This window comes from Mytilus galloprovincialis, chromosome 5 (assembly GCF_965363235.1).
Source record: "Mytilus galloprovincialis chromosome 5, xbMytGall1.hap1.1, whole genome shotgun sequence".
NCBI classification, from domain to species: Eukaryota; Metazoa; Mollusca; class Bivalvia; order Mytilida; family Mytilidae; genus Mytilus; species Mytilus galloprovincialis.
Window position 1 is genome coordinate 6,514,499 of NC_134842.1, and position 136,997 is coordinate 6,651,495.

At 32.1% G+C, this 136,997-nt stretch overlaps 5 protein-coding genes and 4 long non-coding RNA genes across 9 annotated transcripts; 6 read left to right on the forward strand and 3 right to left on the reverse strand.

The window, feature by feature from the left end:
- Positions 1-22,782: 22,782 nt before the first annotated feature.
- LOC143075030 (uncharacterized) lies at positions 22,783-25,806 on the reverse strand. Its single transcript, XR_012978214.1, has 2 exons — positions 25,714-25,806; positions 22,783-23,812 (listed from the first exon to the last, which is right to left on the reverse strand). It is a non-coding gene; the product is annotated as an uncharacterized LOC143075030 (long non-coding RNA).
- On the forward strand, positions 24,777-29,408 carry LOC143075031 (uncharacterized). Its single transcript, XR_012978215.1, has 2 exons — positions 24,777-24,872; positions 27,669-29,408. It is a non-coding gene; the product is annotated as an uncharacterized LOC143075031 (long non-coding RNA).
- Positions 29,409-34,919: 5,511 nt separating this feature from the next.
- LOC143074284 (uncharacterized) lies at positions 34,920-40,225 on the forward strand. Its single transcript, XM_076249816.1, has 5 exons — positions 34,920-35,039; positions 36,696-36,865; positions 38,776-38,936; positions 39,736-39,911; positions 40,135-40,225. Exons 1-5 carry the CDS (start codon positions 34,979-34,981, stop codon positions 40,182-40,184), a joined length of 618 nt encoding a protein of 205 aa, XP_076105931.1. The 5' UTR covers positions 34,920-34,978; the 3' UTR covers positions 40,185-40,225.
- Positions 40,226-43,259: 3,034 nt separating this feature from the next.
- Positions 43,260-47,166, forward strand: LOC143074285 (cellular retinoic acid-binding protein 1-like). Its single transcript, XM_076249817.1, has 4 exons — positions 43,260-43,425; positions 44,604-44,773; positions 46,547-46,663; positions 46,930-47,166. Exons 1-4 carry the CDS (start codon positions 43,335-43,337, stop codon positions 46,981-46,983), a joined length of 432 nt encoding a protein of 143 aa, XP_076105932.1. The 5' UTR covers positions 43,260-43,334; the 3' UTR covers positions 46,984-47,166.
- A 3,629-nt stretch (positions 47,167-50,795) lies between these two features.
- Positions 50,796-64,169, forward strand: LOC143075032 (fatty acid-binding protein-like). The gene is made up of 4 exons (XM_076250268.1): positions 50,796-50,994; positions 60,285-60,457; positions 61,073-61,183; positions 63,268-64,169. Exons 1-4 carry the CDS (start codon positions 50,907-50,909, stop codon positions 63,316-63,318), a joined length of 423 nt encoding a protein of 140 aa, XP_076106383.1. The 5' UTR covers positions 50,796-50,906; the 3' UTR covers positions 63,319-64,169.
- A 5,662-nt stretch (positions 64,170-69,831) lies between these two features.
- Positions 69,832-76,603, forward strand: LOC143074286 (fatty acid-binding protein, adipocyte-like). Its single transcript, XM_076249818.1, has 4 exons — positions 69,832-69,982; positions 70,789-70,961; positions 71,366-71,476; positions 76,413-76,603. The coding sequence occupies exons 1-4, from the start codon at positions 69,895-69,897 to the stop codon at positions 76,461-76,463; spliced, it is 423 nt and encodes a 140-aa protein (XP_076105933.1). The 5' UTR covers positions 69,832-69,894; the 3' UTR covers positions 76,464-76,603.
- Positions 76,604-79,089: 2,486 nt separating this feature from the next.
- Positions 79,090-83,709, reverse strand: LOC143075033 (uncharacterized). The gene is made up of 4 exons (XR_012978216.1): positions 83,270-83,709; positions 81,857-83,122; positions 80,063-80,569; positions 79,090-79,381 (listed from the first exon to the last, which is right to left on the reverse strand). It is a non-coding gene; the product is annotated as an uncharacterized LOC143075033 (long non-coding RNA).
- A 3,481-nt stretch (positions 83,710-87,190) lies between these two features.
- LOC143076978 (uncharacterized) lies at positions 87,191-94,406 on the reverse strand. The gene is made up of 6 exons (XM_076252872.1): positions 93,816-94,406; positions 91,625-92,288; positions 91,287-91,403; positions 90,006-90,310; positions 88,836-88,961; positions 87,191-87,358 (listed from the first exon to the last, which is right to left on the reverse strand). The coding sequence occupies exons 1-6, from the start codon at positions 94,308-94,310 to the stop codon at positions 87,191-87,193; spliced, it is 1,875 nt and encodes a 624-aa protein (XP_076108987.1). The 5' UTR covers positions 94,311-94,406.
- A 21,553-nt stretch (positions 94,407-115,959) lies between these two features.
- On the forward strand, positions 115,960-121,561 carry LOC143074287 (uncharacterized). The gene is made up of 6 exons (XR_012977771.1): positions 115,960-116,113; positions 116,843-116,936; positions 119,217-119,253; positions 119,914-120,034; positions 120,395-120,446; positions 121,459-121,561. It is a non-coding gene; the product is annotated as an uncharacterized LOC143074287 (long non-coding RNA).
- The last annotated feature ends 15,436 nt before the right edge of the window (positions 121,562-136,997 follow it).

A 136,997-nucleotide genomic window follows, 5' to 3' on the forward strand; every position in this document is an offset into this window, starting at 1 on the left:
TATGAACGAATTAATTGAAAATGTAAAAAAAGTATTTGAAAAAGAAATGCAAAGGCTTCAAACAGATTTGGAACAAATAAGAATGCAATCAAAAGATCAAAACAGGTTAAGAAAAATTGGTAAAAGACTTAAATGGACATGTTATATTTAGCCATTTTGATAAATCTTAAAAGTTCCATCTTCAAGCTTTAAAATAAACACTGAGTAAATCTTATTGGGAAAAAAACACCGAGAGTACAAAAATACACACCTGTCTGGGCATATAAGGAATTTGACAATAACCTTTTCAAAAGATAAAATTTACAATTAGTGCCATTTCCATTTAACCTTTGCAATCAGCAATACAAAAGCTGGGATGAGAATATAATTTTGATAAAGTATTAATTTTCCTACGATATGTTTTTTTTACAAATCTGTATAAATATGACACACTTATTAGGACATGAACTAGAATACGAAGTTCTCAGGTTATGAGACTCTCTCATCTTGCAATAGTATTAAAATATTTGATTTGTCTACACTTTACACAAGTATTCCCCATTTCAATTAAAAAGTCAAATTGAAAGAGTTGGCAATATCTTTTAACTTACTTTCCGCTATATCAATTATGTTCTCTCACCAAATAATTCAAAATTTGGGGACTATGTAGAATGCATCTTTCCAATCGAACAAGAGATAAACAGATACAGTCAAGTCTGCCTCATATCTTGACTGACATATACAAATTGACAATGAGGATCGGTTGAAAACAAAACTTTACGACCAAAGAGATGATTTCAGCTTCCCACATTTGAATTTTCCATTTCTATGTAGCAACATTCCAGCAGTGCCTGTATCGGAGTATTTATCTCCAAATAAATACTGATTTCCGGGCTTGTTTCCTATCACGGTTTTCGTAAGGCGGGCTTGTTTCCTATCATGATTTTCTTGAGGCTTGCTACTCAAAAGGAAGTACCAAATGGTGAAGTTGAAATCATCACTTCATAAATTTTACGGACGCCATCACGATTTGGTTGACCGTAATGGAATAACCTTTCCAAAGATGATATCGGATATGTTCCTTATGTCGTTACTGCAATCCACTTCCTTTTGCACCACTAATCTGACCTACCGAATAAGACTATTTACCGGGTGTGTAATAATATGAACAACTCGACAGGTGCCACATGTTGAGCAGGATCTACTAACCCTTCCAGAGCACATGAGATCATCCACTAGTATTTTGTGGGGTTCGTGTTGCTTAGTCTTCAGTTTTCTATGTTATGTCATTTGTACTACCAATATTTGTCTGTTTATCTGTTTTTATTCTTTAAGCCATGGCTATTTTTTATCTATGAGTTTGACAGTCCCTCTGGTATCTTCCGCCCTCTTTTAGAAGAACTAGTTCAAATCCGCCATATTTGGCATGTGTCTAGCCCAAGAAAGGTGCCTGTAATTCAGGGATTTTCGTTTCCTTGATTAGCTTTTCGTTCATTATTTTGTACATAAATAAGGCCGTTAGTTTTCTCGTTTGAATTAATTTATATTGTGTCACTTTAGAGCCTTTTATAGCTGACTATGCAGCCGTATGGTGACCTGCAATAGTTGTCAACTTCTATGTCAGTTGGTCTCTGGTGTAGAGTTGTCTCATTGGCGATCAAACCTCATCTTCTTATTTTTTTTTATTAGCTCCCGTCACCATAGTTTTGCTCAGTCAGATCATTCTTTTGCATGTACATGTAATTAATTTCTTCTCACGATTGTTTCTCTATTGGAATAACTCAATATGGATGTCATTTTATTAGTTGACCATTTCCTATATCTATATCATAATATACATACTTATCTTACCTCCTATACACATCTTGTTTTTAATATGTATCATTACTGATATCATGTAGCATAATTTAAAATGACTTTTGCGATTAAAAAGGTTGTTTTAACACGGCGGGTGCCACATGTTGAGCATGTTGTCTTTTTCTTTTCTGGCCACATTTTTGTCCTTCTATTTTAATTTTTTTTTTTTTTTTTTATTCAACAACAGTATTGCTCGCTGTTAACAATTACTCCACTGACACAGCTATCTCAGTGAAGGTCCCTGTTTCATTAGTACCAGAAGTTCAGGGATTCTTCAGGTAGATAAACTGCATATTGTTAGTCGTTTACAAAATATTATAAATATTACATCAATATAGATAAAAAATGCTATTCTAATTATATTAAAGTATTTATATTATATAGTCTTATTTTCGGAAAATTTTCATAGTTCATCCGAGTTTGGGATGACTTCTATCAGTTTCCATGTGTTTCCGGATAACGGTTTTTTCAATCAATATCGAAAAAGATTGTAATTATCTTTGATCTACATCATCATTCAGGTAAGACAGCTATAATTTGAAAGAATAATAGTCGTACGGTAATCAAAGAACAACTATGCTGTTTTTTGGGTTTGTTTTTTTTTGTTATGTATAATGCCTCGTACCAGATTATAATATAAATATTGTAATTAATGTCTATCAAGCATCTTAAATAAATACAAAATTAGATAATAAATTAATTAATACACAATGATAACTTTACCAACCATGTTATCAGTTCAAACAATTCAAATACACTTAAATAATTTTCCTTATATTCCTTTTCTTTCATGGTTAAAAAAATTGTTTTGTAGAACGAGCCTATTTCTAAACTCAGTTTTAAAAACAGAAAATACATTTATCTTCTTTGTTCTAAACTCTGACAAATAGTGTATTTTGTGAATTGAAAATATAATAACTGTAAGAAAAAAATTAATATCATAATATTCTATATCATTTATTTTGTAACCCCAAATCAAATTTTTTAGTGTTAAAATGTGTTTTCCAAGTTTCACTTTTTCTAACAGATTAAATATGTCTTTCCAAAATTTATCAAGAAAGTGGCATGTAATAAAAAAGTGTTCATAATCTTCTGTAATATTACAGTGATTACAGTTTGAGTTTTGGCATATTTTCCATTGTTTTAATAAAACTTTGTTTGGAAGAATAAAATGTAATAGTTTCCATCTGAAAATTTATAATTTATTTTCTTTCAAATAATTATGAACAAATTTAAGTATGTTTTGAGCTTTATTTTCTATGTTTTCAAAATTTAGTAGTCTCTTCCATTTGTAAAAGCCAACTGGTATTTCTTTATCTTGTTCTAATAGTATTTTGTAAATTTTACTTGTTTCTAATTTATTTATATTTTGTTTAAAGTTATCTTTGTCATAAATATACACAACATTATCTGTTAGTACATTAGTTGTTCTTGAACATTTTTCAGCTAATATTTTAACCCATTCTTTTGGTATAGCTTTTTTTAATTTTAAAAATTCAGTAATCCAGTTTGTCTTTTTATTAAGCTTTTGTCTAATAAATCTTTCTGTTATATTTCCAGATTCATCTATGATATCATTTATGTATATTATGTTGCTATCTATCCAGTTTTAGAATAATAATATTTTTTCTTGAAATTTTATCCACTGATTTCCCCAAATAACTTGTTGGCGGATTAGTCTGTAGATTTTGGGGTATTTATTATTATTATTTTTGTTCTTGATCCAAACTTTGATTATATCAAGATAAAACTCTGGTATCTTTTTTATATCTGGTATTGAATTTATACTATCCAGATTCATTTGCAATATAAGAAGATTATTTCCAAATTTGTTTAAATAAAATTTTGGTATTACCGTCCAGTTTAAGAATTGCTTTGCATTTAATCTTTTAATCCAACCTATTTTTATTGTTTCTATGTATTTCTCTAAATTAATCATTTTTAATCCCCCATTTAATTTGTCGTAACTTAGTACGGAGCGTTTAACTTTTTCTGTTTTGTTATTCCATAAAAATTCATATATCATTTTTTTAAACTGGTTTAAATACTCTTTATCTATGGTTGAGACAGATGCTAAAAATGTAATATTAGGAATAATTAATGATTTAGTAACTGTTATCCTTCCTATCATGGTTAAGTTTCTCTTTTTCCAATTAAGAATAATTTTTGCTGATTTTTCTAAAAGTTTTTCAGCATTTAATCTTTGACACTCTTTTTTATTATGACCAAAATATATACCTAGGCTTTTTACAGGTATATTTGTCCAGTTAATATTTTCTTGTTTATCTTTGCAGTTTTTTTGCTTCCCAAGCCAAACACCCTCAGTTTTAGCTCTGTTTAATTTCAAACCTGACAATGTTCCAAATGTTTCAATCATATTAAGTGCTTTTGAAATGTCTTGTTTTGTTCTAAGAAAAAGAGTGGTATCATCTGCTAGTTGACTAATTTTTAATGTGTGAGTTTTGCCATCAAGTTTAATTTCAAAGCCTTTGAGGTCATGATCTTGTCTGATCCTACATGCTAAAATTTCAACAGCAATTACAAAAATTATCGCACTGCATTGGCACCCTTGCCTAATCTCACGAAAAATGCTTATAGGTTTTGAAATCCAACCATTGTTTATAACTGAGCTTTTAATATCAGTATATAGAACTTTAATCCATTTCAACATTGAACTTTTGAATCCAATTTTTTTTAAAGCTAAAAACATGAAATCCCACTCTAAAGAATCAAAAGCTTTAGAGAAATCTAAGAAAAGAAGAGCTCCCTCTATGTTGATTTTTTCTGCAAAATCAATGATATCTTGAATTTGTCTAATGTTATATCCAATATATCTATTTTTTACATACCCATTTTGATCCCCATGAATAATTTGTGGTAATATTTTACTAATTCTTTGTGCTAATGACTGAGCTACAATCTTTGTATCTACATTTAATAATGTTATTGGCCTATAGTTATCTAAAGATAGTGGGTCATTTTTTTTTATGTAGAAGGGAATAACTCCTATTTTTTGTAAATTAGTTAACTCCCCTTTTTCATATGAAAAATTGAATGTATTAACAGCAAATTCTTTCAGATCTTCCCAAAATATCTTGTAAAACTCTACACTTAAACCATCAATGCCTGGGGCTTTATTGAGTTTCATTTTAAATAGAGATTCTGTGCATTCCTGGATACTTAATAGACCTTCCATACTTTCACTTTCTTTATTGGTTAATTTATGATCAATTTCTGTATTCATAATGTAATCTTTAATATAAGTTATGTTAGGGTTTGAACTTTTGTATATATCTTGATAAAATTCTCTTTCAAGTTGCAATATTTTTGTAGGATCTCTGTGTATCTCCCCATCTTTATCTTTAAGGGCTGTTATTGTTTTTTTTGTTTGCCTAGATTTTTCTAATCCTAAAAAGAATTTTGTATTTTTTCCCCTTCTTCCACCCACTTAATTCTAGATCTAATTTGTGCCCCTTTAGTTTTCGCTTCATATAAATTACTAAGTTTGTTTTCTAATTTATTGATTTCATCATTGAAATAGGCAATAACATCTTCAAATTTATACATTCATTTAATTTTTTAAGTTTATTTTCTAAAATGTTTACTTCTTTTACATTGTTTTGTGCTTTCCTTTTACAGAATGCTATAGTATAGTCTCGCACCTCTGTTTTAAAGAGATCCCATTGAAGCCCAACGTCGTTGGTAAGTAATACTTTACATTCATACTGTTTTGTAAGTTTTTTAATTATGTTTTGATACTCATTATTTTCTAAAACACTATTATTTATTTTAAAATATCCTTTTCCTTTTTGTTGTGATCTACAGTCTATTTTAATTTTAGATTTTTTTTAACTTCAGTCCTAATTACGGCATGATCGACAGTAAGTCTTCTTTTATGAATTCCCCTAATGTGCGCCAAGTAACAAGTTAATAAACGTGAAATTAAACCAGCATAAACTAAACTACTGTGCGACCAGACATTCTGTTAGGAACATACAGCTGTTCGATTTAGAATGGTTTATTTCACAAACAAAAAATGAAGTGTATGGATAAATTATATATTCAATACAAGAAGAATTATATTTTGAATAAACAGTTTCAAGAGTGTTAGTATTTTATAATACGTAATATTTTGGGAAATCTTACATAAGTTTTCCTTTCAATCTATTTAATTCTGTTTTGACATAAAACTGAGTCATTATAAATCATATTATTAAGAATGTTAGGAAGATAAACAACAAATACTGAGGAGAAGAAAATAAGATCACATTGACCCACACGAAAATTATAACAACAACGCAAATTTTCAAAACAATTCTATCATTTGTCTAGTAAAGTATGATATTTCAAACAAAACTGGCTATAAAATTGACCCTCAAAGTTAAAGACACAAACAGTAAACCATCAGCCTTCTGTAGCAATCATTTCCACCTTCTGGAACAAGTAATTGACAGGTACGGTAACGATCTTTCTAGTATAAACGTAATACATGTGGATTTTTCAAACATTTAAAGTTATTTAATGTTGGGTATTCAAAATATGAGTATTACTTATTAGGTTAAAACATATCCAATTGAGGAGCTATATTTTTTGTAGATTTTATACAATGAAACATTTTAGGATTTAGTCAATCATGTTAGCTGCAAACATATTATAGTAACAAACAATTTTGTTTTAAACAACGTGTAGGTTTTTAACTCTATACATGTAGTTATTCGTCAAGGGTGTCGTTTATTTTGTTTATTATTTGTTTTATTAGTAGAAGTTTTATCATTAACATGATTAAGACTAAAAAGCAGTAAATACATCAAGGGATAAAGATTAATAAAGGCAACAGTAGTATACCGCTGTTCAAAACTCATAAATCTATGGACAAAAAAACAAAATCGGGGTAACAAACTAAAACTGAGGGATACGCATTAAATATAAGAGGAGAACAACGACACAACAGTAAAATGTAACACACACAGCAACGGACTAAGCATTGACAAAATCCGATGAGAATAACCAATATAACATCAAAACCAAAGACATAAAGTACCGTGACACGTCTTATAGTAATGTGAATCCACACTCAAATATAGGGGAAAACAAACGACACAACGTAAAAATGTTACACACACAGAAACGAACTATGATATAACAATGGCCATTTTCCTGACTTGGTACAGGACATTTTTAAAGAAAAAAATGTTGGGTTGATCCTGGTTTTGGGGCATGCCAAACCTCGCACTTTGATGGGATTGTTAAATATAACATTAAAATGAAAACATAATACTTCAGGACTACAATATAAATAAATAGGAGAACGTATTAGGCAAGGAAACACATAATTAATAGATAACAAAAGGCATCAGGTTTAAAATTCAATACGTCAAAAACGCGCCCCGTCCAAACAAGACTTACCAGTGACGCCCAGATATAAAAGTTCGAAAGTCAAAAAAAGGTACAAAGTTGTACAGCTCTGACGATCATAAGTTGAAAAAGGTTGTGCCAAATACGGCTAGGGTTTTCTGCTTGTGATAAGAAAATTTTTATTATTTAGAACAATTTATGCTATTGCAAACAATAAATTTTATTAAATGAATATAAAAGATTTACATGATAAAACTGAAGTCTTCACTAATTACAGAAAACAAAACCCGAATACATAAAGAACTCACCGTTTTGAATTTCTTTGGAGTTTGGTATTTGTGTGTTTTTTTCACTTTTGGATATAAACTCAAAGCATGAAATTACCAATATCTTTTCAAAGCTTTTCATAAGAGGGACGAAAGATACCAAAGGGACAGTCAAATGTTTTATAAAATGTAGTATTATGCAAAAAAAAAAATAAAGATTTTAATATGAAGATTTAACTCATCCCGTTCTACTAACCAAACACATTTAATGATACAATCCAGTTTTCCTCAAACAATTAAATTGAACAATTTAAAGTATAATATTTCTTAAATGTCAACCTTTCCTCAAGGAGAAGGAATCATATTCATTACTTTCAAAATAACTTCTTAATTTATCAACGGAGAAGTTCAGAAACGCTATTTATATCTTTGTCTTTTTTTAATTCCATCATCAGTCTTCTCCGCCTTTTTATTCCTATTTAATTGTTATTGAACTGTGTGTAATGCACTGTGTGCTACAAAGTTTTCGTACATTATTTACATTTGTCAGTTGTATTTGGATTTGTCTTCTAAACACTGTTCACTGGTACATCTTATATATACATATAGTCTGAAACTATCCTGTCTATTTAATCGAAGAGATTGATTCAGATTTACATACGCCCTGTTCTCTTCTGGGGTTTACTTTGTTCAGGTCACTGCATTTTAAGCAGAAATAACTGATCTGGATTCAAGTAAACATCTGTTGTTAACCGAATCCCATCTAACGAAATAATTGAGTTTTCCCAATTAATTATGTTTCATAACGTTGTTCTGGTGATGCATTTTATTTTCACTTTTCATTCTTGTTGAACCATTTTTTCAACTTTATCGTCTACGAGAGCCTCGCGGTTATTTACATCTATATTTTGGTTAATTACTGAATGCATGTTTACCTAACAGTTTTATGTATGCAAAAGAAAACAATATTGCAACTGAGAATAAGAACAAGGCTAGTTCCACACGTTGTATTAATATCATCTATTCCATTTATAAAAACTTCAAAATAAAAAAAAATCTTATTGAAATGGACATTATACTTTCCTCCGTTCATCTCATCAACTTTTATGTCCAATATTCAGTCAAATTCAGTCTTGAAAAATAATGTTTTTTTTTGTTATTTATAAAGAAAAAATAAATGATAGGTATCTGCCAAATATTTATGAATAAATTCCACAAGTTCCATATATGTATACAGTACAATTACTCGATATCGTTTCGATTTAATTTAACTACAATCCCCTTCCCTTTCATGAATTTGACCTACCGAATTAGACTATTTACTGGATTTGTTATCACATAAGCAACACGACGGGTGCCACATGTGGAGCAGGATCTGCTTACCCTTCCGGAGCACCCGAGATCACCCCTAGTTTTTTGGTGGGGTTCATGTTGTTTATTTTTTAGTTTTCTATGTTGTGTTATGGGTAATATTGTTTGTCTGTTGTCTTTTTCATTTTTAGTCATGGCGTTGTCAGTTTGTTTTAGATTTATGAGTTTGACTGTCCCTTTGGTATCTTTCATCCCTCTTTTATATCTTGTTTTGGTTGGTTTTATTAATAATGAAAAGCATTTGCCACTGATCTTTTTTCAGCTGCAAATTTGCAGTTTTGTAGTTAAACATGAGAGCATAATTATTTTGGTGAATAGAATAAAACTTAACGACAGAATTCTAAAATTAAACGTGAGAAATAAGCACTTGACATACAATTTTCTGAGATAAAATAAAAAATGTGGGTCATCGTGATCGTATTCAATTTACAAACAAAATATATATATTTACTGTATATTTCTGTATAAAAGGAACTTTTCTTTATAACCTTTACTCATACGGCAAATGTCAAAATATTCTTTTCAACTGTTAAGTATCGTCCTATTTGAAAATGTCTGTATTAAAAGGTTTAACAATTTGTTAATGCTATTTCACAATCCACAAACACTGCGCAAAGAAATAAATATTTCAAAGAAATGTGAACAAATTATAATTGCTTTAGACCAAAAGTATTAACTATATTACATTCATCATACCAAAGTACATAGTGATCAAAATTTCATCTATATTACATCTATAGGAGAGACAAAAGATATCAAAGGGACATTCAAACTCATAAATTGGAAATAAACTGACAACGCCATGGCTAAAAAACAAACAAGACAAACAGGAAAACAACCGTACACGAAACATAGAAAATTAAAAAGTGTACAACACAACAAAACACTTCGGGTGATCACAGATGACTTGTAAGGATAAGCAGATCCTTCTCTACATGTGGTACCCGTCGTGTTGCTCATATTAGTACAAACCTGGTGACAACTCTAATCCGGTAGGTCACATCCGTGGAAAATTGGACGGGATGGTAGTTACGACTACTGGAATCATCTATGAAAAGATATTTCATAACGTTCAACCAACTCGCGATGGCGTCCGTAAAAAAATATGAAGGTATGATTTCAACTTCACTATTAGGAACTATTGGTTAAATAGCTTTCGTGTGAGCAGCAACCCTTTATCAAGGAAATCGTGATAGGAAATGCATGGAATATCGTATCAACTTGAAGATATTTACTTTGTATGCAGGCGCTGTTTGAGTGTTGCTACATAGAAATGGAAAGTTTACAATATGTGGGTCAAACACTAGTCTATGCACAAAAGTAATGTTTGTATGCTTTTATATGGATTTCACCTTTCCAATTTTGAACTTTCCATTTCTTTGATGCATCATTCCAACAACGCCTGCATACGGAGTTATATCTCCAAGTTGATAGGATATTCCAGGCTTTTTTCCTATCATGACTTCCTTGACAGGGGGTGCTGCTCAAATGATACCATTAACCCAACATTTGAAGGAGTGAAGTGGAAATGATCCATTTCTAGATTTATTGGATGGCTTCACGAGTTTGTTGACCGTTATGGAAATGAGGTTTCACAGATGACAATGGATCTGTCCCAATTTTCTTATTTCGTCCTTTTCCCAGGAATAGATTACCTTAGCCGTATTTGCACAACCTTTTTGAATTTTGGGTCCTCAATGCTCTTCAACTTTGTATTTGTTTGGCTTAATTACTTTTTTTATCTGAGCGTCACTGATGAGTCTTATGTAGAAGAAACGCGCGTCTGGTGTATTAAATTACAATCCTTGTACCTTTGATAACTATTTCACCCGAATGTGACCTACCAAATTAAACCTATCACCAGGTATGTACAACATAAGCAACACAACGAATGTGGGGCAGGGTATGTTTACCATTCCGCAGCACTTGAGTTCACCCCTAGTTTCTGGTGGAATTCGTGTTGCTCAGTCTTTAGTTTTCTATGTTGTGTATTTTGTGTACTGTTGTTTGTCGGTTTCAGGCCTGGGGCCATCACATTGCAATGTAATGCATTACATTACAATTACTTTGTGATTCTTCCATTACAATTACAATTACAATTACATTTTTTCTCACATGTAATTCATTACATTACAATTACTTTGCCTATGTAATACATTACATTACACATTACTTTTTCAATATAAAAACTAAAAACATTTCAAAAATGATAAATATTACAGGGGTATATGTAGATATATATACAGTGTTAGTGACATAGACTTCAAATACTGGTTAATCAATATGTCCATTGAACTTTATCATCATAAGAGGTTCAAAAGTGGTGTCATTAAGAGAACAGCGATCAGTTCTGTACACCTTTCTGGCAATACTAAAAAGCCTTTCTACAGCAGCTGATGTGTGTGAAATAGCTAACTACTTGATAGCTGTATTAGCCAAAGAAGAAAGGCACACTGAAATTGACTTCCATCATTCCAGTGCATTGATTGAACTGTCTTCACATGGCTCAGACATGTACTGCACCATACCTGTGTCTATACTCTTTGATGGAGTAGTAGGAGGCATGAAACTGGAAAAGTCACTTTTAAGTCTCTTAGGTGGTGGTAAAATAATTAAATTATCATATAATTTTGTGTCTTACATTGATCACTTAATCATTAAGACATCATTAAGGTATTTCAAAGGATAGTATAATAAATGTGTCATTAAAGGATTATCTTTTAAAATGCCCAAGGGCTCTGTGAGGACAAACATAAGTTGAGAAGATTTGATTGCAATAAAAACATTTTGATATTAATTAGGTGAAATAACAACACAGACAGGACCCAAACCACAGTATGAATAAAAATGTTGTTTGACATATTCAATCTTTCACTGAAATACATGTAAGGTGTGTATTGAATTATGAAAATTTCATTTTCATATTTTTTCCATTCATCTAAATAGTTTTGTTTGATAAATTTTTATAAAAATTTTCATTGAACACCAAACCACCAAACACCAAAATATTCCTAATATCATTTTACCATTTTATGTTTATTACCTTAATGTGTGTTTTAAAGATTGATCTAATGTATTTAATAAAGTAATTAACTGTGACAAAAATTTTATTCCATACTTTCTTTTGTTTTTGTTAACATTTTATTTTTATTATACAATATTCTTCAATTTTATGTATTTTACCAATTTGTAATGAAAAGTAATGTACTGTAATTGAGGCATTACATCAATTTTTAACTTAAGTAATCATTACATTACATGTAATTGTAATGCAGAAAATGTGCATTACAAATTACTTTGCATTACATCCAAAAAATGTAATATTACAATGCATTACAATTACAAATTACCATTACCCCTGGTCTGGTCTGGCCTGGTCGGTTTTTTTTTCTATTTTAGCCATGACGTAGTCAGACATTGTTTACATTTGAAAGTCTTAACTATACATTTTTTTAATGATCTAACATGGTTTATATTATGAAATATCCCGACTTTTACGTATAAAATAAAATTGAGAAAGGAAATGGTGAATATGTCAAAGCGACAACCACCCGACCATAGAGCAAACAACAGCCGAAGGCAACCAATGGGTCTTCAATGTAGCGAGAATTCCCGCACCCGTAGGTGTCCTTCAGCTGGCCCCTAAAATATGCATAATAGTACAGTGATAATGGACGTCATACTAAACTCCGAATTATACACAAGAAACTAAAATTTAAAATCATACAAGACTAACAAAGGCCAGAGGCTCCTGACTTGGGACAGGCGCAAAATTGCGGCGGGGTTAAACATGTTTATGAGATCTCAACCCTCCCCCTATACCTCTAGCCAATGTAGAAAAGTAAAACAATAACAATACGCACATTAAAATTCAGTTCAAGAGAAGTCCGAGTCTGATGTCAAAAGATGTAACAAAAGAAAATAAATAAAATGACAATAATACATAAATAACAACAGACTACTAGCAGTTAACTGACATGCCAGCTCCAGACCTCAATTAAACTGATTGAAAGATTATGTCTTCATCATATGAATATCAGGTACAATCCCTCCCGTTAGGGGTTTAGTATCATACTATCATAAAATATATGAGAAGAACATAACCCGTGTCATGCCAACAACTGTTTTTTTAGAAATAAATGTGTTTAGTTCCGATGCAAAGACCCTATCAGTGAATCAATGTTAAAGCCAAAATATGCAATCTTTAATGACCTGACAACAGTATCGTAACTATATCCCCTTTTAATAAGTCTATTTAAAGGTTTTGTTAGTTTCTGAGGAGAATACTGACATTTTTGTGCTTTATAAAGAATATTTCCATAAAATTTTGGATGTGAAATACCTGAACGTATAAGATGTCTGCATGTTGAGTTATATTTACGAATTATTTCCTTATACCGGTGATAAAATTTAGTAAATGTTTTGACCAGTTTGTGATATCGAAAACCCTGGTGTAATAATTTTTCAGTAATACATAAATTTCTCTCGCTAAAATCTAATACATTGTTACATACACGAGCGAATCGTACAAGTTGAGATATATAAACACCATAAGATGGTGACAAGGGAACGTCACCATCTAAAAATGGATAATTAACAATAGGAAATGAAAAATCATCTCTTTTATCATAAATTTTTGTATTAAGCTTCCCGTTTATGATATAGATATCAAGATCGAGGAAAGGGCAGTGGTCATTGTTATCATTAGCTTTATTTAAAGTAAGTTCTACAGGATAAATTTCTTTAGTACACATACTGAAGTCGTCATTATTTAGAGCCAATATATCATCCAAATATCTAAAAGTATTGTTAAATTTTTGTATCAAATGTTGTTTTGATGGGTCTTTGCTAATTTTAGTCATAAATTGTAACTCATAACAATACAAAAACAGGTCCGCAATAAGTGGTGCACAGTTAGTCCCCATTGGAATTCCAATAACTTGACGATATACGGAATCTCCAAAGCGAACAAAAATGTTATCAAGTAAAAATTCAAGTGCATAAATAGTATCAAAGCATGTCCAATTGACATAGTTCTTTTGTTTATTGCTACTAAAAAATGATCTAAAAGAGTTTGAACATATGTACTCGCATTCCGACTTTTTAAATGCCCAGTTAATTAGGGATGTGAATTTTTTCTTAATAAGAATATGAGGCAAAGTGGTATATAGGGTAGAAAAATCAAAACTTTGAACAGATTCAAAATCACCAATATATGCATGCAATTTATCAAGTACTTCCAACGAGTTTTTGACACTCCAAAAGTAATTAATTCCACTATTTTCAAAGGCCTTATTTGAACAATTTATTATCAGGTTTTTTATTGTACCAAGTGTACTAGTAAGTAAAACAGACAATTTAGTAGTTGAACAATGGCTGGAAGATGAAATAAATCTATATTTGTAAGGTTTTTTGTGCAGCTTCGGAAGCCAGTACATAGTTGGGACTTTCATTGTGTTTGGTTCTGCTTGTAAAGAAGTAGCTAAAAGTTTATGTTTGTTACAGATGTCGTTTTCTGAAAATGAAGTCAGTTGGAATGTTGGTGAATTCGTGATTTCCTTTTGCAGAACCTCTATATAAAATTTACGTCAAACAATAATGATATTATTAGCAGCTTTATCAGCCGGGACAAAAACAAATTCCTTGGCTAGTTCTGTTAGTTTATTTTTGATACGCGAAATAGGGTTTTTATAGTTTTTGTTGAGGGTAAAATGTTCTTTAAAATGTTGTATTCGAATATCAACTATCTTCATTACTGAATTAAAAAAAGAGTCCAAAGATTTTTTGTCAGCTTTTTCCCGTTTTACCCATTTCAAACAGTAGGCGCGGAGTGAGTCGTTGATGATATTACGACACTCATTCCAGTTAACAGTTGACGGGGGACGATATTTAGGTCCTTTACTGAGGAATGATTTTAACTCTCGGTCGCGAACGATGTTAAGGTCTCCTGTTATAACATGGGAAATTGGTCCATAGGTGTATTCTGAATTACTGCAATTACACGACATAGGTGTATTTTCAGTGACATTTACATCTTTACACAATTGGCTATAATTAAACACATATTTTCGGGTAGATTTCTTGTAAATATAACAAATGAGAGGGAGTTCAGTATTATCAAAATATCCAGGAATTTTGTATTTAACGGAATGGTCGTTAAAAATACCGGCAATATTTACAAAATCAAAACCTTTATTGACATACTTTATTTTAATAAAATGTTTTTTATGATCTTCAGGGCGATCAATTTTTGGAAACAGTTTAGAATAACAATATGCCATTATAATTTGGACAATTTCATACTTAGGACTGTAATATGAAATTGTGTTGCAATCCTCTAAAATTTTATTTAATTTATTTATAGGTAAAGAACAAAGCTTGGTTAACAGATAATGTCTGCCGTTGTTTTTTGAAATGGAAATTAGGTCCGAAATATTTGTATGGTTGGTCCGAAATTTTCTTTGATTGCGATTTTTTCTGCGTCCATGAGAACGATTTTTACGAACAGTTTTAGAAACTATATCCAAAATGTTAACATAATCGGTTCTTGATATATTCCCAATTCCCATGATATTATCATTAAGACCGAGAGGGTAGACTGTCTGTAATTTTTTAATCCAATTTAATTCATTTATTTTTCGTGATCGTACAAACTTGGAATGAGATTCACCAGGCTGCTTATTTACTACTTCTAAAGGTTGAACTGTTAAATATTTAATAGGATGACTGTGCTTCTTAAGATGTTGATAAATGATACTTTTGAATTTATTGGGTCTGAAGTCACAATTCAGTTTTCAATTGTATAAAACTAACGTACGTTACCTTTGAAATCATATGATTTGTAACTTTATTTAACTTTATGTAACTTGTTTTTCAGTATGTTTTGCTACAATTTACTGTGTGACTGAAATTATTTATCTTGCCGAAATGCTGAGGAAAAAAATTACTAACTAGATTGTTGTTCTTTTTCACAGTACTTATACCTAAATTTGTAAAGCTTTATATGTGTTTCATCCACATCGATTTACATATATTCCTATAATCGAACATGCTTCCTGTTTTAAGTATTGGTTAACCAACACTGTAAAACTCTCAATGACAGTTTACTTTTTATTGGAAAGAATAAGGTACACTTCTTCATAAAGTGCACTATTACACATGTGTATCTTATTGATATATTAACCACGTCTTCAAATCTTAAAATAGTGCAAACAAAATTTTTGGATATCGGATGACATATCTCCTTCGAACAGAAGTGTTCCGATTGTCTAAAATTTTCGACGAGTCTGTTTAATAAAATTAACCGTACCAATTTTCTTGCACCAGATGCGCATTTCGACAATATATGTCTCTTCAGTGATGCTCGTGGCCAAAATATTTGAAATCCAAAGCTTATATAAAAGATGAAGAGCTATAATCCAAAAGGTCTAAAAAGTATAGCCAAATCCGTGAATGGAATCAGAATATGAGTTATGAAGGTTTCGATTTTCCAATTGGCTTTACGACACTTGGTTTCTGGCAGGGTGGTTGTATTAAGCAAAACATTTGTCTTATATCATTTCATATTAAAACAGCGTGAACATTTACACATAGTCTTGTATGTGAAAATTTCTATTCCATGATTGATTACATTATAATATTAAAGGTGTAATGCAATTTGTAAGTCTACTTTATTGTTTTGTTACAATTAATTTTGTGGTTGTGCATTTAATCAATTTTCAAAACTACATGTGGTGGCTCGCTTTCAATTAAATATGACCAAAAATGGTTTCGTATGATCACTGAAACAGAGATATTAATATACTGTTAATCTTATGAGTTTTGTGATGATAAAACACATTTCTTTCATGACTTAACTGAGAAAAAAGGAGAAACTTAAGCTAAAAAATTATAATACCACAAATTGATTCGAGGTTAAATTCAATTTACTTTCCTAGTGACATAGTGTGGGTAGCATAATCGGTAATGCATAATAACAGTAAACATGTTCCCTGTCTACACACTCAATTTAGCTCCTTTTGATTATTTGTTTGTCACTTTAATTTGTCCCTTCTTAATGGAATAAGGCGTTTCAAATATCAATCATTACGGCTATAAAATTTCAGATATTGTAAGCATATTTTAACATGATAATCATTTTAATAACGTATATATTCTTTTCAATATATAAGGCATATTTTTTTTTCTCAAACAAACAAAAACTAAAGATATTTAACATATTCAAAACGGAAATTACAACATAATTTGCGATTAAAAATATCGAAACCAACAAAATGGTCTTACAAACATCAAAATATTTAAATTTATTGTAGGTCATATTTGAAGGAGTGTATTTAACACTTTTAAATTCACAATTACAAACATTATTGTATACACTTACCTTTGTATTCATTATCATTTAGCATTGTCAACTAGAACAGTTTGTACAACAAACCTTTTTTTAAATTAAGGAAGGTACAATCAAATCCCAGTTGCACGTGTATCAAGTGACGAAAGGTAAACATATTCGTATAAATACCGTAAATGTAACGGTATAGAGTTGTTACTTTGCCGATTTATACGCATGTTTTATTTTTCAAACAAAACGGAAATAAACGAAAGCAGATATAAAATCTGATGAGTCAAATTATATTTAGTTATATTAACGTATATTTATTCATTATATGCAAATGTGTAATTTTAAAATTTATGGAACTGTACAAATCAACATATGAAGTTGTACTTTCAGCATTGCTGGTACAGGTGGGTACTGAGGTGACATTTTGAGGCAAAGTGGTTTTATGTTGGGTTTTTTAATTCTGTTTTCCCTAGTTGCTGATTTGTCTTGCGTCTGACGTACAAAATTTTAGTCCTGGCATTTATGATTGAGCTTATTATTATTTGCCACACCTTTTTTTATGGCGTCTTATTAATATATAGTGGGTTTTTTTCTCAGTTGTGTTGTATGTTTGTGATGTATGTTTACACAGTGTTGGCTGCTGCATCCTTATCGTTGTCACATCAACCTATCATGTGTGTTTGGGTTGCTTCTCCAATTTCGGTAAATGACAGGTTTAGATAGTTATTAAACCACGTTTATTCCACAATTGTCTTCAGAGGTACCAATTCATGAATGTGGCAATTGTTTCATGTTGATTTATTATGTTTGATTTTGTCAGTTTTATTAACTACCCCTTTTTGAATTCACCTTGGAGTTCGATACTTTCGTTCTATTTTTTCCTTCTGGTGGACGGTATATGACCCTATGTGAACTAAGAATCTTCAGCTTTGACATATTTGACGTTGCGCTCCTGATGAAGGTTAATCCAGAAAAGTGCTTCGAACGTATGAAATCATTAAAGTGTTGTTTTCATTTTTTTAAATATATTATTATATACGACCGATATATATTTATTAAGCCTACCTACTAATTAAGCTATATAGGATCTCTGGATACACTTTTAAGTATAAATGACACTTTTCGTTATTCGAACTCAGTCTGGACAACATATATTATCGCGACTAAACAGTCTGTTGATGAAAATAGCATTTTCTGCCAATGATTCTACTCTGCCTTATTTTTCCATAATTATATTTTAAATATATAGTAAATTGTTAGATTTGAGGGTCGGCATATACAGTTGATATAGTTTAAAGGTAGAAAGGGGACCTGTACACAAGTTATTTCTAAAAAAATGTTTTAGGTTGTAAATTGCAACTTTAAACAAAACCTTGAAATACCAAAATTTGTATTCTAGAGCTTTTTTTTATCATTCTTCCTTTTTATAGATTGATGCTTACGGTCTCGATCAAAGATTTCCAAGTGATGAAATTTAAGCGCCATCACGAGTTTGTTGACCGTAATGAAATATCTGTGTTTAATAAATGACGACGAATATGTTCAAATTGTTGTAACCACGATCCCGAACTATTTTCCCTCTAATGTTACTAACCAAAAAAGACCTATTCCGGCTTTGTATTTAAGATGACTAATTAGACGGTCGCCATAACTTCAAATTAAATTAAAGAAACAAAATAAGACTTTCCCTTCGTATTGCGACGTTTCGCCTTATTTAAACGTCAGCTTGTATGTTAGTTTCGTGGTAACTTTCATATATATTTCGGTAAATTCCTACATTTTGAGTCATGAGAACGAGAACGGCGGCAATTTCGATGCCATGTTATGCTATTTATTAAACAAATGACACTGTTAACATTTGTATCCATGTATATACATTAACCAAGAAATCAAATAGAAAAAGTGCAACAATAATGTTTTAAAGTTTTAGATAAGATATTTACCTCATTCTAAACTTTCATTATTGTACACAATAACTGTTATACTGATTGTCTTTCAGCATGGTCCACCAATACATTTTGTAGAATTAACCTTTCAAACAATTATAAAAGAGACATTGACACTCATAGATTGTATATAAACTGACAACTGGCTAAAAAAGAAAAAAAAGAAAAACAGACAAATAATAGTACAAACAACACAAACATAGAAAACGAATGACTAAGCAACCTGACTCCTTCCAAAAACTATGTTTGTGATCAGGTGATCTGGAAAAGTAAGAAGATCCTGCTCCACATTTGACACCCGTCGTGTTGCTTATGTTATTACAAACCCGATATTAAATTGTCTATTCCGGTAAATCGTGAAAAGGAAACGGAATATAGTTACAACATAAGGGACATATCCGACCTCATCTGTGAAACTGATATTTCAAAACCGCCAACCAACTCGTGAATGTCTCCGTAAAATTTACGAAGGGATGATTTCAACTTCACCATTTAGAACTCTTGGATTTATAGCTTCCTTGTGAGCTGCAATCCTCTATCAAGGAAATTATGATTAGAAATACAATCCAGGGAATATCGTATGAATTGGGAGATATATACTCTATATGAAGGCATTATATATTATGTTTTAAATGCAACAGACGCTGTGGTTATCCCCTCTTTCTGTTTAGGAAACGAAACATGGACGTGGCAAGCATGATTTACAATAAAAAGTAAGGGTCTCAATATGAATAAAAAATATGTTGTTCTTTCAACACGAGATTGCGCCAATCATTAGGGCATAACCATATATATTGGTGTGACGGTAGGTGCACTTTCCTTCAAGATTGAAGAAGAGATTGGATGGTCGAAATGATGCTCTTGGTAATCAGATGTTATTATTTTGCAAACTCTGGTTTTAGTTAACTAACGTCACTTACAGCACACGTTGTCTTCGTTTAATAGTTCTTCGTTTTCTCGGTTAAATTTGAATTCTTTAAACTTTTGCTGTGCCATATATAAATACACGGCATTCTTGCTGATTTTATTCTCAAGATAAGTTTTCAAATGCCGTCTAATGAACGCCAATTTCATCGATTGAGTAAGGAATGAACCTTAGATTAGCAACTCTTTTGATTTGTCTCACTGACTAAACGTTTAATCCGGGGTTGTTTTTATCTTGGTTATCTGATATTTGCAGAGAGTTTCGTGAAAGACAGGATGACAACACCGTATTTTATGTTCATCTGGAAGACCTGTTATAAAAATATATTACAAAAACTTTGATTGAAATCCGTACGAAAAATACCATATAAGCAAGCAAACATCCAACATTGGAATTTTTATGTTGGTTTGATACTTTTCGTGATCAACTTAAGAGGTGACAGTCAAATTCATGTATTGAAGTTGATTAAAACTGACAACGCAATAACGGGGAAAAAGATGAAGTACAAATAAGTCTACATATCACTACACAGAGAACTTAACACTGATACATCCCAATCCCACCGAAAGTCGGGAATGAACTGCTTTGATCTGGAAGTGTTTTCCAATTTTTAAATATCTATGATTACTGTTAGCTCAAACTGTATATTACTGTCTGATTTATATTTCATCTAAGCTCACTGTAGTTTAATCAGGTTTTACAAATTGTAATAAAGATTTAATACATGTCCATACCTTTAGAATTAAAAGAGTAATCACTATATAGAGGCAACCATTTCTACAGTTGATATCAAATAAAGTCGTTTTTCGTTAAGGTTTAATACCGACAACATAGCAATATTGAAAATGCTTGAAGTTATGAATCAACATATAAATGCATGCATTGATGGAATAAGTAAGCTAATGTGTATATATTTTCTAACGAAATAATCACCAATACCGTGTTGAAGGGGAAATCAGATTCAATATACTTAATCAATGATTTTAACCCCGCCAAATTCTGTATATATGTACCTGTCCCAAATCCTGTAATTTAGAGATTTTCGTTTGTTTGTGTGTTACATATTTGTTTTTCGTTCATTTTTGTACATGAATTATGCCGTTTGTTTTCTGGTTTGAATTGTTAACATTGTCATTTGGGGCCGTCTATATCTTACAATGCAGTATGGGTTTTGCTCATTGTGGAAGACCGTACGGTGACCTATAGAGAACCTAATGACACTTTTGCAAAAAAAATAAAACTGGTGAGATAAGCAGATTAAGTTTCACTGTTGGTTCAACGTTTAATGCGTTGTCAGTTTTGGTCAAACTTTAGAGGTTGAAACGTTCTCTTTATTACTTTTATTTTTGTTTTCTTTCGAATTTACTAGTAATGTTGAAAACGTTTCACCTTGGACTGAAACTGCAAATATGTTCTTTACCCCTATCATTGGTTTCTATTACCGTCTTACTACAACTATATCATTAGAAACTTGGTAAAGTGTACACGTACCACATCTCTTTATTTATAATAATAGCCACTAGAATATATTTCTACGAAATATTTACTCACCTACATAAAAATGGGGTGATAAGCTATGATTGTCAATGATACAAGTATCGACTGAAGAACGCAGTAAAAGAATAGAAACACCCATCATATGACCTTCAACAAGGAACAGAGCACATAGTTTATAGTAAGTATAGTATACCCTTGTCATATAGGATTTGGGTATGCACTTTTTATGGTCAAAATGGTTTTAGTACGTTTATTCCGATAGTTCCATTTATATTCCGAAATAGGCCAAAATCCTAATTCAAATTGTGTTTGAAAATATTAAACCATTAATTGTGATTTTGGAACTAAGTATAAATTTGATATAACTTCTCTTAAATCTCTTTTTCACGGCACACGTAAAACATACGGCAAATACAAAGTTGAAAAAGTCCCTAATTATAAATATAAAGTAAATGGGTTCACAACATACGGTACTTATTTATTAGGTGTGATCACATCTTTATAGTAAGCTACATTGAACCAATTGTATGCCAATAACAGACAATGTTAACACCTTTCCATATAAAGCAAACACTAAGTAACAGAGAGCAATTGTAACAAACAAACCGAATCAATTCTTCAAAGTGTTATAACTGTTTAATGTCAACTCTACCTGTGTGAAGTTTACATTTTGAAGTCAAACACGCCATTATATTCCAGAGTTGATGTGAACCTAGTAATTCAGTCACAGGACATCAAATTTTCAATCCTGTAAGGGTTTATTAAAAATACAAAAATGAGTAAATAGTTATCAAAGGTACCAGGATTATAATTAAGTACGCCAGACGCGTAAGCAATGAACGTTTTTATCTTATTTCATATGATATGCTTTTTTGTTATTTGTTGTTTAATATTTGTTTGTGTTTGTTCTGATCGAGATTGTGACACAGTGATGACAGCTGGACCCTTATTTTGACAATTTGACCTATAATGTCATACAAGTGAGAGGTTTAGTACTATAAATCCAGGTTCAATCCACGATTTTCTACATTTGGAAATGCCTGTACCAAATCAGGAATATTTCAGTTGTTTTCTATTTGTTTGAAGTGTTTTATTATTTGATTTTGACAATTGAATACGGACTTTCCGCTTTGAATTTTTCTCGGAGTTCAGTATTCTTGTGATTTTACTTTTCTGTATCCATATTTCATAAAAAGAGAAAAAAAAACAAGTAGTGTAGATAAAACATTGCGAGATAAATTAGCATTATATATTATATTTCAAAATAAAATAATGAGTAGTTGCCACTGTTAAAGATGTTTATAAATCTAAGTGAGCCACACATAGTCTTTAGGGGTTCTCCCTGGTACTATGGTGTTTGGTTTATGGCGGAAAGTTGTTTTATAGTTAATAGTTTCCAACCTATTCCTCAAATTGAAAGGTATTACGGTATTTAATTCATTTGTTTAGTTCCGATGTTTAATTAAATTGATCGAAATTCAAAACTGACAAGTTTTTCGAAATCAGGTTGTGTGATCTTAAATGAAACTTCAGTTCTATGTTTAACACCATCAATATCCTGCAAAATTTTTTCGTCCTTGCATTGTTCTTTTTTAAAGTCAACTAGTTTTAAGAATAAATGAAAGTCATCGCCGTATTTTATAAAATCATTCAGTTCATGTCTCCGTTTATTAATCGACTCGTGAATATTCTCGCATTCCATTACTTTCAGTTTTATCTTTTTACAATCAGAAAATATTCTGTCCTCAATCTGCTTAAGACATTTAACAAAAGAAGACTGCATTTTACTAATCAGACCTTTTACTTCTTGTGAAGCAGATTTCAATTTAGATTGTAGATCTTTTATATTTTGTCTGTATGAATCGGTAAGATTTTCAACTAGTCCATTAGCAACTGCGATTTGTTGCTGCAAGGCATTAACATCTGACTTGAGTTCATTTTTTATTCTAGTGTCAGTTATTTTATAAATAGATGCACACGCTTTATGTTGGTCTTTTAAGCATTCAAAGCATATGCTTTTATGGTGGTTCTCACAAAAATATTCCCTTTTTTCGTCCGAGTGATCAATGCAGAATTCATCAAAGTTTCTAACTGAACACGGTTTCTTAGAATATTCTTCCATGGACAGTATTTTATGTTCCACCATTGCCCGAAATTTACCGTGGTGTTTCATACAAATGTCACACAAGGGGTGTTTACAGTTAATACAATACTTTACTGCTATTTTCAGGAGGCCATCTTGAAAACAAATTTCACATTGATTCATAATCTCAGCCATCTGTAAAGAGTACGCAATATTTAAACATGCAAATTGAAATCTATTAACGATCTAATGTTGTTTACTTCAAGTTGTTAACATTATCTTTGGCAATGTTTTGTTTTGTTAACCGAAAGCAAGAGACAGCATCATAATTTCGTCTAATGTTCAGTCACGTGTTTTATTTTCAAAGCTTTCTACATGTACTGAAAGTCTATTTGTTAGAATAAGAGTATAATAAGTGATAGAAATGCAAGTACAAATAGCATTAGAACTAAATAGATCATCAAACTTTGCAAACATATTTTATATGTAAACATTGTCACTGAACGGAAGAAGTATGTTGAAATATATTGCGTTTTGATATGGCAACCTGTATATTGCTAAAATCTACAAGTAATAACTCGATGATTTATCTTTTTTTGAATGTCTGAATGTCTGAATTTCATGTTATTATGGTTTGGTTTGTGTCTTGTCGCCTTATATCCCACAAATCTTACATTCATATCTTATATTTAGTGTTAGGAACATAACATGAACTATAATTTTCAACAATTACATGCTCGTTATAATCATTATAGAAAATATGTGATAAAAAGTACAGTTTATAAATAAAAAACTAAAACTTTAGCATACATTTCTTCACATATCTATTCTAATAATAAGAAAAAATAAAACATATAAAAAAAATCGAACTCCAAGGAAGATTCTAAAAGCAAATGACAAAATCAAAATCTCAATCACATCAATGTATAACAACTATTATATTCATGACTTTGTAAATGCATATTCTTAATTACAAAATAGTGAATTAAATATGATTGTATAGCTATCTAGACCTCTCATTTATATAAGTCGTATAAAATTCATTGTATTGTCATCTACGTGTGAACAATACAAAAACAAAGAAGATTTAAGATAATAAATACACAATCACTTAAACTATTGATTCCTTACCTTTCAACATTAGACACAGTTTTAAACTTAAAGAGGTATTGATATAGAACATAATTAAGATTACCATCGTCCCTTAACAACAATTTCCATGTGCTTTACCAGTTATCATCTGACACTGTAACAGGTGAGTAATATATATGGAACTATGTTGACTTGTGCACATTTCAAAACGATTGATTTCTTGTATCTTTTTAATGTAATGAATACATTTTGAAAATGACTGCCTTTTATGTACAAAGCAATGAAAGAAAAACAAATGAAATGACAACCAATAAATTGCAAACTCTTAACTTGAAACATGAACATGAAGAATGTTGCGTGGTAAAACTAGTTTGCTAGCACAAAACCTTCCTATTACCCTGTTAAGTTTACTTATAATATATTTTAAATTTCAGCATCCAAATGTGTCTTTCTTTCAATCCCCTTAGATTAAAGACAATTTACATTTGAATATCATACAGTAGTTTGATTGGAACTGATAAAAAAAACATTAAGAAGCTATTGATATTCAAAACGGAATTAAACATCCTAGGGGATTGGTGGCGTTAAAATCATCGAAATTCAAACAGTTTTGTAACTTCAAGGTTAGTCACAAATTGTTTGTATGAAATTACTATGTGTTTGCCTTTTCAATGGGATTTAAAATTTGAAATATAGCAATTAGTGTAAAGTATGTAAGAATAGTCTAGATTTCAAATACTTTAACAAGTTATCAAATTTAAAATTGAAAATAGGTCAATACCATGAGAATTAGTCGTGTATTTTGTCTTTTCTCGATATAATTCATGATATGATAACGTCATGTATTATAAGAAAACACTGCACAAATGTTAATAATTTACAGAAAAATAAGAAAAAATAATTATGAAATGAATTAAAAAAGTAATCTAAACATTTTGTTTTCAAACGATAACTTCTTAATACAAAAAGGAACAAGACAAACATAACAACTAGACACAACATACCTTGAATGTATGATTAACCGTCTTATGTTGTCAATGTGACCCTCGTGTAGCTACTTTACTTAAGGTGTATCGGATACACGTTTTAGATAACAATCATATCTTACCAATATGTTAATTTACCTTTCCGATAACACAGCAGGTGAGTGAAGCGTTTTAAATAATTGTAAACTTTGATAAACTATTGGTTTTATCTCTACAAAATTCAAACAATTAATCACTTAATATTCTTTTTTCTTATTTCACTATTATCAATTAACATCCAAGCCTTTAGAATGTGACTAAAATACTATCAAGGTCAATATATTAAATATCTTTACATTGTTATGAGGACGAACAACAGGATTAAACGAATTAGTTTTACGGTCACCATGAGGAATTTGGCATACAATACGTATCGATTTGTTTATTACTCAACTATCTTATATCTTTAGAACACAAAAATAAAATGGGCATTTATTTTTAGATTTATTTGTGTGTTTCTTATTTGAGATTGTGATTTGTTTACTTTTGTTGGTGTGCATTATTCTAATTTTGTAAAAAGTGTATTTTGTCATATAGGAGGATAATTGTTCGACGAATGCATTAAAATGATAGGGCAATAATTGCGATTCAGCACTTTTACATCGTTTTGAATTATATCAAAATCTTGGTTGTAAAAAGACAAATATTTAAAAAAAAAAAATTAAACATGACAACAATGACGCTTGGAGGTTTTCCAAAGTCAGCTTTTCGTTTAGCAGCAGGAATTGAGAATGGAAATGGGGAATGTGTCAAAGAGACAACAACCCGACCATAGAACAGACAACAGCAGAAGGTCACCAATAGGTCTCCAATGCAGCGAGAAACCCATAGCCGTCCTTCGGCTGTCCCCTAAACAAATATATATACTAGTTCAGTGATAATGGACGTCATACCTATTGAATTTACATATCTCAATTGATGCATATTCAACATGCATGACCATGTTGTACGAATCGCATTTAAAAACAATGTACTAATGACACTCTTTTTTGTTCCTGTGTCATGTTGGTCTCTTGTGTGGAATTATCTCATTGACAATCATATCTCCTCTTGATTTTTATATCAATTTGGGTTAAATCAAATTGATAACAAAATGCAATCAGAATAACATAATTAATATAATTCTTCCGAAACTAAAAAGAGGCATTCTGAGACATTAGTATACCAGTGATGTCACATTCTGTAAATTGTCGACTGTGTCTTTTTTGTTAAAATAAAATAAAAATGCATTTTACGCTCCGTGATGATACATACAAGAACTATGAAGATGTGGTATGAGTGACGAAAACAAATCTTCATTTTACAATGTGTAAAAAGTTTTAAAAAAACAATGTATATATAGGTCTAAAGCACGGCCATCAAAACAGAACCTTAACTCCCACCAAAATAGAATCAAATACAATATTGATACTATAAACATGAGGAGATAAAAGAAGCAGTTCCTGTCGACACGTTATACATTCCATGCATTCCAATCGCTTGTGTTGATTTACGTTCATCAGAAACGCTCAAAGACGAATATTATAAGGTCTAGGATGGTACCAAACATGCCAAGGTTACAAGATAAAAACAAACGGAAACAAATACACAAATATAGATTACATATAATGCTAAAAAACTTACTTTCTCTTTGAAATTCATTAATCTAAAAAAAAATAATCTATAAATCATAATATGAACAAGGATATGCTATTTGCAGATTGTGAAATTTGTTGTCCGCTGTAGACCGCGAAATATTTCCTATATTAGATAGCCGGATTTACGGTATATGAACAGACAAAATCATTTACTTTTTCAGCACTTTTGCAGACTTGAATATGATCGGTTTTCATTGTTATATTTTTGTTCTCTTTCTCTTTTAGCAATAATTCCAGAATGGAATTACCCTTATTTTAAGTTATATATATAGATATGCCTTTATTTAATATTTTCAGAATGGAAACTGTATCTTTTCTTTGTTCTCCTTGCATTAACGAAGAAAGTTCAAATACAGCATCAGATGCTATTTCATTCTGCTTTGAATGTAAGGAACACTTTTGCAAGATTTGTAGAGAACTACATTCTAAATTTCCACCAATGAAGGATCATAGTGTCATTCCATGCACACACATGACTGCGTTTCCGATAGACATACTTAACAAAACTTTCCAATGTGATTTGCATCCTGAAGAAAGAGCACAATATTATTGTTCATTTCATTGTAATACTTTCTGTTTTGTCTGCTTGACAGAAACACACAGGAGTTGTAGTTTTAGAAAATTATCGGATGTTTCAAAAGGTGTAAAAGAATCCAATAGCTTCATAGAAATTCAGAATCAACTAGCAATGAAATACAAATCAATGAATAATTTATTAAACAGTAAGTCGGAAAACCTCAGTGATATGCTCCGACAAAAAACGGAAATAGAAACTCAATTGTCCTCCTATATAAGTCGCATCAACAATTATATGATTGATTTAATTCGAAACGTAAAAACAGTGTATGACCAAGAATTACAGAAACTTCAAAAAAGTATTGAACAAGTTCGAATTCAGGAAAAAGAACTTTTCAAGCAAAGGAATAATCTAGAAAATATTTCCAAGTTTTGTTCGGATGACGTAACATTTTTATGCATTAAAGAAATTGAACGTTTGTTCCGAAATAAAGAAGCAGAAATTGAGCGTATTTTAACAGAACCAAACCGTACTGATTTGACCATTAACGGTATAGAAGAAGTCAAGGCATTCTTAATGAACGTTGAAAAACTGGAAATTGAACCCTCAAAAAAACATACTCCTGACGACAATATAACATTGTCTCCTGCCCAACTAACCGTACAATCAGATACAAGAGCAATCTAAAATGCAAGATTTATACTGAAAGAACTCATTGATATTGCCAAAATGGGTGTCAAAGAACCGGTAATTATAGATTGTACAATATTCAAAAGTGGTCAGATCATAGCCATCGAAAAGAAACATACATGTCTTCTCGAGTTTACTTCTAGAGGAAAGTTAAAACGAAATGTCAGGATTTCGTCGCAAGCCTTAGGAATTGCAGCAATCGATGATAATCTATTTGCACTTACCGATAGTGGACGTGATACAGTTCAAATATATGATAAACAAAGAATGTCTTCGATACTTGAAGTATCTATTAGAGACCATTGTAGTGGAATAACTAAGTATTCAAATAGTAATGTCGTGGTTGGTTGTCATGCAGGAGGACTGGTTTTAATCGGAAAGAATGGGGAAAAAGAGAAAGTTTTCCATACAAAAGAACTAATGCATTTAAATCAGAATATTTGTCTAACATCGAACGAGAAAGGACAGATCTTTTGTTCCTTTTCAAAGAATAATACTATTTTATCAATTGATTCTAGAGGAAAATTGCGTTTTACATTTCAGTGCGAAAAACTGAAAAGCCCACGAGGACTTACATGTGACGGGAACAGTAATGTATATGTTTCTGGATACGAAACAAACAATATTATATGGATAAGTAATGATGGCAAAACATCAAAAGAAGTTCTCAATTCTAAAACCGGAATCCAAAGTCCTACAGGGATTGATTATGATAAAGACCTGGAAATTCTCGCAGTTTGCAATTGCAACGGTAGTAAATTGTCAATATATAGTATGAAATGACAATGTATTAACCAAAACTCTGTTATAAAATTGCTTGAAATATCAAATGTTGAATTTTAAGTTTTTAGCTAAAACGCTTTATTTGTCATCTTGGTTACTTAGGTCAAAAAGGATGATAAGCATCTCTTAATTACTCCAATGCTATGCTAGATTAATATTCAGTGCAGAGGTTATTGTTTCAGTGATAATTTAGTTTAAACGATACGTTGGTAAAGCTATCAATTCATTAATGCACTTCGTACATTTTATAATTGTTTAAAACCATAACTAATTTTACATCTCTCTGATAAGAAGAGTTTATTTCAAAGGGTTTTGAACTTTCGCAATGTACAATGATCTTGACCGTAGATCAAAACAGTTTTAAAAAAATGGTAAAAGACTTAAATGGACATGTTATATTTAGCCATTTTGATAAATCTTAAAAGTGCCATCTTCAAGCTATAAAAAAACACTGAGTAAAGCTTATCAGGAGAAAATGAAACATCGAGAGTACCAACATACACACCTGTCTGGCCACATAAGGAATTTGCAAATAATCTTTTCAAAAGATATAATTTACAATTTGCGCCTTACATTTAGCCTTTGCAATCAGCAATCCAAGAGCTGGGATGAGAATATAATTTTGATATAGTATTATTTTTCCTAAGATAATTTTTTCTTACTAATCTGTAACAATATGACACTTATTAGGACTTGAACTAGAATACGAAGTTCTCAGGTTCTAAGACTCTCTCATCTTGCAAAGGTATTAAAATATTTGACTTGTCTACACTTTACACAAGTATTCCCCATTTAAATCAAAAAGTCAAATTGAAAGAGTTGGCAATATCTTTTAACTTACTTTCCGCTATATAATTGATGTTCTCTTACCAAATAATTCAAAATTTGGTGACTATGTAGAACGCATCTTTCCAATCGAACTAGAGATAAAAGATACAACAGATACAGTCAAGTCTGCCTCATATCTTGACTGACATGTACAAATTGACAATGAAGATCGGTTGAAAACAAAACTTTACGACAAAAGAGATGATTTCAGCTTCCCAATTTTGAACTTTCCATTTCTATGTAGCAACATTCCAGCAGTGCCTGCATCGGAGTATATATCTCCACATAACTACTAATTCCCGGTCTTGTATTTCCTATCATGATTTCCTTGAGGCTTGCTACTGAAAAGGAAGTACCAAATGATGAAGTTGAAATCATCACTTCGTAAATTTTACGGACGCCATCACGATTTGGTTTACCGTAATGGAATAACCTTTCCAAAGATGATATCGGATATGTTTCTTATGTCGTTACTTCAATCCACTTTCTTTTGCACCACGAATCTGACCTACCGAATAAGACTATTTACCGGGTTTGTAATAATATGAGCAACACGACAGGTGCCACATGTTGAGCAGGATCTTCTTACCCTTCCAGAGCACATGAGATCATCCCCCAGTATTTTGTGGGGTTCGTGTTGCTTAGTCTTCAGTTTTCTATGTTGTGTCTTTTGTACTACCAATATTTGTTTGTTTTATCTTTTTATTTTTTTAGCAATGGCTATTTTTTTTATCTATGAGTTTGGCTGTCCCTCTGGTATCTTCCGCCCTCTTTTAGAAGAACTAGTTCAAACCCGCCATATTGGGCAAGTGTCTAGCCCAAGTCAGGTGCCTGTAATTCAGGGATTTTCTTTGCCTTGATTAGCTTTTCGTTCATTATTTTGTACATAAATAAGACCGTTATTTTTCTCGTTTGAATTAATTTATATTGTGTCACTTTGGAGCCTTTTATAGCTGACTATGCAGCCGTACGGTGACCTGCAATAGATGTCAACATTCTATGTCAGTTGGTCTTCTTATTTTTTTATTAGCTCCCGTCACCATAGTTTTGCTCAGTCAGATCATTCTCTTACATATACATTTTGTGTACATGTAATTAATTTCTTCTCACGATTATTTCTCTATTGGAATAACTCGATATGGATGTCATTTTATTAGTTTACCATTTCCTATATCTATATCATTATATACATACTTATCTTACCTCCTATACATTTCTAGGAATGTGATTTGTTAAAAGCGTCCGCGTGGAGACCGTGTATATTTCATATTAGGTTAGAAGGGAGGCGGAGCTTATTTCATACACGGTTAGTAGTGGTGTTACGTCCCTTTATAAAAACAAAACGATACTGAGAAAAATCTGAAAGGTTTGTACAGACGAAGAAATTGATGATTAAGATTGAAATAAATCCATAAAACACATTTAAACCTAACAAGTTGTTATTGTTGGCATCTGTTTTTGTAGGATCAATGGAGGTAATTTCTTAATGCTAACAGTATTGAAGACTTGTTCATTCTGATAGGTAACGAGCCTAAATGTCACACATTAAGATAGTCGGTAAGATAAATTCGTTACATAGTGTGCTAGTGACGTAATACGGTATATATTCGCTCTCACCCCATGTGAAATTTACTGACCCCATATATACTGTATTAGGTCACTCTATTAAATTCTTTAAATTATTTACTTTGTCTGTATTTTTAAGAAACAAGTGGGTACTTCTTCATTTCGTGAGAAAACATTACCAGCAGTAAATCTTTAACGTAGCCTTGATGAACAGACGTAACTTCTTTTGTTATTAATTGTCTATTACAAATTAACATCTTTAAAGGGATAACTAAAAAAAACTTAGTTCTACATCATGAATCCAAAAGCTCTCCTAACCCTGGAATATGCCCTTTGGCTATCACATACCTTAAGATTCAGGTTTCTCTTAATATCTTTAAGGGTTGAAGAGTAGTATTACTATCATCTAAAAGTTACATAAAACCTTCAGACACAAAAGGTTCATAACCCTTCAAAACGCAGGTAGTTACATAATGATTGACGGTTGGGGTAACTTGTTCTGGTTTTCTCAATTTGAGCAATTTGAGATCCAAAATTTTTCATCATATTTATTTTTTCTTTTCCGTTAAAAAGATATTTATTACCTCAACAAGTGTTAAAGGTACAATTTTGATATGTGCATTTCCCCTAGAAAGTTTCATTTTCACCGCGAAAATCTACAAGTTATTAAAAGCTTAATTATCACCTGACTGTGTTTGTCAATTTTGTAAGTTTGTCAATTTCAGGGGAAAAACCATCGAAATTACCGAAATCACACCTTTCTAGCCATATAAAAAAAAATCAAAATTTACATTTACATTTAATCTTTGCGATCAGCATTCCCAGAGCTGGGATGAGAATATAATTTTCATAAAGTATTAATTTTCCTAAGATATGTTTTCTTACAAATCTGTCCAAATATGACACACGTATTAGGACTTGAACTAGAATACGAAGTTGAAAGAGTCTGTATTGTTTTGTTTCATAAAATAGAATGGCGAACGTAGATACAAGTATCTTGTCTTGGGGAGGGATGAATCCTATTTTGTAAAGAATCACTCTGATTCAAACAATAAATTCTCTGAAACTTATCTTCTCAAAATGCTTGATTTCTTCATTGCCAACATATTTGTTACATTTGGTAAAAGCTTAATTATCACCTGATTGTGTTTGTTAATTTTGTAAGTTTGTCAATTTCATACTCATCAATATGGGTTTCAATATAAATATTAATGAATACAAATTGATATACATTATTTACAGATGGGTCAATACGAATGAGCTGGGTTTTTGTTCCTATATTATTTCTCCTTTCGTTGGTTTTGTTTTTGTTTTTTTGCTTTATTAAAAAAAGGTGTTCTGTTGAAATTCTGCATACGAGTTTATTGAGGTTATCTTGGGTTATGCATGATCAATCTGCAAACAATTATACATATATATTTTACACACGCCATGATAATTCCAGAAGAAAATTACCCTCCAATTAAACCGATCTTACTTTATTGAAAAAAAAGGGAGGACTCATTAATTGATTGATTTTTTGTGTGTGTTTTAACGCCACTTTTAAGCACCGCACTTAGACTGATTCGTGGCTGTCAGTTTTTAATGTTGGAGGAAGCCGGAGTGTCCGGAGAAAACCACCGACCTTCGATAGGAAAACTGACAATCCTAGTCAATTAAGATTGGATTCAAGTGCATCCGCACGAGCGGGGTTCGAACTCACGACCTCAGTGTTGACTGGCTAGTGATAACAAACTCATTAAATTGAAATTTGCCCAGCAATTCTAGTATCGAACGCTTTGAAGTTTTAATACTGGTCATGAATGGTCGAAAACACCTGGTTTTTATTGCTATAAATTGTTTTGGAAAGATAGGATACTTTCTTAAACAAATGTCCAAGATTCCTTTTACCGTCTTAAGTTGTGAGCAATTTTCTAAAGTGTAAAAACACTATGTGTCTATCTCTTGTTCTATGAATTGCGTTACCAATTTCTCAGATTATTTAATAACATCAGAATCATTGCCTGTTTTTATTGTGATACTTTGGGGTATCCGATTTTCTGGCTCTGCAGACTACAAACTAATGTTTAATTCTATGTTGGATATCAAACGAAATATATATATAACCCTTCAAAAGTGAGCTGTGAAAGTATTCTGGAGTCGGTTTCACAAAAAAAACTTACGACTGGTTCTGCGAAATGATATTCGAACTTCTAGCTTGATAAAAACAAAATGAGATAGAATAGTAACCAGAATAGTAACCGGTAACATGAGAATATTATGTTCAAAATTGAAAGAGAGCAGGATATGTAGAAATGAGCGGACCAACCTGTTCGTCAGACGAGATCTTTTTGTAGCGCGTGGTCATATATGAGGCGCTTAACAAAATGCTAAAAACACGTGATAAATCAAGAAAAAAAACATATGTTATTATAATTAGTGCAAACCAATCTACCTTACAGTTGTATCATGTTTCTATATTTATAAACTATCTATCGATGCAGTTATTTTCTGTGTGTTTCAACTGCAGTACAAATTCACCATGTTTTACATATAGGGTTGTTAAGTTTAACAAATAAAAAGATAACCAGGAAAAAAAGACCAGCACAACATTATAACAGACCATGTCAACGACCAACATCCAACTCCTCCGATAAAAATTAGGTAAACACAGAAACAAAATTAATGGATCTTATTCTACTAGACGTATACAATTAAACAATGGTTGAATATTTGTATTTGTACCTTTAATTTGTAATATAATTTTACTTATTTCCATACTGTCCGCTATGTCCCAGTAAGTATAAGCTTCAAATCCGGTATGGTTTCGCTCATTGTTATACCATCATATATAGTTGCTTACATCAACCTTATTTGGACTCTGGTGGATCGCTGAAGAATAGGCAATTATTTTATAAAGTTCAATAAATATTATGATTGAACAAAGATAGATACATAAAGCCATATACACAAAATGATCATTTCAATTTAGGTTGTTTTTGCGAAAATCATCAATTTGACCAAATCTGTTTTACTTTGATCATTCTTTAGAAGAATAAATCAACCCAAGAAATGGAAAATCTGATATTGCAAAATATAACGTATATGAAATATATACCTTTCAATCTGTTACTTACCTTTGTAATATGATGGTATTGAATTCTTATGTATTGACTGTATGGTGATATAAGTTTAACATGTTCCTGGAATAGGAAACCCAGCAAACATTCACTGGAAATCAACTATGACAAATGTGTTACTTTGTTTGTGTGTGTTTTCGTTTGTATCCATCGTGCATTCTACTGGTAAGTAATCAAGAACATTTTTGTAAATGTTTTGTTTTATTAGATTTTTTCTTAATGTATACTTATTGACCGAGTATGAATGTAATAGTAAGTTTATTGTCCCCGAGGTGCAACTATTTCCTGAGGCGTAGCCGAGGGCAATAGTTGTGTCCGAGGGGACAATAAACTTATTTCACAAATATTCAGCCACTAAGGTTTTTTTTATACCGAAAGTGACAACAGACAATAAAATCCGGGGCTTAACTCTTTACCGTTTGGGTCGTACGCACTTTTTTGCTATAAATTTGGATTCAAACCTTAAGTCCTTGCCATTTGATTATCGACAGATTTCACCAAAGTTTCAGCTACACGTTAAAATGGCAGTTGTGTATTTTGGGATTGATCTTTGTGGTTGAATAAAGCAATTAAGCTATCATCGTTTTAAAAAGAAATCAGCTAAAATTTAATAGAAAAAACATTAGAATTGTGTAAATCTCGAATTATGAAAATATTGTGTTTGGTTGCTATAAAGCGCAAAAATCGGTCCGTTATGGATCTTTTTCTTTCAGGTTTGTGTTGAGCTTTATAAAATGGAGGTTCATTGAGTCATTTTTTTTAATAATTTCTACGAAAAACGAATACAAACAGTGAACATTTCTTAGAATTTCTGCCCATACCAGTAAAAACGTGTATATTGTGGTTCCAGAGGCCAAATAGTATAAATAAAATGCATTTCTTACTACTTGTGTTACTAGTTTTTGAATTAAAACCATAATTCCCTCCTTTTTCCCCCTTTCCCCTATTTTCCCCTGGTTTACAGACTATCCCACATTGTGTGTTCTTTTAAAGATGTAAAAAAAAAATGCAGGTTTTACGTCTTTCTGAATATCTTATTATAATCTAATATTTGTATGTGAAAGGTCAACTTAAAAATAAATATTACAAATAACATTGAAAATAAGTGATTTTAATCAAATTTTAACCGTCTGGTTCCGTAGCCGATGGGATGCAAACCTGTAAAAACTATTATCTATAAAAAGTCTTAGTTGATAAGTCTGTTATATTTCCTATTTTGTAAATTCGGAATTTATAGATATATTTTGAAATTCCGAATTTACAAAATAGGAAATATAACAAGTCTACTACATGTAACAGTAATAAGAAAGTTATGATTGATTGAAATTTGATCGTTCCTCAGCGGCAAAAATAGTGCAATTTTTGCCGAATGGTAAAGAGTTAATCAACTATCGTAATATAAAAAGGAGAAACATAGTCATACTGTTCATGTTCATATTTAATTCATACATGTATATATTCTGAATGGTAAGGTTACGTCATGCATTGACGTCAACCACATAGTTACATACAATAGGTAAAACGCGACCTCATGCATGCAACTCCCGCAGTATCATAGTCTCAACATTAGCCAATCCCGTAGCTGCATTTGAAATACCGCGAAATTCAATGACGCTTGTATTCAAATAGTTTCAACGAGGTCCAATAGTTGGAAACTTTTGACCAGTCCAATAGTTCAACGCTTGCAATTTGAAAAATTAGTAAAAATATTGTCTTCTTATTTAATATAGAAAATAATTAAATGAGGGATAATAAATTTATGATAATGTGTTCCATCAGAGACATTGTGTGATAACATTGTGCTAATATTTATACTTTTAGTGTGGTTTCCTGTTTTCGTAGCCTTTGAAAAGAATGGACAGTCGGTATATGATTCTTGGAGAACCCCATCGATGTGTAATGAACTACCAGCCATACTTAAAACTACAGACAGAGGAAAACACTTGCGTAACCATGTTATTGATCACTGGACGGAAGCAAATATTAAAATGGTATTAGAATTAGATAAATATTGTCCTAAAGGAAAATCTTTTATAAAAAGATACTTTATTTTATTACATAAATCGAGGGATTGATATATTGTTAAAGTCCAGTGTCATATTCATCTTAAGGACGAGAACATGATACTGTAAAACTAATGATAACCAAGTTTGTTTAACGACACGGTGAGCGTGATTTTCAACTTTCTAGTTCCCAAGGTAACATTTTTGTTTTGGCCGAAAGACATGTAACCATTCCATACACATTATTTTGACTCCAAGCCAACCAGTCTTTTCTCTTATTTCTGAATGCCGATTGCCTAGTGGATGACATATCATTTTTCGAGTTTTTGATTTGCTAGACCGAGGTCGATACCACGATCGTTTGCACTCCAGGCGAGCACGCTACTACGAGACTACCGGCGCGGTCATATTCTAATTAAAATGAATACAATGTATATCGTGAATTTATGAATAAAAGGATAAACAAAAAGGTAAATCATAAAGAAATTTATAAATAGTATTTTTCATAAACTAAGGGTATATATTAACGCCATTAAAATCCTTAAAATGAAAGATGACTGGGATATGAATAATAAATGCAATCTTGTTTATTAAAATGTGTCTTTGTAAAAATAGAAATAAACCTTTTCTACCTATGATTACTCTAAACATACTGGAACAATTTAAACCAAACGATTTACGAATGGTTGCAGTTAAACGTGTACTAATAGATTCTGGGGCCCTTTATAGGTTGTTGTTCGGTGTGAGCCAAGGCTCCGTGTTGAAGGCCGTACATTGACCCCTAATGGTTTACTTTTATATATTATTATTTGGATGGAGAGTTATCTCATTGGCACTCACACCACATCTTCCTATATCTAAATACCTCCAGAAACACAGAAACCAGACGACAAAAAAACAAAACACAAAAACACATCTAAGAATACTAGTTTTCTGTTTTTAATATTTGTATTGATAGTTTTAACTTCGTTCAAAATTTTAAGCTTGTATCTTTTAAAAATAGTTTTTGAACACCGGCGAGATTAGTGGTCCAAAAGTGATCATTTTTAGACGTTAAGCGGTTGCCCTTCAAACTATAAACTATTGTTATCTTTAAAAAACAAATTAACAGTAAGCGTAATGATCAATTCTCGTAATCATTTACAGATAATGGCGATTAAAATGATTCCAACATTACAAAAATCTGAGATAATTCAAAAATTTAACATGCATTCCACTTGTAAATATGGTGTTCGTTATACATTTTTCAATGCATTAAGTATTTACAAGATAATTCACTTATTATGTATGTCAATATACTCAGATTTAATATTACTAAAATAAAACACAGTTATACAAATTATATGATTCGAACAAAATATTATTGAAATTTCATAGTAGAAAACAAATATTTTTCAAAAAAGTGTAGTGTCCGTAACCAACTTATTATTCTGCCAGACAAGAACAGCTAGCCTACAGTAAACAAAAAGCTATTTTTCTTTATAGATTTGACACCTAACACAATTATAATAACAAAAGTTAGCACCTTTTTATTAGAATTTAGAGTTATTGCCCTTTAAAGACATTTTACACAAGTTGTTTATGTTTTTTTTTTACTTTAAAAATCTTCTCAACTGAATCTAGTATAAATTTTGTATTTTATTTTCTTGTACGTCAAGAAACATAAGACACCATGGCTAAAATGGAACATATGGGTAAAATGCATTTATTTGCTTTTGAACAAAATATGACAGATACAATGAACATTTAAATGGCATTTTTAAGCCACTTATTAATATATATTGAAAAGCAAAAATAATCATTGATGAAAGATTTAAGCAAAAAAATAAGAGGCGAGCGATTCAGGCTCTTGAGAGCCTCTTGTTATCATTGTTACTCCATTTCACTTTTTTTTCAAGGTTAAAGTTGAACTCTACCAAAAGAATGAACCGGTAGTTTGGTTGACATTTAATGCAAAAAATTCAAATAACCTAAACTGGTTTTCCAAGAAAAACTTGTATCAAAGCAGTTTCATGGATCTAACACCTTGTAGTACAACGAACTATTTCTCTGCCGAAGGGTAAGTTTTTAAACATCGGAAGAAATAGTGGCAGGCAAAAAAGCAAGCGGCTATCAGTACTCTTTTGTTTTATATTTGGTGAAATGTGTGTATGTGTTGGTCTGCGGAAAGGTTAGCTCTGTCATACCTGCTGTAACAATACGTGAAAAATTGATGATAAATTCTCACCGAGTATGTCCATTTAAAAGACTAAAGTCTAAATTACTAAACTTGTCATTGAAATACATTAAAAGTTTAAACATTACTCTATTTTGTGTGATGAAATCAGAGTTTTGTGATTTTATACAAGGACCATGTTTAAGATAGACCGCAATCTACAAAACTCACATGGGATTTAATCAAAAACAATAAACAGCAATATCCCAATGAAGAAAGAACGAATTTGATTACGTCCGACTAGGAGGTACTTTATTAATGAAAAATATGCAGGATGTTCAAAAGATTATAACTTATATATACGAGTCTAAATTGAAAACTACGTTCAAACCTATGATTGCGTTGGATAAAAACCGCAATTTTTATAAAACAAATTTCGTTGTAGAAGGGTCTAAAAACAGCACAAACAACATTTTCCAAAAGACCAAAAAAATGAAAGAGTATATTTAAACAAAACGCATTTGACTAACAGGTCGAACAACTGATGTTCTTTAACCCTGCTGACTGCTATTGGCGATTGCCAAATAAAATTGATCACAAGATGTAACAAAATGGATCTTAATATAAATTTAATACTAAACAGAAATTATTTTTTTTTAACTTGTGGCCACGATGTTATATATATATATTTTTAATATTGCAGGCATTTCGTTAATAATGTTCATTCACGGAGGTTTTACATCAATGAAAAATATAATGGATGTCCTAATGATTATGGTTGGTTCAGTGTAGAGGACAAACATGAAGTATGTAAATGGGGTCAGTTCAGCAAATATCCAGTGTTCATGTACACCAAAAATGGACGCAATTGGACAAAAGGTATTACTATCTTCAAGTTGATAAAAACTACATTTCGGCAAATTCAATTCATTTCATCTTTGATACTCTAAGACTACCATACAAACAACGTATCAAGGTTTTAAACTTTAAACAGGTACATGAATTTCATAGGGTAAATTAGTCTTTTTTATCCTCACTTTTAAGATTGATTTGTCAAATAACAACATAACAAAAGTTACAATTGTTAATTTGTATTTTACAGATGCTGTTACTGCCGATACCTTAGTCATTTCTGTTTCTATGGACTTATAACAGAAAAATGAAAATCATCAATAAAATTGTATTTCGCTGAACGACTTATTTTTTGTTAACCTTAATCTTGAGAGAAAAGGACTCTTTTTTACTGGACTTTGTTTTATTACTACACAGGTACCCACTTGAATATAACGAAAACGCACAAATCATACTCACAGAAAAGAGTAGTGGACATTATCATCATTACTACACAACTTTTCTTCCGTTTTTTAAGACTGTGTCTTACTTGTACATTGCCACTAGTTGAAGACTGTGTCTTACTTGTACATTGCCACTTGTTGAAGACTGTGTCTTACTTGTACATAGCCACTAGTTGAAGACTGTGTTTTACTTGTACATTGCCACTTTTTTTGAAGACTGTGTCTTACTTGTACATTGCCACTTGTTGAAGACTGTGTCTTACTTGTACATTGCCACTTGTTGAAGACTGTGGTTTACTTGTACATTGCCACTTGTTGAAGACTGTGTCTTACTTGTACATTGCCACTATTTGAAGACTGTGTCTTACTGGTATATTGTCACAAGTTGAAGACTGTGTCTTACTTGTACATTGTCACTAGTTGTAGACTGTGTTTTACTTGTACATTGCCACTTGTTGAAGACTGTGTCTTACTTGTACATTGCCACTAGTTGAAGACTGTGTCTTACTTATACATTGCCACTTGTTGAAGACTGTGTCTTACTTGTACATTGCCACTAGTTGAAGACTGTGTCTTACTTGTACATTGCCACTAGTTGAAGACTGTGTCTTACTTGTACATTGCCACTTGTTGAAGACTGTGTCTTACTTGTACATTGCCACTTTTTTTGAAGACTGTGTCTTACTTGTACATTGCCACTAGTTGAAGACTGTGTCTTACTTGTACATTGCCACTTGTTGAAGACTGTGTCTTACTTGTACATTGTCACTAGTTGTAGACTGTGTCTTACTTGGACATTGCCACTAGTTGAAGACTGTGTCTTACTTGTACATTGCCACTTGTTGAAGACTGTGTTTTACTTGTACATTGCCATTTGTTGAAGACTGTGTCTTACTTGTACATTGCCACTTGTTGAAGACTGTGTCTTACTTGTACATTGCCACTTGTTGAAGACTGTGTCTTACTTGTACATTGCCACTTGTTGAAGACTGTGTTTTACTTGTACATTGCCATTTGTTGAAGACTGTGTCTTACTTGTACATTGCCACTTGTTGAAGACTGTGTCTTACTTGTACATTGTCACTAGTTGTAGACTGTGTCTTACTTGGACATTGCCACTAGTTGAAGACTGTGCCTTACTTGTACATTGCCACTTGTTGAAGACTGTGTTTTACTTGTACATTGCCACTTGTTGAAGACTGTGTCTTACTTGTACATTGTCACTAGTTGAAGACTGTGTATTACTTGTACATTGCCACTTGTTGAAGACTGTGTTTCACTTGTACATTGTCACTTGTTGAAGACTGTGTCTTACTTGTACATTGCCACTTGTTGAAGACTGTGTCTTACTTTTACATTGCCACTAGTTGAAGACTGTGTCTTACTTGTACATTGCCACTTGTTGAAGACTGTGTTTTACTTTACATTGCCACTTGTTGAAGACTGTGTCTTAGTTGTACATTGCCACTAGTTGAAGACTGTGTCTTACTTGTACATTGCCACTAGTTGAAGACTGTGTCTGACTTGTATATTGCCACAAGTTGAAGACTGTCTTACTTGTACATTGCCACTTGTTGAAGACTGTGTCTTACTTTTACATTGCCACTAGTTGAAGACTGTGTCTTACTTGTACATTGCCACTTGTTGAAGACTGTGTTTTACTTTACATTGCCACTTGTTGTAGACTGTGTCTTAGTTGTACATTGCCACTAGTTGAAGACTGTGTCTTACTTGTACAATGCCACTAGTTGAAGACTGTGTCTGACTTGTATATTGCCACAAGTTGAAGACTGTCTTACTAGTACATTGCCACTTTTTGAAGACTGTGTCTTACTTGTACATTGCCACTAGTTGAAGACTGTGTCTTACTTGTACATTGCCACTTGTTGAAGACTGTGTTTTACTTGTACATTGCCACTTTTTGAATACTGTGTCTTACTTGTACATTGCCACTTGTTGAAGACTGCATGTAGCCCTTAAGATATCTCTGTCTTAGTTATTACACTTATTTCTAGTATTGATGACCGTATGTTGCCTCACATATATCTCTTAATTATCAATAAATAAAAATAAACCTCTCTTTTATATAGACATACACGTTTCTCTCTTGTGTTATAGAGAGGCGAAGGATACCAAAGGAACATTTAAACTCATAAGTCGAAAATAGACTGTCAACGCCATGGCTAAAATTGAAACAAAACAGAACATTAACATTGATCTGTGCAGTATTAACCCCATATATAGTTATTATAAAGTCGGGTCTTTTTCTGACTATACGACCCATTAAAGAGTAAGATCAAACACTGCTCTGCTCGAAATCAAAATAATGTGTATTAGTAGGGTGACATATCCAGTGGCGGATCAAGAACGGGCCCACTGACTGCCTTGGAGAGAGGGTCCGCTCCGGTCATGCTTCAATATACCCTTTATTATCAACCAATTCCTATTCTGGAAAAGGGGGCCTGTGCCCCCTGTCCCCATCTAAATCCGCCTCTGATATCTTTCTGCAGAATGTTAAATTTGGAACTAGCATGTTAAAAATCCAACTCATCTTGTCGGTTTAGTCAAAGGAGATTAGTATTCCTACAACATTAAAAGGTTCTTGTCCCGAATATACATGTTTAAAGATCATTTACTTTGACGCTTTACGTGAACAGTCATCCATGCTGTACATGTTGTTGGTCTTTTTCCACTTTCATTTGCAATATTAGCCCATTGATATCATCTTACTTCTATTATTTACGCTTTTAGGAAAAAAAACATTTTTTTAAAAGTATACTGTCAAATTTAAATAGATCAAAAAAAATCAAATGTATTTATGATACACTGTTAGCTTAAACTGACAAAAACAGATGTGACAACTCAAACAGTTTTTAAAATCACATTAATTTTGTATAGATATGAATAATATATAAAGATAAATAAAACAAACAAATTATCCACGATAGCGGATCGTTGCAACAAAGTTCACATTCGAATTACAATCTTATGTTTATAAAATAGAACAATGGAAGTTTATACCGAAGTTGAACAGAAATTCGGAGGGAGATGGAAAATCTACAAAAGTGAAAACTTTGAAGCATTTCTACAAGAGGTTGGTATGTACAGATCTTACGTTGTGCACTTATTTCCAAGCCGCTGTTATGCACAAAACTATGTTATTGTGTCAGTTATTCTTTTATTAAATCATGCATACACATGTAGATGATAATGCATGAGAATGGTGTGTTTACTTAGTTATCCGTAAGGTTGAGGAGTATACGAGTGAAGCCCCTCCCATTTTTTATATAAATTCTGGATGAATGGACTAATATACATTTGTTAAATACAATTAGTACATGCAAATCACTCTTATATCGAATAACGATCATATGTTATTGGGGACAGTATTTTTGTCAGCCCTTCCCCTTCCCTTTGTTTTTTACAAAGGTTCTTTATGATATATTAGTGACCGTTGCAGATAGTAAACGTGTAGTTGAAAGTAAAAAACCAATACAAGTTATCTTAAGTATATCATGTTCATATAATACAGAAACAAAAACGAGAAAATACGAGTGAAAACAAAAATGACGAATTTTGCAAAACAGGGATGGCGCTAAAAACAAATTGTCCTGTCCCTAAGTATATAGGATAACGATAATATGATTGATATAATTAGTAATAATTAGTTGCACCAAGAGCACATGATTCGAACTTATTGTGCATATAAACAAAGGAGACATTTAGTTGTTGCTTTAAATTGTAAACTAAATTTTATGAATAATATGCAAAATTAAACAAGTAAAAATGATTCGGAGACAACAAGAAAATGAACGGTTCAATCATCCAACAAACAGTTAAAAAGAAAATCGAGAGTTTTATAAAGCAGAGGGGAATAATGACAACGTCAAGTTTGTATAACTTTGCAATATTTCAGAGCTTTTTTTAACAGTTTATTAGCAATCAAAACACAACAAAGTTTAACAAAAAAAGCAATCACTCAAACAAACAATCACTCAAACAAACAATCACTCAAACAAACAATCACTCAAACAAACAATCACTCAAACTAACAATCACTCAAACAAAAAATCACTCAAACAAACAATATCACTCAAACACAATCACTCAAACAAACAATCACTCAAACAAACAAGCTGGCAAACTAACAACAACAACAGCAACAAATGATGACAATAACAAACATAGTACGAAGTAAACACATACAATTTATGTAATTTATGTAATTTAAACTCCAATGTTCAGATTTTTAAAAAATTTTTAACCTTCCTTTCAGGGGTTAATGCATTACTACGAAAAGTTGCAACAAAAGTTTCCCCTGAAACAGAACTCACTATGTCGGGAGGGAAAATTAAAATAGCAATGAAAACAGGTTTGTTTACTAGCGTGGACGAATTCTCATTGGGTGAAGAATATATGAAGGAAATTCAAGGCACTTGGATGAAGGTACATTATTATTGTTAACTTGTATTGTGTAGTCTAATATGTTGACTTTTATTTGTTTGAAAGGTTGCAATTTTGTAAATGTCGACATTACAATTTTATCACAGGAACTCCCTTTGCAACTAAAAATGTTTCATTTTTACTATTAAGTTTCGTGAAACTTTAAGGCGCTACAATGTTTTTCTATACTGGTAACATTTAAAAGTTATTTCTCTATGAGATGAAACACAGAGATCATATCTTGAACCAGTATACGCTAACAAATTAAACATATCTATGAATATTATATAGCTCCCTAAAAGAGGTGTGACTTTTGAAATAGCTAAATTTACAAAGTGCAACCTATAGGTTTTCTATTGTATTTTGAGCTGTCTTGATGAACTATACCTCCATTTTCTCACATTTATAACTAAAGGGAAACCATTATTAGTTTACTTAACCCACAAAATATTGATGACACAAAAAATATATGCCATTACATACAATTATGCTTTGAATCTTTGTAATTTTATTCATTTAACCTTGATTTGATATTTTGTCATACATAATATATATTTATTTATGTGATGTAATATCATGTTAATGTGGGGGAAGACATCATTATACTTGTATTGATTTTCCTGATTTAATAAAAACTTGAAAACTTGATAATAAGTGTGTAATAAAGTTAGAACCGTTGAATAAACAGATAAAATAAATCGCAAAACAGATGTGTTAACGGACGGAGACAACTATAGCTTACTATACGATATGGGTGTTTCTCTCTTTTCAAAGCCGCACGGTGACCTGTATAATTGTCACACCATTGTCTGTAATCTGCATTGACAGTTGTTTCATTGGCAGTCATACTACATCTTCTTTTCATATTTGAATATAGACGTACAACCAGAAGCTAAAATGTATCATATCTTTTTTTATATATCATCCTACAGAGGAGTAGTTTTTAAACTTTTATGTAGTGTCCAGGTAGTTATTGTTTTTGGCTTTCGTTTTTATCCTTTTTCTGATTTTGTTTTTGAGCGTTCCTGACGTAGGACGAACGAAATTTATAAAGTGTTAATTCATTCCGTATTTTGTTGCCAAAGAGAAATTTGATAACGGTCCCTTCTGTTTTTAAACATAAAAAAATGTGATATGAGTTTCAATGAGACAACTCTCCATCCAAGTCACAATTTGTAAAGCTAAACCTTTATAGGTCAAAGTACGGCCTTCAACACTGAGTCATGGCTCACACCGAACAGCAATTCGTAAAGGGCCCCCAAAAATGACTAGTGAAAAACCATTCAAACTGGAAAACCAATGGTCTAATATATATATATAAAAAAAATAAGAATGTGTCCCAAGTACACGGATGCCCCCATCCGCACTTTCATTTTCTATGTTCAGTGGACCGTGAAAATGGGATAAGATCTCTAATATGGCATTAAAATTAGAAATATCATATCATAGGGAACATGTTTACTAAGTTTCAAGTTGATTGGACTTCAACTGCATCAAATACTACCTCGACCAAAAACTTTAACCTGGACCAAAAACTTTAACCTGAAGCGGGACGAACGGACGGACAGACGAACGAACGTACGAACGTACGAACAAACGGACGGACGCACAGACCAGAAAACATAATGTCCATAAATGAGGCATAAAAAAACGAGAAATACTTTTGAACCGCATCAACAATTAAACGACAACCACTGTATATCAGGTTCCTTACTGTTTTTTAAATTCTTTTGTCATGTAATTTCTTTACTAAAAGTATGCTTGTTTCATTTACAGGCTAAAGGAGAATATGAAGAAGGAAAACTTATTATCGTACAAACTCCAATAGATCCTAAAAATAAGATGAAATCACAAACAGTACACCGTGAAATTGTTGATGACGAACTAGTCATGGTAAGTTTTACATGTTACTCATAAATGTGGAAGTGAAAATTATATGAAACTTCAAATGAAAAATAAAATATGAATATTTTTTCATAACTGAATTGCTAGTTTTTAATATAAATCTTATGTACCTATACACTTTTTTCTGAAGTGCTAGGTCAGCTCCTAATCATCAGCATACCACCGCATCTGCACATATGAAATATGTAAATTCTCTAAATGTCGTCTATCTCTTATTAAATGTTATTCAATTTCTTTTTTTCTTCAATTTTCAGACACTGTTTGTTGGTGATGTTGTTTGTAAAAGGTTCTTTAAGAAGATGAAATAAGAACTAATGTTTCTTTGACAACAATAGATACTTTGGCTCATGTGCATAATGTTAATTTATATATATATATATATGTATCTAAAGTATATATGTGTTTTTGTTCGTTTTAGTCACACATCCTATAAGTTGATTTATATGAGAAGCACGTTTGAATTGAAGTAAATAGATATGTCTGTACTCAAAGAGTGGATCTATGACATAAAAATAACAAAAATGGGGAATGTTACAAAGAAACAATAACCCGATAAAAGATTAAAAAACAGATTGTTACACCACTGTCCCTTGTTTGGAGGGATAGCGCCCGCAAACATGTTTCACTCCGCCACATTCTTATTAGCCTGTCCCAAGTTAGGAGCCTGTAGTTTATTGGTTGCCGTTTGTTGATGTATTACATATGTACAGTATGTGCCTGCCCCAAGTCAAGAGCATGACAAATTTGTTTTTCTTTCATTTATTTTGTACATAGATTAGGCAGTTTGTTTTTTCGTTTGAACTGTTTTGCATGTATCATTTAGGGGCCTATTACAGATTTCAATGCGGTTTAGGCTTTGGTCATATTTGAAGGCCGTACGGTGACCTTTAGTTGTTTAAAAATTATGTGTCATTTGGTCTCTTGTGAATAGTTGTCTCGTTGACAATCATACCACATCTTCTATTTTATATTAAAAAAAGGCCAGATTTTAGTTTAAACATATTTTATTTGTTCAAGTACAAATTGGATAAGACACAAGTCAAACAGACTTAAGAGTTTTTCTCCATTTAACATTTATAGCAATATAATACAAATTATATGTGTGAGCATGTATGTAAAGAATGGTATATCTATTGAATATATATATGTTTTTTTTTGTCAAAAGACAGAAAAGTGAAGAAAGAAAGAAAACAAAGACTAGAGGTTCCTGATTCAGGACAGGCGCAAAAATGTGGAGGGAATAAATGTTTTGCGACACCTCAACCCTCCCTTTATACCTAAAACCAATGTGCAAGAAACAGACACTCAGAAATGTTGCCAGTAAAACTCAATTTAAAAGAAGTCCGAGTTATTATATATAAATGAGTGCGCTGAATATACATAAAGAGAAAAAGAGAGGGTGAGAGTGCATTTTTATACTTTAAGGAAAGATAATGAAACTGTCATCCACTATTGAGAGATAAATGGATAAAGTTATTGATAAATGAGACTCATAAGTAAACACAGAAAAAGAGTGAGTTAAGAGATGTTTCCAACGTTGAAGTTTGAATTCTAAGGTTCGGAACTTGAACCGAGCAAAACAAAAAAAACTCTGACTTGCTCAGTTTAGCTCAATGATTTCCTCACCTTTTTTTAAATTGTTAGTACATTAATGAATTCTATTTCACATCTACAAAAATCTAATATAATATACCAGTGAATTATAAGAGGAAAACAAACAAACAATTCGTTGCTTAGTTACAAGTAAACTGTCCCGCAAACGTATACTTAATGATTACATTTGTTTAATTAATACTATTTAATAGCTAATGTTAACAGCTCCAATCTTTCAAATTAAATTGAAATTGGTGCAATACATTTTAGTAAAGCAAGGTCCAATTCATATGTATCAATGTGTATGTCATGATATAAGGTTTAAGTTCCGTTTCGTACAATCTTGAATGACCGTCTATCAACTGAAACATATATTTTGATATCCTATTTATTTGGCAGTATTTAAGTCGATTGGTGTTTTTAATAATTCACCAAATATCATGTTTGATAACTACATGGACTGATTTTTTCAAAACATCATAAGATGATTCGGCTGTTATTGTATTTGTTTCTAACTTTAGATTGATATAACATTTGGATACTTAACGTTCAGTAGCAAATATGCCATGCATGTTCAAGAATATCTCACGTGATACATGGTATCAATGTTGTCATTCCACTTTACTAAGTTTTTAAAGAGAGCATACATGTATTTCAAGTTTTATTTGTGTTAACAAAATAATATATTGTATTTAATGTTGGAGGTCATGGGTACGATTCCTTGCCTGATACATTTGAGTCTCTAAGAGAATATTTGGCTCATGGTCCATTAGTCCTATAACATATGACTTCGCATCCTTATTCAATTTTTAACGTTTTTATACTGATATTTTCATTTTTTATTTTTGTGGCACATTGATAGTAAAACAAAATATCAGAACAGTAAATAGAAATAGTAAATTATGCCCCCGAGGTCATATGTTATAGGACTAATGGTCCATAAATCACTAAATTCTAAATATTGAATTTAATATTGAAAGGTATTATCAAATCAAGAATAGCAGTAATAGGTACATATTCAGTTTTAAGTTCACCTGGATGAAAGACCAAATAAGCTTTTCTCGTCACTTGGCGTCCGTCATCCATCGTTGCCCGATAACTTTAATTTGCAAAAATCTTATGCTCTGAAACTACTTGGCTAAATTTAACCAATGTGGCCACAATCTTACTTCGTATATCGATCTATATCTTGTTTCAAAAATGTGTCCGATGAACGCGCCTGTCAACCAAGATGGCTAAACATATCTAACATAGGGATAAAATGCAACTTTTGTCGCAATTTTTAAAACTCTTTTTTTTTCTGGTCATCTGCTTGACCACAATTTTTTTGTTCATCAAATTGGGAATCAGTTTTTATGATGAAAAAACATAACCCCCCCCCCCCCTTTTTTTTTTTTTTTTTTGCCACTCCTTGAGGTTCCCTCAGTTGGTTGGCGATATATACTGTCGATACAAACTTTGTGGAGTTTATATGTATAAACTTAAGATTTTTTTTTATTTCCTAATCTACAGTTTTCCATTTAGCTAATAAGTTAATATGTGGAACGTTTAATAATGTGTATAGACACTTATTATAATATTTCATTAACCAACTAAGTGCATTATTGCCAAAAGTGACCGTTTATTAAAAATTACATATTTTCTGTAATGGCCCTGTTTTTCTGTAATGGCCCTGTTTTTTTCTGTAATGACCCTGTTTTTCTGTAATGGCCCTGTTTTTCTGTAATGGCCCTGTTTTTTCTGTAATGGCCCTGTATTAATGCCAAGTTTGTCTGTATTAAGCCCTGCTTGGGTTTTTGATAAAGTTAATAAAACTAAGTTGTAAAGGGTATAATACCTTTTTGTATTTTATCTAATTTAGTAACCAGCAACCAACATTAAAGAACCATATAAAGGGATCACTGTTCATTCAGTTTTTAACACATATCTCTTTTAACTTAATATTTTGGATATTTGGTATATTTAAAGCTTTATAATGGTGAAGTACAAATTATTTTGTTCAAACTAAACTGTCATTAAAAGAGTAAGACAGTACATCAAGTTAGCAGCAACACATACACTTTTGTTCAGTTGGTTAATAAATGTATTAAGAAATGGATGTTTTTATAATGGCCCTGTTATATGTCCTCGGTCAGTAATAATGGCCTCGGATGTCTGTAATAGCCCTCGGCGTTGCCTCGGGCCATTACAGACTTCCTCGACCATTATTACAGACCTTGGACATATAACAGGGCCATTATAACTCCTTCTACTAATGTGTTATGTGACACGATGCATATGAATGCATTCTAAATTTCCTTGTACAATCGATAGCTTACAAAATTTGACAGAAACGTTACTTATGCATGTTATACATTCTTCTTTTCACTCGTATAAACTAGTTTTTTCAAACCGTTAAGGCTAAAATCCCACTCAGTTCAAGATGTAGAACGTTATTGATGAATGAGGTACAGGTAAATGACAATATTCAATATTTATGTTTGTATACGACGTTTCGGTCTACCTCTCCGTTACCTGAACGTTCCACATTGTAAACCTGTATAATTCCGATAGTATATAAGATGCGTATTCTCAACCTTTAAAACATAATTTATTTCTCCGTCTACTTCGCGTTACATTATAGTAAAAAGAATAAAAAATGTCTTCTGATGATTTGAAAACTGCACTTGGAGGAAAATGGAAGGTTTACAAAAGTGAAAAGTTTGAAGAATTTCTAAAAGAAATGGGTAAGTGATAATATCAATGTCAGATCGTTGGTTTTCTCGTATAGATTTTTTTGCATGTTGACATGCGTTATTTTCATACCAAATATAAAGGGTTTTCTCATTGTCGAAGGCCACACGGAGATAATCATTCCACATCTCCTTATTATTTTTGGAAAACAAAGTATAAATATAAAGAACATTTTCTTTACATTTTATTGTCACATTTTTTTCAAATTTAATTCATTAAGTTGTCGGACCGAAATTGGTTCATAGTTCATCAACGAATAGAGCATTTGAGGCGCTAGCTATGGGAGGGCTTGGGTACACTCAGAATAAAAGTTATTAATACAATTTAAAAAAAAAATCGACCAACACATAATCAAACGAATTGCGACGGCAAGACAAACAGCTATACAAAGTACCGATTCACTTATAGACCCCCATCCCCATCCCCTTAAAAAGTACAAAACCGGTGTTCCTTAAAGGTGAAGTTGTTGTGCTGATTTTGTGAAGGAATAAAATCCTGATAATTGGCGTTTCGTTATTTTGAAAAAGAAGAGCAAAACATTGATGAGGTAGTGGCTACGGGAAGTATAACATGTCAATTGTCATTCGGTGACACAAATATTCATTAACGGCTAACAAAAGCCTTACCATAAAATTGAGAATGGAAATGGGGAATGTGTCAAAGAGACAACAACCCGACCAAATAAAAAACAACAACAGAAGGTCACCAACAGGTCTTCAATGTAGCGAGAAATTCCCGCACCCGGAGGCGTCCTTCAGCTGGCCCCTAAACAAATATATACTAGTCCAGTGATAATGAACACCATACTAATTTCCAAATTGTACACAAGAAACTAAAATTAAAATAATACAAGACTAACAAAGGCCAGAGGCTCCTGACTTGGGACAGGCGCAAAAATGCGGCGGGGTTAAACATGTTTGTGAGATCTCAACCCTCCCCCTATACCTCTAACCAATGTATGTGTGTCAGGTAAAGTATACGTACATGTACCATGACTGTATCGTCTAATTGATTTTATCTTATTTTTCCTATAATTCAACTTCAATTGAATGGTCAATATTTATGATCATTCATCTTGCATCGGTATCACAACTCATGCAAAGTTTTTAGAAAGTTATAAATTGATATAACCTTTCATTGCTAACTACTTGTTATGGAATAGAATACTTCTGTTTGAATAATATGAATACACTTGCAACTGCATATTTATTAGAATGAAGACCTAGCTCGGAACTGCTGTTTAAATGTAGGGGTGAATTAGATCAGAGCTATTGTTTATTAAGCGAATTAGATCAGATCTATGGACAAAAATGATGTTGAAAAATATTTTGAACAAATGTTTTTGACTTTATATTTTAAAAAAAACAACAAAAAAGCAAAAATTTATACTCTACCAAAAATAAATTTAAGTAACCAAGCAAATAAGCCATTTGGTACAATTTTCACTTGGCAAAAACATTATTATATTGTTAACTATATTCTTTACTTAGAAACAAAAAACAAAGCCAAATCAATATGCATTAAAAAATTAAAACCTAAAGATATATATAATTATATCAAAGGTATAGAAAGTGACACACCTATTGGTTTCATAAAATGGAAAAAAAATTTCAATCTAAATTCCTCAAATCAATTACATGATATATTAAACTTGACATTTCACCAGTTAATTGATAACAAACTAAAAATGTTTAGGTGGAAATTGATCAATTATATATTGCCATGTAAGCAACTGCTTTATCAATGGAAAATAATGAAGGATAATCAATGTCATATATGTCACCAAGTAGACAATTATAATCATTTTTTCAAAGAGTGTGAATTTTTACAAGAATTTTGGATTAAAGTTGGGTCATTACTAGATAAAATAAAAATAGGTACACATATTTTATCAATGCAAAATTTAATACTTGGATACAAAATTCATGACAGTTCATATTTTGATATTAATGTGTTGTTAACAATTGTTTTATTTGCTGTTTACAAAAGCAATTATAGAGTCATTATACATCAGAGTTAAAACACAAGTACATAGATGTATACAGGGTTTTTAAATTAGAATTCTTAGAATGGTATGAAAATAGTATACTCTTAGAAAGAAAATGTAGTAAATTTTTGAAAGATACATTTAAATATATATAATTCACCACAATGTAATTCAATAGCTGAGGCGTACAAGTACTTATGATTGAGTAGTTGTGTGACAGGGAGTGTGTGTGTGTGTGCTAGTTTTGGGACCAAGTTTGTGTGTAGGCACATGTGTGTGTGTCTGTTTATGTGAAAGTTAAGACATTATACTCCATGTACTCGCAGAGCAATATTATGTTTTTTCATTTATGTTTTATGTATACTGTTTCTCTGTTTACACGAAACGATTGTCAATACTTTATACAAAGTATAATCAAAGCGCGAAAGCGCTGTAAAAGCAGTAAATAACAGGTTGTGTGTATTTCTAGTCCAGTTATATCATTATCTTCGATAGAACAGAGGTGGTTTGTAGTATTTAAGATTTAGAGTTCTCTTGTACCTAGTTCACCTATATCTATAGTCTACTGTTTACAGTATATTTTCTGTACCTCGCCATGAAATGCATTTTTAAGACACAAGAACTTTTCCTTTTTAATGTAAATAAAACTATTTTTAATTATTGATTATATACACATATTCAATTACTCCTATCCTATGAAAAATAATTCACAAAGATTGACTAGTCTCCGTTCTGTGTGTATTGCTAGAACATCAAGTAACATAATGGTTAATGTACATAGTAACATGTCAACTCTTTTGAAGACAGAACTTTTTTTAAATTCTCCCTCCAAGCAAAATTATTTTTCAGTATAAACATGATAAAGTTATCTACCTGTATTAATGACCTAGAGACTCTCAAGAGCCTGTGTCGCTCACCTTGGACGGTCTATGTGCATATTAAACAACGGACACATATAAAATGACAAAATTGTGTTTTTGATGATGGGGATGTGTTTGTAGATCTTTCTTTACTGAACATTCTTGGTACTACAATTATCTCTATCTATAATAAACATGGCCCAGTATTTACAGTTGAAAATATTTTTTAAAAATTAACAAAAAATACAAAAATTTATGAAAATTGTAAAAAATTGACTTTAAAGGGCAATAACTCTTTAAGGGGGTCAACTTAAAATTTTGGTCATATTGACTTATTTGTAGATCTTACTTTGCAGAACATTATTGCTGTTTACAGTTTATCTCTATCTATAATAATATTTAAGATAATAACCAAACTCTGCAAAATTTCCTTCAAATTACTAATTTGGGGGCAGCAATCCATCAACGGGTTGTCAGATTTGTCTGAAAATTCCTGGGCAGATAGATCTTCACTGGAGAGACAATTTCACTCTTGTCAGATTTGCTCTAAATGCTTTGGTTTCAGAGTTATAAGCCAAAATCTACATTTTACCTGTATGTTCTATATTTGGCCATAGTGGCCATCTCGGTTGGTTGACCGGGTCTAACCACACATTTTTACAGAGGATGACCTTGAGGTCACTCCGATGTATTGTTATCGCTTAAATTTCCGTCATTCATAAATTCTAGTCAAATTAGTTTTGGGTTTTCAACACCAGTGAAAAAAGTGCATTTTCATACCTGCGATTTCTGTTCTCCGGTTGTACGATGTTTCAACAAAATATGGAATCATTTCAGTTGTTGATTTAGTGGTGAAAATTTGACTGAATTATATCTTAATAAATACGATTTTATATGTTTAATTGGTGTTTCAGAAAGAGGTCAGGTGCTCTTGTTCATTCATAAAATTATCGTTCATTCATAAATTTATCGTAAAATAAAAATCATTACACAGGTTATACGTGTAGTGTAAATGACCACCTGTTATCTAAAAATAGCGGTCTCACCAATAAGAACTTTTAGCGACAAGAAGCGTCAAGAACGGACAAGAAGAATAAATTCAGCGACAAAAAGACTATTTAGCGACATGAAAACTTCTCGTACCGCATGATGATGACACATATCAAATGAACAATTATGTGTGGGACTTAGTTTTAAGAAATGATGTCAAAGTAACACTATGAAAATATTTTTAGTAAGCTGAAATATATATTTATTTTTTACATGTTTATGTCTTGTAAGTTATTTTATTTCTGTCCCATTTTTCAACATTAATTAGCGTCTCGAAAGGGGAAATGTTTTAACTGAATGGTTAATTTAAATTAATTATGAAAATTGTTAAAATTAAATAAATAAAAGTAATTATTGCCCAGTTACAGACACTACCAGGGGATAATCCATAATTACCCCCAACTTTAGCCTGGTCTGGGAACAGTAATAATATATATGTTCCTGGCCTGGTAAACTTGTTGTCTCCTTGTGAAATATAAAACATATTAAAAATGATTTCCTGCTTAAGTCTTTTATTGATATAAAGTCAAAACCTTCTTGCTTTTCACTAGACAACCATGTCCTGTCAGGTTTAATTCTTATATATGTAGATGAAAAATAAAAGTGTCCCAAAACATTAACATGGCAGCAATTGCTTTTACAGCCTTTAAGGCTTTGATTTTTTTACAGAAGAGTGTCCACCATGCACTTGCACTGCACTATAATAATAGTAGAATAGAATTATCATATATACAAATAGATGAAAATGATATTTATCGGTCGTCCAACTGTCTATATCAATTTGCTCAGTTCTTTATAAAACTCGATCCATATCACGGCTTTGTGACGTCAAATACGTTGACCTGGCCTTAATAACTTTGACCCGGACATATCAGCGACGTCATAATGTTTGAACCGACGTTGATAAGTTTGACCCGAACTTATCAAGTCAACTTCCGGTTGCTGGTGAAACTAAGACAATACTTCCAAAAGACGCAAATGCAGCACGATAAATCGATTATCAGGTTATCGGCATATTAATATTGTAAAATATCAGCTGCTCGACATAATATGCGCTTACTCGACAAAAAGCTTAATATTATGTCTCGCAGCTGATATTTTACGATATCAACATGCAGACAACCTGATAATCGGTACATACATGCAATCGTAATATTAATAATATATATAACAACAAACCAGTGTATTCTCTACGACTATTATTATACAAGTATAATAGTCCAAGGTATACTGATTTCTTGCACTACAATATATAATAGTTATTACGGTGAGGTTGAATTTCCTGTCATTTATTCATCATCCAAGCACGAACTTGTATCAGAAAAAAATATCTCTGTAAATTAACCCAAGTTTCAGGTATAGAGATGTGATCTGTTTCTGTGACATGTGCTTTTGACCATCCACAAGAACCTGCGGTCATCCGATGTTCAGTACTTCAGTACTTTGATTTAAATTAGATACCGCAATGATGATTTTGGCTAAGTTTGGTTAAATTTGGCACAGTAGTTTCAGAGAAGATTTTTTGTAAAAGTTTATGGACGACGAAACCAAGTGATGAGTCAGGTCAGGTGAGCTAAAAAGGAGTTTTTAATCAAGGTAACAATGACATCTGGTGGCCATAAAAGCTGTCTCATTAGCATTTTAACCACTTCCCATATTTGCTTTTAAGACAATAGAAGAAAATTATTCAATGCAAAAACAACACTTACTTGTAAATATGAAATTCTCTTTACAGTATGAGTTTTTCTCATTGTTGGAGATTGTACAGTAGTACAGTCCTGTAACTGCTTATACCCATTTCTTATCCCCTTTAGTTTGATAAACTCACAGAATATCATATGTTTACATTGTGCCACATCTCCTTATTTTTATATGCATTATAATAACATGAACAATTGTAATTCATATCTATATATCAAAGCAAAATGAATTTCACTACTTTCATTCATGCATCCTTTGGAAAAATATAAGTTCTAAAATGACACAATATATGTTTATTTATATAAAAATAATATTTAGTTTTCGACTCTTAACAGGTATAAACAAGAATGTTTCCCCAGTACACGAATGCCCCACTCGCACTATCATTTTCCATGTTCAGTGGACCGTGACATTGGGGTAAAAACTCTAATTTGGCATTAAAATTAAAAAGATCATATCATAGGGAACATGTGTACTAAGTTTGAAGTCGATTGGACTTCAACTTCATAAAAAACTACCTTGACCAAAAACTCTAACCTGAAGAGGGACAGACGGACGGACGAACGGACGAACGGACGAACAGACGAACGGACGCACAGACCAGAAAACATAATGCCCCCCTACTATCGTAGGTGGGGCATAAAAATTCACAGCTGTGTCATGATTTGTGAAATCTGTGCTGAAAACATAGGCATTTATGGTGTTTGAGTAATTCCATCTGTGAAGCTCAACATTAGCTCGTCAGTTGGTGGTGGACAGTTATAAATCTTTCCTGCAGGATGAATGTACATCTGTTCAGGAAAACCAATTTCACAAATCAAAACTTTCCTCTAGATTTCTCCTACAATATTCATCCAGTTTAGTTCTTTTGGTTTAACGGGACACCGTCCTGATTTTTAATTTTGTAAACCATTCAGTCTCTTGCTTACAAATGGTGCATGAAAATAGGATGGGAATGCATGGCAGTAGACAAGTCTCTATAAAGTGGGTATGTGCCCTGAAAAAAGTTTTATAACATTAGCTTTTTTGAAACTTGTGAAAGACTTGTGCAACACACATACCTAAATAACTATAACATAGGTGGAGAGCATCATTCATGTCAATGTTTTGTTCCTGTTTACATTGTCATTGATATTTTTCAAGAAAGCCCGAGGCATAGCTCATGAATTCTTGTAATTACAACCGAAATTTACATAATTACTGCTAAAATAATTATCAGTATAATATATCTCTTGTAGAAAAACCATACAATTGTAGTATTAACCAAAAAATGTCAAACAGATGATATTGAATCGTAATCCCAAAAGTTATGACGTCTTGAATTCACCCCCCTTTTTATTCTAAAACGATAATTGCGGTTGCAAACAGACTTTGGTTTACTTGCATGGCGATTATATAAATAACAGTATATATTTCTTAAAGAAAATAAAGTTTTACCATGAATAGTTTCCTGAACGTAGTCGTTTTCAGTAAAATGTGCCTTGCAAACAACAGCTGATTGATATGGGTCAGTGGCGGATCCAGAGGGGGGGTTCCGGGGGTCCGCACCCCCCTTTATTTTGGCCGATAAATGCATTTGAATCGGGACATATGTTTTGCACCCCCCCCCCCCCTGCACCCCCCCCCCCTTTTGCCCTGGGCTAGCACCCCCCCTTTCGAAAATTTCTGCATCCGCCACTGTGGGTTCTACGATTGCATCGCACATGACAATCTACGTTTGAGCCATGGCGTTGATCCAACTTTTCCTTCTTATTAAGTCATTTAGAAATGCAAGTCCTCCTCTTAAATGACACTCAGGTACACACCAACAAGGACTAGGCATCGTTAATTGTGTGATTGTTTTGCAGTGCATAAACGGAAGTTAAGGACGGAACTGACTGGTCTCACTAATAAGAGACAAAAAGAATTTTAGAGACAAACAGCGACAAGAAGTTTAATTTAGTGACGAAGCGACAATAACTAACAAGGGACAAGCGAATCGTAATTCTCTCACGAGGCTATTCTCATTTGATGTGATAGGGTGAACCTACACCTATCAAATATGTCCCTATGAAAAAGAAGAATTTCACTGTTAGAAAGGAAATGATATTGCATGGTTTTGATTCAATAAATTCTTTAAAAGGAAATTGAATTTTTTTTGTTTTGATGGCCAATTTTTAGCGTGTGCATAAAATATATATATTTTTTTATATCTAATCAAAACTAATCCCTTTCTTAATAAAAACATATTTTTATCTATCAATGTACAGTAATATAAAAAATGTTTTATAACCGCCCCTATAATAAAAAAATAATGCATGTTTTTTTTAATATCTATGGGGAATAAGTTGTTGCAATGACATTTTTTTTATTTATGTATAGTAGCTATATAGTCTTCTTGACGCTTCTTCTCGCTAAATTAATTATATTGTCGCTTCTTATCGCTATTTTAATTTTATTGTCGCTTCTTATCACTTTTTGACGCTTCTTGTCTTTAATTAGTGGAACCCTATTCAGGAACGATAACTTCATATTTTACATAACTGAGACCGAAATAACTATAACGTCATACGGCTTCACGTACAGAAATACTTTAAATTGTATATTATGCAATATAATTCACGGTCAGTCGACTTTTAATTATAATATCATGTTATATCAACGAGTGAAATGATTTTAAAATATCTTTAGATCGCAAATAGTACTCGAAATTGAACGGACCTCTTTCCACACGGAATTCGAATAATGATAGTTTGTAATCAGATTGACTGCTTATAATGCAAAAGACACATTAATAAACAGATTTTTAAAACGAACAATACACACTGATCGTTTCTTTATTTCCCAATGTAAATGAAAGGAACAAAAACCAATACATACCACAAAAAGTAGAGGAGAAATTTAAACATTTCCGGATCTATTTCTTGCAAAATGACCCCCAGCAAAGATTTGCGTAAGGAAAGATGAACCTCATGACTTGAAAGTCAGGCATTAAAGCACTGCCTTTAAAAAAGTCTCATTCTTTATCCATCATGTCTATGTTTTGACCATGTTAACTTTATACCATCAGAATGTCATCAATGTTTGATACTCATAATAGGCTAACGCATCAAGTTTCTCAGTATTCTGTAGCGCATTCAAGTAATCGTTAAAGAAAACAAAACAGTTATTTCATTAAATTTAAAACTCACCAAATAAATTAAGAATATTCCAACATACAAGAATGAATAAAACGCACGTGTTCAAGATACATAATAAACATCTATACCACGTGATATACAATTAAAATAAGTAGAAAAACGTAAACAGAGAGAACGTATGTTTTCCGGATTTTATTGTTATGCAGTTTTTGTAAACTATATAGATTGTAATAATATATTAACCACTTTTGAAACTTATAATAAGTTTATCTTGTGAATCCCCTGGTTCAGTTGATAATTCACACACAGGGATAAACCTATCTGGGATAGTTGTACCTTTTAGGGTATTTGGTAACAACCAATAGTGCAATAAACTGAATAATTATTAAAAAAAAAAAAAAAACTATATTCTGTTAGTTTTTTTATTCTGTGAATTTATGCTACATTTCAAGTTTTGAATATAAGTTACAATGTAGATTAATGCATTTTCTGTTTGTATGATCATTTCTCGTACTTAAACATACATATATTGAATCCAACTGAATGTTAACTTTATTCATTTACAGGTATCAATCTTGTGATGAGAAAGGCTGTTGCCAATATGTCACCAACAAATACCTTTACCATCGATGGCAATAGCATAACAATTAATATAGAAGCTGGACCAAAGAAAATGGAAGAAAAATACACGTTAAATGAAGAGGTAGACAGGAAAACAGATGCAGGGGAAATGGTCAAGGTAACTATGGTCTTCGTGTAGCCATTTTCTTTTAACCGTATGCTATAAATTAGAGCATAATATTTTATTTTTCAAATTTCCTCCTCAACGGTGGTCGTGTTGTTGCGAACTCCTCTTGATCCTTGATCGGGTCAGACTAAAGACCGGAACTTTGTATTTGCTACGTAAGTGAGTGACGTACTTTGTTTTCGAGTGGGATGATGTCGTTGGACGTTGAACGCCAATCATTTAACATCTTCATCATCAACCATATACATGCATGGGTTGCAAAGTTTGAAAAAAATGATGTATTCGGGATTTCTTTTCTTTTTCTCTCAAAAGTTTTAGATGTATGCAATTGCAATTTACTGTTTATGAACTGCATATCTTAGTAAAATAAACTATTATCAGGTATATATGCATAAATCGAAAGACGACCAAAAAAAATGGACAGAGAACCAAAAACTTATTGAAAACAACAAAAATAAAGTGCAGAATTCCTTTTGATTTGATTTTTGCATGTCTTGTTAAACAGTAGGATATGTGATAGATTTACATATGTTTTGATATATCTGACTTCTTCAAGGAGTTGTATAGTTTGTTGTGACTCTTTTTGATAATAATCTTATATTGCAGTCGAAAGCGACGTTTGTCGACGGTAAATTGACAATAGTAAATACTCCTACTGATGCTACCAAGAAAGTTGTAACAGTAGTCAGAGAAAAACAAGGAGATGATCTTGTCATGGTAAGTCTTTAAAGAATATTGGTTTGTTATGGGGAGTAGGCCTGATTAATTAATATAGATTTGTTATGGGGAGTACGCCTGTTTAATTTATATTGGTTTGTTATGGGGAGTAGGCCTGTTTAATTAATATTGATTTGTAATGGGGAGTAGGCCTGTTTCATTAATATTGGTTTGTTATGGGGAGTAGGCCTGTTTAATTAATATTGGTTTGTTATGGGCAGTAGGCCTGTATAATTAATATTGGTTTGTTATGGGGAGTAGGCCGGTTTAATTAATATTGGTTTGTTATGGGGAGTAGGCCTGTTTCATTAATATTGGTTTGTTATGGGCAGTAGGCCTGTATAATTAATATTGGTTTGTTATGGGGAGTAGGCCGGTTCAATTAATATTGGTTTGTTATGGGGAGTAGGCCTGTTTCATTAATATTGGTTTGTTATGGGCAGTAGGCCTGTTTAATTAATATTGGTTTGTTATGGGGAGTAGGCCTGTTTAATTAATATTGGTTTGTTATGGGGAGTAGACCTGTTTAATTAATATTGGTTTGTTATGGGGAGTAGTCCTGTTTAATTAATATTGGTTTGTTATGGGGAGTAGGCCTGTTTAATTAATATTGGTTTGTTATGGGGAGTAGGCCTGTTTAATTAATATTGGTTTGTTATGGGAAGTAGGCCTGTTTAATTAATATTGATTTGTTATGGGCAGTAGGCCTGTTTAATTAATATTGGTTTGTTATGGGGAGTAGTCCTGTTTAATTAATATTGTTTTGTTATGGGGCGTAGGCCTGTTTAATTAATATTGGTTTGTTGTGGGGAGTAGTCCTGTTTAATTAATATCGGTTTGTTATGGGGAGTAGTCCTGTTTAATTAATATTGGTTTGTTATGGGGAGTAGGCCTGTTTAATTAATATTGGTTTGTTGTGGGGAGTAGGCCTGTTTAATTAATATTGTTTTGTTATGGGGAGTAGGCCTGTTTAATTAATATTGGTTTGTTGTGGGGAGTAGTCCTGTTTAATTAATATTGTTTTGTTATGGGGAGTAGGCCTGTTTAATTAATATTGGTTTGTTATGGGGAGTTGGCCTGTTTAATTAATATTGGTTTTTTATGGGGAGTAGGCCTGTTTAATATATTGGTTTGTTGTTGGGAGTAGGCCTGATTGGTGGATGTTGATATTGAAGACCCATTGGTGGCCTTCGGTTGTGCTCTGCTCTTTGGTCGGATTGTTGTCTCTTTGACATATTCGAGATTTCAATTCTCAATTTCATTTTAGTGTCTTGGGCTCTAAAATACGCCTGTTTATTGGATATTTGTCAATTCTATTTGTCAAAAGCTAATTATATAGCAATATAACATTTACATGGGAGTTAGCGTTTATGTTCCCATTGACAAACACTTTTTTTAATTTAACCAATTACTATCTATTTTTGTTAATTGATGGGGGTGGGGTACTGACTATCGTTTCGGGTATAACTGTGCCGACAACACTTTCGAAATCATGCCCTGTTCTAACCAGTAAACATTGAAAAACGTACCCTGTTCTAGACTCGCTCAGAAAATGTATACCCTGTTCTAGACACGTTTTTTTACTTTAATTGACCAAGGATTAAGAAGAAAGCAAAACAAAAGATTTTTGATCATCTCTTTTTGGTTCTATAAACATTTAAATAAGTTATCCTGTTCTAGACAAATACTTTGTTTAAAAGAAGACACCAGCAGGGGATGAAAAGGCGAGCCTGTTCTAACCAGCAGGACATAAAAAGGAACCCTGTTCTAACCAGCAGACTGGGCAGGGGGTGAAAAAGAAACCCTTTTGAGCGGCACACACATACCACTAAATATATAGGAAGTACCCCCCCCCCCCCCCGGTGTAGGGATAACCCTTAAAAATACATGCGTATAAAGGTCATCTTTTAAGAATATGTAATAAATATAATTTCAAGTATACTACACTTTTATAGTTCTACATGACACATGATAATTTTAGTTTTGTCTGCGGACTTTATTTATAAGAAATATGTGTTAAAGTTTTGACAAAAAATATACATAAAAGTAATTTTAAATATGCAAGTTTTGTTATTTATTTTCAGACTATGACTCGTGGAGATGTGTCGGCTAAAAGATATTTCAAGAAGGCATAAACCTGTAACATTGAACTCTACGTAACTTAAGGAGTTACATCGGTTCACAACTTTTTCATGTGACCATGCAGATTTCGCACTTCGCTTTTAGCATTAAACCTTAGAATGGAGATTGTGTAGATTCTGTATATTCAGTGACATTGTTTACCTCTGGTTTGTGAAATTTTAAATATCAACAACCCAATAAATTTGTCTCTGACTTCATTTTACTATCCATTCATTTATTTTAGCAATACATTTTCACAAATTTTCATATGAACATACAGTTTTGATATTCACTGCTGCATTGTAAGGCAAAATGTCAGCATCTAGTCAACACACTCTTATTTTCCAGTGGCAGTAAAATGGAACCCAATTCAATCCTCTTCAATGGTAGGCAAGGCCATTTTAAAGTGTACGCACGAACATCGTACAGTGGTCTGAATGCTTTCCATTTCTATGTACAGTGGCAGACAGTATTATTATGTAATTATTATCTCCCTTATTTACACTCAAAATTTCATATTTCTTAATTCAATAATTCACATGATGATTATTCAGTACATACATGTTCTTGTTAAATATAGATATTTGTATTTTGAATTCATTAGTTAAAGATATTTATTTGTATGCTGAAGTTTAGAATTTCGGTTTATTTTAGTTGCAAGTCGTTTGGAATTGTTAAATTGAATGAATTGAAGCGTAATGTTCAGTCTAATTTCAGTAAACTGTGCATATCAAAATCTGTCTCTGTGGATAGTATATCTACTTCATGCATCTACGAGTAAAATTAAAATCATTGAATGCACCATTCCTGTACATTGAAAACTCATGATAAATGTTGTATTTGAAGAATAAATTACATGCATATATATTGTTTTTTTACTGATTTTTGTTTTCATTAACTAATTAATAAGTTATCTAAATAGCGATTTTACACTTGGCATCCATGAATGAACTTTATTCTCACAAAACTACATGTCATCGTCTCCGTGTAAATCAGTTAACAAACTTGATCAGACTGTGTGTGGTCTGCATCATCTAACCTGCAACAGAATTGTTCCTGCTACAGTAGCAACATCTTGCTACATGTCCCTTCCTAATTATGTTTTTTCTTCTTTTTTTTCCCTCAATTTTGCCCCTTTAATAATTTTACTGCTATAACTAGGAGATTACAAATAAACTGACATCTCCAAAGGCAATCAGTAGGATGGCACTTATCAGTAAACATATAAATAAGTAAGAGAGAAATAATAGAAAGGGAATTGTAGCAAGTCTAGCAAGAACTGTACAACCAGCTGCATATAGTTAGATTATCGTTGAATCATCTCAACGAGATTTTTAGTTTGTTACCCCGATTTTGTTTTTTGTCCATGGATTTATGAGTTTGAACAGCGGTATACTACTGTTGCCTTTATTTGAGCCGGTTTTGTTTTTTTTTTTTTCTCGCAGTGATGAAAACCCATTGGTGGCATTGGGCTATTGACTGCCGATCGAGCTATTATCTCTTTGACTTGTTTCAATTTTGATTCTCAATATTATTTACCATTCCATACTGACGTGTATATCAAATAAATATTTTGATTGAACAATAAATATATTGCTCCACGTTTAAATCCTCACAGTTCAAAAGGTAGAACTTTGTACGTGTTATAAATACAATGTATTGTTACTGTACGGCGATATGTAAATACTGGTTTATGTTAAAGTTAATAAGACACAAGTAATAGCTTTTCTAAAAAGCTTGCCGTATTTTAGCTAATTATATTGAGATCAGTGGTTTGTGAGTAGTTTATTTTTATTGGAATATTGCACTTCAAGAAATATGAAAACATGCGCTTTTTTGTCATTTTTGGTGTATTATTGGTCTACCCGTGTTATAATGGAAGGAGATTTTATAAAATTGAGAATGGAAATGGGGAATGATATTATAATAAAATGTATTTTGTGTCTATAATCAACTTGATAAAAATAGCATATAACCTACAAGTACTTTTGAGGATTACTACTTGACAAAATGGACAACAACAGAAGGAAGTGGCGGATCCAGAGGGGGATGTATAAGGCGTACACCCCATTCCCCCCCCCCTTTTGCTCATTTTTTTTTTTAAATGATTAATCATACTAGACTATGTGAACTTTGCGATTTCCTGTGTACTCTATTTTTTTTATATTTATGTGACAATTCTTTACTTATAAAGATATTTTTGGCTGGAATTTACTGATTGTCAAAGTAATGTGATTCGCTATGGTAGAGTTGACCAGTGCTTCGAAAAACGTCACTCAGTTGTTTTGAAATTCAAATTACAGTAACACATTGCTAAGTCTGAGGATGACAATCATGACACCTTCAAAGCGACATAGGATTGAGCAAGAACGTATTGACTTCTATTTAACTATTCTACCAAACAGGAAGTAATACTCTATAGACTATAACACTCTCATGAAAAAATTCTGAGGCAATATTATTTACCTACGAGAACATGTTTAACCCCAAATGCCATTGTCATGATTGGTTGAATATATAAAAGTGCTGCTTTGCGTTGAAGACTAAACTCCAACCTTTAATAATTTACTTTTATAAATTGTGACTTGGATAGACAGTTGTCTTTGGTACTTACATACATGTATATGAGATCCAGTTATATCTATCTACAAGATTGAGCACACATTTTTTTTGTAATAAATTTGAAAGATAATTATTTCTATAATATCTGATAATATGTATCAGTTATTTGTGATTTTTCATTTGATGTGTACTCTCTGGTAATGTCAGTTTCAGCATGATCAGTTGATTGGTTGTGATAGAAAAAATGGGGCAGTTTGCAATTGTCATGTGCAGGTACACCACATGTGAATCTTCTTTCCCCTCTCATTTATAAAATTGTGCATGATATCTATCACAGAAACGCACCAGAATTTTGGTAAATGAAACACTTGTCATATTAAATTAAAGTCAGGGGTGGAATTAAGAGGGTTTTTCAGGGGGCCTGGGCCATCCCTTTTGTAGGAAAATTTTGTTTTTTTATAGGGAATCACTGAAGCATGACTGGAGTTGGCCCCTTCTTAGGCAGTCAGTGGGCTCTCGCTTATGAAAATTTCTGGATCCACCACTAAAAGTTTGAGTATAGTTAGATAAGAATTTATGACATATTATGTTGAAATTTGCACAGATAATGAATGAAAAATAGAGTAAATTAAAAAAAAGGCACTATTATTAAAAGCTTTCCTTGCTTATTCACAAGGACATATAATATCCTCCATGCTATTCCGATCTTAGTTTCTATTCATACATACATGTAGTCTGGTGCTGTTCCAAGTAGTTTTCTTTTTTCTGTTTCTTGAGAAGTATTTCTTTTACCTGTTCAGTCACTGTAAAGTGTTACAATTCCTATTTAAACGCAACACATAAATAGTGACCAAAAAGGTACAGCTATCACATGAGAGAAGCTAGAAAATAGTAAAATGTATACATCTTAAACATTTTTGTAGGACCATGAAAATGGGGTATATAGATAGATATGCATAAAGAGACCATAGAACAAATAAGCAAACAAATTCAAAGGAGATGTACAAGTACATGTAACATGAATTATTATTATTAAAAAAAAGTCATGGCATGGCCAGAGACCCCAAACTTGACAGCATTTGGTGTTGAACAGGTAAAATGTTTGCATTGACAATAAATATAGCCTTTGTTTCACCCAGGTCGCCTTTCCCTAAATCAGCTATATTAAAGGTAACCACATATTTCTGGGCCGGGTTGAAAAATAAATGAAAATGACTTTGAAAAAAGCTTATAGAAAGACACCAAATTTGGGAGACATCTATTAAAATGTTTGAAATAATAAGAAAGTTGACAAGAAATAAGCTTTTCCAGATAATATAGAGACTATTGCAGTCAGCCGCCTGAAATGTTTGCTTATACACTTTGCTTTCCTATAATGATTTAAAATCAGTGTGATAGTTTTCATGAAGAACACTGAGCGTACAGGTATTATGACGAGATAAATGTTGTGTAACATGTGTCTACCCAAATAAGTAAAATATGAAAATTCTTGCCTCCAAAACCAGTGATTGATCTCCTGATTTATATCTCATCACTCTATGCAGATGCTGTGTGAAAAAAAAATTGACTAAATAGTATGCTTCTATCCATTGAGTTGATTTATTATTAATTATTTTGCTTTGAATACACCTTATTGCTACAATATGAATATGTCCACCATTACAAACTGTACATGTACATCACAAATATTCCATGTAAAATTTTGATGTTTTAATACAAAATATATGATGCCACAATGGAAAAGTAATTGTTGTACATGTATGACGTTAATGGTTTAAGAACGGACAGATTCTTAGGTCAGGTGGGACAATAAGGGGGAAGGGGGCGACTTCTCCGTCATGCTTCAGTGATTCCCTAGATAATCAACCAAATAGTAATGTTTGTTACGAACAAATATACTAAGTGTAAAACCTGATGATGTGAATAAATTGAAATCAGACATATCAAATAAAATTTTCAGTGCTTTTGATATATCAATGGGCAATCTGATGAGTTAAGACTTTTTTGACTGATTTTTATAGTTCGTTCTTATGTTGTACTGTTATACATGTACCACTGTCCAAGGTTTGGGGGGGGGATCAGAATCCCGCTAACATGTTTACCACGCCACATTATTTATGTATGTGTCTGTCCCAAGTCAGGAGCCTACAACTCAGTGGTTGTTGTTTGTTTATGTGTTACATATTTGTTTTCGTTCATTTTTTTATATAAATAAAGCCGTTGGTTTTCTGGTTTGAATTGTTTTACATGTCATATCAGGGCCTTTATAGCTGACTATGTTGTATAGATTTTGATCATCATTGACCTATAGTTGTTCATGTCTGTGTCATTTTGGTCTCTTGTAGACAGTTGTCTCATGGGCAATCATACCACATCTTCTTTTTTTATAATGACTGCTGATCACCACTGTGTTCATACTGGGACTATTATGGTCCAACAACCAGTGGCGGATCCAGAAATTTTCATGAGTGCAGGCCCACCAAATTTCCCAAAAAAGGATTGCATGCCCCCTGGCCCCCTTCTAAATCAGTCTCCTGACAGCTACAAAGAATAAATTATCAGGTACGAGTACATCAAAGATCATTAAACTATCTACCCCACATGCAAACATCTATTTGGGAGTTCACTGTATTGCAAGTTTTTTTGGGGGGGTTCGAAGGATCGTATAAATCATTGCATTGGGGGTCATTGTCAAAATATACATGTAGAGCTAAAGATAAATTATATAATTTGCAACAGCTGACACTATATATATATAGTGCACTGAAACCCTTGCAAATAACAATACAGTGTCAGTGGTGCTTGGTGTAGGCTTCTTTGCACATAAGAAACCATATTGCTCACCTTGTAATTTTTGTATTCTTCTAATAAGTATCGTCGGGTTTGTTTAGAATATAGTTGAGTCTTAGATAAACAGTCATACAGTACAAGAACTATAGTATATGAATTCAGGTAATGCATGATAAATTATCTCTTTATACCTGACAGGAATATCATACATACCATTACCCACGCTTCAGAAGGATCACGAGTTTCTGCTACGCGTTTGGTTTGTATTGTACGTTATAAGTATTACCCGTAGAGGTATGACATAGTGTCTAGAGTTGTAATTGCTTTTAAAATTTTCGTGTTATATTTCCATTTTAATTGTTTTACGGAACTGTAAGTTTCTTTTAGTTAATGCAGTCTTAATGACATACTGTAATTCCACATGTATTATCTCCATATACAAATAGTTTAAGTCCTCCTCACTACAGTAGGAGCGACCTATAGACTTGAGTGGTATCTGTTGAGGTTTTCCGTTTCTCTTCTGAATCTCTTGTCATATCTTTGCTTTCGTGTTGATTAGTCGTTAGTTTTCACTGTTGTGAGTCGAGTGCCTTGTGTATTATTATTTGTCTGTTTGTCTTTTTTTGTTTGTTAGCAATGGTGTTGTCAGTTAAGTTTCGATCTATGAGTATGAATGTCCCTCTGGTATCTTTCGCCCTTCTGTCATCACTTACAATATTTGCCTCGATCTTTACAGATGAAATATATAACACCTACACATGCAAATATCAATTGTATACTTGTCATACGTATAGTTATCATGATATGCTATTAATGGAATACACCATGATGTCCGTCCATCGATTTGAAAAGCCTATGATATACTATTAATATTGGCATTTACATATGATAATAACAAGTACATTTTTATATCAAATAATTGTCAATAACGTCGTCATAACAGCAATTTAAAACGCGAAGATGAACTTGACATAACATAGTTTTACTGATTGATTTTTTTACTATTTTAATGCATTAAAGCGATTTTTCATCAGGTGGAACTAGGTTGCATTCAAAAGCAAGAACTTTTATAAACCACATCGTTATTGTTCTTACAGCTTAATTGTATCATTCAATAGAAAGGCTTTTCATTCATTTAAATAATTAAATGTAAAGGTCTACATATTGACCTCTGAGTATATAATATATAAATATCTGTAAGCAGACGTTAAATATTTTATAAAGTTTAAACTTTTAAAATGTCAGCAGATGAGATGAAAGAAAAATTTGAAGGAAAATGGAAAGTGTATAAAAGTGAAAATTTAGACGAAATTCTGAAAGCATTGGGTACGTACGTATGTTTTGTTACATTAAGATATATCGTTTGTTTTATGATTGACAGCTGCAATTTTAAGAGTACATTGTAATAATAAACAGAAAATAAACCTTTAATTTGGTTGTACAAACATTTGTTATACTTTATTTGTGTGCTAAACGTAAATGACAAATATTTTAAACAAATGCAGGACGAAAACCAATTTGCAAAATAAAGAGTCCATCTAAATAAGGTTGAGGGGTGTTCGTTTGGAATGCTACTACAGGGGTCGTATGTTTGGTTGAGAAGAGAATGGCGCTGATCATAAAGGAATACACATTTGGATTTTATTACAATCTCATATGATTAGTCCTATTGGAAAAAACACTGATCTCGACTCCAACCGGGGTAATAATTCGGATACTGCTCACGGAAATGGAAAAAAGTGCCAATTCTTTTATTACCAAAATGAATATACTATTTTACTTTATTATACTTTACATAGACTGTCAAAGTGAAGAAAAATTGTATTACTTCACTTCTGTTTTTATATATATATATATTTAACTGGTATATTGTTGTGTGACTTACATATTTCAGTACTTTCAATTTAAAATTTGACATTAAAAGACAATTATGATCGAACATTCATTAAGATAAATTGAATAGCAAATAGCTGAGAGGGTAATAGAGCAGATTGGTTATCCTCGAAAAGCATTGACAAACACGCCTTTGCTCAGGTGACAATGTTTTCTCTGGGAAACAATCTGCTTTATCGACCCAGCTATGTGCTATTTATACACTCATATCGTTTCAAGAAAATTCTATTTGGTTTTAGAAATAGGTTTTCCATTGAGAAAAATTGCTGCTCAATTTTCACCAGTGCACACTATTACCATTGATGGAAATAAAATAAATTTGATAATAGAAGCCGGACCAAAGAAAAAAGAGGAAGATTTCCTGTTAGATGCTGAGGTTGGCAAACAAACTGAGGATGGTAGAGATGGAAAGGTAAATATTGAACATCGGTAAAATACTTTTGCCTAAATATTCAATACATACTATTGTCTAATTATGTGTAGTCTGCATCCGTAAAAAGAGTAAACAATGACCTAAATTTCGAGATAAATTAAATAAACAGATATAGTAGGAACACCCATGAGACAACTATTTATTAGAATACCAAGAGACAAGGATGTCAACCACTACATGAAACTGTACAAACAATAAACAAATCACACTCATTTAGTTTTTAAGATTCTTTTAACAAAACGATTGTTTTGACATGGTACATGAAATTTTTGATAGCAATAATGAGCTTAACCTTGTAAAAGTTTGCCAATTCATCTACATGTATGCACTCACTGTGTATTGTGGAGTCAGTGTCATGAATGCATTTTCTTTTCTTTAAACAGTGCATGACAACATATACAGATGGCGTATTGACAACACTTACAACTCCCAATGATACCACTAAGTCTGCAATTACAGTCAGCAGGGTGATACAGGGAGGAGATCTAGTCATGGTGATTATAGTTGTTTTGTACATTTTGTATCATCAAGACACTCCAATTATAATTGTATAGGTAGAGAATGTTGTCATGAAAGATCTGTATTCATAAACTGTTGATAAATGTAACGTTTCTCTTACATTTATTTTAACTCTAAACCAAATTGATATACCTCCGCAGGATGTTAAAACAGGAAACGGTGAAAGTTAAACCTTACAATATTTTCAGTCGACAATATGCTGCATACTGTATAAGATTTTTGAAATATTTTGTAGATATCTTATACATTTTAAAGCTAGATTTTGAAAATAGAAACATACAGACGGTTTTCTTCGCTTTCACACACATAAAGGGTCATTTCTAATACCTGTATCTTTGTATAGCGCTTAGTTTTAAGGCTTTTGATAATATTTTACCTTATCAGACCATTTTAACTTAATACCTTATAATATTAAAACTTAACCAAGAATAAATTATTTCAGTTAAATACATTTTGCGTACAAGGGTCCGTGTAACACTTATCAATTCAAAGTTTTAAAAAGTTTTGAAATTTTAGATTTTTGGAATTTTGATCAAAGTTTTAAAATATCAAAATTTCAAATTGTGTTAAAGTTTTGAAATTTTGAAATTTTAACCAAATTATTAAAATATCAAAACTCTAAATATCGTTTATAAATTTGATAGTTTAGAAATTTGATTAAACTTTAAAAATACTAAACCTAACGCGCAATTTTGATTATTTCACTTTTTGAAAGTTTGATTTTTTAAATGTTTGCTTAAAATATCAAAATAGAAAAGGGGCAATAAGAGGGATACCTGTAAAAAGCGAAACGAAATAAAAGCGGAACGAAACGAAACATTATGAATTAAAAACATACTGATACTTAAAGGGGCACTAGCTACTGGATATATAAAAAATCTTAAGTAAGATTTTTTTTGTTCAATCAATAGTGAAAGTGAAATAGTGAAATAATAATTCGCTTTTAGCAGCCAAAATGGTTTAATTTTGTCAAATTAAGCGATGAAACATTGATTTTTACTGTTTCACTTGCAAGTGAATTAGCCGACCTCATTAAATCCGTATTCATGTGAACTTCAATGTAACCCCTCGCTAGAGATTGACAACGCATGCATTATACGTGTATAGGTTATTTAAAGAAAAAGAATGTCAACAATGAAAGTGAAACTACGGTAAATCATTTGATTACTGATTCGATCTATATAAAATTATTCTTATACGGTTAAAAACAATGAGACACATAAATTTTTAATCTATAAGATAAAATCAAACAGACCTTTAAAAATCCAATTGCACGTGTTGGTTAAATCTATTCATATCGTTATTTATGTTTACATCGCTTATATGGTCATCTGAGGTCAAATCAATAGTTAATTAGATGGCGTCTGGACTAACATACACACGAAACGAACCTATATATTATCTATACCATGCTCTGTATACTGTTTATTTTAGACTTTTGGTAGTTTGGATAAATGTTTTTCATTGTAATAAATCAAATATGAGAATTTGAGTCAAATCGGTGACCATGAATTTGACAGCTAGTGCCCCTTTAAAAGTTTATGTATGAAATAATTCGGACATTTGTAAGCGGTGAAAAATTGGATGACAAAATTAATATTTCTTAAAAGAAGATAATCTATTTAAAAAACAGACGTACGGCTCTGATATTGACCATTTTATCTGCTGGTTTTATGATACTGAATGATGGTGTCCTAATTAAGGTTGTGCTAGTCCAAAATGTGGGAGGTTTTTAATATAAACTTATTTACGCTGAAATTAAGACGGTACTAAGATTCAATATCAGCAAATTGGAACCAAGATACTGTATCAAGGTATCTACAAAAACTCATCATAGATGGATACCAGAATATAAATTTTGCCGGTTTTTGCGCCAGACGCGCGTTTCGTCTACAAAAGACTTATCATTGACACTCGAACCAAATGAAGTTAAAAAGGCAAATAAAGTCAAATAAAATCAAAAGGCCAAATAAAGTAAACTTTTAAATCCAAAGTATAGCTCTGGTTTTGTAAAAGTTGAAACCTTTCATATCATATATAAACGTATACCATAAACATAATTTTCACGAGCATTCATATTTATGTTATAGTTGCCGCTGTACCACATTAAGCACCCATCTATCCAGTTGTATAGGTGCCGGCATTTTGAAAATTGTGTTCAAAAGTTTCTATCAGCGATAAATGGTAATCTTCTGGGGAACCAATATTTAGATAGTCCCTGTTTTTTTACTTGATATTACCACTAGGGGCCTTGATAATGGTACATTAAAATATTCTGATCCCTAATTTGATGATATAATATTCTATGCCAGCAGAGGACAAAAGAAAAATTATCCATGCCTTTTAGTGTTAAATTTTGAACCAGACAAGTTGATTAATAGCGATGAAAAACTTAATAAAATTGTTAGTGCTTCGACAAAACAACCTCACCCCACTTTAAAAGTAAAATGGTTGCTCCCTTAAAGACAACGTTTGGACTGGTTATCATACACGTAGCTCCATTATAGGTTCTAAATCAACCACTGTTTTATAATAGTAAACAAAAGGAATAGATTTTTTTGTATTAAAGGATATTTGTATTAAAGGATATTATTGTCCCGTATTTGCATTTTGTTATTTGGGTATTTTTAAGTTATCGTACGACAATCGACTTTGAGCAAACTAAAAGTACACATGTACATCCAGTTAGAATGGGGCGTGCAAAGAGAAGCCACACTGTCAGCTGCATGATGGATTTTTTTCCATTTTTGGCCGTACACTTATGTTGCTCTCGAAAAACCAGTACAATGTAAAACGCTGAATTTTAAGTATAGAATTCACCTACGGAACGCTGAAACTGAAATTTGAAATTCAAGAAAAATAAGAACGAAACAATTAAAGAGGTGTTTGACCAATGAGAAGTTAATACATATTTAAATCCATCTATAAGGTAAATTTTGTCCTCGGAAGTTGAATCTTACGTTTCTTCGTAATTTGTATGTAAACAACCTATTTTAAATTATCGATTTTTTTTGTTGCCAGTGAGAAATATTTCATGAATGTTCCGGAACAAATTAGCAATAAATGCAACAGGGAGAGAGTGTGCATAATGAAGACATATAAACCTTTCAATTAGTTTATAAGTTGAGGTCTGAAGCTGGCGTATGATAGTAACTGCTAGCCTTATATATATATTAGTCCTTTGTTATTTTATTATCATTGTCATGTTGATAGTTTCTTAGTTTGTTTCCTATTTTGACATAGGACTTGTATTTCCTATTAAAGTGCGTTTTACTGTTCGTATTACTGTGTGTTTTTCATTCTTTATTGGCTAGAGGTATAGGGGGAGGGTTGTGATCTCACGAAGCATGTTAAACCCCGCCACATTTGTGCGCCTGTCCCAATCCAGGAGCCTCTGTCCTTCTAAGTCTTGTATGATTTTGATTTTAATTCATTGTTATATTTCGGAGTTTAGTATTACGTCTATAATCACTGAACCAGTACATTTTTTTGTCTAGGTGCCAACTGAAACACACCTAGCACAACTTTCATTCTAATGCAACAACGTTTGTAACGTTCATTTTGATTGGATAACGTCACTTTCTTACATGGCATCAATTGACAATTGATGCTATGGGACATACGCGCAAGCGCAGACGGCATATGACAGATTTTAAATACATGTTTTAACGTTGTTTTCTGTCAGTTTCATTAGAATGAAGATAACAATATTGTATTTTAAGCTCCGACGGCATCAATTGGGGATTTGATGATCGCAAATACCCGTTTACTGTCTCCGCTAACGCGTCGCCAGTAAACTTAATTTGCGACCATCAAATCCCCAATTGATGCCGTCGGAGCTTAAAATACAATACAGTTATCTCCTAATTGCAACGCTATATATTAAGTATTCCTTCCGTATCATTTCTTGGAACTGAAATAAATCATAAAAGGCAATATATTATCATCATGGCTTTTGCAATCGATTAACAAGAAAGGAAAACGTTTTAAGTTGTATGCGACCGAAGCGCTGTTTCTGGATCTACCTTCATCAGGAACGTCAAAAAGGCGAATAATACTATATGGTTTACTTCGAGTTGGTCATTTTTCACTGATACTTCTAAATGTTGGGCACTGGGAACACAAAATAGATTTGAATTATTTATCTCAAACGCTAAACCTTATATAAGAGATTTAAACCAACGTTGTTGATTCCGGTTTAAATAGGTTTAATTATATTTTTTTTTATAGATGCACAACCTTAAAATTTCAGGATACTGTTATCCCATGTGATGTCTAATATGTTTCATAAAAAAATCCCGACTTCTTCTTTTCATTATTTATTTTTTTATTAAGAATTATTTGATATATTTCATGCTATTTATTTATAACTAAGAATAGTTCTTATCAGAGCCGTGTTTACATCAGTGATTACAGGTATCCCTCTTGTCGCCCTTTTATATTTAAGCAAACATTTAAAAAATTAAACTTTCAAAAAGTGAAATAATCAAAATTGCACGATAGGTTTAGCATTTTAAAAGTTTGATCAAGTTTCTAAAATATCAAATTTATAAACGATATTTAGAGTTTTGATATTTTAATAATTTGGTTAAAATTTCAAAATTTCAAAACTCTTAACACAATTTGAAATTTTGATATATTAAAACTTTGATCAAAATTCCAAAAATCTAAAATTTCAAAACGTTTTAAAACTTTGAATTGATAAGTGTTACACGGACCTACAAGACAATGAGACAGCAAGTCAAAACCAAAATGACCGACACATATTTATAGATCATTGTACAGTATTCAGCAATAAACAGATGTCAATAAAATATGCCAAAGCTAAATCAACTTGAGTCTGTAAAATATGAATAAGGCAAACAAATATATTCTTCTTCTTCTTAACAAATTAACAATATTTCATTATAGACGATATCACGTGGTGATGTAACCGGGAAAAGAATTTTCAAGAGAACATAGAACAGAGACAAGACGCCAGTTGATCTTCACCTGTTTTGATATTTACATTTTAAATCTAATTGAATGTTCAGAACTGATCACGTATATTTGTTTTTCGTTTACAAGAGCTTTTTCTCACCTTATTGTATTATTTGATGGCAGCTGTTCAGCATTGACTATGGTAACGTTCCGCATAAGTGACGTGGACCACAAACCACGTACCGATAATATTTTCTCTATTCTTGTACAATAGTGTTATTCATATACTTTATTTTTATTAGCTTAAACTAATTTTTTGCTAAAGCAATTGTTCACCTGTTTATGTCCGTGCACGTAGTTTTTTTTATGGTTTTGCGCTACAGTTATAATTAACTGACTTTATTAAATCCTTCACGAAAAAGCTAGTAGTGAGAATTCCGGTATTTTCCTAAGGTTAACGTTCCAACTCCGCCAGACAAAGTTGTCAGATGAACCAGATATAAGTCACAGAGTGCAAACAGTCACTGAGCGCTAAACGTGTGTATGCCTCAAACTTCTTAGAATTAAAAACTCGTATTTAAACTAAATACTACCCCTCTATTCGATAAAATTACCAAGTTGTGTCTCTATGAGATAACAAATATAATTAATACCATTGAACAATAAGGTAAACAAAACAAAACATCTATGAATATTATATATATTATTATATATCTCCCAAAAAGTGGCGTGGTTTGTTAAACAGCCTTATTTACAAAGTACAATCTTAAATTTAGATAAAAATCATTATGTGCTACACAAAGATTTCAAGTATTGAAACATGCGTTGCAGATTCATGTTTGAAGTAGTTTGAAGTAGTTTGAAGTAGTTTAAAATTGTTTAACATTATGTTATCAATAACACTTGAATTACTATTGACAAATACTTCATATTAAAGTATTTAAACAAATAGTTTATTCTAAATCCTTAATTAAACAGACACTGAAATATGTACATATTGTCTTTTTAAAAGTAAAGCATTTATTGCTGCATTGGATCTTACGTTTGGCCAGTTTGGTATTGGTGCGGAGCTGTCAAATAATTTTGTAATTTTAGGTATAATTTTAATGCGATGATAAGTAAATACTCGCCCAATATCAGTGCATTATCAGGAAGGCTACATAAGACTTATAGAAATGGCAATCAGATCTAAAAACAGAAAAGGAAAATAAGGCAAAAGGTCGAAGAACATTGGGGGTCTAAATTTTTACAAAACAACCAAAAACATCTATAATAATGTCGATCAAGTAGTGTAAGAATGTAAGTAGTGTTTCGAGAAAAAAGGACAATATTTGAGTATCGACAATTGAAAAATTAACATGATCAATTGTAAAACAGATTTCCCGCTACGGTCTACCAATAACAACACTTTTGAACGTATGTTGTCAACATTTTAACTTGAAATGGTTGGTTCTATAGTTCATTGTAAGCAGCAACCCGCTTAAATCATGTAAGAAAACGTTGGCTCTTGAATATTATATAAACCGAGAAATATATTCTTCATATGCAGATGCTGCTGTACTGTTACTCCATAGGAATGGACAGATGATTTTAAGCAGAAATAATGCCTTTTCTTAAAACTTTTTATTGTGGTCAATTTGGGTAGATGCGTTGACTTTAATCATACAGTTCTTTAATGCGATGACATTATCTACGCAGTGCAACGTCATGTAAACTGGTAGTGATATATTCTTTTATTACATTGGTTGCAATGAAACACATTGATTTCCCAGTTAAATAAAAAGCCGATAATTTCACATGTAATAAACGTGGTTATTCCACTCTCTGACGTCATACAACAATCTGGGCGTTGTCAAGTCGTCGATAACGGCGGGTCAACAAAATTGTGAATACATAGAAAAAAGATATAGTTCCTTACATGTTTTACATTCATTTCTTTAAAAAAAAAGAGCCATTTGCCAATGTAATAAAAAAGAATAACTAATTAAAGAATTCACATATCGAACAATATTCAACTCGTGACCGAACAACTCTGATAATTAACTCAGGCGCTACGCTATGTGTTGTTCGGTCACTCATTGAATAATCTTCGATTAGTTATTCCATCATTCAATATTAGAATTCCGTAATTTCTGTTCAATAATTCGAAAATTGGTTGAGCCGCACATATACATTATTTAAAATCTGTTAAGTTTACATATAACTGATAAATGGGAACGCATGAAACAAAAATACAACAATATCAAGAATCTCATATTAAATCTGTTAATGCTGAACTTTAAGAGCTCTGTGTTGACTGTTTATTAGCCTCACGATCCGGTAAACTTCGGAAACAAACTCGGACGTTAATTATATTGCAATCAACGATTATTGAATGCTGTATTTTATGTCGGTAATACGTTATAGAATCGTCATACACATTGACCTAGTTGAGTATATATATAAACTTATTGGTTAAATAATTCCGATAACATTGAAGTTGCAGGAAACTCGTTTCGTTTCTCAGGACTTAAGGGAGAATCTGTTGGACTCTTATACAGCAACAAAGTGGTATTAAATATGCAGCAATACCTATTTATTATATATTACAATTTGGACGGAACTATATAACACAATTTGTAAATTAATTGTTTAGCGAACAAAAAGTCCATACACTATAATAAAATGAAAATAAAACGAATTCTTAATATACAATTTCATTTGTATGGCTCATTATAGTAATATAGTTTGTCGATATGTTGTTGTTATTCCAGTTAACGACGTGGCAGTGACGACTGCCCTTATTTCATGATAATCTTGCGATAAATCAATGGTGACTCTTGTTTCGGTCGTTGTAGATGGCATTAAAATATCTGACATTCCTTTTGCAGAGCCTATTGCTACCTGGAATGAACGTATATCTTTGGATTGAAACACTTCCTTCCAGTCTATATAATTGGTACCATAGCTGAACCCTTTCCCTACAATTGAAATATCGATACAATTGCATTTCCAATCAGTAAATTAACATGCATATGTATATGAGCAAGGAACTTGTTTATATCAAATTTAAATAACTATAACCAACAAAATGTGGACTATATAAAAGTATATAAAATCAGAAATTGCAAATTGACTTAATTTTCCCTTGAAGAAATATACTATTGACTATTTACAGACTATTATATCAGTTCAGTTATGACACTACGGAAGAAGTTTTTGCTCTTTGATTGATTATTTCAGAAGTATCGTTCTACCTCAGTGATTCGCTATGCATTTAGTATTTATTCTTTTTGATTGTTGGATTGCATTTTTCTTTCCGCTCACAGATGATATCGGATATGTTCCTAGTGCCATACTTACAATCACGTTCCCTTTTCGCGAATGTGGCTTACCGAACTATACTATTTACTGGGTTGTAATACTATGAGCTGCAAGACCAAATGTGGAGCAGGATCTGCTTACCGTTCAAGATAACATGAGATCGCCCCATCTTTTGATGGGGTTCGTGTTGTACAGTCTAGTTTTCTATGTTGTATTTTGTGTACTATTAATTTTTCTGTTTATCTATTTCTTTTATTGCGGTCTATGTGTTGAATGCATCGCTTGTATCTTTCGCCCCTTTGTTTACTTGTTTACACAATCGTATTCATAAACCTTACCTGATAATAACGGTTTATTATGTTCACATCTCACTGACGCCTGTTTGGGGATACTGGAGATATTTCCGACATTTGTTCCTACGACATCCACGCTGTATGCTTCCTTGTTTTTCATGGGTACATTTTTTATTTGAATGTAATTCTTGTTGGGAGTTCGAATATCCGAGAACACTGTTTTGTTTCTAAAAACTCGTGTTGAATATGACTGAATTCCGGAAAGATCGTGAAAATTATCCCATCGGAAAGTAAGTGTCTTCTGGTCTCCAGTTACGTTACTTATTCCTGTGTCAGTAAGAAATTGTATTTTTGAAACAATGTTTGATGGTGGAATGTAAGAGACCACTAACGGTTCGTTATGCGCATATCCAGATAATTGAACACCATTTATACAGCGAAGTTTCAGGAATATTCTGCTTCCGTGTTGGACCTTAAATGTTTCTGACTGAGAAAATGATATTGATGATGTAGCTGTCCAACCTATTATTTCAGAGGACGATTCTGAAATTCCTGAAATAAAAGATTACTTGTGCAATATTGTATTAAATGTCTAGAGTATCTGCTTAATTTCATTTTTATAAACATTATATCTGCTATCAATACCTTATCTTATCAGCAGGTACATATATCACTTCAATCTAAATTGTATAGTTAAGAACACACGTGGTGAATATCAACAACAGTCAGTTTATCTATTGTTAGAAAGATATTTGGAATAAAATAAACCTGTTTCTGGAAATGTAAAAACAATACCCATCATGGCCATGCGTTATGATTTTTTGTTATTATCATCTACATATACCCCATTTTTACATGTAATGAGTATATCAGGTTTTATCATATATTTAGTAGTAAATACAGATACCTCGTTTTTAATGAGTATATCAGGTTTTATCATAAATTTTGTAGTAAATACAGTAATTTTGAATGTTAAATAAATAGCCTACTGTTTAATCTATATCGCGCAACTTTGATGCGCATCCTTTATCATACCCTTTACCACACGACTACCCCTTATCACACCCTTTATCAAACCCCTACTCATTCTTTTCTTCAATTTAACATAAGGTCCTTTTTAATGAATGCAAGCTTTTCAAGAAATATTTGTCCTTAAAATGGGTCCTAAATGAACGGTCAGTCGGGCATGACGAAATTCATTGTTCGGTTTGTGACTTCACATACGACGAGTATATTTTCTGGCTACAAAATGGAACTATGAAAAAGAACTCAATGAAATACCATACAAAATACAAAAAAAATACAATTAACTAAATATTTAAAAAAATACCTGGCAAATTGTAAGGTAAACCAGGCGCTAGGGATCAGAAAGAAGTTCAGACATACTCTCCTGTTGAAATATACGATAAAGCATATAACAGATGGCAAAATATGTATCACATGCCGTATCACCCTCGACCAATATCAACCCTTGGGCCTAAAGGTCCTCGGGCTGATATTGGTACATTATGTATCTAGGAATGATTCGGATTTTTCCATGTATTATTCTCTATAAATGTAATGCATAATGTTGTCACATAACGAAGTTATAAACAACTTTCGTACAAGTGGGAGATTCAGCTTACAAGTAAATCAGATTTAACCCAAGAGGTGTTTATACGGTAACTGGCTGTATTAAGGCAGAGATATGACAGTTTATGTATTTTATTTTGTTCTGTTTGTTGAATTGTCGAGCGGTTTTCAGGGTTTATTGGACTTATATTATTCAATGTATCATTCAATTCAGTTCTATTTTTATAGGTGTTTTTTGTCACCTATTCTAATTAAGTATTAACATACCTATGCAGTATTCACAAAATTTTACATCACTTTCATCGTCAATAACACGCCATCGTGAATGAACAAAGGTGGTTGTGTCGTTCTGGGAATCAACTCGGTATTCTAGAAATGATTCTAAGCTTTGAATTACGGGCGGAGTGTGATCAACTACAAATGGATGAGCCGTGAATTCAGTTTGTAATCCCGCATGGTTTATAACGATAGCTTGAACATAAACACGTTCACCATGTGTCAGATTAGTCTCTACAATGTCATGCATACGATGTGATGATGAGATTGCTGACTTCATCGTCTGTAATTGAAAACTACCGTTGATGCTTCCAATTCCTATGTTGACGTGCTTAATGCTACTTTCTAGATCGATCGCTCGAACACAAATGGAAATTCTGTCAGGTGAAATTTGTTGGGCAGTAATGGTTTCAATGTCATGCGCCTCTATATTTATAGAGGAACATTTTAAGACGCTTATCGACATTTTTGTTGATTTTGAACCCCCATGAACATCTAAGGAAAAATGATGCGGTGCCGTTTCAAATGCAAAGAAATTGTATTCTGTTATCAAAGAACCATCTGAATTACGAGCAAAAGGTAGAACCATTGAGACATCGTCAACTGCCAACACAGCTTCAAAGTCAAACGTAACTTCGGTAATAGAGACTATTATCTTATAAACATTGTTTTTATGACATGTTATTTGGTCTAACCACCTATTTTTTCCAGTGATCTGTTTTTCATATATCTTATCAAAATGTTTACAATCAAACGATTGAGGCGGTGTATTGTCTATTAACAATTGCAGTGAGGTCACAATGGGACTTTCATGGCCAGCCTTGTCAATAGCCTTAACCATGGCTGAAATCGTGTCTCCATGGTTCAGATTCCCATTGTAAACTTTGTGGTCTTGAATATCTAACTTTTGAAAACTAGATGATTCATTTACCAATGGACTTTTGCCATTAACAATAAATCCTATGTAATATGAATCAATAAACGAATGTTCGTCCTCAAATCCATGCCAGGAGAACTGAACTGGTTGATTACTAGATTGGTAAATGGCGTCCCTGTGATGTCCAGTATTGTAAACTATTCCAGTAATGGGCGCGATATTATCAATCAGAAACCCATCGGAGCATAGTTCGGTTTGTAGGCCAATTTTATTGATTGCTCTTACAGTCGTGAAATATCTAGTTCCCGGTTCAAAAGACAGGCTATTCCATTTTATGCTTGTCTTGTGACCAACATCATGCATACGCATCATGTCATCAGCTGAAAAAAATAAAATAATTTTGTTCGAATGGTTTATATCTCTCAAAAATTTAATGATGTAAATAAAATGAATACAAAATAAACGGCACTTCCTAATACATAACTGATTTAAAAGAATATCTAAAAGTGCATATGAATTTTACATACCATAAGGTAAAGTTCCGAGGGATACCATAAACTTCTCGATTCCACTTTCGTCATCATAAAATACACCATTCCAGCAGGATGATACAGAATCTGTTGATAGAATATAATCCACATCCTCCTCACAGTTTGATATGGAATCGATAACAAAATATCGCTTGTGTATAGCAGGTGACGTGTGATCGATTTGAACTGGTTCCGATTGGAATATTTTATATAATGTTAACGAGTACCATGCTCTAACGTATGCACCATATATCGCCTTATGTTTCAGTTGATTGCTCGGAGATAGACAGTGAATGGCTTTTGTCTCCTTTCCGACATCACGCCAAGGGTTTTCTGATACTAAATTGAAGACACCCTCGCCTGGCTGCTCGTTCTGTAAACCAAATGTGTATTCAAAACGCCATATTGTTTTGTTTAAGATGTCTGTCCATTCCGACCTTAGGCATGACGACGATCCACTTATACCTATATCGGTGTTCGGCAAAATTATTCTTACACTTTCATCATTGTTATGGGGTTTGCTATTACACATCGATTGAGAATCGGCTTTACATTTATGTCCAACAACAGCACATGTGCAGTCGTTGTTGCAATATTCTGCAACACAAGAATGTTTCTGTATAACGAAATTTCCTTTGGTATGATTCCGGTTGAAACTTGATACATAAGCTGTTATTTTATTCTGAGAACTTAACAGACCCGCATTGTTTTCTGCCCAGATAGTGAAAACTAGCTTCTCGGGAAACTTGGTGGTAGTGTCTAAGTTTATGGTTGTATTCTGAATACCTCCCGGATCTGGTTGATCAGGGTTAAACTTATAAGCTTCAATGATATCAGCCCTACTATAATCATAGCCAATTGATATATAATATGATCTTATTCCAGATTCTACATCACTGAAACCATACCACGTCAAATTAAATCTTATAGAGTTTGTGGTCCCTGGAATCACTTCCCAATTTAATGGTGGCATAAATCCCCCAATTTGAGGAGGAGAATAATCCAGCAAGACCTCTTCACTATTCGCAGTGTTACAAAGTAAGGCAGCGTTGCAAGCTGTCACCTTTACTACATAAATGTCTCCGAGACGAAGTCGATCGTCATTTACCAATTTCACGGTAAACACATTTTCATTTGATATAATAGTGTCCGACATTGGAATATGGGAGTCTAATTTGCTTTGGATCGAGATTGTAGTTCGTATTATTGGACTCCGGTCATCGTAAAAACTCCACCTAATTTTGAAGAAAGATGGATCCGATATTATTTGTCGTATCTTTGACGAATTATTTTTTACACTCTCTACATACGGTTGGATTATTAAAACCGCTGGAGTGTCATCTATTATAAAACTTTGCGAAGAACTTTCCGCACATAGTTCCACTTTATTACAGGCTCTTACAGTCACAAACATAGGCATATCATCTTTAAGTTCGAGCTGAGTTTTAACAAATGATGATGATAAAGATACATTCAAACGATCCATAATGTCACATAACAATGGCGTAGTACCAATGCATACTTCAAAATGGTCGATACCGGATTGTGGGTCTTCAAATCCAATCCATGTGGCATGTAGTGATGAGCTGGAATGATATAAAAGTGTTAATATAATACACAAAAATATCTATCATATGTGTATGCGGTTTAATTGGAATTTCTTTGTTTTGAAACTTTGATACCACTTCAGCCACTTGATCTGGGTGTTTTTGTAAACTTTGTACAACAAAAGCAAATCACAAAATAATGAACTTCGAGAAAAATTAAAAATGGAAAGTTCTTAAACAAATGGCAAAATCAAAAGCTCAAACATTTTAAACGAATTGATAACAACTGTTATATTCTTGACTGGGTATAGGGATTTTCTTATGTAGAAAATAGTGTAAAAAATCCGGGTGTAATAGCTACTTAAACCTCTCACATGTATGACGGTCGCATCAAATTCAATTTGTGTGAACAAAACATAAAAACTTAGAAGGTCTGGTATATGTTAGACAGAAGACTTTGTACGTGAAATCTTTCTACAAATACCAACTGATTGACTTTTATATGTTTCAGTGATTTTACTACAATAAATGTATTTAATTAATTACACGATTTTAATACATGTTAAATGTATTGCCAAAAGTCACATAGTCAGGCAATTCCGAACTTCACATACGTAATAAACCTTAACTGCTGAATAGGAATACGTGATAAAAATGTATATTTCTAAATGCAATTTTTATGTAACATTTTCTTTTCATTGACTAAAAGTAACCGTCAAATCCACGGTTGATCACGCGTAACTAAGGAGGGACCCGCCATTTTAAATAAATGGATCAACTAATTTTCGATAACAAGAATATGATCGAAAATAAAATAAAACCTACCTCGAATTCGCCGTTTTAATATAATTTTATCCTAATTTGAATCGTAAAGGTAACGTATTAACCTCAAGTTTGTAAGTTTTCATTTGTATTACGTCAGGTTAACCCATGACGTCTTTGCGCATAAATCATTCATGAAGGAATTTGTTTGTTTGTCAAATTTATTTTTTCAGTTTTAACGTAACATTTCCTTTCGTATTGCATTAGAATTGGAATAATTGTATATTAGTTAAATAATTGCTACCATCAATTTAGATACGCGTCAACGGAAACTGCATTTATGACCATCAGATCGACAATGGACGGTGGCCACGCGTTAGCTACAGTACTGTTACTCCTTAATTCCTTACTATTTTAGATTTTTGCAACAGATAATTTTACATATCGTATTCCAACTTGATTAGGTAAGCTTTCAAACTTTTTTGTATCTGAGCGTCACTGGTAAGTCCTGGTTTGACGAAACGCGCGTCATGCATATTAAATTGAATACCTGGTACCTTTTGTTAGCTATTATCTGTGTATTTCTCTGTCCTATATGTTCTTTCATTTATTTTTATTTTAGTCCTTTCATGTAATGTTGTTATTTTGGTATCTTAGGCATGCCATAAAAGCAGGAGGTTTGACATGCCACAAGACCAGGTGCCACCCACCATTTTTTCTAACAATGTCCTGTACCAAGTCAGGAAATGGCCCTTATATTGTAGTTCGTTTCTGTGTGTGTTACATTTTAATGTTGTGTTTCTGTTGTGCCGTAGTTCTCCTCTTATATTTGTTGCGTTTCCCTCACTTTTAGTTTAAAACCAGGATTTTTTTTCAATCGATTTATGAATTTCGAACACCGATATACTCATGTTGCCTTTATTTACAATGGTGTTTTGAACATTAGGTGTTTATTGTGGTTGTTTCGTGGATGTTTATCTGACATATGCACACGATGTACAATTATCTGATATATCATTTGTATATATTTCAATACGTACTTATCAGACTGGTATCTTGAATGAATTCCAGGTTCTCCAACAACTACTAAGCCAGGTATAGGAGCAGAGTTGTCAATTAATACACCATTTGATGCACCATGACTACAAAGTCCTGCTCCGTTACATGCTTTAAGTATGCAGTAATACCTAACTCCTTGAACAAAGTTTGATGTCCATGTCTTTGCTAGAATAAATTTCATATACACTATCAAATAAAGTTACTATACACAAGTTCGATCTCATAACGTACAACGAATAGCAAAAACGTGTAGATAATCCAATGAAAAACATTCATAAAGCTAGCAAAACAAAATGTGTATGATTAAAAAAGCTGACCAAATTGGAAAGTGAGAAAATATCGTAATATTGAACACAGGGGTCAAATTTATTTTGTATTCAATTTCATTATAAAGGTAAAATAAAAATTGCCTTGAAACATTTCTGTTGTTGAATATTATTCTGTATATTCTAAAAATAACACGATTTTTTTATATTATAGTTAAATCAAATACATGTTAAAACCGCAGAGCAAATATTTTATCCTTTTTATGTGTTAATTAGAAAAAAAATCAGTTCTTACTGTTTCTCAACCCAACGTGTGTCAGTGTTTCCATATCGTCATATCCAGCTGTAAAACCAAGTCCAACATAGTATCTATCAATCTGTGAATGTGGATCATGAAATCCTCTCCATTTACAAGATATACTTGTCGTATTCCTCTGGTAGTCTATATCCTTCTAAGATTTATACATTTAATTATTTTTAAATTACAATAGTTTATAATATACACTCTTAAAAATCAAATACAGAAATGATTGTTGATCAATGTGTGTTACTAAACATAATTCTTAAGTTTCATCTGAAAGAGTCAAATACTACAAAAGATCTACAAGCATTATTGACTTTGTATGTGAACACTCATTTTTTATCGATTTTTTGATAACTCAACACAAACTAATATCTTCACAATTTAATGAGGGGCCATTTGGGGGGCCACCTCCGAATGCCGGATGCTGGATGTGTTGCAGTCCTATTGGTGTATTTCGGCTGTAGTTTGCGCCTTTGTTGGAATTTTGTCTCTTTGATATATTTCCCATTTCTCAAATTTATCTATATTTTAAGCTTTAACCCGGAACGGTAAATGCAATATACCAGATAAGGAGAAAACTTCCAATGATAAAGAGTCTTTACACTGTTTTGGATTATCGTTTGATGTCCACGTGGAACAGATGTTTTCATTTATGTTTTGCATATGACTTCTATAATGTTGATATCGAAAGTATTCAATGAAGGCTGTTTTCGAAAGACTTGTTTTAAAAGAGGGACGAAAGATACCAGAAAGATAGTCAAACTCATAAATCGTTAATAAACTGACAACGCCATAGCGAAAAATGAAAAAGACCAACAGAAAACAATAGTAGTCATGACACAACAAAGAAAACTAACGAATAAGCAACATGAACCCCACCAAAAACTACGGGTGATTTCAGGTGCTCCGGAGGGGTAAGCAGATTCTGCTCAACATGTGGCACCCGTTGAGTTGCTCATTTAATAACACATCCGGTAAATAGTCTCATTCGATAGGTCACATTTATGAAAGGGAGGGGGATTGTAGTAACGACGTTTGGACATATGTGAAACGGTTAATCCATAACGGTGAACCAACTCGTGATGGCGTCCGTAAAATTTACGATGGGATGATTTCAACAGTACCATTTGAAACCCTTGGTTTAGTAGCTTCCTAGCGAGCAGCAAACCTCTATCAAGAAATTCATGATAGGAAATACAAGCACGGGAATAACGTATCAATTGGAAGATATAGACCCCGTATGCAGGAGCTGCTGAAATGTTGCTACTTTATAGAGATGGGAGGTTCACAATTGGAATACTTAAATCATCTCTTATGTTTAGTTTTCAGCCGACCTAACTGTATCTGTTTTAACCCATATCTCTAGTTAGTTCGGTGTGATAGATGCGTTCAACATAGTCACCAAATTTTAAATTATTTGGTAAGAGAACATCATCTTTACAGCGAAGAGTGAAGTTGAAGGATATTCCTAACTTCTTATCTTTCTTCTTAAGAAGTTCCTGTATGAAGTCCGCCTCATTAAAATAAAGAAGAGGGACATAATTGGTTCCCATTGGAATGCCTCCGAACGTAACAAATATGTTTTCATTCAGGAAATCAAGCATTTTAATGATATGTGTACTCACTGCATCTGTTTCGCCTTGATTGTCTGGAAAAGAAATATCCATGACATGGCCAATTACTGGAGCTGTACTATCAATAACAAATGGCGTCGATACAGAAAATGAGGAAAGACCAGCTCCGTTTATTGCCTAAAATAAATCAAAGTAATTAAATATTAATTTTTTTTATAGAAACCAGGTTTTTTTTACACCAGAAGCGCGTTTCTTCTACAAAAATGTCATCGGTGTCACTCGAAAAAAAATAAAGGTAAAAAAAGTATGAATTTGCGTGTGCACATATTATTGTTTGTTCCAAAATACTCTCAGAGAAAATGATTTAAAGATTGCGTTGATGTTTGTTAAAAAATGTTTTAAACTGTACAATGTTATTGGAATACTCCTAATGTCATAAATGGTAACAGCTTTTGATATAAACTCGGAGAATAACTAAATGAATGATTAAATGCATGGGGATACACTTATTTATAGATTTTTGAAATGATAGATTTATTACCTGTAGTAAAAAGGGAAAGGGATGAAATGAGCATCACATCATTTGCATCATAGCAAAATCGACAAAGTATTATGGAGTTTTATGAGTTAAATATATGTCAATCTAAAATGAAACACTGAAGAAATCAGAAACCGAATCGAATGTTTATCAGCTATTCAAATAGTGTGTATTTGCGTTTGACTTTCAGATAGTTTTGCTACTAGCATCACTAAGGACATATTATTTGTCGAAATGTGCTCTTGGTGCTGTAAAACTTTACCAATAATATTATTATTTTATTCTAAATTAGATTCTGTTATTTTTTACATACATGTATCAAGTAAAAAATAATATAATTCAAACATCTTTGAATGAATATTTGCGTAAGTATATTGTAGGTTATAAAAAAATCCAAATGTTGTTTAAAATAAATATTGAATTTTCAATATTGAAATAAGCATCTTTAAAAAATATCGTTTAAAAGAAAACAATATTCTAATTTACAGTGAAATAGTATAATAAATATGTATAACCATTAATAGAAATCAAAATTTCATGAAATTAAACTTCTTCGTCTTTTTATTTAAAATATTAGTAGTAGTAGTAGTAGTATAATTATTATTATTATTAAAAGTTACTACAAAATTAGTAATATATAATAATAATTTTACGTATACTTTAAACTTTTATAGGTGATTTACCTTGACGAAAGCATAATACTGATGTCCATCAATCAATCGACTATCTTCGTTAATTTCTGCAAACATGTTAGTCTTATGGAAAGGCACAATATCGGCAGAGTTGTTTGTAGAACCTATTCCAATTTCGAATTGTATAATTCCACTTTCGTTATCCTCGAACCCAAACCACTGGACCGAAATGTGATGAGTTTTGACGAAATAACTAATTCCTCTTTCAACTTGTGTTGTGCCAGTTGAAGGTGGAGTGTTGTCGTAAATAACGCCTTCTGAATGTCTTTCAACTGACCGATTCAAATGATCATAAGCTGAAAATACATTTTCAATCAGATATAAATCAGGTGAATTTCTGTGTTTTAAATTAAAATCCCAAAGATAGCTGTTTAAATGCTGAACAAACTGTATCATGTTTGTTTTAAAATTAAATACTTGTCGTATTGAAAGATATATATGTCATAGAGTCAAATCCTAAGTTTATTCATCATTGTTTAAAATTTAATGTTTATTTTTGTAACCTCATTGTAGTGTTAAACCGTTCTAAGAATGAGCGCACGGTCAACGCTTTTACAACCCTATGAAATTACAAAAAGAAGCATTCAATACTTATAATTACATTTATTAACTAGGATCATGAAAGCACATTTTTTATTAAGTTTTTATTTAATTTACATGTGCACTTTATTGTGGAACCTCGTGTCATCATTTATGCTTTTTTTGTGCAATGAAAATGATTAAGGAATATATTTGTAACGCTAGATTGCAGTGTAGCCAATCAGAATTACGGAATAACGTATTATAATGGAATAAATCTTATGTAATTATTTAGTAATGTCATACCCCAGTGAGAAGCCTTAAGCTTTTCCTTATTTGAAGTCATTGGTTTCTGTCTATCATATTTGGTTCTTAATGTATTCTACATAAATCCGTCGGGATTTATTTTCGTTTGAAATGTTTATTTTAATTTCATTTTAACTGTAACTGTTTTGCTTTCTTTACGATTTGGTTGTTGTCCTTTGATGAATGCCCTACGGTGACTTTCAGTTCTTCATATTACAAACTTAATCTCTGTTGGCATTTTCTCATGGTCATTCATACCAATTCTCATGATAGTCATATCGACTAGCACCAACTAATCAGTTAAAACTATAATCATGTCTGATAATTTATTACAGTGAATTGTAATATTTGTTTGTTGCCTATTTGGCACTAATATTGTAACACAATAAGCTTTGTAAATAGAGCTATTGTACCGTAATCTAAAGACATTTATGCTGTAACTGTTACCTCGAATAGTAGCATAATATATTTGCCCAGGTTGTAAGCGCAAGTCTGTAACTAAAACAAAGTCTGCCAGACCAGCTGTTGTAAAGGGTACAACATCAGTTCCTCCGATACTGGTACCTACAAGTAAGCATAAATCTTAGACATCTCTATATAACCATACCTATTATTATTATACAATATTGTTATGTAATGATCTAGTTCAATTTTTCACAATCCGTTTTATTCTTAATTACTTTGTTTTTTTGAGGAAGGAATTGTTTTGTATGTTCAAAAAGACCTAAATTACGTCCTTCGTCAAGAAACATTTACATTTAATAATCATATAGAATTGCTCTTACCTATTGCGTATTGGAAAGATGCAACTGCATTTGGATATCCCATGTCTATTACTTTTGAATTCCCACTGAACCCTGACCACTGAATGTTAATCGATGAGCCTTCAATTACATATCCATTTCTTGATAATATAGAAACTTTGCCACCCTTGGGTATGTCATCATCAACTAAGAATCCATCACTACAACCTTCAAACGAATCTGTTACAGCGCATATATAAAATAATCCGTTTTCCTTTAAATATGGATTATCAAAATTAACGAAACCGTTCGTTGTATCCGTTGAAAACAAGCATGACAAGTCAAGAGAGCAATCTATAGATGGAATAACTTGATATTTCATAAGAAACCATTTTACTGAAACTTCGACTACTCCTAGTAAAAACCCAGAAATTTTTACATTCTGTTCAGCGAAATCCATCTCATTGTCGTGAAGAACTTTCAAATATTTTCCAATATTAGAACTGTGTTGTAGTTCTAATATGCGCTTAATGACAGGATTATTCAGATTAAGATCATAAATAATATTTTTATCATAGATGTTAGGATCGTCTATCACTGTAGATTTGCTGCAAGCTCGTTTGATATCTTCTGATGGACAGAATGCTTCTAAACAAACATATGTTTGATGGTGAAGATAAACTGGTATGTCTAGACAGTCAGAATCCTGTAATGTATTAAATATATTGTCATAAAAAAACGGCAGGAACAAAATCATTATAGCATCTACGGCTGACGTTTATTTACAACTTTTTTTAATAAAAAAAAAAGTTAGAGATACCGTAGATAGCCAATAATATGGGCAGAAAAAAACTTCCTCAATAAATTAAGCAGTAATTGCCAAATACAAGAGTTACATATTTTAAGACGAAAACAGGTGATAGGTTCAATCTGCACTTAAGAAAACTCGGAAAGAGGATAATAGGACTGTGACAATGACAAAAGGAACGTGTTTTAAAATATCTATAATATATTTGTTGAAAACATACGCAACTAACACAATTAAAGAATAATAAGGGTGAAGTAAAAGAGGCAATAACTGTCAAATACATGTTCACCGATTTGAGTAAAATTCTCACATTTGATTAATAGCATCCTTAAACGATTATTCAATTGATAAAAGTCTAAAAATAAAGTATTTACAGGTCATGGGCTCGATAATATGTATCAATGTTTCGTGAGTGTTTAAGTCTGGATGCCATCTAATTACCTGTCACGTTGACCTCTGAAGACATGCATATATGTGCATATATGCGATATTAACATATTAACATATCTTAAGATTTATATAGTTAGTGAACGCGTGCAAATGGATTTTTCTAGGTCTGTTTAATTTCATACGATAAATAAAGGCAACAGTAGTATACCGCTGTTCAAAACTCATAAATCCATGGACAAAAAACAAAATCGGGGTAACAAACTAAAACCGAGGGAAACGCATTAAATATAAGAGGAGAACAACGACACAACACCGAAACGCAACACACACAGAAACGGACCAAGCAATAGACAAAACACCACGAGAATAACAAATATAACATCAAAACCTAATACATGAATTTGGGATAGACAAGTACCGTGCCACGTCTTATCTAAACAATAAGAGAAAACACAAACGGCTCAACGTTAAAATGCAACACACACACAGAAACGAACAATATTATAACAATGGCCATCTTCCTGACTTGGTACAGGACACTTTTAAAGGGGAATAAAAGTGGTGGGTTGAACCTGGTTTTATGGCATGCCAAACCTCGCACTTTAATGGCAAAGTTAAATATAACATTGAAATGACAACATAATATTACAGGACTACAATACATCTTAATACATCTTAATCATCGTTTTTACCTTTAAAGGAGTGATTTTTTTTAGATCAAATTAGTCAATCAAATGAAAATAAACTGGCAACGGCTGGCTAAAAATGAAAGAAGACACACAAACAATAGAACACATGACACAACGCAGAAAACTAAAGAAAAAGAAACACGAATACTTACAAAAACAAGGGTTAATCTCAGGTGCTCCGGACGGGTAAGCAGATCCTGTTCCCGAGTGTACTGATTCAAAGACCGATATTTTTTTAATTGAAATTGAGAAAGGAAATGGGGAATGTATCAAAGCGACAACAACCCGACCATAGAACACTTTCAAAACCAATCACAATTTAGTAAGTGATGTCTAAATAATTTACCGTAAAAAGTCCTTTGTTTTCATCAGATTCTTTTCCTAAATAGACCTTCCAGTCAGTCAGCATTGTATTGCCTCTGTCTTTGAATAAGGACCATCTGTAACCAGCTGGAATGGTTTCTTTATACAATACAGTGCATGTTGATTTCTGCCATTTCACAGTTGTGTTGATGCAATTATCCTCCAATTGAAGCGAAGCCTGAACTTTTATCTTCTTGGATGTTACTGTTTCAACTACAATGTCACTAGAAATGGAAGGCTTAAGACATTTCAATCCAAAACACGTCTTAACAAATACCTGGTAAATGGATTCTGTAAAATTTCCATGAAAATAATTATATCTATTAGTCCCAACCGATTCATACAAAAGTCTGTTTTCACAAGTAGTATTATTCGACATTTTACATAGTCCTACTTCATAATGGGATACATACTGCTTATAGTTTTCGCCAATCGACCAGTAAACAGGAAGTAATGAAGTCGAAGATTGCAGTTCCATGTCTGGATCACACTTATAGAGAAATAATGTAATATTTGAAGATTTATTCGACTTATTGCTGTCTACATCGATGGAAATCTTTGAGACGGAAACTAATGGAATAAATGTTATAATCATTTGATTCAAAATTTGTCTTCGAGATTTGACAAGAACATTTGTGTTTGATATTGTAAATGATTCGTTTGTATTATCCGTTAACAACGAATAACTGACGCCATGTTGAAGAGGTTGAGAAAGTTGAAGTAAAGTTTCTGATGATGAGATAATCCATTCATCTAAAACGTTGTCAACCCCACATCGAATACCATGGTAAATCGTCAATGACGACGTCACAGATGTACTATTCAATATCACAAACCCATCGGACGAAACTCTGTAGATTTCCCGATTTGCATAAGATGCCTTGATAGTCACATAATATTGTTTCTCTGTTCTGAGTTGGCCTAAAGATTCGCACGCTCTTTCATCATTGGTTGCGTTAAACACGTGAAAAGTTATTGCATCATCGGATTTGTTAACGGTACCGACTCCTACCTCAAATTCAATCTCCTCATTTGTAAAACCTTTCATTACAAAACAGTAAACTTTAGCGTCATGTAAAACGTCTACATCTTGATAAAAGCCTTTATTTCCAGTGTCAACATCTAAAACAACCCCACTTCTTGGTGGAATTATATTGGGTAGTTTGAAAGAAGGTGTATTTATACTGCAATAATGTCCAGCATAGTTATATACATGCATTTGAATATGGAAGTCTAAACTTTTCTCGGAATCATACATTTGCAACTTTTTAACCGGATATTTGATACATTGGTGATGTATACCGCATTGACCTCCATGTGATTTTATGTCCCACTCAAGGAAAGGTGTTATATACTTATTTTCCACGCCTGCAATGATGGTAATATATATATATAGGTTGAATGCTTTCAAATGTTTGATGTTGGTACACACTTCACTATTCTTAACTTAAAAATTGTAACGCTAATTGTGTGGAAAGACCTATTTGTATTTGTAGCATACAATAAGCTATCATTTGACGATTCTAATGACATTTTAAACCTGTTTTACTACTTTCAAAGTTAAACACATGGTTTTTGGTGGAAAGACCTTCAATCCTTTCTGAACAATTGCTTTTTTTTTTTCTATTTTTCTTGGTAATTTAGGCGGTCCATTGTGTTATCATTTCAATAAGTTATTGCTAAGATTCCAGTATGCACCTCACGATTTTATTTGTTTTATCATTGATAAATAATGACCGCACTGTGTTTGGGGTATTTTATAAAGCGGTAATCATGGTGATTAAACTCGCATGATATATCATGAAAGACCAGGTATCTTTTAACGGAACAAATTACCATTGAATGTGTCATTTGTTTAAACAAGTGTTGTGACGTCTAAACAACATAACTGTTCTTTTCTTAAATATAACCAGAAAAATAAAATAATATCTGACTGCTCTCCTAATTGGAGATCATAAAAACTTGAATTGGCAGTACAAAAAAAAATCGTATATTAATTTTAGACTAATCAATGAACATTTGTTTTCGCATAAAGCATAGGCTGTCGTAAAAACTATAAGTATGCTGTATATAAATTTCTGATGACTCTTTTGAATCCAAAAAAATGTAACTGTTATGAACAAAATATTCGTACAACTAATCAAAATGAGGTTCTAAATTTCTGGGACGGAATGTGAATGAATCCCCACCTGCACTTGTTGAAATATGCGTTTTAATAGATTAGATAATATAATAAAAGATAGAGAGACGGAAGATACTAAAGTAAACTAATAATCATCATGTTTCCTAAATCATGTCCTTTGTTCCAGCTTAACTATATAGAAGAAGCTTTAGTGATCTTATCTAATTTGTTTATTTTATGACGTAATTTGTTGCCAACTTAACTTTAGGAAACATTACTAATGTTATTTTTTCTGTTTGTTCAATTCTTTTTAATTATGGTTCTCTAACCTTATTTTTTTATTATATTTGTATATCTGTTTCTAATAAAGTAAACATGTTCTTTACTTACCAACACGAAACATTACTGATCCAATTTCTTCTGTTTGTTCTGTGTCGTAAAATGTGTTCTTATCCCATTGCGCAATGACAAATCCATTATCAATAACAGGCTTTGGAATATCCTTGCAAACGGGTGGTGTTTCATCGGCTAATATTGGTCCAAACCAAATCTTCTGGTCTAGACCAGCTCTGTTTTTCACTTTGATGAATATGAATATAGATTTTTCACCGATAAGCCCTGGATGATGTTGGATATAACTTGTGAGGTGATGTGTTTTGGTATAAACCATTAAGTTAGGACTATCAATTAAGGATACATCTTTCCCAAATCCCACATAGGCATGAGCTATCTGGCTATTATCCTCACCGATGCCCCATGTAATTTGAAAAAGATCCGTCGGTGTATAGATAAAAAAAAAATTATAACGACTAATAGTGCGGCACATGAAAGATGATACTGCTGTACCTTCGCCTGTATTGTTCTGTATTATAGGAAGTAAACTCAACATGTCATCATTACTCTTGTTTGTGCAAAATTTACTGCACTCATCACCAAATAACTTAATTCTTGAGAGATTCTGTTTTATAAGCCATGAAACACCGTCATAACAACCGATTGATTCTACAGTTTTTGCATGTTTAACGCTAACGTTTACTATTTCAGGAACACTTTCATCGAATGTTATTCCGTCTGAACATGCAATCTTTGAAGGACTCATTGCGTGATTAAACGCCATAACCGTCACATAATATTTGCCTTGACCATCTGGAAACGCTAATTTTGTAGATTCATGGGTGGTATCCAGTACAAAAGAACCGTTCATTTCACCGGCTTCTTTGTTATTCAAATTGTTGATACAGTTTCTACCGATGCCTACTCTATAGAACTTGATACCACTCTCGTGGTCGATAAATCCATGCCAGTGTACAGTGAACTGATGGATACTTGTATAGTCTATATCAGGACTTCCTATTGGACCTTCCAAAACTACTCCTACTTCTGGTGGGGATTCGTCAACTAATATGTCTATATGGTCGTAAGCGACAAGATGAGCGTTGTTTGTTGCTGTGACGGTGAAGAAATATCTCCTGTTATGATTTCCGTTATGTTTATTGAGTGTTTTCAACTTTTTTAGTTCTGCCACATACGTTGTTGATGTACACTCGCCAATCATCGGACAGTAACAAGTCGTTGTATTGGTGCACAAATTCTATTGTAAAAAAACATTTTCAATATACTTTACTGTAACATCCAATCAAGAAGCAATTATTACGTGAATTTAAAATTTCTTTTGTTGTGATATTATATTTTTGGAAAATTCATTAATTGATTTTTCTTATCTCAATATCCAATCATGTTTTATAGTCCGTTACAACTGTACATCACTGTGTTATTAGCTTTTCTCAACCGATGGAATATTTGTCATTAAAAAGGTATATTTGAAAACATAAGTATATCAACAGAATTACAAATAAATTATTCATTTTATCTAAAATTTACAACAACAACAAAAAATTCGTTTGAAACATAACTGTTCTAAATTTTATCCGCAGCCTATCTATACTGTAACTTTCAGATTTCACGTGAACTGTTGCAGATTATCGTAAGGACCTCGTACATATCATGCAGATAGTCCGCCCTCAATGTCGAACTCTCATTATATCAGTTGTGTTCAAGAAGAAGTTTTTATCAACTTAATAATGACAAGCTTTCAAACATACGCCATCTTTAAAGTTTTTGCAGTGTTTGTTAACAGCACGAACTTTGAAGCCGAACAACAATATTAAATCATTCTGTTCAGTGGTGTATGAGCGATTCTTTAAATGATATAAAGGATGTTACTCATTATATTCATTAAACAAAGAGAGACCGTACCTGTATCTGCTTTTGGTTATATTGGACATTTTTGGTGACTGTTGCATTAAATTAACGGTACCAATTTTCTTGCACCAGATGCGCATTTCGACAATACATGTCTCTTCAGTGATGCTCGTGGCCTAAATATTTGAAATCCAAAGCTTATATAAAAGATGAAGAGTAATAATCCAAAAGGTCCAAAAAGTATAGCCAAATCCGTGAAAGGAATCAGAGCTTTGCATGAGGGAGATACATTCCTTAATTTATGATAATTTCGAATATTTTGTAACAGCAAATTTTAATAACACAAAAAATCCGTATTTTCATGCCAGTACCGAAGTACTGGCTACTGGGCTGGTGATACCCTCGGGGACTAATAGTCCACCAGCAGAGGCATCGACCCAGTGGTAGTAATTAAATTAACGGTACCAATTTTCTTGCACCAGATGCGCATTTCGACAATACATGTCTCTTCAGTGATGCATGTGTTCACAACCTTTCAAGAATCGTAGCAGTTTAAATATGGAAATTTTATAGAGTTACAGAAATTCATCAATTTAATAATTTGTTGTTTTTTGGGGGTTTTTTTGGGAGGGGGGATTTCATGTCTATTATTGATATCATCAGGGAAGGAATTTATGAGTTCAGGACGATCGTTAAAGAGGCAGTCTAAAAAAACAATTCAAGTTTGGATGTTTATTTCTTTTAACACTGATTAATGAAAGATAACAGGCTTATGAGCATGTACACAGATATTTTAAGTCTTGTGATAAAAATGGAGGACTAAAAAACAGATTTCTTCTCCATGTGAGGTAGGTGTAACACAGGAAGAAAAAAGTCACCTTTTCTTTTTGCCTTATACCTGAATGACTTGGAGGAGTATCTGGATGATAACTATGTGGATGGTCTTAAATTTATTAATGAAAAATTTACAGACAATCTTGATTTGTGTATCAAGTTATTCATTCTTCTGAACGCCTACGACACAATTATTTTTGAGGAGTTAGAAGGGTTATATAGCGCTCTGGATGTTTTTGAGCAATATTGTTTTGAGTGAAAACTCACTGTTAATGTATCAAAAACAAAGATTGTAATTTTTTCAAAGAGAAAGTTTTATAAGAGTGTTACTTTTAAACTAAGTAGTGAAATTATTGAAACTAAAGATTCATGTTATCTTGGTCTGCTTTTTTAATCACAACGGAATTTTTTGGCAAGCTCTAAAACAAAAGGTAGACCAATCTCAAGAATCACTATATGCTCTTAACAAGAATATACAAAATATCTCACTTCCGATTAATTTACAGTTAAAATTATTTGATGCATTGGTGGTTCCCATTTTGACATATTCCTCGGCAATATGGGGGTTTGAAAATAAAAATAATACTGAAAAATTACATTCTACAGTTTTGTAAGTGCAATTTGGGAGTGCGATTATCTATGCCAAAATCCATGGTGTATGGGGAACTTTGAAGGTTTCCACTTGAACAATGTAAGTTTTTGGCAGAAGTTAGCAACAGACGATAAACAACTATCGGTAAACTGTATAAGTTACTTTGGTACATGCATAAGCATGAAGGTTATACTTTCAAGTGATTTAACTATGTTAAATATGTGTTTAAAGACTGTGGCGTTTGTTAACTATATAATATTCCGCAACACGTTGATTTAAATTATATAAAAACTAATGTAAGGCAGCGTCTCCAGGACCAGTTTATCAAAAATATATATCTCTGATATAAACAACTCATCAAACAGAAGAGTTTTGCTTAGAACCATATCTGTTAAAATTGAGGTGGGGTCAAAGAGTAAATATATGTAAATTAAGGGTATGTAATACAAAGTTTCCAATCGAAACAGAAAGATGGAAAAATGTACCACGAAATGAGAGAATTTGACCTCTTTGTAAAGCTGGTCTTGAGGATGTATATACTATATATATAAATATACCAATTGTGAAGTTATGGATTTAAGGAGGAAGTTCAAACCTTCATATCATTTAAAATATCCAAATGAAAAAAACAGTATTTGGCTTGCTTAAATATTGTAATAGCAATGTGCTGTCTAAGCTTTCAATTTTTATTGTAAAAAAGATGCTTGTCTAGTTTAAAACTGTAATAAACACAGACTTATTTCTGAAGATGTATAAATTAAAAATGTATACTGTTTGTATTATGAACTATGTTGTAATTGATATTGTGTATAATGTGCTACTGATACGCAGTCTTCTGCGGCTGAATTTTCTTCGATAAACTATGAAACTATGAATCATTTTAACTTTAAATATGAAATAACAAATATATAATGTAATACATTTTTTTATGTATACTAGTTTAATAATTTTTAAAGCTTCATGATCAAAACAATAACTTACTGAGTTGTTTGCTTCTTCCACACCTATTGCTTTTTCTATCAAGACGGTTTTATTTTCTTGGAGACCAAAAGCCCATTTGATTTCCCGTACTCCACTGTGTAAATCGAATGCCTTAAACTCTAAATAAATGGCAGATAAGTCTGAACTATGATGAACATACAATTGTTTCTTTCCATTTCGAATTAACCATATATCCACTATTTCCGGTACAGATCGGTCGATATGAACTTGAACACTATCATTGAGAGTATGGTTCATGATGTCTCTGGCTTGGAGACGGAGCATGAATGTGTCGCCATCGTTCATACTAGGATTGAGACAAATAGACTGTGACCTTAAATTCATAACCTTTCCAGAAACTACAAAAAAATGTTCGTTGCGTAATAATGTATAGAAAAATTCATTTAATCCGTTGATATTGTCCATGCCTTTTACAGGTAAAACACCAGATAATTGATCGTAAATGCCTTCTGTTATGTTATCCGTCTGAATTTTACGAAAAGGGTTATTTATTTTGTATTTGTTGTTGAAAAATCTATTTTTCCACGAATAACAGATACTACTATAATGTACCTGCCATGTAAAGTTTGTTTTGTTTGATGCTGAAACGACACTGAAAGGAATATTATCATTCTTCACTACGTATGACGAGTTGTCGTGCAAAACAAATCTCCTAGCCTGCCTCACATTATCCGCCTTATCTTTCACTTCTAAAACAATGGCATACAACATTGGATTTTTCTCTGGTAATTGTATTTCAACTTCTGTTATGTCTTTTGAACAGTTGTAAACCGCTACAGCATGTGTATCTCTCATTAATGTTCCAGTCGTTGCTTCTATTACCTCGTAAACACTTAATTCATAGGATTCTATCCCAGAAGCAAGTTTAGACGTTCCAAGAGAAGGATATGGATCAGACCAACCACCGAAAGACGCTTTTAAGAAACTTGAATGAGTTAACCTTTCTGAAATTTTCAGTGGTTCAGTGCGACGTATATTATTGCTAGGGCGAAACACTGGTGGTTCCCTATCGTAAATGTAACAAAGCTGTATAGTTTTTTCAGTTTTTTCATATGGTACGTGTTTTAATTCATTCTGGTTCTTTGAAACAAGATATCCTCCACCTTTAGCGCGATAAGTCAGGCATATGCTAAAAAATAAGTCCTGAAAGTCTTATATTCAAAATCAGCATTGAAAGCAATTATGTAAAACATGAATAAGATGAAAAAAAACGACGTAAAATCTAGTTATGAATAAATGTGCAACTGTTAATACCCCTATAGACATAGAAAAAAAACATACAGTAAGTATATCAGGTCAGTTATCGGTAAGACAATCTTTTTCATTTTTTTACCTCGAGCTGAAGATATTTTATTATCAACATGAGAAAGAGAGATTATCGTGGTTTGTTTTTAGTTGCTGTTTGTTGTTTGCACTTTAGTTTATTTGAAATGATTAATTTAACTATTTGCTCTTTACCTTTCTCCATGAGTCAAATTAATGAGCACTGGTATTTCTATATTTTTGGACTGATAATTCGGTTTTGGGATCGATGTAGTGCCATTTTTAATTTGTGTTGTACCAAGTGAATGATTCTTTCCTACAAAATGAATACTAAAAATATATTTTTATTCGAATACGAAATAACAGTTATTAAAGATTATCTAAAACACATAAGTTTTCAAACCCTTTACTTGCAAGAAATTGATACTTCAAACCCTTATGCCAACATGACAAAATCTAAGGAAAAGGATACAAAACAAAGATCATTATATAGATAATTTTCATATTTCTTTAGGCTTCTTGTTACATTTATCTTATAAAGTTAAGCATTACCTGTAACTGTGACCTTTTCTAACCCTATTTCCACATCCGTTATACCAAAGAGATGAGTTTTTACAAATGCCGGACTCTGTGATTTATTGACCCCGATTTCGAATTCCATTTCCAAGTCTACGATGAAATGCTGAACTTGGTTTCTGCCATATAAATTGTTTTGTTCAGAGCATTTTGACGTTCCCATATTTGAGACTACTTTCGTATTATCATATGTTATTGCTGTGGTTGAACAGCTTTCTATTGACGGTAATCTTTTAGCTACGAGAAAACGTAAACAATTAAATTCATAAGAAATAAGTTAAATCTCAAAAATACTGAACTCCGACCGAAATTCAAAACTAAAAATGTCCCAAATCAAATGGCAAAAAAAACAAAAGCTCAAACAGACAGATGCCCAGTATTACATTGAAGATCGATTATTTGCTATAGTTACTGTGAGCCAAATATATCAATTGCAATTCTAAAATTAACGATTTGAAATTTCAACATAGACCTTCTAGTTTGTAATTAGTTATCAAAGGTACCAGGATTATAATTTAGTAACAGTGTAATTCGGCAATTGAACTCGAATTATGCAACTATTGCATACACAATTCTGACTTGAAATTTGAATGGCATAGCTGCATAGTTTCAGTTGCAATTTTAAAACGAAAACGGGTTAATTGTCGAGTTGCTATGTTAAAAACCAAGTATTTCAACTTGGAATTTCATAATTATTATAGCAGAATAACATACAAATTATGATACATACATTTTAAGAATTTCAAATTTGGGAGGAGAGATAAATCCTACTTTGCGTTGTCGGTTCATTTTAACCTTATGAAAATGGATGTTCCTCTGGTCTTGTCTATATTTTATGTGTGTTGAAATATTCGAAAGTTATTTGTTAACAAAATTAATAAATACTCCAAGACTATTTTTTCACATACATGTATTTTTTTGATTTTTTTTTGTTTTGATAATTCTCATAAACAATCGTTGTAACCTAACAATTCAAAACTTTATATTCAATTCTTTGACACAAAATAAGATTACTCGTATAAAAGTCATCTTACGTTGACATCTTGCTAAAGTCAAATCCTTATCTGTTCGGAATCCATTTCCACAAGTGCAACCTGATGCCAGATCCTCATCACATGTCCCTGGCCAACACCATCTATTATCCCATGAACATTTGCCTGAAATATATTTATGTCATGCATGAACGCAGCTGGATATATACATTCATCAAGTATAACTGTTATACAAATATACTCTTTATACGAGCGAGTATTCCTCAACTGGTAGAAAGTATATAAATAGAAATCAACACTCGTAATATCACCATTCAATACAAGAAATACGCGAATGAAAAGGAAAAGACATGTTTAAAGCTGCCAAAATTAATGCAAACAGAGAATTATTGAAACTTAGATAAATTCTACCTGACTACTCAGGTTGTATCAGTTGACGGAATACCTTTATTCTAATTTGCTTGCTAGATATGCATATCAACTGCATAACGAGTAAATGAAAAGTGTTTCTGGATTTGAAAAAGACCAAAGATACTTAAAGTCATTAAAAAGTGCAAAGTGGTCTACATGTATGTACGTCTATTTCAAATCCTTAATGGAAAAGAAATAGGTACTTAATCATACTTTGTATTTTATACATTATTTTAGTAGGACATTGTGATTATGATTATGATATCAAAATTTAGTAGCAACTATTAATCAATCAAACAGTTTTAATTTTGTTTTGAATTAATGTCTTTTTTAACAAAACAATAATATCATTTTCAGCATTTTTCTTTTAATAACTATTTCTATTACAAAAATGGAATGTATAGGTGACGACGTCTTGGGTTATTTTTTGTAGCTTTTGTGATGTGCAGAAGAAATTTTCCATTGCAATAAACATAGAAATGACCAAAAAAACGCCTTATAGAAAACTCACAAACATACAACCTTAGAAATTTATTCTCAAAAGGGACACAATATATATTATCGATTTTTTTTTTATAATTACTACTTTTTGAATTTAGCAATACTGCATGATCTCGTGTTTGGTCATTGCTGTAAAGGTGTAACTAAACTCATCATCGATACCAGGATTGAAATTTCATATTTCCGCCAGACGCACGTTTCGACTACGCAAGACTCATTAATGACGCTCGAATAAAAAAATGTTAAAAAATCCAAATAAAGTACGAATTAGAAGAGGACACAAATACCAACATTGATTCTTCTATGAGTTTTTAATAAATTTGCACCTTTCAAAAAACATGTTCAGAATAAACCTTTGATTTAAATAAAGCAATACATGACATGCATACAATGTAACCCAGTCCAGTTCTTCAGACAACGTTTTACATAACATTTCAATGCATATAAGTAACTTTAAGTTCACCAATCATATTTTCACCTCTTTTTTCCCTGTGTACAAACTTTTTTCTAAATTTTCGGTAGAAAAATCAAATGAAAAATAATATTGCTGTTTTTAAACAACTATTTAATGCAATTAAATGTAGGATTAATAACCTACAACTCTTAAAATCAAGAAAAATATTTTTTTCAACACTTTTTCGTATGCAACTGAATGGGAAGTAATATCATTGGTTGGTTTTACACCTAAAGGATATTTCAAATGCATCGTTTCCTAAATATAATTACTTGTACACTGTTGTGTGTATGATTTTGTTATAATAGGTATATAGATTATTGCCAATAACAAAGACCGTGATCATTTTAAAAACACTTACGCTGACAGATACCATTAACAGGTTTAAAAAGATCTTCGTCGTTGCATTGTAGACACGTTAAATTTTCACCCGATTGACAAACATCTTTTTTGCAGTTTTCTGGCTTTCCTTGTAAAACATAAATGATACGGATATGTATACATATAGAAACAACAAACAAACAAAAACTAACTATATTCGCATGTTCATACTAATTTGTAAATTAAATTGATGAAGAAAAGGAGAAGGTTCAGTAAGACCCCTTTTTGAACCCAAAATCTAGCAGTTTAATAAAATATTTAAAATGTAAACTTTTAATAATTTATTGGACAGTATAATGCTTCTGCTACATAAATATGGGCTGTTTTTACGATACAATGCACATATATCCGGTACTAGCACCATTAAGTCATGCTAAATTACTGAAATCTTCATAATTTTAGCATTCTAGTTACATTTTAGACGGTTTTCGTGTAAAACGATAGTAGCAGCATTCGTGTTCATCCTAAATATTGAAATGTAAGTTGTATTTGATGATAATACATAAAATATATAAAGGTTGAGGATTAACACAGATGCGGCAACTTTCATTTTTACCAAAAACCATCTGCAAAGTGACATTTTTCGGCATATTTGTTAGATTGTTCATATTTGAGCTTGAATCGGATAGTTTTTAATGACTAAATCTGTTGAAATCTTTCACAAATTAGTTCAAATAAAATAGACACTTAAGTGTTTAAAAAGTGGTCGAAATCTTTCGTCAGAGGGACCTGAAATTTGAGGCCAAAATCTCCTTTATGAAAATAAGAAGATGTGAGCGAATTAATTATAAATATACAGTAATTGTTTTTGAAGTATTTAATGGCGTAGTATGACAGGATGAGAACGGGATGAAATGGACGTTTGCAACTTTCCTTATTTCATGTACATGTAGTTGTTATTTCAATTGGACATCAACGTTGTTTGAATAGTATTTGAACCTGAATCTTATTTCTAAGCGTTCATTTCTAAAACATAAAACAAAACAATTATGTTCCCCTCTAGTATGTTTAGTTCAATAACTTTGTTATATTATTTAGATACTTATAATATGTTAAGCTGAACAAGCGCCTAATCAGTATAAAGTATTGTACAGTTTTACGAACCTCCAACACATTCGTAGGACACAGTAAGGTACTTGTCTATACCTACACAATGATCTCCAAAGAATTTATTTGCTGCTTGAATCCTACAGGTTTGTTTGTTGTTACATTTAGAAATTACTTTTGATGTTGTTGATTTTCTAAATGCATCTTCGGAAAAACTGATGTATTTTATACATGGGATGATAAGATGTGTACCATAAAATGCACTACTGATATTAATTAGCCCACAAGCACAACTCAAAGTTGCTTCATCGTACACGTATTCGGTAACCTTGCCTGTTGACCTCCGCTCTGTCAATAAATAATCTAAGTTTAAAATGTATTGAAGTGTGAAATGATCGTTCAACAGTAAACAATGATAAATGGAGATAAAAACTATCGACATGTTTGCCAGATGAACAAGTGTTTACAAATCAAGCTCTAAATTATCCGATTATTTTTATTTTTGAGCGTTTTGTTTGTTTTGTTTGGTTTTGTTTCTGAGTTTTTTTTTTATTAACTTGATCCCGAAAATATGCAATCACCAAACGCACATGGCTTAAAGGGCAAATTGAGTTTTTCTCATCAATTGGCTTCCTTCGTCCGTCGTCGTCTGTTAATTATCACAAAAATCGTCTCATCTGAAACCTCTGTCAACGTATATTTGTTCCGCCTTACAGAAGTTCCAATGGAAACTTTGTTATAAACAGTATCATAATACATATTCCTGTGGAAACAAATATTCTATACCATTTATTCCGTTAGGAACATATCCTGTAATATCTATTCCTGTGGAAATAATATTCTAGAATATTTCTACCTTTTGGAACTTATATTATGAAGGAACTTCTATTCCGTGACACCACTAGGCCAAATGTATCCAAACTTAGCCACAATCGTCATTGGGGTATCTTGTTTAAAAAAATGTGTTTGATGACCCGGCCAACAACCGAGATTGCCACCGTGGCTAAAAAAGAACATTTATAATACTAAAATAACGAGGTCCAATTTGTCAGCCGTCATCACGTAAAAACGACGAATCAAAGAATTCAACTTTATATATAACTAATATAGTAAAAAGGTGTAGATTAAAAATTACACCACTCCAGGCCCTTTTGTTTTCCACGTTATTAATATTGCTAATAATAAAGAAGTTCCGGGTCGAGTCCGATACCGATACCAATAGTATATTCACCTATTACCTTATCTGAACGTTCCGCATCTGACAAGCGCACCACCAAACGGTGTATTCAGGATTAATATGCTATATACACGGGTCATAATCACAGGATTGACACTAATAAATTGTCAAATTGTTAACCAACTGTAGTATTTTAATCAGTAATTTAGTAATTTCTAAGATAACAATACGAATACTAAAAATCTGGACTTAAAAGAGGGCGTATAGGTACAGTTTTCAATTTGTTAGCGGGAATGACATAAAACAGCGAATCAAAGAATTCAACTTTATTTATAACTAATATAGGACAATGCTGTTGATTAAAAAATACGCCATTCAAGTTCCAGTTCGACGGGTTCAAACAGAAAGATTTGAAAGCAGAGAAAACTGTGTATCTTATAATCGGCATGACTTTATCAGATGACAATACTAATACTAATAAAATAAGGCTTGCGCATAGTTATATACTTTAATTCAGTCACGGACCCGCGATATCATGTAAAATGTATTGGCTTATATCTCTGAAACAAAATTCTTTAGAGCAAACCAGATAATATTGCCAATCAGATCAAGATCTATCTGTCCTGAAATTTTCAGACGAATCGGACAACCTGTTGTTGGGTTGCTGCCCCTGAATTTGTTTTTTTAACGAAATTTTGCAGTTTTTGGTTATTATCTTGGATATTAGTATAGATAGAGATCATCTGTTAACAGCTTAATATTCAGCAAAGTAAGATCTACAAATAAGTCAACATGATCAAAATGGAGTTATTGCCTTTATAGTCAAATTCTTGTTATCTTGTACAAATGTCTTCTCCTGAAACAACTGAGACGATTTAAATAAATTTGTCACAAATAAGCATAAGGGTATTTAGTTTTTAAAAATGTGTCTGGTGGTCCTGTCTGCCTACCAACATGACCGACATTGCATTAATTATAACATAAGGGAACAATGCAGTTTTTGACTTTTTCTCCGAAACAAGTGTAAAAGTATAACGGATGCTACATGTATATTTCATGCTTCAATTGTAAACAAAAATATCATGTAAGCGACACAGGCTCCTTGGAGCCTCTAGTTTGTGGAGTTGATAAAACATAATTTGACGTAATTTTATATACATTTCATGTCAAAGTTTTTGAGGTAACGATAATGGTCAGATAGAACCGATCAAAACTATGCAAGATCCTCATATAAGTTCACCAGTTAATTGAATAGTATGGTCAGTGTTATATATCAGTGATGCAATTCTTTACTTCTTTTTTAGATACAAGTAATTCAAATAAAATAAAATGATTATCACAATCAGACCAAAAAAACGGTCAAGGTAAACGCTATTTGAAGCCAGTTTTATTTCAAATTTATTTCATATTTACCTAAAACCTGTGTAACATATGCAGAGCATAAACATAAAACCGCAAAACCTAAACAAAAACAAAAACAAGATAGAATATTTCAAATTTATTTATTTATTTCTTTTCAAATGTTTCTTACCGCTGGCCACTACGAAACAAATGTTTTGCGGCGATGCATCGCTGTACTGATGAATTTGTTAATTCATAAACATGCATTGTTTCATTCGATTTAATCATAAAATATCTTCAATTGAACGGAGGAATGTCATCGGCTGCGTTAAATCAGCAGATCTAAAACTTCATAATTGTACAAGTAATAAATTCAAATGTGGTTTAGCATATTTCCATATGTTTTAGTCTTTTTTCTGTTAGGAACCAAAAGGGGTACTTTTGTTTGAATAAAAATAGAGAGTATATATGAGCTGCTTCGGATAAAACCCCGACCTTAAGCAAGTGAATATCAAAACATATGTCATTCTTATGCGGGTTATAAAACTCGTTATGCAAATTTGCTAAAAATACATCTTTTATATCGTTATTAAATTTCCAAAATTGATCAATTTTATATCTGTTAATGACAATGTGCACTTACATTCTGTCGATATCTATCATACGCAGCTCATATAACGTAAAGATTAGATCCAGAAAACAATAAGTAAATCAAGGGCATGACAGAGTAGTGTGTCTTGATCTTATAAACAGTATGTACTCGATATGAACAGTAAAACATCAATTCGACATGTTATCTCTTTCAATCACGGACTTACTCATATTTCCTATTTCTTCTTTGAATTACAGAGTGCATTCACTTTCAGTGTCTTTTCTCTGTTATCGCATGTAGTAAACAAATAAAGAGGTTCCTAATTGTGTGCATTATAATTTGACTTACCTAACAAAATAGGCAGAACTATATTTACATCCATGCTTTTTTTCATAGCTGAAATGCAGTAAAGAGTCAAATAACAAAAATACTGAACTTGTATGAAAATTCGTAACGGAAAGTCTCTTATGAAATTGCAAAATCAAAATACGCAAAGACATAAAACAAATGAAAAATAACTGTCATATTCTGGTTAATCCTCAATTAGTCCGTTAGACACTCAAATCAATCAATGTGTTCGTAGATAGTAGATGTTTTTGTGTTCTGTTAAATTGTTACTTTTAATTGTTATGGGATGATGACTGATGTACCCATATTTTGACTATTTTATTCGTTGTGTCTGTTTATTGAACGCATCAATGTAAATATAACGGAATTTGATGAGATTGTCATTAAAGTAAGAGGGTTAGCGCTATAAAACCAGGTTTAATCCACCATTTTCTACATTTGAAATTGCCTGTAACAAGTCAGGAATATGACAGTTCTTGTCAATTCGTTTTTGATGCGTTTTGTTATTTGATTTTGCCATGTGATTATGGATTTTCCAAATTGATTTTCCTCTAAGTTCAGTATTTTTGTGATTTTACTTTTTACTGTGTATGTTGGCGTTTGTTTTTGTAATAGTTCAGTGTGTCTGTTGTTTCGGTGTTTCTATCATGATTTTTGTCTTACCCTCAGTCTTGGTTTGTGACAGGGATTTTTTTCAGTTAAATAGAACAGTGGTATACTACTATTATCTTTAAATACAGACATTTTATTGTGTACAAAATGGTGAATAAACCTGGTTTTATTGCTAGCTAAAACTCTACCGTATAAAATGTACTGTAGTCATCTGAATTTAGAATAACAATTCAACTAAAAAACTAACAATATAAAGAGTTATATCAAGTCATTGTTCAACCAATGTTTGTATATTAAGTCCATATATTGATATTAGGAGGAAATCGTTTTAATTTTCGGAGGATGAGCAGGGAAATCTTTGCTGTAAGGATTATTCATTAACCAGTTGTTCAGTCACCGTTTTTTTTAAAGTTTAATTTGTACACACCAAGTTCTGCTGTAGTTTTAATTTGAATTCATCAATCCAACTTATTCATTATGGTTTTCACGAAAATGCTGGTGTCAAACAATATATGTTTTTATCAATGTTATATATATCGACCGCCGATAAAGATCTTAAGGTGGCTCGGGACTATTCGACTGCGCATAATTTCACGCATGAATTACAAAAGTATTTGTCGTAAATTGGATATATTTTTAATATTTTGATTGATTAGAAATGTTAAATCATTGTAGTTATGTGGCTTATAGAATATTTTCGATGTCATTCATATTTTTTAAAGGGTCACAATGACATTTCACCCATTTTCACCATTTTTTCGCCAAAATTTGGGTTTGAAGGCAAAATATTTTTTCCCCTTATCGGTGACCTATGTTTTTTACTTGCTCATTCTTTGAAGCTATATTTCAGTTTTTATATTACAGTTTTGGACCAAGTGTCAGAGAACGTTTTTTTTTTATATTACGATAAAAATATATCACCAACTCCATTTTCCTTATCATTTCATTGAAAAACGGTCTCTTTTACAAACCAGTTTAAAAGTAAAATTTTGAGCCTAAATGGTCCGTGACCCTCTATTTTTTTCGACCAATTTGAATCACTTTCTGTAAAGAATAAAATAACGAAAAATACAAAACTTCTGATAGAAACTTCGAATAGGCCCGAGCCCCCTTAATGAACTAATGGTGATTTTTTTTTAGTATTTCGAATGGTAATGAAACAAAAATGCTTAGTGAGAAAGTTTCGCGATTCAAGAATACAATTGGTATGGTCTAAATCAACGGTATCTTTCTTTAAGTAGACGAAACGCGCGTCTGACGTACTTAATAATAATCCTGGTACCTTTGATAACTATTTACACCACTGGGTCGATGCCACTGCTGGTGGACGTTTCGTCCAAGAGGGTATCACCAGCCCAGTAGTCAACACTTCGGTGTTGACATGAATATCAATAACGTGGTCATTTTTATTTATTCCATTATATTTACAATGATGCGTGAACTAAACAGACAAATTAATTTGGACGAATTAAAACGTTTTGAAAAGCTAATGATTTTCTTATCCCAGGCATAGATTACCTTAGCCGTATTTGGCACAACTTTTTGGAATTTTGGATCCTCAATGCTCTTCAACTTTGTACTTATTTGGCTTTCTAAATATTTTGATATGAGCGTCACTGATGAGTCTTATGTAGACGAAACGCACGTCTGGCGTACTAAATTATAATCCTGGTACCTTTGATAACTATCTCCCCTCTTTTGCTGTGTATGACATTTTAGCTTAAAACTAATGGGCACACGAAAAGCAGGGGTAGGAAAAAATGTCCTCCTACATATTCTTATGAAAGGGCAAAACCATCTATTTAGAAAATTATATTGATAATTCACGTATTTAACTTTTGAAAATATTTGCTGACAAAAAGAATAAACTCGAACATATCCTTAAATCGCAACTATCTACTGGTTTCTAGTTTAGTATTTCACCCATATGCATGACGATCTCAAATCAATAATTGGTTAGCAACAGTGCTTCCACACTATACGTGCATGTTGAAAGAAATAATATATTCGATGCTACATAAAAATATAGTTTGAATTGGACGGAATAAACTATAATACAAATTTTGACACAGGGGTTTGGATATTGCATAAAACGAAAAGACCGCTATTAAGAAAACTGTGGGAGATATCGATTCACCTGTGGGCCCACTTGACATAAATTTAAACAAAAATAGTTACCAAAATATTTTATCATTCGAATGAATATATGTTTTGTCTGCTTAGCTTTCTTTGTCAATCTATTCATCATATGTGTATATATTTTAAATTACAATTTGAACTTGTCTTGAAAATTAAATAAAAATAATCAATCTTATTTGAATATAAAATGCAACTTACTTCTAAAAATCCTAAAAATGAAATAAGCCACTCACAACTTAGCTCTGATCTTCTAAGGATATTCAGTTGGTGTATTTATCTTTTTAAAGTCTTTAGATAACATTATTTGTTGACGCTCAGATTAATGTCGAAGGTTCCTTGTTTAGTTTGTCAAGTTTGACACAATGGCATTTGTTACATTAGCATTATGATAAACAATAATAATACCAGTGAATATAATACTGCAGTTTGTTCTGTTCTGGTCAGGCTTTATGTCATTCACATTGCTGTCTAGCCATGTGCATATTTGATACGTGTATAGATTTGGTCAGTTTGAAACTGCGTCTAAAATACACACTCACATAATGAACCATAACAACTAGACAAATCATGAAAGATGTACCATGAGCTCAAACTTAAACTTTAAGTTCAATAAACAATATTAATCAATAGGTTAGGAAAAAAGATAAATCGTGTAAAAATAATTGAAATAGTGATATCCTATGGAACAAATGTCAAAATCGACCAAATGGCTATATAATTGCAGTACAGACGCCATACTATTCCAGACGCTAGTTTTATTACCTGACAAAATACAGAAGTAATAGAAAATATAACAACTTTATAAATTCACTTGTTGGATTGCAGGTCATTGCTTATCGTATTAAATGAATTTGCGAATTTTAATATAATTTATTCTGTTTATTTATCTCAAAAAAGAGAACAACTGGATGTATAATCTAGAAGTTAAATGTGTGTACTGATTATTTCTCTTTATAGTTTTGTACATGTTTGTCAATCTGTCGGTATTGGGAGATTACTATTTCTTGTCAAATCTAAATCAATGGACATATCATTATCAAAACATAATATGTAAACCCTAAGCAAATAAAGTAAATATCCACCTCTCTCGTGACCCAATTAATATAGGTTTTTAAAAATTACTAATCTTACATGCATACTAGGAATCTGATGTACAGTAGTTGTCGTTTGTTTATGTAATTTATACGTGTATCTCGTTTCTCGTTTTTCAAATGGTTTTTTATATAAATTAGACTTTTGGTTTTCCCGTTTGAATGATTTTACACTAGTAATGTTGGTGCCTTTTATAGCTTGTTGTTCGGTGTGAGCGCCAGGGTTTGATGATGAAGACCGTACATTGACCTATAATGGTTTACTTTTTTAAATTGTTATTTGGATGGAGAGTTGTCTCCTTGGCACTCAAACCACATATTCCTATATTTAGTTATCTAAAAAAAAATTGTTGACTGATTGAAGTTACGTTTCAAACGAGTCCCACTATATAATTATGTGCTATAAAGATAGTGGGTAAGATATATTCGTTACAGAGTGTGCTAGTGATGGTCAGTAGGTTTCGTATGGGAATGTAGGCTTCACTTACATATAGAACAATGAGCGTCGGTTGAGGAGTAAACGTTACTGCTATAGTGACGATTAAATAAAGGCAAAAGAAGTATACCGCTGTTCGAAATCCATAAATCGATTACATTTTTCTTAGTAGGCAATTTTCCATTTCTGTTTGTCGATATGCCAGCAGCGCCTGATTGCTGAACTACACGGAAAATTCAAAACGGAAACCAAATGATAATGTTAAAACGTCAAACACATGAAAAAAATGAAAAACAATTGTCATATTTCTAACTTGGTACAGGCATTTCCTTCTTTAGAAAATGGAGGCTTTCACACAGTTTTATAGCTAGCTAAACCTCTAACGTGTATGACAGTCATGTGGAATCTTATGATGCCTTCGATATATTACCTAAATGTTTTACTCTTTTGAGCATTTGATTGAATGATTGATTGGCAAATATTAAACAGTAACTACTAGTAATCCAAGTCCACTTACTAAAGTAAATACAATGATAGATTTATGAAGTAAATATATTTGCACGTTTCTGGTTTGATTGACACTAAATAGTTTCATTGATCAACTCAAAGAACAAACCGTTTGGCATATATGTTTTATAGATAAAAACGCGATGTGGATTTATCTTTGATAACCAGATAAATTTAACCTGAAATTCCTTCTGGTTCGAGTTATTAACTTGCCTTCTTCAAGCGGCTTTGAAACGAAAATTGTGCGTATATTACAACTAGCAAAATTAGAAATCAATATAATGTTTTAGTAAAACAAATCCTTTCCGACATGCTTATTACATTTGATGTTTGAAAACAAATTACGTTACCCTTACTGTGACATTTCAAGTACTTGCAACAGTAAAGGTTAAATTCAGTAAACATATATATCTTTTCGTATGTCACAAAATCCTTGTGAGGGTTACCTAGTGATCTCAAGAAAGGTTTAACCGGTGGGTAGTGTATCATTCTTTAATTGTCAACATATTTGTCGGTTCTTAAATGCAAAAGAGTAGAACTGTCTTCTTTATTGTAATAATCAATACAAGGTTGCGGCATGATCATAAACGCATGCTACCCATCGCTTTTTCAAAGAATAGAGTTTTATAACTGTTCATTGTCTTATCAGAAGTTTATAAAAAAAAAGGTTTTTAAATGGATATAAAACAGTCACCAAAATATGTTTAAAGCACATCTGAGGTATTGTCTGCAAACAGGAAAATCTACTTTATTTTCGATTTATGAGTTTGACTGTCCCTTTGGTATCTTCGTCCCTCTTTTAATAAATGAAATCCCAATTTTCGGAAACATCAAATTTAAAATTTATAAAAATAAAAAAAGGAGCACACGTCAATAGATATAAACAAAAACATAAGTATTTTGTATAAGGCACTATACCAATTATAAAAGTTCGTAATTGCTATTATACCAAATACAAAATCAACGCGGTCCGTCTATCGATAATGTGATTTCTGGACAACACAAACTCGAATTGGTTTAGGAAATGATCAACTGTTGCATGTTTTCATCAAATAAATTAAGAAAAATACGTCAATTGTTCTGATAGTGTACAAAGTAATATACATAAAAGAGAAACAGAAGCTAAAGTAGAAAATATCGGCGATTTATATTTATAAATTAAATATTCTATATTGAAATTATGTTTAACAAAATAACTATAGTATCTCCTGGTAGTATTTACTTTTCTATCATTTATCACAATCTATTTTAAGTCCAGTTACTAGATTTTTTCAATATCTGAACCAGAAACTTTAAACTTATTGTTATAGAAGCATTCTTTAACACAAATCTTTGTGTCAATCCTGATATGACAAATCAATATCGGCCCCGACTATTTTATCTTAACTACTTCTCTAAACCTCAATGTAATCTTTGAAGTCAAAGTAACCTTTTTGAACTAACAAAAAGATTGGTATAAAAATCTTAGGTGTTTTGTCCGTAATATAAAATATGAGAAAAGATGTCAAATTAGCTACTTTTCATGAATAATGTTGTTTCTCATACTGTTATTTTTAAGTCCCGCGGAGGGTTTTAATTATGAAGCAGGATACGAGCATCACTATACTTATTCGTCAACATCAGATACACTTGGGATGCACAATGTCACCACGGTACTAAAGGTAGGCCTATGTCTTAACATGTGATTCGGTATATTGAATGTATTATTATGAAACATTTATAAAAAAAAAACTTAGTAAGGTTTTTTTTCAAATTATGTTTGCCTTCTTAATTATGTATTGTATTTTATACTGCAAATAGTTGTGTTTATTTCCTAGATATAGTATCGCAGCTATAGTTTGTACAATGTCAATTTCATCATTGAACACTTTTTCCGCAGTCAGGGGTTCATTAAGGGATGAAAAAAAGTTTGAAATTTGTGTTAAAATTTAAATAGCTATGAATTTATTTATGAAAAGTTGCAGTATAAAAACATTATTAGGTCAATGTCAGAAAAATATCAACATGTTTGTACTCAGGGTAAAACTGGGAAGGACTCGGTACAACCTCGCCCTTCCCCAGTTTCTCATCCTCATTAAAAAAAAGTTGATATTTTTCTTACATTGACCTAATATTGTATATATATTTATATATTTTATAGATAAATTAAATAGATCTAGCTTATATAGATCGGAAATTGCTGCTTCTTCGCAAAAAACGCGAAATATAAGAGTATAAGCAAAGACTGTTCAGCTCAGAGTTAGAATAATGTCAATGATGACGAGATTATATATATATATGCAACATAATAAAGGTGTTCATGTTTATGCAACGTTATATATATTGGTACAGATTGTTAATGGTCTTCGTGTTCATGCATATATATAATAAAGGTTTGGGTTTTTTTCCAGTTTCGAATACAGAAGATAAACGAAACAAACACCGGTATAAAATTCCATCAGTTATCGGTAGACAGCTTTGTTCAACATGCACAAAATGGTGAATGTAAGAATTTTTATTTTTCGTTTTTGATTTTTTTCTAATTTTCTAATTTTCTTGGTTATCATATTATCTATACATTTTATACGTTTATATGTTAAGGTATAAAATAAGCTTTGAATAAATCTATCAGCGACTGCCAAAGATAATCATTCGAAACTAAAAAAACAATAATGATAATTAAGCAATGAGATATAAAAACAGCTAACTACTGACTAGGTTCTTAACTTGGATGTCGACAAATATTGTATCAAACTAGGAGTCGATACCTTACATATCTACTTCTTAAACTGTAACCAAATAAATAACACAAAGGTACACAAAAGAAAAACACTTAAAATCAACCGACATGATAGATAACAAACGTACAAGTGTAGGAAATGCAATGATAAAGAATACAATATCAAGTATTTACCCTGCTGGTATCGTACTATGCTATTACCTGACTTAAATGAATGAAAATTGAAAGAACAAGAATGTGTCCCTTGCACACGCATGCCCCATCCACACTATCATTTTCTATGTACAGTTGACCCTTGGGAAAAGGGGGAAATCTCTAATATGGCATTAAAATTAGAAAGACCATACCATAGGAAACATGTGTACTAGGTGTTAAGTTGATTGGACTTCAACTTTGTAAGAAAATTCCTCGACCAAAAACTTTAACCAAAACTTTAATCTGAAGCGGGACGAACGGACGGACGAACAGACGAACAAACCAGAAAACACCATGCCCATAAATTGGGCATTAAAAAAACAGGAGCACACATAACATGTATGACTTAGGCATTTCGTTGGTTACGTTGCTATAAACCTACATCTAAGCAAGGGTAAAAAAAAATTTAAAAAGATGGAAAATATCACGTTAACCCTCAGCATTCTTTCATGGCTGTTTTGATGTTTTATGTCCTCAATTTGTTATATGCATTTGAATAAATCCTTTTTATTTCTTTTACCCGATAATACAACAACTTCAGTCGGAATCAGGGTTTTATCCAAAAATAAATAGCAATACATTGTTACTTATTACATAAAATTGAGAATGGAAATGGGGAATGTGTCAAAGAGACAACAACCCGACCAAATAAAAAAAACAACAGCGGAAGGTCACCAACAGGTCTTCAATGTAGCGAGAAATTCCCGCACCCGGAGGTGTCCTTCAGCTGGCCCCTAAACAAATATATACTAGTTCAGTGATAATGAACGCCATACTAATTTCCAAATTGTACACAAGAAACTAAAATTTAAATAATACAAGACTAACAAAGGCCAGAGGCTCCTGACTTGGGACAGGCGCAAAAATGCGGCAGGGTTAAACATGTTTGTGAGATCTCAACCCTCCCCCTATACCTCTAACCAATGTAGAAAAGTAAAAACATAACAATACGCACATTAAAATTCAGTTCAAGAGAAGTCCGAGTCTGATGTCAGAAGATGTAACCAAAGAAAATAAACAAAATGACAATAATACATAAATAACAACAGACTACTAGCAGTTAACTGACATGCCAGCTCCATACTTCAATTAAACTGACTGAAAGATTATGATTTCATTATATGAACATCAGGCACAATCCTTCCCGTAAGGGGTTTAGTATCATACCATCATAACATATATGAGAAGAACATAACCCGTGTCATGCCAACAACTGTTTTTAAAATAAATGTGTTTAGTTCCGACGCAAAGACCTTATCAGTGACTCAATATTAACGCCAAAATATGCAATTTTTAATGACTTGACAACAGTATCGTAATTATATCCCTTCTTAATAAGTCTATTCAAAGGTTTTGTAAGTTTTTGAGGTGAATACTGACACCTTTGTGCTTTATAAAGAATATTTCCAAAAAAAATTGGATGTGAAATACCTGAACGTATAAGAAGTCTGCATGTTGAGCTATATTTACGAATGATGTCTTTATACCGATGATAAAATTTAGTAAATGTTTTGACTAGTTTGTGATATCGAAAACCCTGGTGTAATAATTTTTCAGTAATACATAAATTTCTCTCGTTAAAATCTAAAACATTGTTACATACACGAGCGAATCGTACAAGTTGAGATATATAAAAACCGTAAGATGGTGACAATCAGTTGTTGTCCATTCATTTTTGATGTGTTTTTTCATTTGATTTTGCCATTTGATTAGGTACTTTCCGACATCTTTTTTTCCGTGTCTTGTCAAATTATCATGGAAAAAAAATAATAATTTGTTCCAACATTGAATATAAGTTCTTCGGAACACAGATGAATATGTGTGAACGTCCCATTATCTTTATCTTACAGATGCTGACAATCCGTTCAAATGGGATCTTACTAAGAGGTATACTAGCATTCTTACATACACGTTGTGTATGAGAAATAATGTGTGCTCTCGTGTAATTATGAATGTGTTTTATGTGTTGTGTCGTCTATTTCTTGTGTTTCTTGTTTGTCATGTTCTTTTCATTTCAGAAAAGATGAATTATATTTTAGTTTCGATTTCTAAAAGTATGACTAGATTTTGCTCAAAAATTTGACTTCATATTTTTGTTTAAATTGCTGTTTTTGTGCCTACATTTATTTGTTAACTGATGTATATTCTTCAAATAATCGTTCATTAATTTGCTTATAAAATCGTCCAAATTAATTTGTCTGTTTAGTTCGCGCATCATTATAAATATAACGGAATTTGGTGAGACTGTCCTCAAAGTGAGAGGTTTAGAGCTATAAAACCAGGTTTAATCCACCATTTTCTACATTTGAAAATGTCTCTACCAAGTCAGGAATATTGCAGTTGTTGTCCATTCATTTTTGATGTGTTTTTTCATTTGATTTTGCCATTTGATTAGGTACTTTCCGACTAGATTTTCCTCTGAGTTAAGTATTTTTGTGATTTTACTTTTTACTTATACAAAGTCCTAAATATGATTTTGTATATAAAATCGTACATGTATGTATTAATGAATTTAAATAAATTTATTTAAATAGTTGTTATTTTTAGATTTTTGTTCGAAATGGAACCGGATGGTTTGGTTCATTTCATTCACTATCACCAGGAAGATAAGACAGAAATGGTCACCTTAAAGAAAGCTTTGGTTGGAACAATGTCAGCTAAATTCCAAGTAAAAGAAGTATAATACATAAAAAGCATAGCCCTTGCAATAGCTTTAAAAACCCTGTTTATTTATTTATACAACGCATTGTATGTATCGGATCTTTGGCCGTTCGGTTTTTGTAAAATATGTAGCACTTAGAACGTTTTAAAAAAATATACAAGGGTTATAAAATGACAAAAGTTACTAATAGAAAGAAAAAACATATAAGAGACATATAATAACAATTTACCGAATACTTTGTATTATATTGCCAAAGAACATGTGGACTGTGGACATTTTAAAAAAAAACCTAATTATGAATTCGATTTAGTGTGTTAAAAACATCAATATGTTATAGGATAAAACATTGCAATATATTTTTTCCAGAGAAGCGACCACCAGACATGGAGGTATTTATCAACTGATGGCGATCATGGTGGTAATATGTCAAAATAAAATGCATTTTATGCAATCAATTAGCTAGTAATATGTATATTACTTTTTTCATAGAATTAAAAGTTTCATTCATTATACAAAATGTATATATGAAATATAAATCTTCTAGCAACCTGGTCGTATATGCACTCATCATAGATACATTGATTAAAATTGTTTGCGCCAAACATGCGTTTTGTTTTCAAATGACACATCAGTGACACTCGAAACAAAAGAGTAAAAAAGGCCAAATAAGGTACAAAGTTGAAGAGAAGTGAAGACTAAACATGTGATAATCCGAAAAATTTTGTTTCAAGTCTAAATTGAAATTAGAAAACATTAGATATTATGGAAAAAGGATATAAAACAGTTGTTGGCATGACACGGGTTATGTTCTTCTCATATATGTTATGATGGTGTGATACTAAACCCCTAACGGAAAGGATTGTGCCTAATATTCATATGATGAAATCATAATCTTTCAATCAGTTTTATTAAAGTCTGGAGCTGGCATGTCAGTTAACTGCTAGTAGTATGTTGTTATTTAGGTAAAATTGTCATTTTGTTTATATATATTTTCTTTAGTTACATCTTCTGACATCAGACTCGGACTTCTCTTGAATTGAAATTTAAATGTACGTATTGTTATGCGTTTACTTTTCTACATTGACTAGAGGTATAGGGGGAGGGTTGAGATCTCATAAACATGTTTAACCCCGCCGCATTTTTACGCCTGTCCCAAGTCAGGAGCCTCTGGTCTTTGTTAGTCTTGTATTATTTTAATTTTAGTTTCTTGTGTACAATTTGGAAATAGTATGGCGTTTATTATCACTGAACTAGTATATATTTATTGAGGGGCAGGCTGAAGGACGCGTCCGGGAGCGGGAATTTCTCGTTACATTGAAGACCTGTTGGTGACCTCCTGCTGTTGTTTTTCTATGGTCGGGTTGTTGTCTCTTTGATACATTCCCCATTTCCATTCTCATTTTTATATGTAAATTCTAACACTGTTTCAGGTTACCTTGATCACAAGTATGATGGGGAAAAGACAACCAACGGATACACACTGACACGTCATCATTATAGTTCCCGAACTGTCATGAGAACACATAAAAAGGTAAGCACTGACTTCGATTCATAGTTCTGAGAAATATAAGAATATCATTATGAAACAACTATTTTTCTAACCAATATATGCCATTGATATGTATCTGTCTAGAATTAGCTATAAGTATCATAAAGATCTAGAGAAAAAAGTTCAGAACTCTGAAGTTCGAAAATATTGTCACAGATCTTTTTTATTCAGCAAGTTAAGAAATGGTATCTGTGAATCTGAAGAAAACAGGAATACTTGTGTAAGTAATGAATATAAATGACAGTCTTATAACCTGTGGACACCAGTGTGAAGATAGCCGTTGATAAAAGCCAGTTCAAAATTCACGAAATATCAATATAAATGTTTATGAAACGATCTGCGTTTTGGGAATATGTTTTAAAGTGCTAACATCAGTGCTATTGTTTCGCACCAAGTTTCAGGTTACCCCTCTCGGACACGAATAGTGAAGTTTGATTTACCGTCTATAACATTTTTCCGTTTGTACAAACTTTTTTATTACAGGTGATGCATGTTGATCATTCTGATAATATCAGGGAAGTGAAAGCTTTCGATAATATTACCATGAATGGTGATGCTCCAGCCACACAGCGCACTCTAGGGTATGTAATGCATTATTAAGAAACCTTCCTGGCGAATTCAGTACTAGTGATATTTTGCCTCGTGTCGCACTTTTTATAAGCTATCACATTATCAACCTGTTATACTGTCGATACTCCATATATCGAATTTTGATCACGGATCATTATACTTTTAATAATCATATGTGCATCGTACAGAGTCTGAGAAGATATCATCCATGAACGCAATCAGAACCCTCAGGTCTAAGAAAGATTTGCAACATTATGGTCGAAAGAAAAAGACGAAAAGACGACATTAAAAAAAACACAAATCCAAAATTAATTGGATGAAGTAAACTCGTGTTTTCCGGCTAACCATTATTTAATGTATATCTATATACTATTTCATGTAAATGTGCTGATGTTCAAACGGTGAAAAAGCATATTAAGATATCGGATCCGAAGTGTCTAGTCTAACTAATTTATTTACCACGATACATAGGATTTTAATTTCTCTCTGAACACTAAGACAAAATACAGGAATGTGAGTTTTACATATATAATTATATTCTTTGTCTGAAATTAAGCCCAACATTGCTCTATTAAGGTTTTTTTATTTTTTTATTTAAAGAAGACTGGTGTATTTGTTCCAGACCATACGAGTATTTGAACCATCGGCGTACGGTCTAATACTAGATGGCCATACATTGGTTAATTTTAGACAAACATTTATCAAAATCTTTTACTGAGTTTTACAAATGATCATTATTCATGTTACTAGTATTACAATTATATAAATAAATTATTCGACCTTTTAAACTTTTTTGGATTCGAGCGTCACACTGATGAGTCTTTTGTAGACGAAACGCGCGCCTGGCGTATATACAATATTTAATCCTGGTAGCTAGGATGAGTTTATTTGAATAAGTGAACATTCAATCAATTGAAATTAAGCAATTATTGAATTGTCTTTCTGAATCCTATTTAAATTTGGCACTCTCTATCAGGGCGACACTTGCTGGCTTTTTATCTTTTGTTCATGCATGTTCTTTGGTATAATTGCATTTCTTGCCAGAAAGAGAAAAGCTGGCTTGTTTTGCAGAGGCCGTTGTAATTAGAATCCTTCTGTCTTCCAATGTGCATTTTCAATTTTTCTTGTCAATGGTTCACTATCACCATTATCATAACAAGAGGTTAATATGCCAAATTCACATGATACTGAGTTGTACAAACTTTCATCTGTACCAATTATATCATCCACCCTACATAATAATCGGTGAAGATCAACAACTGATATTCTTAGAGTAACAAACATAACAAGGCTACCTTTTTTTAATCTTTGCATGAGTTTGCGATATTTTTGTAATTTTTTACAGTATTTTTGACGTTTTTTTAAAAGTAAAGTTCCAAATATAAACTTTTGAGATTCAAGTACCACCGGAGACTGTCGATCTATAAACATAAACATATATATAAACAAATAGCGACCTCGTGCAATTTGATTTTTCTGGGTCTGTTTGATTTCATGTTAATTGTCGTTTTACCTGAAAAAGAATGATTTTTAGGTGGATCCGATTCGTCAACGTAATTGCGGTACACGATTGTTTTGCTTTCAATATTGAAATTCTGTTCCTTTTAAAGGTCGGCTGACCACGATTTATACATGAGTAACCAATATTTAGCTATTGTGTTAAATTGAAGGTCACATGAATACGGATTCACTGAGGTCGAATTATTTACTTGCAAGTGGATAATTTATCAGCAGTGTTTCTTTGCTTATCTTTACAGAATTGAGTCAACCTGATCAAATTCAAGTGGGTTGGTAAAAGCTCATTATGATTTCATCTTTTCACTTATATTTAATTATGATTAAACTATACATGTACACTTGAAAAACCATATTCCATTTTTTCCTTACCTCGTAGCTAGTATAGTGTCCCGTTAAACATGCTACAAGTACCAAAATGTTTGGGTTATATAAGCTACGTTTGGCTGGGTCTTTTATTCTATAGTTAGTATAATAGTCCTAGTGATTGGGAAGTAGTTACTCCATCTGAGTGAAGAACTAAACATATCATATATCATGTATATATCTTTATCAAATATTGGTGATGGGTGCACGATACGGAGGTCGTCGCAAAAATAAATGATTAATTTGTTAATTTCGAGCCATTCTTTTTTAAATTTGTCTCAAGAGAACTGAATCCTTCGCATTAATCCATCTAGTTATCATAAATAATTTGGGTAAATGGTCCCACCTGTTTGTTGCAGGAAATTGGCAGGTTATTAGATATACCAAATTTCAAAGGTAGGTAACTCTTTAGGCGGCCATTTAAAAAAAAGTTTCAGCTTACTTTTGAAGTTTCTACTTTTCTTACAGCTCACCTTTGCCAGTCGACAGAGAAATTAAAGTCTATTCCTCAGGAGGTGATAATCGTAATTCTATATTTTGCTCACAACTGCAGTTGATAGCGCTGGAATTATTATAGAACATTTATATAAAATAAATACACACAAAAAAAAATACAAACATAAATATAAACAAACAAATATCATTCTACAAACCAAGAACACAAAGAAAGGAACTATTCATGAACACATAAAAAAAATCAAGTCAATATGATAAAGGAATTGGTGAAATAGAAGAATAAAACTAAAAATGTAGATTATTTTTTTTTAATAAGAAAATAAAAAATATGATTTAAAAAAGATAAGAATGGTAAGGTTACAGTTAATACTTTATTAAAATGTATATACATTGTATTATAATTGTCTAAAAAAACAACTATAAACATGTACATGTACTTGTGTTGTACATTTGAGTCTGATTTCAAAGTGCCTGTGTACAAATGTTGTATAATCCTTATGGTATACATTAGTCCAAACAAGAAAAAAATAAATATAGCCTTGCCAGACGTCATAATTTTTTGGACTAGGTATACATGTACAACAGTGTATTACTATATGCTCCAATGATTGAACTATCTATATTTTGTATTTTAGATTTTCCAGGTATCTCAGCCACAGCTGAAACAAGAATACATCTAACACTGAAAAGGTTTGTATACGGTTATATTATATATTATGCAGGGTTTCCCCTGGGTCAATTACTTTTTTCGCCACCTCTTTAGCCAAAACAATATATTTTTCGCCACTTTATTATTTGTTTCGCCAAGTAACACAAATATATTTTTCTATTAAAATTTTTCTTTTTTAGCTCACCTGGCCCGAAGGGCCAAGTGAGCTTTTCTCATCACTTGGCGTCCGTCGTCCGTCATCGTCGTCGTCTGTCGTCGTTAACTTTTACAAAAATCTTCTCCTCTGAAACTACTGGGCCAAATTAAACCAAACTTGGCCACAATCATCATTGGGGTATCTAGTTTAAAAAATGTGTGGCGTGACCCGCCAAACCAACCAAGATGGCCGCCATGGCTAAAAATAGAACATAGGGGTTAAATGCAGTTTTTGGCTTATAACTCAAAAACCAAAGCATTTAGAGCAAATCTGACACGGGGTAAAATTGTTTATCAGGTCAAGATCTATCTGCCCTGAAATTTTCAGATGAATCGGACAACCCGTTGTTGGGTTGCTGCCCCTGAATTGGTAATTTTAGGTAAATTTTGCTGTTTTTGGTTATTTTCTTGAATATTATTATCGATAGAGATAAACTGTAAACAGCAATAATGTTCAGCAAAGTAAGATCTACAAATAAGTCAACATAACCAAAATGGTCAATTGACCCCTTTAGGAGTTATTGCCCTTTATAGTCAATTTTTAACCATTTTTTGTAAATCTTAGTAATCTTTTACAAAAATCTTCTCCTCTGAAACTACCAAGCCAAATTAAAACAAACTTGGCCACAATCATGATTGGGGTATATAGTTTAAAAAATGTGTGGCGTGACCCAGCCAATTAACCAAGATGGCCGCCATGGCTAAAAATAGAACATAGGGGTAAAATGCAGTTTTTGGCTTATAACTCAAAAACCAAAGCATTTAGAGCAAATCTGACAGGGAGTAAAATTGTTTATCAGTTCAAGATCTATCTGCCCTGAAATTTTCAGATGAATTGGACAACACGTTGTTGGGTTGCTGCCCCTGAATTGGTAATTTTAGGGAAATTTTGCTGTTTTTCGTTATTATCTTGAATATTATTATAGATAGAGATAAACTGTAAACAGAAATAATGTTCATCAAAGTAAGATCTACAAATAAGTCAACATGATCAAAATGGTCAGTTAACCCCTTTATGAGTTATTGCTCTTTACAGTCAATTTTTAACCATTTTACGTAAATCTTAGTAATCTTTTACAAAAATCTTCTCCTCTAAAACTACCAGGATAAATTAAAACAAACTTGGCCGCAATCATTATTGGGGTACCTAGTTTAAAAAATGTGTGGCATGACCTGGCCAACCAACCAACATGGCTGCCATGGCTAAAAATAGAACATAGGGGTAAAATGCAGTTTTTGGCTAAAACTCAAAAACCAAAGCATTTAGAGCAAATCTGACAGGGAGTAAAATTGTTTATCAGGTCAAGATCAATCTGCCATGAAATTTGCAGATGGATCGGACAACCTGCTGTTAGGTTGCTGCCCCTGAATTAGTCATTTTAAGGAAATTTTGCCGTTTTTTGTTATTATCTTGAATATTATTATAGATAGAGATAAACTTTAAACAGCAACAATGTACAACAAAGTAAGACCCAAAAATAAGTTAACATGACCAAAATGGTCAATTGACCCCTTAAGGAGTTATTGTCCTTTATAGTGCATTTTTAACAATTTTCATAAAATTTGTAAATTTTAACTAACATTTTCGACTAAAACTTTTAGGCCAAGTTCAATATAGATAGAAATAATTGTAAACAGCAAGAATGTTCAGTAAAGTAAGATGTACAAACACATCACCATCACCAAAACACAATTTTGTCATGAATTCAAATGCATCCTTTGTTTAATATTCACATAGACCAAGGTGAGCGACACAGGCTCTTTGGAGCCTCTAGTTTTCGAGCCCCCCCCCCCTAAAAAAGAAGTGGTTTTTACAATAGATCAAAGTATCTTATCACTTGGAATTGATCCCTCGTGTAAGGTGTAATCATTACATTGGAGGGTTACTCTCATGCCAACCTTTTGAATCGATTTTTCCATAACGACAGTTTTCTTTTCTAAACCATCGTAAATAAGTAAAACTATATGCTTGAAACACGTGTGTCACTGAAACGACTTTGAATTACCCACTCAAATAAATGATCTATACGAAAGTTAAATAATAAAGTTTTAAATCAGAGACTTTTCTTGCTTTTGGACATTTTTCGTCATAACAATAATTTTCTTTTCTGGACTATCATTTTAAAAAAGGAGAGAAAGCGAAAAACTTTGCTTCAAACACGTGCGTTCCTTTTGTGACATTTGACAAAAGCCATTTAACCATATCATACAATCAACACCTTAATTAATTAGTCCTTTGATGTCGATAGCTATGAATGCAATCAGCTGGTTATTGATTTTCTGTCAAAATCTTAACGAGTTCAAGGTGAATTCCGAGTATTGTCTGATCGGTAAAGTCAGAGAAACCTGAAAAAAGTAAATAAACAAGATGGCTGAAATTAATCGTTCTATATATTTCTATCGCCAAATTCTTTCGCCAATGACGAATTTTAATCACCATAATTATTATTTTTTCGCAAATTGCGAAAATGGGGACTGCCAGCGGAAACCCTGTATTATGCCTTTTATAAATTATACATACATGACATATTGTTCATGTTGTTACATCATGCATATACAATGTATTGGTACAAAATGCAAAAAGTTAAAATAAAAGTTTAAAACAAATCAAATAAGTCTCTTTTAAATATGTACTATTTAATTAATATCTACCCATATATGGACCATAATTCGGTATTCAGCTTTTGGTTTCTTTTTCTATCCTTTTTTATTAGTTCTAAAACTTTAACTTTTATTCTGTGGGTTGTGTTGGTATTTGAATAGTATGAATGGAACAATTGAGTTTTTCGAGAAAAAATTAATACATTTTGATTCACCGTTTACGTGACAGGAAACCAAACAGGAAAGCAATTTTTATTTTCTTTATTTTGCACAATATATTTCAAAAGACATAAATGAACACCATTACTAGTGTGACTTGCTTCATGTTAATATTTAAAATCTATTTTCAATGTTAAATTCAAGTTTTTTTTAAACGTGACAGGAAACCATAAGAAACCGAAAGCATTTTTTTAGTTTTATTTTATTGCAAAATCTGCATAAAATAATCTGAACAGTATACTTTTTCTTAAAATCCATCTTAAATGTAACAGTATTATAAAACTCCTAAATATGTGCTTGTTTTGAAAACAATTAGTACAATTTATTCAGAAATTTCCATATTTTCTTTATTGATACAGGATACCATAATCGTTGTATCTTGATGTTTTAGCCAAAAAAATATTTTTATATTTGGTTTTGAACTTCCAGTTATATACAATTTATTCCAAATCATTGGCAATGTAAAATTCTTTAAATCCAGTAAAGAAAAAAACTTTTAACTTGGAATTAAAATCTTTAAAATAGGCACCATGTGATATTTGTGACCTGTACACCATCTACATGGTTTCCTCATTTTAACCTACTTTAGTGGGCTAAAATCAAGAAAGTACTTCCTTTCAAGTCATGCCTGGTAAAAGTTTACTTTTCCTTTGACAAGTTTATTGTGTTTCTGAAAGGTGTTTGCAGAACATGAATAAAAAAACTTAATTAAAAATTGTGACAAAGATACCATCTTTGTACATTCCAAGTGTAACGGTATATTAACATGTATTTTTTATTAAATGATCTTTATTCACCTAAAATATCCAGTAATATTTACTGCTGAAGCAAAATCAATCCAACGAACATCGGCACCATGATAAAAGAGGTAATTTCGATTGAATTTTCCAAGGACCCTTTACATCGTTATTGGGAGACGAAGTGTGTTAAAACGTCGGTCAAATCTGAAATCGATTTTGTCAAGTCATTGGGCATTTGTTTTCACACAAGATTGTATGTAGCATTATGCACATAGGAAAAATAATAGACCCCCGGCGCAATCTCTTTGAAAATTGAATTTTCCTTTTTAGCTCACCTGGCCTAAAAGGCCGTGTGAGCTTTTCTCATCACTTGGCGTCCGTGTCGACGTCGTCGTCTATCGTCGTTAACAATTTTTCAAACATCTTCTCCTCTGAAACTACTGAATGGATTTGAATGAAACTTAGCATGATTGTTCCTTAGTATATCCTGCACAAAATGTGCGCTTCGATTTTTGATCCTTCAAAAAACATGGCCGCCGTTACTTAAAATAGAACATAGGGGTCAAATGCAGTTTTTGGCTTATATCTCAAAAACGAAAGCATTTAGAGCAAATCTGACATGGGTTAAAAATGTTCATTAGGTCAATATCTATCAGCCCTGAAATTTTCAGATGAATCAAACAACCAATTGTTGGGTTGCTGCCACTTAATTGGTAATTTTAAGGAAATTTTGCAGTTTTTGGTCATTATCTTGAATATTATTATAGATAAAGATAAACTGTAAACAGCAAAAGTGATCAGCAAAGTAAGATCTACAAATAAGTTAATATGACCAAAATTGTCAATTGACCCCTTAAGGGGTTATTGTCCTTTAATGACAATTTTTCACAATTTGTTCATCATATTTGCTATCTTTAAAAAATCTTCTCCTCTGAAACTACTGAATGGATTTGGTTAAAACTTAGCATGATTGTTCCTTAGATTATCCTGCACAAAGTGTGTGCTTAGATTTTTGATCCGTCAAAAAACATGGCCGCCATTACTTAAAATAGAACATAGGGGTCAAATGCAGTTTTGGGCTTATATCTCAAAAACGAAAGCATTTAGAGCAAATCTGACATGGGATAAAAATGTTCATTAGGTCAAGATCTATCAGCCCTGAAATTTTCAGATGAATCAAACAAATCGTTGTTGGGTTGCTGCCACTTAATTGGTAATTTTAAGGAAATTTTGCAGTTTTTGGTCATTATCTTGAATATTATTATAGATAAAGATAAACTGTAAACAGCAAAAGTGATCAGCAAAGTAAGATCTACAAATAAGTTAATATGACCAAAATTGTCAATTGACCCCTTAAGGGGTTATTGTCCTTTAATGACAATTTTTCACAATTTGTTCATCATATTTGCTATCTTTAAAAAATCTTCTCCTCTGAAACTACTGAATGGATTTGGTTAAAACTTAGCATGATTGTTCCTTAGATTATCCTGCACAAAGTGTGTGCTTAGATTTTTGATCCGTCAAAAAACATGGCCGCCATTACTTAAAATAGAACATAGGGGTCAAATGCAGTTTTGGGCTTATATCTCAAAAACGAAAGCATTTAGAGCAAATCTGACATGGGTTACAAATGTTCATTAGGTCAATATCTATCAGCCCTGAAATTTTCAGATGAATCAAACAACCAATTGTTGGGTTGCTGCCACTTAATTGGTAATTTTAAGGAAATTTTGCAGTTTTTGGTCATTATCTTGAATATTATTATAGATAAAGATAAACTGTAAACAGCAAAAATGATCAGCAAAGTAAGATCTACAAATAAGTTTTATATGACCAAAATTGTCAATTGACCCCTTAAGGGGTTATTGTCCTTTAATGACAATTTTTCACAATTTGTTCATCATATTTGCTATCTTTAAAAAATCTTCTCCTCTGAAACTACTGAATGGATTTGGTTAAAACTTAGCATGATTGTTCCTTAGATTATCCTGCACAAAGTGTGTGCTTAGATTTTTGATCTGTCAAAAAACATGGCCGCCATTACTTAAAACAGAACATAGGGGTCAAATGCAGTTTTGGGCTTATATCTCAAAAACGAAAGCATTTAGAGCAAATCTGACATGGGTTAAAAATGTTCATTAGGTCAATATCTATCAGCCCTGAAATTTTCAGATGAATCAAACAACCAATTGTTGGGTTGCTGCCACTTAATTGGTAATTTTAAGGAAATTTTGCAGTTTTTGGTCATTATCTTGAATATTATTATAGATAAAGATAAACTGTAAACAGCAAAAATGATCAGCAAAGTAAGATCTACAAATAAGTTTATATGACCAAAATTGTCAATTGACCCCTTAAGGGGTTATTGTCCTTTAATGACAATTTTTCACAATTTGTTCATCATATTTGCTAACTTTAAAAAATCTTCTCCTCTAAAACTACTCAACTAAATTCAACCAAACTTCAACTGAATGATCAGTAGGGTGTATAAAATAAACTTTGTGCTTTATTTTTTATTTCGTCAAAAAACATGGCCGTCATGGCTAAAAATAGATCACAGGGTAAAATGCAGTTTTTGGCTTATATCTCAAAAACTCCAGCATTTAGAGCAAATAAGACAAGATGTTCAAGTATTTATTAGGTCAAGGTCTACCTGTCCTGAAATTTTCAGCCGAATTGGGTAACTGGTTTTTCAGGTATAATGCCCCTGAATTGATGATTTTAAAGAAATTTTGCAGTTTTTGGTTATTATCTTGAATACTATTATAGATACAGATAAACTGTTAATAGCAAAAATGTTAAGCAAAGTAAGATCTACAAATAAGTCAATTTGACCAAAATTGTCAATTGACCCCTTAAGGAGTTATTGCCCTTTAAAGACTTTTTTCACAATTTGTTCATCATGTTGACTTACTTTTTTCTTCTGACTATTCTTATTGGTCGATGTTCTTTGTTATTTGAAAGCAAAAGTTACGAATTTGCCGGTGACGATTATCTATAAATCAGTCAGCGTTATGCACTTTGGAAGCAAAAAGTAATGTGAGAAAGGACACAAAAATGCGGTTGTATAATCTTTGAAATTTGTTAATTTCAATTTTTTTTCTAGGGAAGAGTATACGTAGCATACACTTGTATGTTGATAAAAATAATAGCATCTTTAGATGTAGTTAAAACTTTTCTTACAGTAATTCACAATTTTATCACTTTTCTATAGTTATAGGAAACGAGCCCAATAGCAAATTATGGTCCATATGCAGTATTTGCAATATATTTTGGAATTGGCTGGAAAACTATCACTAATCACTTGATTGGAATAATTATACAGATTATCAATGGATATTGACTTGTTAAAATAATTTATCATATACTTAGACTAGATAACATATAAATTTTACTGTATGATAATAGCATTAAATTGACATAAATTTCATATTTTTGAATTGGAGCTTAGCGGGCTGATATGAAAAGTTTATAACATGCTTCAATTGTTATCACATGCCTTTCCGTAACGTTATCACATGGCATTCCGGTGATACTCGGCCAATTCCGGAAAATATACTTCAATGCTACGCTTTCAGTGAAAAACATTACAAAGTAGTGTACAAAACAATTATAATGGAAAGTATATCGTGTAAAATAATAAAAATAATTAAAAAACAAACAAATTATTAAATAAATGCATTTTTTAATTTTTTTCTGAAACATAATTTAAAAAGTTTCTTTTAAAACATTGACTTTTCCGAACAATGTTCATAATTATGTATACATGTGTATTGTTGAATTTATTTTTTTTTGGTAGATTCGTTTTAATTAAACTGTTGTTTGTTTTTCTTTCTGTCGAGGCATATGATAGAAAAAAAATATATTGAATGTATCAAATTTTGGGTCCGACGTTCGTGAACGTTTTTACTCTTTAAACTTCGGGAACCATGTAAAAGGATCAATACATTAATCTGTTTACTGTTGAAGCATATGATAAAAAGATCATAACATGTCATTTTTCATATCGTATGTATTATCAACCCTCGAGCCATGCGGCTCTTGGGCTGATATTAAACCTAGGGCTGATAATACATGCGATATGAAAAATGCCATGTAATAATCTGATATCATTTAACATACAAAATTTGTAAGTGCAGTTCCTTCTTGTGAATAAAGATTATTTTAAGTGATTATGTCTGATCAGAGAATGATTGAGTGATTACAACTTATTCATAATTTTGCAGGAAAGTTCCTTCTAGTGAGTTAAGTGATTCAGTCAGTGATTGTTTAGTAAGAGACAGTATAGTAGTAACTAAGGTAATATCATTCTCTCCCATTTAAAAAAACCCTCAATAAAACACCAGCAGAAGATATCAATAAGTAGAGATCATATTTTTCTGAATGATTGCATTTGTTAAACCAAAATTCTTAATTGTCAAATGATTGTCATTATTGTAAAGAATTATCAACTGATCACAAATTATGTTCAATATTATCTGTATTTACCACCAAAAAAAACCTGTATATTAATTTTTCTCGTAAGTTCTGTTTACCTTAAAATTACTAATAATATATTAAGATTTGATGTTTATGAAAATGAAGTTCCTATTTGTCTGTTAGTTTTATTTTTCTAATCATAAACCCTTGTTTTGTAGAAACCTCCAAAACCAACAACTTTAAAGGAGACAGGAGAAATAATCAAAGATTTAATCTTGTGTGTGCAGAGACATGAAAATAAATGTAGGTATACTCCTGATAGGAGAAATTACTAACTCACTGATTTCAAACAAAATTATATGTTAGAGAAATGTCAGTAACATCAAAGAAATATGATATATATGTATTTGCATTTAGCCAGACACTAGATAGGCATGATCTGTCAGATCCATATTTTGCACTGCTTAGCACTTTAAATCACATTTGAGAGGTTTTATATTCCATTTTGTTATGAAGGAGCATTATTAGATAACTCCTCAACATTTGATTTAGTCTCTGTTTATTTTGCAGATGCACCCAACAGAACAAATTGTGTCAGGAACCTTACATGGGAGGTCAGTAAGCTGGATGAAAAGAGTTTTCTACAACTGTCTCACTCGGCCTTGAATAATACATGCAGAATCTCAGATATCAAATGTCTGGAGGAGAGATATCTCATGATAGATGTGATATCTCAGATGAGATCCAATGTATCACAACAGATCATTGTAGATTATGTCTTGGAGAGGAATAGCAGTGTAGAGGAAGTCAGAAGATGTCTAATTCATAGTATAGCTACCAAACAACCTACATCTGTAAGTAACAGTATGTCACCACAATATAACATTTAATTGAATGGTGACAAAGGTTAATCAGAAAATCTACATTATATATAAATAAGATTTGATGTGATGTGATTGCCAATGAGACAACTCTTCACAAGAAACCAAAAAATTAACATCTTTAGGTCACTATGGCCTTCAACAATGAGAAAAGCCCATACCACATAGTCTGCTTAAAAGACCTTGAAATGACAAATGTAAAACAGTTCAAATGAGAAAACTAACAGCCAAGTAATTAAAAATAAAAGAAAACAAATTTGTAACACAGCAACAAGCAACAACCTTTGAATTACAGGCCTTTTACTTTGGACATGTACATACATTCAGAATGTGGAGGTGTTATACTTGTTAACCAGATCTCAACCCTCCCCCTAACCTGAGACAGTGGTTATTGTTAACAAGAGGTGACATCTAGCATACATGTCTAGTGTGTGATTTACAGCAATTGGCAACTTGAAGTGCAATGATTGGACCAAATATACAATGTGGTATTTTTTTCTTTTCAGTACCTTGTTCAAGCTGTAGAACATTTATGCCTTGGAAATAATCACTCATTTCATGGTAATGTATTAAATCGTGATCGTGTTTTATAGCAATAGTTACATTTGTTGTTCAACCAAATGGCTTTGCCAAGTATATGAAGTATATTTGAATTTCCCATGGATTAAGATAATTATCTCCCTTATCTACGTTAGACCAGTCAGGTCAATTTTGAAATCCAATTGATAAATTCCATCAAGAATTTATTGGTCAATATCTTGAGGAACTCAAGTCTTCATGCTTAACCACAAGTTCACAAGCCCAAGCTTGTAAAATTGCTTTCAGTCTGGTAATATTTTTCTCTACAAGCATAAAATTGAACTTTTGCTTGTTGCTTTGTGAATTTTTAGGAAAAGTAGCAGACTGTTTGTTTAAAAAGAAAATAAAAGAATGAAACTAAGGCATGATACTGTTTGCCTATATGTAGTTGCTTACATTTACTTGATTTAAACTTTGGTTGATAGTTATCTCATTGGCAATCAAATCCTTATTTTTATAAGAGTTTTTTGAAGTAACTTTATTATACAAAAGTTTGAAATATATTTGATATGTATGAAGTTCAGGCAAAACATATAGTATCTAGAGTCTGTATACAATGGTCACATTCAGGAAAAGAGTCAAGGGATTACCGTTCTCATAAGATTTGTCACCATTGACAAAAAAAACAAAATTACTCATGACAAACAAGATTGATAAGAATATGCTTTTATGTCTAATTTAAACAGGTAATAAAGATATGACCTTGACTCAGAAGAGAGCTTGTCTTACCCTAGGAGCTCTGGCTAAGAACCTCAAAGACATTGAGAATGATACAGAAGCTCAAAAAATAATAGAAAAGTTTGAAACCTGGCTGGGAATACATAATGAAGGTATTGATAACATTGAAATTCTATTCCCCAATCCAATGATATCCACTTGAGTATACATATAGAGATATAAGGGATATTGGATATTCTTGATAAAGTATGACATCATTCAAGAACTTTTTATACCCCTGCTTTAAAAAAGGATACCCCCGCTTTAAAAAAGGGGGGTATACTGTTTTACCTCTGTCTGTCAGTCCGTCCGTCCGTCAGTCCGTCAGTCAGTCCGTCCTATGAAACTTTCGTCACATTTTTCTCAGGAACTACACATCCGACCTTTCTGTAATTTGGTATCAACATTTATATATGTCAGCCATACCGTGTGATGCGTTTTCAGATTCATCACTTGACAACTTCCTGTTTACCGAACACTTGTATGATTTTACACATGATAGCCAAGTTGAAAATTTTCGTCACATTTTTCTCAGGAACTACAATACAAGGATTTCTGAAATTTGGTTTCAGGGTTTATTTAAGACAGCTATGCCCTGTGATGCGTTTTCAGATTGATCACTTGACAACTTCCTATTTACCGAACACTTGTATGATTTTACACTTGATAGCCAAGTTGAAAATTTTCGTCACATTTTTCTCAGGAACTACAATACAAGGATTTCTGTAATTTGGTTTCAGGATTCATATAAGTCAGCTATACCGTGTGATGCGTTTTCAGATTCATCACTTGACAACTTCCTGTTTATTGAACACTTGCATATTTTTACACTATTAATATTATCCACTTGCGGTGGGGTATCATCAGTGAGCAGTAGCTCACAGTTTCACTTGTTTTAATGAGTTGCAAATTAATCCATTATTTCTTTTTCTCTTGATTGTTATTGATTTTTTTCATTTCAGGCTCTACATAGTCGAATGTGTACCTCATTGTTGAAGGCTGCATTTTGGCCTATAATTGCTAAGTACTAGGGAAAAAATACACAGGAAAGTTGCTCTTATAATTGAGGGCATGTCTTATAAACTTGATTTTTTTTAGTTAATATATAATTTTGCTTTGTTTTAAAATATTTAAGCTGAGTTTATAGAGATAGTAAAACCAAGAGAGAGACGATCCCTAGGTAGAAAATACCATGACAGAGATAACCATGTAGCTCTGAAGAGATCACTGATACATATTCTGGGGAACGCTGGTCATTCTAGATCTCTCCAGCATATCACATCTTATATGGAGCTGAATAAAGCCAACCCAGAGTTAAGGAGGGCTGCTACCCAGGCATTGAGACAATTTACCTGTAACGAGGTAATATTACAAAGTTTTACATATTATGTTAAATGAAAAGATTGAGACATAGAATCAATGTGACAGCTTGGCAAGTAATACTATGAGACTTTCACATGAATATTATCAAATAGAAATATTAGATTTTTTT

Coding starts and splice junctions, on each gene's coding strand:
- LOC143076978 (XM_076252872.1), bottom strand. CDS start 94,310: ATGGAACTGCAATCTTCGACTTCATTACTTCCTGTTTACTGGTCGATT. Junction 91,404..91,624: donor ATCTTTCCAATACGCAATAG/GTAAGAGCAATT, acceptor GCTTACTTGTAG/GTACCAGTATCGGAGGAACT. Junction 90,311..91,286: donor ATATTATGCTACTATTCGAG/GTAACAGTTACA, acceptor ATGTATTTTCAG/CTTATGATCATTTGAATCGG.
- LOC143075032 (XM_076250268.1), top strand. CDS start 50,907: ATGTCTTCTGATGATTTGAAAACTGCACTTGGAGGAAAATGGAAGGTT. Junction 50,995..60,284: donor AGAATTTCTAAAAGAAATGG/GTAAGTGATAAT, acceptor ATTCATTTACAG/GTATCAATCTTGTGATGAGA. Junction 61,184..63,267: donor AAGGAGATGATCTTGTCATG/GTAAGTCTTTAA, acceptor ATTTATTTTCAG/ACTATGACTCGTGGAGATGT.
- LOC143074285 (XM_076249817.1), top strand. CDS start 43,335: ATGGAAGTTTATACCGAAGTTGAACAGAAATTCGGAGGGAGATGGAAA. Junction 44,774..46,546: donor TTCAAGGCACTTGGATGAAG/GTACATTATTAT, acceptor TTTCATTTACAG/GCTAAAGGAGAATATGAAGA. Junction 46,664..46,929: donor TTGATGACGAACTAGTCATG/GTAAGTTTTACA, acceptor TTCAATTTTCAG/ACACTGTTTGTTGGTGATGT.
- LOC143074286 (XM_076249818.1), top strand. CDS start 69,895: ATGTCAGCAGATGAGATGAAAGAAAAATTTGAAGGAAAATGGAAAGTG. Junction 69,983..70,788: donor CGAAATTCTGAAAGCATTGG/GTACGTACGTAT, acceptor ATTTGGTTTTAG/AAATAGGTTTTCCATTGAGA. Junction 71,477..76,412: donor AGGGAGGAGATCTAGTCATG/GTGATTATAGTT, acceptor ATTTCATTATAG/ACGATATCACGTGGTGATGT.
- LOC143074284 (XM_076249816.1), top strand. CDS start 34,979: ATGACAAATGTGTTACTTTGTTTGTGTGTGTTTTCGTTTGTATCCATC. Junction 35,040..36,695: donor ATCCATCGTGCATTCTACTG/GTAAGTAATCAA, acceptor TTATACTTTTAG/TGTGGTTTCCTGTTTTCGTA. Junction 38,937..39,735: donor AACTATTTCTCTGCCGAAGG/GTAAGTTTTTAA, acceptor TTAATATTGCAG/GCATTTCGTTAATAATGTTC.